The sequence below is a fragment of the Cydia fagiglandana genome, chromosome 17 (assembly GCF_963556715.1).
Source record: "Cydia fagiglandana chromosome 17, ilCydFagi1.1, whole genome shotgun sequence".
Lineage (NCBI taxonomy): Eukaryota > Metazoa > Arthropoda > Insecta > Lepidoptera > Tortricidae > Cydia > Cydia fagiglandana.
In genome coordinates this window covers 10501064-10645242 of record NC_085948.1, presented here as the reverse complement: position 1 = coordinate 10645242, position 144179 = coordinate 10501064, and the positions used below count along the sequence as shown (strand labels likewise).

Here is a 144179-nt window from a genome sequence, read left to right as displayed (position 1 = left end):
TTTATTACATACCTGCGCCACCGGATGTACACGGGTAGTTAACTTAGATAGAACTTGGCAAAGCAACAAATCTAGAATCATCAGCAACAAGTAAGTGCCTCCGACCTGTTTTTGCTTGTTTGTGTTTTAAGTTTGTATTTAATTATAACACTATAAAATCTCGCGTTTTGTACACATAATTAATGTCATTAGCGGGTCTAACGCGATTAAATTTCAATCAGTAGACCCGTTAATGCTATTAATTATTTTTATTTAATTAGTTTAAAATGTTGTTTTTATCATTCATTATCATTAAGTATATAATTGCCAATCCGTGGATAATTATACGTGTAGCAGACGGACAGACAGAAACGGAGAGCGGAGTCTTAGATTACGGGACCCTATTAAGGGTCCCGTTTTCACCCTTCGGGTACGCAACCCTAAAAAATTGCCCTTATCTCCTAATGTCACGACCTGTCATTGAAACAAGTCGAAATTGCCGTATCTATAATCACTCGACCACCATTATTATAAATTACAGAGGCATTAGGTATACTCGTATGCAGGCATATTGCATCACCGCAGTCGATTAATCGATTGGCCGCTAACGGCAAACAGCCCAGGTTTCCATCAATTAAAAGAAAACAAATTAGAAAACTGAACGCGTTTACACGTGTAACTTGTTTCCACAGTTATTAGACTACGTCGCAGGTAATTGTGGCGAAATAACAAAAAAACGCGCACACTTCTATCCGCATAGCAATCGACTATTTTATATCGGCAGATTATGAACAGCGCCGAATGAATGTGCGATTATACATTCCCCTTTTTCATTCTTTCCGTAAACATCCAAAGCATTACAAGCGTAAGAAAAGTACTGAGAAAAATTAAGTGAAGTCAGCATACAATATTGAAGCGTAGATATATTAGCTACTAATCTAGCCTTTACCAAAACCTCAGCAATTCATACCACTATTTTTATATAAAGACAATGAGTCGGCTTCCAAATTCGGTTTATTACATAAAGACTGTGCGACATCTACAGGAAAAATGCACCAGATGGCGCGGCTCTACAAGGCTCTACCTAAAACGCAATGCAGTCATTTTAGCCCGGACACTGCAATCCATATAACGAATTTAACGCGTTTACCATTATACAATCTCGCAAACTTCCCGATTTAAAAGTGCAGTTAGCTGTATCAAAGTTGTGAACAATGGAGGTACAGTTTCCTCGGAATTGGTTGCGCGACGCGGCCGCGGGGGGCGCTGCAGCGGCGGCGGCGGCGGCGGCAAGCACCGTGAACAAACATTGACCAAGCACGACTACTTGCCGCAACATTCTTAGTGTAAAAGTTAACGTGGATGGTTTACTCTATGCAATTTGCGATGTTTAAGTTGATACCAAAGTTTACAAACGAAAAGTGTGCGAACGAAAACGATTTTACTTTTTTTACCGAACTACGACTGGAACCGTCAAGCAAAATGTGTTAGTGATTATTAATGTTTCTAACACAGCGATGGATGGAAATTTCGTGGAATATAGTATTAGTAAGTATTTTTCATTATTTGACTTTCGATATTATGCACTAGAGGCCCGTTTTCATTTCAGTTTAGGTACGCACCACTGAAGCATTCTTATGTAACGATACAAGATAGGTATCTTTTCCAGACACTCTTAATATACAATAACGACTTCACAAACAATTTCCTTTAAAACTACCTGCAGAAAACAGTTATAGGTGTTCTTCAAAAACTAGATTTAGTCCAGAGTTCCAATACTAAGCTATTTCTATCAGAAATTCATCGTGCAACTACTTTACTAGCCGCCATAAATAAGTGGTATACCTATACCATACTCAGATAAAATGCCTAAATACAAAAGAACATTTTGTTAGCAATCATTTTTTGTGCTGTTTTGATTTGGCCTTCATCGGCCACGTCGAACAACGGGTAGGTACGTTTTTAGTCAGAATAAATTGCTTAGAGCTTGCTACTTAGTCGGACTCGCACGCTGAAGGTTCCATGCCATAATTTTATTTGATGTAGAGATTTGAGTTGTTTCTTCACTTCAGATGGATCAGATGGATGGATTTTTAAACAATGATTTTGTATAAGTATAACATTCGGATTAGATTATAATAATGTGGTGAAATTTGCATTTTTCACTCGTCTGCAAAGTTTAGATTTAGATTCCACTATTTGAATCTTTAGGTAGATTTCATCTAACAGACAGACGAACGTGCAGTGTAATGTAGGACTAATACCTAAGTAGCTTTGTTCTTTGAATTTGAAATCCTTGATAGTTACCTAATCTACTGTATAGATTGTGATTCTTCAGAATAGATTGTGGAATATAAGTATATGTATACAATTCGTACACGGGGTCTCTTCAAGAGGATAGTTTCCTGTTGGCACCATACCGGTACGAAATCCTACAAAATGTCATGTCAGTTGAATAGCCCAGTCATAAGTACGAGTATGTAATTATCTGTATGTAGGTACCTATAGATGCGCAAACTCTATTAACTACAGGACGTAGGTAATTCGCTCTGATTACAGAGGACATTGTTACGAGAGCTTAAAGCGATCATTACATTATATTAAGATCATTAACTTGGCATGGTTAAAGTAACTACCTAATTACCTAAGCATTTATTTTAAGAGGGGCGTAAATCCAGATAGTCAGAGGAAAACAAACCGCGTCGGATGATATAAACACCTCCTTATGGTTTCGTCAATTCGCGCTTAACCCTATTGAAATCATCGGATCACATGATATTACCACTGTATATATGTATCTTGTTTGTAAATAAATTATTTTTTAATCAATCATAATTATATATTGTAGATCACTAAAAATATACTGAAAAATCTGAAAATTAATCGCTAAATAATGCTGTTGAAATTTACGATTTCAAATTGTAGGATTTGTAGGTAGGTACTTAATTAAACTTTGCGAAATAGTTATAAAAGAAAAACGAAATATAAGTAGGTCCATTCAAGGTAATTGCAGAGAGCCCAAATGATTTCATGTAATAAAACCGTCAAGGCTATAGCCAACGGAAGTAGCACGCGCAGCTAACGTAATATTTTTTATTATTCATTTAATCTTTGTTTTAAACATGTTGCACATTTATTTAGGATTTTTTTTTTTACTTATTATTTACAGATGAAATAAAAAATGTATAGGTATACATATGGACATAATTACAACAGTTTCCCATTAAATAATTAATTACTAATTTAGAGTTAACAACATCGTTATTCAGAGTTGTCACCATGGTCCATTAACTTGCTTGATTATAAGTTTCTAGCTGAAATGGTTCAATAATTACAGTGCGAAACGCGTAACAAATGACTTAAATAGGATGTCACGCGAGCTATGCTTTATGATTTTTATCAATCTGCATGCACTAAGTTTTCATCGGTTTTTTTGTCTTTTCGTTAGAAACTGACCAGCGGGCGCAGCACGGTTCCATTTTTCTCGCATCACAATGCGCGTCCCTTTCGCATTTACATACTTGTTAGAATGTGACAGGCATGGTGATAAGCGATAAAAACGCGACCGTGCTACGCCGCCAGGGAAGAGTAGGTATTTATTAAATAAACAAAGGTTTCGATATTTACTGGGTATCCAGTTATTAAGGCTAATAACCTTAGGCTGGTAAAGAAACGGTTTACGGTTTTCGATATAAGTAATCGGACCTTTCTTTCTTTTTTAATAGTTTTAATCGCACCATAGGTACTTCGCTTTAAGCGCCATCATAACAATATCTTTATTTGTAAAGATGTAGTTGTTACATCACGCGCTATACCATTTTAGAATCAGTTACCTACCTACTAGCTAAATTATTTTTCTTAAAGTGGCCACACGGTCTCTATCTATTCAACTATGCTATTTTTTGCATAACAGACCAATGATTTCAAATGTAACAAACATTGTCACAATGGAATTGTTCGCTTAACCCGGTAATTATAAAAACTCGGGCCTAAAGTGGGTTCTGCAATATTCCGCAAGCGGCCATTTCTTGCAGGGTTGCGTAACGCGCGGCAATAAATCTAGCCGGGTGTTCAGTCGCTTCAGTCGGCTGCGTGAGCGCAAGTGATTTAGTTCTCGGGAAAACCAGTATAAGTTTACCCTGGAATCCCTAGGATATAACCACCAGAATATAGCCCTAGCCCTAACCGGTCATGCCGACACCTGACTAAATTTCTCTACTATACCTAATCTAGAAAGGACAGGCGGTTTTAGCCATACTCCGAGCTCATATTACTAGCAGTGCATGTCTTTCTTACTTTATTGGTTTAAACGAGAAGCACGGCGACATCATTCATCATTCGTCATCGTCCCAGCTTTTTGCCTTGAATCACTTTATAGGGGGGTTCGCTATGCAACCTTTGTGCCAGGAATTGGCGCAACCACTATAATTTATTTATATTTTTACAATACTTAGTCCTTTTAACGGGGTCCTCCGATCGCCTGCGCTTTGAAGCAGTTGGAATAACGCCACTGCATGATGCAGTTGCCGGCGTTGCCGCTCAAATAGCACCAAATGCGGACATTGTTCTCCTTTTTAATTTACCTCATTTACCTGCTTACTGCACTCGACTTACTCGAAACAATTGTTGTTGTGCTTTTAGTGTGGGATATCGCCTTTTACTTTGCACGTTGAGAGCGTTGGTGCCATACGTTTCGTAAAATCGCACGGTCTGTATGACTTTTTTGTTTTATTGTGTTAATGTGTACACTTCGTGTGTGTCATATCGGTAGGGTAAGTAGGGCATGCCTAGGCACCAATAGAATATCCGTAGTAAACATCCGTATACACGGTCTCTACCCTCCGCACATCGGATGAGAACAGTGGCCCGGGCGGGTACAGTGGATCATAGAACCGTGTCCTACTGGAAATATTGCGGCAACTTTGATTATTCAGATTCTGATATATATAACATCCATGAGCTGTCTTTTTTAAAAGCAATGACCTTAGTCATCAATAGTGATAATTTACCAATAAAAAAAATGCTCAATATAGGTACCTATACCTTTTTTTTACGTTGGGGAAATGCGTTTACGCATGCCACCTGAACCAGGGGGGATGACGGACTAACCAGTGCAGGACTACCGTCTAAAACCACCAACGAGTGCCAACTCCACTTTAGGTGGGGTGCCGCAGAGTCGCTATCAGCAATCGACCACGTGCCCATAATAGGTACCTATACCTAATAAAAATATCTACCTATTGTAAAAGTCAACGCAATATAAAAATTACTTGTATTAGATCATATTTTGAACACGAAACCGTTACATAAACTTAGACTTCGCTATACCTCTAATTTCAGAACAATTTTGTTTATTGTGTTCGTGATTCAACCTAAATATAATCAAATTAGGCACGACAGTACAATACAAGTAATGCCTCATCTTGTATTACGTAAGTAGAGTACCTCAGACAAATATTACGGCTTAGCGGTTTCGCAACAGCTGACGAAGCCAATCAAAATTGCTAACTCAATTAGTAGGTATGTTTAGTTACTTAATATTATCGAAACCGTTTTTTTACATTACGAATTAGTTAGAAGCCGAAGTTGAGATGAGGAAACTTAGTGGTACAGTCACCTGCAATAATATGTTACTCTTCGAAGGTCGCAAAAATATGTGACACGCTCCTATGGCTCTAGAAATAAGATCAAGTCAGATATTTTTGCGGCCTTCGTTGTGTTACATTTTATTGCAGGCGACTGTACTGGTACAGTGATTGTCAAAGAACTAAAATCACAACGCAAAATAAAAATTGATAGTTAATTGGAGTCCGTCTAAACTAACTCTGCGCGGACTTGCCTCGCAACAGTGTGGTTTAGAGTTCAACGCTATGAAAATTATGATTTCTCAATAAAGTGGCTAAATCATGAAAAAGCTCTTCAAGTTCCAGTAGGTACCTACCTAACAATAGCGTATAAAGTATTTAAGGCACGAAATGACGTCACTGCCCAATATTTTTCAACAAGTTAACCGAAATAATTAAGCAAAGTTATCTACTTAATTGTAATAAAAATATAAGTTCCGTAGAACTGAAGTTAAGAGCCCTTCAACGTGCGCACTGGCGCCACAGCTAAATAAATTATTTAAATTTAACGAAATATATTGAAAAAAGGGGGCCGCTACGTACTCTATTGTGTATTTAAGTACCTTTTTGAATACATCAAACTAGTTTTTATGATGCCGGTTTCGTCGATCTAGGAACTCAAAACAAAAACGGCCGTTTTAACTTTGGACGCATAGATTGACGAATCCAGCAACATAAAAACTAGTCTGATGTATTCAAAAGGTACTTAAATACACAAAACAGTACGTAGTGGCCCCCTTTTTTCAATATCTTTGGTCAAATTTAAATAATCACGATTATTTAGCTGTGGCGCTAGTGTGCACATTGAAGGGCTCTTAAGACCTTTTTTTGACCATGCACCCCTATACTTCAATCGTTGACGAGCTCATTAGCCCCGAGAAGTGAAGGCCTATGTATAAGGCCAAAGGCCTGTTGATATCTTTTGTTCTATTGTTTTGTCGTAAGACAATAAGGGACATTTGATTGGTCAAATTCATTAGTTCACTAAAGAGTTGTATGCGCGTAACAGATTAAGTAAAATTTGAATCTACGATGTCTTAATTTAGTATTAGTATTAGGTAGTTTATATGTAACTTAAACTTATCTACTTAACCCTTTACCATGCATGTGAAAAGTAAGAAATTCGCAACGAGTGAGTAGCGACTCGCACGGGTATCGTACAACGTTTTACAGTACATCTGTGCTGTAAGACACCCTGTGCTGTAATAAGCACATTACGCAACTACGTCGAAAATTTAAAGGGCAAGGTATATACGAGTATGCACTGTAATAGTACATTTTGATACAAGTGCGAATTCACACATTTGAATTTCTAGCAACTGTCACTCTAAATTAATCTAATTACCTATGCCTTAATTAGAGTAAAAGAGCCCTGCGTTTTGCTTTTCCGCATTATTTATTTATTTTAAATCCAGTTTGCATTTTGTAAGTTGCAAACTTGCTTTGATGCAATAATGCAATTTGCATTTGCAGCGCTCAAGAGCATTATTTTGCAGCGCGTTGCCATCTTCCTAAACTGAGATTTAATATTAATAATTTAGGCAACGCATCTCACTAAACCCGCTGCCAAATTTTTATGTATTGTACAGCGCCAAATTTGAATCTCTTTCTTATATTAATAAGAAACAAAAGAAGGCTTAACTTGCTTTTTGTTTTGTATTTGCGTTGCGCCCATCTGCAAAATTTTCAGCGGATAATCTCTTCGTTCCTAATCTGTGGTCGTGCCGATTTGTCAAATTTTTGACACGTGAACTATTTATTTTTCAGCACATCCCATATGTAAATAATTGGAGAAAATGAGCAGAAATTTCAGTAGAAGAATACCAGAATTTCACGATGAGCATTGCTGCGCGGGAAATGTCTCAGGCAATTTCCGCCGCACCTCGTCACTGCGCGTGCGCGGTGAAAAAATGGTGCAACGCTCGCCTCTTTCTACCAGGAAATTAATTTCAATTCCTATAATCACGGAACACCAGAAAAATCGCAGCGATGGGGCCCGAATTGTTGAGCCCAATCATCGCCCTCGGAGCCAAGTAAGTAGATAAAACACAGAGCATATGTTAGTATGCACGGCGCTAACATATTGCCATGGCTACTCGGGCCAAACCAAACTTGGCTTACGTCACGATATTAAGGGTTGCGTGTTATGAATATGATATAAACAAGCCCAACATAAGTGTAATTTTACCCAAAAAGTCCTGCTACCGAGTGTAATCTTTGAACATGTAAAGTTAGGTTAAACCTAAAACTGGGACACAATAACCCACTAAAATCTAAATTAGGTCATCTTGTGTACGTGTCTATATTAAATTTATGTTTTGTTTATTGAGAAGGTTTTCAAATTTTCATATTAATATGAAGTAAGATGCATTTGTTTATGTTAGTAGGTAACTAGATAATACTTTTTTGTTAGAAAGTGTTAGTGTGTATAGTTGTAATTGTACTCATAATAGTTACATTTATTTTACAGTCATTCAGCTCTAATGTTCAAAAGCCAGCGAAATCCTGCCTGAAGATACAAGAGCACTGCATGGACAACGGGAAACTGAGCATCTCGGACTCTGCCCACACCCCCCCAGGGTCCCCTGAAGAGCTGCCTGACGATGAGTCTCTCCACAGCTATGGCAGTGCTGCCACAGCTGCCTCCATGGATGCCGGGTATGCCCCGTTCAATGGCACTACATTCAGTGGGCGCTCCATGCGATATGTCCTCCACTGCTCATCACATGCAGGCCTTGCAGGAGAGGAGTACCTCACTCCCACTCAACGTGCCCAAAAACAAATCCGTAGACTGAAAAACCTCCTCAGCCAAGCCAAAAAAGATTTAGACAAGAAAGATAGTGAAATTTTCCATCTCACCAAAGAGGTTGTGGAGTTACGCCTCTACAAAGCATCAGTCTGTTCTCCGGATGAAAAGTCTAATTCCAGTGAGATTGTAACAATAAGAGAGAATGATGAAGCTTCAATTGAACAGGAAAGCCCAAAGACTGAAGATGCAGCAAGGTCCTTTGATGTTACCGACAGCCCACTCTTTAAGGTTCAGACTCCAACCAGGGGCCGTAATAGTGACATGCAAGGCTCCTTCACTGACTCTGGACATTTTGATGATCTCACGAACTCCTCACTACATTCCAAAGAATCTGTTCACATGTTGACTCATGATGCCTCATGCATGGTAGAACTAGATGGTGATGAAGATCGCCGAAGTCTGATTTCATATTATGAGAAGAAAGTAGAAGATGTTATGAGAGCACATGTAGGCGAAACGCAGGAGTTGAAAAAAGCTCATAATGACAAAGTAGAGGCTTTGCTTCAGAAGCTGGCAGATGTGAATACACGGTATTGTGAATTGCTGCCAAACTATGAACAGGCAAAAGAAAGGATTCACGTTTTAGAAAAGCAGTTAGAGGAAGCGAGCAAGCAGCTACAAGAAGAGGACAGCAGGCACCGGGCCGTGTATCTGCAAATGTACAACAAGGGAGTTGAGGCTGCCAAATTTGATTTAGACAAAGTAAGAGACATTATATTGATCTTGATTTAACACCAGGTGTATTTTTTTCTGATTTTGCAGACATAGGTAATGTTGACATTTTTGCCTGATAATTACTGTTTCTTGCGAAACAACTATCATGGTGTGACAATAATGTTGCATCTTTATCCAAACTACAATTCTTTTTTAGGATGGTGATGCTGGTGGGTCTCAGAGTCCAATGAGCCGTGTGTCGGTGGAGGAGTTGCTGGAACAGCTGCAGATCACGCAGACCGAGCTTGAAAACGTCCGAGTAAGTACAGTGTTGAACACCCTGTTTGACTGCAATAACACTCCCATGATGAACTATCTTTGGTTACTTCAGTTCTGAAACCTCACTTTTTGTTATTTTCCCTTGTGATTTATAGTGGGATTTTATAGGTTTTTCTTAATATGCAGTCCATGTGATGACACATATTTTACATTCTCAGTCGCAAGAACGAAAGAAACAATATTGATAACAATATGAATGAAATATGTAATATATTATAAGTTCTCACACTACAAGAAACAATGATCAATAAATCATTTTGTTATTATACTGCACCGTTCAAAATGTGTGTTAATTTAGTCACTGTTGCAGGCAATTTTCAGCTGCTTTTCCTCAATCTCACATCCAATATATCCTATCACAGCGTCTGCAACTGTTCTTTTTTTTTCAATCTTGTTGATCACAGATAATCATTCCTCTCATATTCTCATAATAAAATTGTAATGCTGTAACCAAAGATGTTTGTCAGAAATTTACATAATCATCACTAAAGGTCCTTATTTCTAAAACCTAATAGGTACTGAATGCTAACATAACTCGAATTTAAGCTGTTGTGAGACATACTAACATTGAATAAGTTTACGGTTTAGACTCGCTTGTTCTTAGTCACTCGCGCGACATGTTTCGGAGAGCCTAGGTCTCCTTTCTCAAGCACTAAGCGAGCAGCGTTCTCGACGACCGTGTATCGCGTACTGCGGCTCGCCGCGTCACACACTGCATAGTGGTGTGTTTGGGCTTAGGTCACCTAACACTTGTATGCCCGCCTACAATAACAGCGGAAGACCTCCCCCAACCTATTTTCTCGGCGCGCGCGCAGCGTGCGACGCGGCGAGCCGCAGTACGCGATACACGGTCGTCGTGAACGCTGCTCGCACTGTTGCTTGAGAAAGGAGACCTAGGCTCTCCGAAACATGTCGCGCGAGTGACTAAAAACAAGTGAGCCTAAACCGTAAAATTATTCAATGCTAACATAACTCTTTATTTATTTTGGTCTGAAACCAGTATAGTTAGAATTAATGAAATGAGTCATTGTTTGAAGAATTAAATAATGTTTAGTTCCTTCCCTTTGCAACTAAAAACTATCATTTAGTAAACCAGAATACTGTTTCTTCATAATAGTAAAATTACTGTTTTTAGATGTTGCATAATTGTTACTCACAAAATAATTTAAAGAATTTGTTCGACTAATAATCATAGTTTTAAATTTAGTAGAGGTTCCAGACTTTGCTGAAATGTTCTATTAACCACAGTAATGTACCAGTCTTCACTAGAATATGCATGTAGTGCCGATTAACAGATCCCGCTTTAACGAGTAGTGCATTCCAGGACACGGCATTCACTGAAGACAGAACGGCCAAATCCCAAGTACTGCTAAGTGCAAAGGAGGCTGTTTCTTTATGGGTCCTAGGAGCTCGAAAGGTTGGATTTTCAATATTGGATAGAGCAGCATTCACCATTCAACACAATGTTTTTTTTATATAATGTTTCTTTGTAATTTACACTGCTTGACCGCGCACATACAAAAAATTGTTATAAATTAACTTCAAATCGTGATGGTTACAAGATATGTACATAATTTTAGTAAATTTGTATAGTACCCCCAGAAACAGAAATAGAAGATATCTCCCAGAAATCTGTAATAGCTGGACCAACTTAATATTCAATGAAAAATATAAAAAAGAATTGGTCCTTTTAGGGACCTCTAAATTAATGCTGCTTAAAAATGTATGTTGGGATGAAGGAGGTTTAGATTTGATTTCGGGATTATACTTTGTTCAAATATTACTCTTCTATACTAACTGGTTCAATAACAGCGCTTTAGCAATTAACAGCTGCATTTACTAACTTCAAACAATGTCAAAGATCATTTACATGTCCATTGTTTTCTATTAGATATTACTCGTATTATTAAAGATTATGTTTTTCAACAAAAATATACAAATAGACTATATCAGAATTTCGCACAGTCATTATGTTTTTTTAATATTTTAACTACATAGGTATTATATCTTCAAATGTTATCTCTAAAATGAATGTATTCTGAAATGTCTGTAGTTAGTAAATCAGCCTATAACTCGCATCCTTAGTTGACTTAATTTCTCGCCTGATTTAGCTTTGCATGAAATAATTTATTTGAAACAGCCTCTTTTGGTTTCGGGAGTATAATATGGTACTTGGTAAACGGTTAAACCTTAACTTCGGTTTTATATTTTACGGTTTCAATTAATAAGGTAGAAGTACTAGTGCTCGACGCTGCACTAGTATTCGTCATGGGCACTTTGTCAAAGTAATATAGGTTAAATTTGAACGGCGCAGATTTTTCTGTATTCAAATTTAATCCATGTCACTGACATAAAGTGCCCATGTCGAATACTAGTGCAGCGTCGAGCACTAGTACTTCTACCTTATTAGTTTTAATTTGTGAGGTAAGATTATTAATTATTAGTGTAACATTTTACAATGTTTATGCTGCTGGTAGTTTTTATAATGTATTTAATCCAATCCACTATATGTGTTGTATCACTGTTTTGAATTATGGAACCGTTATGAATGTAATTTTTATTTGTTATTTAAGTACATACAAGTAAATTAAGTTCAGATTTATCAATAGCATGTCAGTAGATCGAATTGTAAGATAAAACAAAAATATACCTAAATGGAGTTGTTTGTATACTTAGGTAGTAGCAATTATTCATTGTTTGTATTAGATGTGTAAAGTATATGACAAATCCGTGCTTTGAATTTAACAGCTAGGTAATGTAAATGGCTCTGTACATTATGCGGTAACTTTGGTTGTCAAAACTTTACGTTTGATAATCAGTTACCACTTACCATATAACATGTTAAGCGCCATCTTTTTCAGCTGTCAAAGTCTGGGGTACGATTTTTGTTACACTTTACACATTCATTACAATCAATGATAGTAGTGTTTAATAAATGCATGCATGTTGTAATTCAAGTGTTTCTAAAACAGGTTTAAACTTATATTAAATCTGTTCCAGGCCATGTATCGTCGCATCGTTGGGTCGCAGAAAGGCAACAAGACCAATGTAGACCCTGAAGTGACTTTGCAGTTCCTTAAGTCAGCGATCTACTACTTTCTCACTGACCCCGAGAACCACCAGGGTCACCTCAACGCGATAGAGAATATTCTCGGCTTCACCGAGGCTGAGAAGAAGAACATTCGCAAGGCTAGAGCTACTTAAAGACTGCTGTGAACGTGTGATACGCCCTTACTGTAGATTAGGGGTTATTACTAATAGTTACACCTCCAGCCGGTAGTGAACCGTATGTCAATGCCATAGAGTTCACTGGAGGTCACAATATGGGTAGTAATTGTTGGGACTAACCCAGACTAGCTGTGTTGCTACACATACATAGATAGGTTTTAAATGTTGCATGTCGTCTGAGACGATACAGATTATTTTAAGCATATTTTAGATTGTGTGCACTTGCAATTATAATTGTCTTTACGAAGCATAATAGTTAAAAGCACATAATTATTTACTTTTGGTGATTGTTTTACTCTCAGCTCATTTATAATAAGTTTTTAAATCGAATTTATTTTAGATACTGAATTTGTGATTTCCTTTTAGTTTTTAAGGCCAAAGATTTGAGTTTGTGCTCTCATAAAAATAGTGCAATTTGACTTTTAAGTTAAGAGTACAGTGATTTAAACTCCTTCGTTCCTAATAAGTTCTTAAAAATAGGCTATGTTGTTAAGTTTTTTATAGTTTTGCTCCCTTTTTGGTGTTGTTTTCCTATTTTTATGTGATCTTTTTCTTTTGTATGTACTATTTTGCATGCTGGACAGCATTTTATTATTTTATTTTAATCAGGGAAATTATTGTATTGTATTTTTTGGTTGTTTTCACTAAAATGGATGACCAATCATGTGTTTGACCGTTGTAACTAACAAATTAAAGTTTGTTGAATAACTTTAAAGATAAATTTTATGAATGGACTTAGAATGACATTATAATTTAACTGGCCACGTGGCATGTTATACGCGTAATATTTGTCTTTACATGTTATTCCAGCAAGTAAATAAAGACTTACTTCACTAATTCCGTCAAATTCTTGCTACCGCAATGTTGCATCTGTGATTAAAGTACCTTTGTTAGTATTGCATAATAATGATTTATGTATACATATGTAGTCGATATCTCAGCACTTCTCAATTTGGAATGTGCGGAAGTGACCTCGGTTCTGTTTTTACCTACTTCTGCACTTGGCAAATTGAATAAGTGTTCGATTATTAAAGTATTAAGTTATTAGTTAAATTATGCATAGGTAAAACACAGTAGGTATGGGGAGATTTTAGATATCAAGTGATTTTGCATCCATTCCATAATAAATAATGATGAAGCAGCTATTATAACGTCCAGTAGAGGTAAAATCGGGTACCTAAACTGCAATACCTAGGTATTATAGATTTTAATAATTTATTTACTGTATTTCATGACATTGATCGTATTTTCCTGTGACATAATTTGCTTGCTTTCGTTATTATTAAACTGAAAATTAAGTATCCTGTGGTTTTATTTCTAGTTAAGGTCATTTCTAGGACGGCTTGTAAGTAAAAGGAATAATTATTTCAAATGCAACATTTATTGCCAATACAAAAAATATTGTTAAATGTATGAAATAAATGTAAACTGGTAATACACGGTGTAACATGAGTAAACCGAATAATTTTAACAGCGTATTCCTGATCATATTTAGAGACAAAAATGTCCTATAAACTTTTTTGATATTCGCCTAGTTTCAGAGATATTATTAATTTAAAAAAAAAAGTATTTATTGTTACATAGTGTAAAAGGCCTTTTTGATGGTGATGTTGCTGGTATGGGACGTAGTCTAAATATCCTTATTGATAGATGTCAAAAAGTGACAAGTAACACTTAGCCAAAAGTAGGTTCTACGAAAAACATGTAAAAACCAATTTTAAGTGACAAGTTTACCAATAACATTTATTTTTTATGTACAAATACATTCAAAAAATTGAAAAATACAAAACAAAAAAAAATTTTTTTGGCGAAATTGACCTAAAGTCATATTATATTTTTTACTTCTTTTGACCTCAGAAATGCGTGGTTAAAATTATTCGGTTTCCTCATGTTACACCGTGTATATTATGAGTCGTAAAACATTAAAGCTGTAGTAGCGATTACGCTCAGCTCATTCAAGCTTCTAACATTGGGATATAAGGTTAAAAACATTCAAGTGCAGGCTTTTGTAATTCAAAATACATTATTAAAAGTTTACACTGACAGCATAATAAGAAACACCAACAACGATAAAAACCATTTCTTTAACTCTTCTGTGTCCTCTTGCAATATGCTATCGTAGATGACATCAATACAAAGACAATGAGATAAACGCAGATGCCGCTAAAAAAACATGTTTTTATTTTTCCAAATCCAAAGAAACAAAATACTGGGTTCCTGATTATGGGTTGACTTACATTCTGTAATACAAAATTAATTCTAGCGTAACGTTTACTGTGCTGAAGAATTCTTCGTAGGTCTGACGTGGAGTCTTATTATTAAAGCCTCGTAAAACACTGTCTCACAACCGCTCGTGTGCGTTTAAAATCAGTTTGATAGTTCAATCAATTTCTCATAAAAAAGCTTAACTTATCCTCTAATTACGTTGAAAAGTTTTATCTAAAATTATCACTTATTTAAACTAATAATAGAAAATAATCAGTCGATCTCTATCTGACCAAAATTACACACACACATAAAATATTTATGGCACATACTTGCATGCCTGTCTTGTCTGGTTCATATAATAAATAGGTATGCTTGCTATTAAAATGAACTTCAAAATATAAAAATATAATGTCATGGTTTTGTCAGTTCAGAATTAATATTAGTAGAGATTCTGATCAGTCTTTAGATTTTTATAAAAATATATCAACCATAATGAAATATGAAAAGCTGCCTCTGTCAGGAATCCAAAATGTATAATGCATACGACAGTGAATATAACAATGATATTCAGTTCATTTAGCATAATAACAAAGTTTGCACTTAAAACTATTTGCAGACGTATGATTTTAAGTATTTTACAAATAACTTGCAAAATATTCTATTTCTAACACTGGTTATTGAACCATTCGTATTTAATTTGTATATCACGATATGGTAGGATCACAGAGCATTAAGCATATTCAAAGTATTCGATTAAAAACTGCTTATATCTAGTTAACTTACAAAAATACTGCACCAATTAATGATGCTTCTCCACTAGCGAAGCAATATGTCTGAATAGATTTCCTATATTGTCAACAAATAGATCGTCATTTGTCTTATTACTAATCATACAAATTCAAGCAGCCCCAGTGGAAAAGCATTTTAACATCATTAGTCAGGACGTAACATTACTCTTAAACTAGGCGGGCTGAAAACAAACCCATTTATAAGCCTTAAAATCGTAACTATATCACTGATCTCATGTAAATACACTAATATTGACTACAGCGAAATCTGATTGGACGCAACTGTCAGATTAACATCATATAGCTGCAGTCGAATGAGTGCTAGAGAAAATGTTTATGGAACAACAGATCTTTGAAGGCAGGTACTTAATTTTTTTCTATGTGACACCTTTTCAAATAGAGATCAGTGGTTTGTATCAAAAGGTGCCTTATAATAATGGACGCACTAATAAAATCATCGCTTTGGTATGTCGGGTCAATCGAAGCTAAACTTGACCTCTTCGCGGGCCGGGTCGTTGTTGGCCGCCACCGCCTGCAGCCAGTAGCGGCTGATCTGGCTCTCTATGGATGGCGTGCTTTCTTTCCTCACAGATCGCGCCTGGAACAAAAACAAAAATGTTTCGACTTCAGCAAGTTAGACGAGCATACTTTAAGGAAAACCTCATTTGCTTTCTACGTAAGTCTACTTCCTTCTCTCGTTGTCCAAATAACTGTGGTAAACAACAACGGAAAAACACTAATTAAAAATAAATAAATAAATAAATATCAGGGAACATCTTATAGGGTGTTTCATTTTTCCGAATTTTCGATTTTCATCTGACTTTGCTCGAATTCTTGTTCTAACTGATAAAAAAATATTATACGTTAAAAAAAAAAAGAAAATCAGTCAACATTTAGAGGTTGCACATCATTAACAAAGATTTTTCAAATAACCAACGATTCTACATCGGAGGGTAGAAAATGGTTTAAGCGGCTATCATCAAAGCGGAGAGTAGTGTGATACTGAACCTTCTACATATAAATAAATTTTAAAATGAGTAGTAAACTACGATTTTTGTTACTCGATAAATGTTCGAATTAAGATTTTTCAGTTTTTCCACCTTTTTCCAAACGAAAAGTGCTTTTATCGTGTTTTAGACGCAAAATTCAGTTTTCTCATTCGATTTCAGTATCAGTTCATCATATTTTGTCATTTTAGAACATAGTTCATTTTCACGCAATGTATTGTAACAACAAAATTTTAATTCTTCATTTTTCAATACTGTTTTGTATGTGACCCATATTCGTTTGATACCCTTAACGCCATCTAGCGAGCTCAGTCGATAACAACATGGTCCGGGTTGCTAGATTAAAAATAATTTCGGTGCCTTCCTACATTTTTGGTTTTCTTTTAATCGAAAGGGGTTTGTAAATTAAAATTGTCTTCAAATATTGTTTTTTTCTTTCTATTTAATATTAGTCCAAGTAAATTAAAAAAGAAAGGTAATGTTTTTTTTTCCAAAGTCACCTCGAACTCATAGGATCGCACGAATCCAGTTCGGGCTGTGGCAACTCTGCCATTTGACTTGTCATTATTCTTCCTGTCAAAATGAAGATCGTGGACCGTTTTCTTTTGCGGTGTTTCGCCGTATGAAAGCCGTTTAATGGCTATAATACATCCCATCGGGAGACATCTCCTTTTTAAGTGAGTATTTTGGTGATTTTTGCGACGGGTTTTGTGCATAAGATTCCATTTAATAGCGTGGTGAATTTTATTTCACAGTCCCGGATTTTTATCCTATATGGAAGTCGTGTGAGACGATGGTGTGTTGGTGGAGGCCTCATCGAGTCGACATGCTGGTCAATCCCGGCCACGTATGCCGCTTCTCCTCGATGGGTAAGTTAATTAGTTGTTTTTGAATTCGTAATCCTTACGCCCATGCGGGGGTCCGCTCTTTAAATCATGAACCGATTTTTCTCCTTTGTTTAGGTTCCAGCTTGTCTAAAGTCTGTGAACCCTGTCTTACTACCTGTAACTCGTTACAGGGCCTACCACTTAGTCTACAGTTTGGCTGTAAGGCAGCCCCCAGCCAGCTTGGTGTACCGGCGGTCGGGGCCTGTTCGCTATTACTACAACTACCATGGATGCAGAGGCACTGCGACATGAGTCTCCATTAGTGTGTCGGCAGTGGTACCTTCCTTCTAATGTCACTACTTAAAAGGTCAGAGACAACCAATTTATTATATTCTCCAAGGCGCCCAACTTACTTTAAATACTTTTCCTTAATTTTTATATCACCTACCCAGAGTGCCCAACCATAAGAAATGTAGCCGCCAAACCCACATTTGCTCTCATATTTTTAGTTAAGTCTGTAGTAAGCTAGCCGAGGCTATTTAATATATTATAATGTCATAAGTTAACATTTGACACTTCTAAACTTAGATATTTGTCGTTTAGTCAAATAAATGTATTATAAGTAATGTACTAGTTTCCTTTATTCCATTTTAATTAGCCCCCTGAAATAATAATGGTAACAGTATGGGGTTCTCACTCTACATTTTCAACTTGTGCAACCTCTAAACGTTATTCGATTCTTTTGAAAATTGAAATAGATAGTTTTTAGTGTGGGGAGACTCCATTGGTGAGCAAAGTCAGGAAAAATATTACAACTTTTTTTTCTCCATACAAAAGTGAATCACCCTAACATCTTACACAGATCAAACTGAGCAAATCTTGTAATATGGGTGCTAGGCGACGAATTGTAATTGGAGAAAGTACGGCGATGTCCTCGAAATATTTAACCATATCGGTGTTTCGACCCGAGCGCAGCCCACCAGCTTCGTCGGCGATGCCACCCCAGCAACAGCTAAACGGCAACCGGGAATAATTCGATGTTTGAAAAAAAAAAGTAAATGGGAAAAGACGACACTTTACCTTTTGACAGCCACGATCGGCTGTGGCCGTCATCGGGAAGTCTTGTCAAGGACGCCAACGACGGCTACAGCCGACAGCTTCGCCAAAGCAATAGGGACTTACGCGGGACTACGTAAAGTTCCATTTCGCTTAAATAATCGCGATCGACCCGGAGACACCGGCCCCCGTTCTATCAAATGAGGTACCGATAGCCTTAGATAGATAGCCTTCCGATAGTAACTCAGTAACATAAGGGAAAATAAAAACTACCTTGCGTTTTGTCTTGCCATGCTTGGTGCGGCGGCGGCCGACCTTGGTCTTCATCTCTGCTATCTTGACGGAGAGCTGGCTGTCGAGCGAGTTGCGGCGCGACTCCACGGACACGTGGCGCAGGCTGATGCTGATCTGAGAGTCCTGCGAGTGGCGCCGGTCCGGCGTCGAGCTGAGGGATGCGTGCGCCGGCGGCAGCACCAGCGCGTCGCGCCGGCGGACGAAGCGCGGCAGGTTCGCCGCCCAAGATGAAGACAACTCGCAACTATAAACAAAAGTAGAAATTGCACGTCCAAACTGCTGCTAATTTTATATTAACTGTTAACTCATTTAATACCAAGCGCTCCATTTCCAATACAAAATGAACTCACTTAGCGGCAGTGCAATGTGTTAAGCCAGCCATTCTCAAAGTGTGTTCCGCGGAACCCTAGGGTTCCGCAAAGCCTCTGTTGGGGCTCCGCGAAAATACTTGTAATAATAAGAAAAAAACCAGCACAGTGACGAACGAAAATTTTAAATTTGGGGTTCCGTCAAATGTTTCGCTTTCCAAAAGGGTTCCGTCACCAAAAAAGTTTGAGAACCGCTGTGTTAAGCGAACAAAAACTGGTTGTCGAGTGAGACAGTCTTTAGTCAGATTATAAGTATTATAACAGTCCAAGCGAATAAAAACTGGTTGTCGAATGAGATACTCTTTAGTAAGATTATAACTTAACTTCAAATAGTCTATAGAGATCATATTACTCTGTAATGTGTACTATAGATATGTGATCATTGTAACAGTCATCGAAAAAAAAAGTAAACCCAAAATTCTCTTATTAGCTTAAATCACCAATAAATAGATTTCAGTTGCATCTAATGAATTATGATCGAGCTCAATCACATTACAAGGTCATTTTCCACCAAAACAAGTTTATGAATGAGTAACCTCTCGTGTTTATTGTCGGGGTAGTCGATGGGCTCGGTGTGGTCGAGACACAGCCCCACGGGGTCCTGCCGCGAGCCGCCGAGGCTGATGGACAGCCTGCCTCGCGCCGCGAACTCCCCGCGGCGGCGGTAGGCGCGCGCGATCAGCTCGTGCTTGCGCGCGCGCCGCGTCGTCTCCGCTTCCACTGAGCACCCGCACTTTCTGTAAAGATAACATAGTAAAACATCTATCGGTCACCCTTCATTGAATACGGTCCGCTCCAGGCACGAGGCGTCCGAAGCCGAGCTGACGACCGAAAAACGACAGGTAAAAATGTATAGGGAGATTTTAGTTTCGCTAGCCGCTTCGCTCTATAAACGATCGTCACTTTCCTAGGCTCCACCTGTCCAATTCCTTTGTCCCTGGGTGGATCCCTTAGACAGACTGAGCATTCATTATGATAGTTTGCGCCGCACTCGGCATATATGGGTATAGTCCGTAGATTCGTAACAGACCCCGAATTGCTTATCCTTTGTCTATTGTTAAGTAAAATCACACTTGCTACTTACCTGCAAATAAGGGTCTTATTTATTCTAATTGGCACCTGAGCGCGGGCTAGTCCAACGCTCAAAAAATCAGTGTAGGTGCGCTCTCCGATAACGCGCCTTTGTTACGCATCTCGGTGACACATTTTAGACTGGTTCGACTCGCCAGCACTCAGTAACCGTAGAGCCTCCTACACGATCCTTTTTTTACAGGTTTTACTTAACAATAGATAAGGGATTAGCGGCTCGGGTCCACTTATAAATCTACAGACTATAGAGACGGTGAGTCGAAAGTGTCGGCTCGTTCCTAGTGCGTACCTGGCGAGGTAGCGGCGCCAGGCGGCGGCGGCGGCGGGCGTCCAGGTCCAGGAGGCCATGAGCGCGCCGGCCGCGAAGCAGCACAGCAGCCGCAGCTGCAGCACCGACAGCGACGGCCGCGCGCCCGCCGAGCACAGCCGGGCGAAGCTCAGCGCCTCCAAGCGGCAGCTGCAACAGATCTCTTCAGTTATACGGACAAAATTACAATACATAGCTTATAGTCTATCCAAGATCTAATGTGATACGACCGCAGCGATCGACTTCAAATAAGAGTGACCAATCTTAGCTAGTACACGTAATTTAGATTCTGATTTTCTTTTTTATCTAAGCCATCCATTCGTCAAATGTAACCGGTGCGACTAGCACAAATTCCAATAAATCTTAAGGTCCCCTTCGAATTCTGATCTGCATCCTAATCACGTTTTAAAAAATACCTTCAACGATTAAGTAGGTAATTACCTAACGCTAATTTAACATGTGTCAGTTATAAAATACCAATAAATAGTAGACATGCGCGAAACAGTGCTTCGAAAAGTGATGCTATATCACATCACTTTTCCGAACACGTAATGGTACACTGAGATATCACATCACTCATCACTCGAAACATGACCCGAACGTGAAACAGCGCGCGGGCGCGCGCGAGATGGCCACATTACAGCTATCTCCTCAATTACGCAGCGCATCCACGGCACTCTAGTGATTCTATGGCGTCTCGGATCCGTATCGGCGATCGATCTATTTATTACGCGTTGCGTTTTGTCACCGCTATGTGTAAGATTTTTTGTTAATTCTTAAAAATTATAAATAATGTAATTAATTACTAATTATGTATGTAAGATTCGGAGGTAGATATTCAAATTGATTTCCCTTCATACTTTACCTAAACAAAATGGAATTCCAGGCTTAGGACTGGCAAACTTCGATGATTATTTAATTATTTTAGAATTATGAATTTAAAGTAGAATATACGTATATTATATACGTAAACTAAATGTGAAGTTTGGCGTATTTAGAAATCAACTTGATTTATATAATACATTATTTACAATATTTACATTTTTTTTTCTACAATTTACATTATATGTACAGTGATCTTTTTGTACATCAGTGTTATATACATTTTTTTATTTCTTATATTGTTTGTTGTTTTTTTTCTTCTACCTTATCATTTTTTTGTATTTTTTTATATTTTTATGTATGTACAACTGACACGATGCTTAATTGGAGCTTATAAATACAAGTTGAGACAATTTTTTTGTTGTTAATCGGGTCCTCCTCTGGTTTAGCGTCAAACCAGCTTTTGAAAACACTCGTTCACAAGGAACGGAAGTGGCAGTGATGTTAAGCCTCTTTACCATGAACGTATATAAATGGGGATATACGTTTCGGCGCTCTTTCCACCATTTTAATGGATTTTCGTGTCTTCTCACAATTGGCTCTTGGATATATTTATCAAACTCTACAATTCCCGCCGCAACCGGGTTTTGCGGAGTTAGCGACATATCTGTGTCCCATGTATCCCACAGAGTTGAACCCATACGACGGCCGATGTTTTGGTCACTTGTTTGAGGTGCCGCATTAATAGGCGCAGATGTTCCAGCTCCTTCCGTGGGAAAAGTCACTGCGCCAATCTTTAATCTGAGGGCACTTGCAGCCCTATCATATTGTAGAATATCGATGAAGCCGAATTTTTTGAACCTTGGGTCCATAATGGTTGCTTCACAGAGCAATGTATTTGATTCCACGTCCATGAATCGTTGACGCATTTGGGATCTTAACTTATCCAATAAATTGGTAATTGGTGGCAAAAATGGTGCGTCGTTTTGGTATGCTTCCAGTTTTTGTTGGATAAGTTTGTTGTAAACAATATACAATGAAGCCGAAACATAGTTCTCCCCACAGACTTCCATGGTAACTTCATAAAAAATATGAAGTATGGGCAGAGCTTTTGTTATGACATCCCAGTCTGTATTATCCAGAGATAAATCCGGTCGCATTAAAGCCAGTGCGACAGTGACAGCTTCTCTCATTCGTGACATTCTGTGTAACATGTCGTAGGTGGAATTCCACCTTGTCGCTACGTCTTGTTTAAGCTTAAGGGATTCCATACCCATCATGGTTTCTTGAAGCTCTTTCAATTTTTTCGCTCCAGGACCACTGCGGTTGAAATATTGAACTACAGCTTTTACTCTTGTCACGGTGTCATTTATCGATCCGAGGCTTGCTTGCATCACCAAATTTAAAGTATGGGCAAAACACGGAATACTTGACCAGTTTCCAAGACGAACCGCAGCAAGCATGTTAGCGGCATTGTCACTGACTATGACGCCGACGTAGCCGTCAATATCCCATTCTCTAAATTTTTCAGTAAAAAATTCCTTTAGATTGGCTGCAGTGTGACGCTCCTGGTATTCAATACAGCCTATCATTACAGTGCATATTTGGTCTGTCTCTTCATTTATAAAATGTGCGGTGATAGCAATATAACCATCAGCATTCGTTGATGTCCAAGCGTCGGTGGTAACGCATATCGCCTTCGCCTTCGACAGTTGTTCTCTAGCGGCTTCCACCATTTTGCCGTACACTCTAGGCAGCAGGCTTTCAGATAAAGTTTTCCTAGTGGGTAGTGTGTAGCCCGGATTTAGCATTTCGACGAATTTGCGGAACTCCACCTCGTCAACCATACGTAATGCATGATATCCTTTAGCTATCATTTTCACAAGCTCCTGCATTTTTTTCAAGGGCAATGGTTTTCGTACATAGTCAGCCATTGTATGCGGTCTATTCCTATTATTATTTCTCGCCGACACTGGGACTGTTATAAGGTTGCGAGACGAAGCTACAGGCTGGGTGATTTGATGCTGGTCTTGCTGGTGCTGGCTGCCCTGGTGGTTGGCTGAAATAGCAGCAGAAGCTGTGCTTTCATCAACGTCGGCAACCTGGCCATCTGTATCCTGTATCATAGGTTCTTGTCTAGGAGCTATTATATTAATTGTCGGGTGAATGCTACGCATATGGCGACTTAAGCTGCCTATGGAGCTTCCTGATACGGCGAGTACTCTGTAACAATGAGTACATTTTGCCCTCTTTGGTTCCGGTTCCGTAAAATGGTTCCAAAGAGGACTATACTTTCGTTTTGAAGCCATTTGTTAAATCGGAGGTAAGTCAAAGCCAATAATGTCACCAATAGTCAGTAAAAAGTGATTAATCACCGGCACTAACAGTCTAACACACTAACAGTATCTTGCCTAAACTTTTATTTACATTTTTTACAATTAAATTAACTATATTCACAATTTAGTCCAAACAGCCTATATACAGTATATACACAAATCAAATTTCTACACTCATATGCACTAATCCACAATTAAATTACGGGATAAACAAGTAATAAGTCGTACTTAGCGCCGCGAACCGCGAAAGTCAACCAAACATTTCACAACAATAATAAAAAACGGTTTTGTTTTCGTCAACTTCAAAATCTCAAACAAATTACTCGATTTAGCCACGTCCTTCTCTTCTTATAAGAAAACATTTTAAACTCTACGCGGACGCATTAGAGTTTTAAATCTATTGCAGATGCAGAAAATCTTATTCGTAAGAATATTAGTGAAATTTGCGACTACTTAAACGCACAGCGGCGATCGGCCGAGCGGACCGATCCGAATTATTCCGAAGATAGCCGAAAGCATCGCAGAGCGAGAGCGACCGAGCGCTGAGAGCGAGTGCGAGTGAGATAACAAAGCAATCATGGCATGGCGAACAAACATGACACTATCACAAGTGGCATTACACATTACGCGCTCTGTGAGTAGACTTTAACTGACCATTCATATCGGCGCGTCAACCTAAGTGGAATTGAATCCATTTCGCGCGCTTCGGCCGGTCGTTGGCGCTCGCGTGGTCGCACGTTTGGCGCTCGGCTCGCGTGATGCGTAATGTTTGAAGTAATGGTTGATTTCTCGGAGTGACGAGTAATGGCATATTACGTGTTCGAGAGATATCTCATTTGTGATATTACGAGCATTTACTTACACATGTCTAATAAATAGACCATCCTCCCTAAACTTATTAAAAAGAATTGGACAAGAGTCTTCAATATCATGTGACGGCCTGCCGGATCTTGTTGCTACCATCTTTGCTTAACAAGCCGGGTTTCGTTGAAGGAAAACATCATGAGAAAGTCGGAATAATCCCAATAAAGCCTAAGGTTGGGAGATCACTGGCACTCAAACCAACTGAAAACATGATTACTGAAGCCTTTGTCAGGTGTAACTTCAATTGCTTGCTAGTAAGAGAATAATATGTGCTCACATGATGTTGTTCTTAAAGGAGTCCTTCCACAGCTCCGCGTTCCGGAACTCGTAGAGATGGCAGGCGAAGGTGACGCAGATGAAGACGGCGACGAGAGCGGCCGTGAGCGAGCAGCGGGTGATGGTCTGCCGAATCTTGTTGGCCGCCCGGGCGGAGATCACGTCTCTGCTCGACACGCGCACCGCTATAAGGGAGAATACACCTGCAAAAAGAAACCGGTTAACTAATGGAGCGTTAACACTTTACCAGGCTGAGGGAGATATATTTCCCACATACGGCACTTCAAACTTGTGTTCTATATTCAATGAGTAAGACTGACATCCGATCGTCATTTATGAACAGTCAGCCTGGTGAACGGTTAACCCTTAAGGGTGATATTTAGCAGTAAGCCAGCCCGCATGGGGTGGTTCACGTAGCCCACGAAGCAGATGGTACCTACAACGAGTCAGCTAGCCCCCGCACTGACCTCTCAGCAGGAAGTACCCGCCCAGCAGTAGCACCAGCAGTAGCGGCGCCAGCAGTAAGCCAGCCCGCATCGGGTGGTTCACGTAGCCCACGAAGCAGATGCCCGTGACGCTGCTGCCGTCCACCTCGCCGAAGGCCATGGTAGTGATGGTCAGTACGAGTGGTAGAGACCATGCTACTAGGTGGAAGTATGCCGCCTTCTTGTCTATTCGGTCTTGGATTTTACCTGGAAAACGAAGAAAATAATGATGCAAAATTAGTTACATAGAATAAGGTTTATTCCACAACTCAATAAAAATACAAGTTACAAAAACGCAATAGATTAGAGATAGAGACAGGAGACACACAACAGGCGCGCGGTCTTACGGCTAAAGAGCAAACTCTTTGGGACAACCATCGTCCCACTCACTTTTTAATTTCCGTTTAAACTCAATGAAAGAATAAATTAACATCTGTTTACTTATAAAGTTGTTTATAATAATTACCTAAAGCTCGAAAACTCATGTGCCACGCATACGTGAATATCACGAACCAAACGCAAGCCGCCATCATGAAGTAATACACCTGTAATATAAATAAAAAATAAATAATATTGATGATTGAGTATGCATTCTCAGTAAAATTAGCACTCGCACTTTCATAATATCGCACTGTTAAAGTTAAGAATTTTCGTATTCTCATATCAATAAACTGTTTATTTGCGGGACTTAACATTAAATCAAGAAAAGACATTTTATAATTGGTGTTTGTGGTACTAGCAGCCCATACAATTACATTTGGCCGAAGCTATTATAAGGAGGTTCACGGTATTACATCGTAAAGATTATATTGCCCGTTTAGAAATACAAATACAACTGGGACTTACAAGAACGAAGACAACAACGCACGAGAGATTCTCCTCCGCGGACGGTTCTCCCTGCCGCCTGGTGCCGTCTTTAGAACACACTATATCGTCTCTGGACCCGATGCCGAACTGCACTAGCCATCTATTCAATAAGAAAACTATAATGAATCAGAATGTAATAGTAATAACCATGTCCAATGTATATTGCGTCTCACATTTTGCTTTAATGAGAGTGAGACGCACTGACATCGGACAAAGAAATTGTACAGGTGGAATACCACCCTTAGGCAAACATTTATCTTGTTTGGTAAATACGTTTTAGGGTATAATCCAAGTAGGAACAAAAACATATCAGTGACATCACATCACTATGGTGTCTATAGGTAGAGGATGTTAATAAATTAAAGGTCACGGGATATGCGTCAAAAAACAAAATTATGTCCTCATATTAGTGCCCTATTGTAAACCAAAATATCACAGTAGCAGTTGGGCAAGTTAGCGTGACGGTTTTGGCAAGGTCACGTATTGTGGTTCCAACCTGATAATAAGATCATAATAAGTCAGATATAAAATATGACCCATATAGTCCGCGCGCTAGCTCGGACGCTTTGTGCGCTGAATGTTTACCCGAACATTTGATTAGAATTTAGATCCAACATTCATATACATTTTTTCGACCCACGTATTCACGAAATGAATCTCCATAAAACTGTGACCCAAACAACAGCAAAGCACACGTCGTAGAACATCATCGTCGACGTCGTCGTAGGTAGGGTTGCGTATGGCAACCGTCAGGATTTGTCCGGACATGTCAGGATTTTTGACCCTTTGTCCGGATTGCGGCCGGACTTGGCAAGTGTCAGGATTTTTAGGAATGACCTCATGAAAGAAGTGCGGGGAGGGGGCTGCGGGGTCGGACGGAGGGAAAGGAAGATACGGGTGTACTGTATGGCGTCGTTCAAGCTACGCCAAATCTCTGTTACAAGAAATGTCAGGATTTTAGGGTGATGTCAAGATTTTTATCAGGACATTTAATTCTTCCATCTTCCTAGGCGTAGGGCACTTGGTCGCATTGCACGAGTCAATTAGTAATGCGGTATTTTCTTACGTATTCCATACAGATTAGTTATAGACTCACCCCATGTTAGCTACAGCGAAGCACACATTGATGTAGAAGATAACCAGCGCAGGATATTTGTTCGCGCTGCGCCAGTCGATGAGAAAGGTGGCGACGGTGAGTAGGTTGAGCGCGAGACAGCCGCCGGCGCCCCACGCTATCAGCCGCCGGATCTGCTGGTGCTCGTCTTCAGTGTACAGGGGATCCTGGCACGGCAGCCCGCAGTTTGGTATACCTGCACAAATAGTAATCATTATCAGTTGTTATCTGTTACAGTAGCTATCGACCAAATTACATACTGCTCCAAAATTTAAGTACCTTAAGGGAGTGAAGGGCCTTGAATTAGGAAACCAGGAATGTCGTTAGATGTGGGGCAAAATATTAAAATTACAAAAGATACTTTTAAAGCTAATATATAAGCTATACAGCTTGTATACACCAAGGATCGGAACCGGTTTTTTTTCATACAAAAAATACCGGTATTATTACGTTATTTGGTTTATTATTTCATTTTTAATGGAACAATCTAATAATAAGAAGTTGTTACCTAAACACATGATCCAGTCCTACGTAAAGATCATAAAATAATTAAAAATATTGGGCTATTTCGGGTTTAAAAAACCGGTTCCGAGCCCAGGTATACACAAAGTGTAACATAAAGTGTGGATCTATTTAAGGGCATATCAGTATCGTGTTCTAACTTGTTGACGCGAAAAAAAAAAATTTCGATGGGGCAGGTCGTCTAAGTTGATCACTGATCACAGACCAATCCTTCATACAAAGGCGAACAAAATTTTGCGTCAAAAAAATTTTTTCTTCTATTCTTCCTAATCGGAACACGATACCGAATATGCCCTTAAATGGATCCCCTCATTTTTGTTATACGTTGTATAATGTATATTTTACTGGAGTGTGCCAATAAAGGGTATTCTATCTACATTTGTTAGTTTCTAACATAGCCCTTTTGGGCGTATCTGTTGTACCTATCATGAGCATACATCGTTATCGCGGGAGCAAATATAAATTTATTAAAGAAGTGGTAAAACAGACTGCCCGTTTAGTAAAAACAGACCTTTCTGCCTACACATTATAAGCCTCCAAGAAGTTCATCATACATAGCACGAAGTTTTTGTTGCATAATGTTCATAAATCTTGCTTTACACTCTGTTAGTAAATAATGACCCGGAATCGACATATCAAATAAATATTCATGATTTATTTTGTACAACATTATTTAATTTTTGTTGATCTTAAGTGATTTTCGTAATATACGACATAAATTTTCTCTATGTTTTCTACTCTTAATCTGCGGCGTCGTGCAGTAAATATCCATTTTAATTGGCTAAATGATCTTTCGACTGCTACTGTTGTAATGGGTGCGTTTTTAAAACGACGGAAGTAATCAAATGTAGAACGATATATCGTTGAATCTAGTACTATCTCCTTCTCCGATATCAGTTCACACATTTTTTTCATAACTTCATATCCGGCATTTTTCTGCAAAACCACTTTGAACTTTTTTAAAATCTGTTTTCCATCTTTATTCAAAATTAATTTGGATATATGTTTGTATGTATTTTGTACTATGGTCAAACTTTCACTAAGAGATAGATTTTGGCACTGCAGTTTATTTATAGCATCTGGTATTACTTGCAGATACTTTGCTATGAAATTTACATCTTTTCGAACTTTTGCACTGAGTAAAGATTTTTTTGCTTTGACGATGCACTGTGCGTCTGAATTACGAAATGTGTCTATAACGCTTTTTATTTCATCAAAATACTTGTTGTAGTAAGTGGTAGCCTCGATCCATGTTCCCCAGCGAATAATTGTTGGGTTTGGAGGCAAAGGAATTCCATTAAACATTTCTCTTAATGCTTTTACTCTTTTCGGAGATTTGCGAAATACTTTCTTTACATTTGAAATTAATAGGTTAACTTCTGGAAAAAGAACACGAACTTGATCGGCAACTCTGTTAAGAGCATGGGCTAAACATGTAACATGGACAATGTTCGGAAAAAGTGTTTTCAAATTTCTGCCAGCTTTCAACATATACCCCACACCATCAGTCAATAACAACAACACCTTGTCATGCTTATTGTGACCAGGGCCCCACAAATCATCCAGGGCATTTTTTACAGTATTAGTTATACTGATATTGTTCGTTTCATTTAAACATTTGCTTGACAGCACGTGTGGAGTTCCAACATCATCTTCAAGCATAGCACCTACTATAACGTTAGCGATTTGACGACCTATAGCATCTGTGGTTTCATCAACACTTACATATATATACGCGTCTTTTAATTCGTCTCTAATTATATCCATCTCTTTGTCGTATAATTCATTCACGCAAGTCTGCCTCAGCAAACATTCTGAAGGGACCTGAACAGTTTTTTCAAATTTTCCAGATACACAATCTTCAATGAAATTTTTAAATACAGGGTTCTCTATTTGAGACCACGGTATGTTACAGCTTACTAGAAATTTTGTCAGTTCCAACCTAAAATCTTTTTTGAGAGAAGTGTGTCTTTCAGAGTTAAAATGACGGTTCACGGAAGATTTAGTTTTACAAAAACTAATATTGCACTTCGAGCAAAATAGATTTGTATCGCGAGCCTCTAGCTCAGGATAATCCTGTATAAACAACCCCACAAATTCATCACATGTTATTTTCCTTCGAGGCATTTTAAAGGCAACTTCTATTTGATTATGTTGTTACAAATAAAGATCAGTCAAGATTGACAAATGTCTAAATTGACTGATAAGGTTGCGTACCTAATAGGTAATCTTTTTAAGTACCAATCAAGTCAAGTATGGAGGTAAGATAGCATTGATATTCAATAAAATAATTATACATTTTAAGGTCGTAGGTATAAACGTTTCTCTATACGAATGTCATTTCTGTTTTTGACTGTTTTTTATAATCTTTCAGTATTGTCAAATCGTATTTGCTCCCGCGATAACGATGTATGATCATGAGACCCGCGAAATAGGTCAACTGTCAACAAATAAGCCCTCAAACAAATTACAAATAAAAACATATTATTTACATATAAACATTATTCTCATCTGGTTTAGTTGCCGAAACATATAGTTCGTTTTTTTTAGCATTAGAAAGAACTTGGAAGAAGGTAAGCGATTTTGGCATGTCTTTTAATTGAAAAACGCTTATTAAAAATCAGTAACTATCATTTATGAAAGCAGAAGAATATAAATGATTGTATTACATTCATAATTGTTACACATTTGCCGTAACTTATTTTTAAAATGAGTTTTTCAATTAAAAGACACATCAAGATTGTTTACCTAATTTCTAATGCTAAAAAAAACGAGGTATAAACAAGCTCGTAATTTCATACAGATAACTTTTTCAATGAAAAACAAAAATAATATATAAGTATAATTGTGTAAAAAATAACAAAAAAATATCGACGAGGATGGGATTCGAACCCACGCGTGCAGAGCACATTGGATTAGCAGTCCAACGCCTTAACCACTCGGCCACCTCGTCATATGACGATGTGGTGAAATTAAAGGCTGCTAGAGATATGAACGTGACTTAGAACGCGAAAGGTATTATACTCGTATCAATGCGCGATAGTGACGTATTTTTGATTAGTCACGTATTTTTGCAACGAACAGATTATCGCAGCAAAAAAGTAGTTTTAGACATTAATTGGCAGATTTTAACTGGGCTTATTAATTTAGCAAAAAAAAGTTAAATAGATTGAGGCGGTAATAGATCTATACCGTAATGATCACTTGCTCGGACGTCCGACTTAGCGCCACATGCACCATCCCACTAACCCAGCGTTAAGTGGTTAAACCTAATTCTACTGGTGGTAACCATGGTAACTCCAGATTTAACCGGTTGACCCCGGGTTAGTGAATAGTGCAGGTGGCCCTTAGTCGCGTATATCGATGCGAACGCACGTTTGTATCGCGACAAACGCAAGCAAACTGCTTCGTGAAAAGAAAAACGTCACAAAAACGCCGTCGACGCGCGTTCCTAAAACGCGCTCATAAGCGCTAATATAATGTAGGTGTGCAAAGGTCTACAAGCTGCGTCTGATTCGCGTGCCTATCGCGTGTGTATCTATACAGGCGCGCGTCGACGATGCGTTAATAAAACGCGGTGTGCATAGGCACATAATTACTAAGAATGATGATTTCTACGCCAACCCTTCTGTAAATTCAACTGACCTTTATAAAAGTGTAACGGTTTCTCCGTGTGTATGAGCGGCGGCAAGCACTTGCCGGTCGTGTTGAACTTCATCTTCTCCTTCGCCGGATTCTCGCACTTCGCCGGGAACAGCGTCTCGTTGCACTTCAAATAGGACGGAAAGTATGAGGTATTGTAGAGGATGGCGCAATGCTCCAGCGTCACGTTGCACATCTCGAACGAAGGTAAATACACCATGTCTTTGCCTAATACATTCTCGCATTTTGGCATGAAAGTAGAACACAGGAAGGGCTGTATAACGGCCCAGCATTTTGGCACATTTATCAAATGTGTATATAGTTGCAATTGATTTTGGATCTCTTGCTGCGTGTGGAAGAACGTTAGATGGACGCTAGTTTGGTCATAGGGCAGTTCGACGCCTAGACAAGTTCTGTTGATGAGCTGCTCGCATTTGGCTTGTCTCACGCAGTAGTCGATCTTGATTTCCCCCGTAGAAGGGTACCACTGCGTGTTTCGGTCTGGCTTTATCAGTCTGTAGTTTGGGGTGCCGTTGATTGCCTCGAGGTGGTCAGTGAGGTTGGCGTCGAACTCTCTTCCTATGGAGTTGCGGTCGCCGCCGCCGCTATGCATGGCCGCGCACACCGACACGGCTATGACCCAGCACAGGCTCCCCGCGACGCTCATCTGTAACAACGGAAACATCCTTTATTCTCACCCGTCACACCCTCCCAGAGATACATTACTCTAAAAAAATTAAACTGCATTTCAATTTCTCAAGTATTCTTTATTTATGTAGGTGCAGGGCGATGTCAAATAAAACCCTTTAAAATTTCAGATATTTATTGTTTTCTACAGTCTTGTCGAAAATTAATGCTCTTAGTAGTAAAACTTTATTTAAATGATACGTGTATTCGTCCAAGGAGCGAGGATATCCGATGGGTATAGGGTGCCTAATACGCTTAGCCAACACATTTGACATACTTATATCGGAAAAGAGTTCAGAAACCTGCAGTGTAAACACCTAAACATTGCTCAACCTAGATTTGAAGAGTAGGTTCTGAATGTATTTCTAAATATTTTTATAAAAAATATGTCTGGATAACGTAAGTGCTAATTTTGTAAATAAATCAAATAATCTAGTAAATAGGTAAGTAAATTATAGACTATTAAATACATTAAGTTAAGTATCTGTAACATGATTAAATTATTTGTATGTGCTACACCCTATTCAGGGTCCATGTGATACCTACCATAAGAAATATGTAAAACCTAAAAATGTACCATGGAAGCAAAAATATATGAATACTGAAATAAATCAAATAAATAGGTATTTAAAATTAAGCTGCTAGGTAAATGTGATAGATTAGAAAATAATGTACCAATAGCAAAAGTGTTTTTATAATTTCACAAAAATTTTAAAATTGATAGTATAATATAAAATATATCTTTCTTCTATAAAATAAATATTTCCATCCATACTATACGAGTCTCTACAACGGCAACAAAATGAATAAGAACGTGCTTTTTAACTGTAGGTTACCTTGTGAAAGAAGTATAAAACATGTTTATTACACAAGAAAATACTTATTAGGTACCTAGGTAAGCTGGTAGATCATGCACAAAAAATTATGTCAACTTCAATGTGTTGGCTGCGCTTCAGTCGAGGACGGGGTACGCCTTGGACACGGTGTTATCTTTATTGTCTTTCAAATATATATTTCTTTTTATTTATTAAATCAACAATCAGTCCTACATAAACAAATATTTACATAAGAAGGAATGGGTGTATCTTTATTATTTTTTATTAACAAAACAAATCAAAAAATACCGGGATCTTACTATAAGATGTTGCGATTTGATGACGCCTGGAGGGATTGCCGTGGCATCGCCTTGTCCCGAGACTTGTGGGGTCCAGCGCCGCGGCCGACTAAGTGGGCTGACTCATCCTCGGATAAATTACCTGGGAGCATACAAACACGTTATGTGCAAGAGTTCACAGTTCGAATTAATTAACAAATAGGACAGTTCAACTCACCTAGATCCGGCCCATGAAATAGAACACCTGTATAAAACATTGAATTTTTTTTTTTCAATATAAATTTTATTATTTTCAGAACTTTCAGCTTAGAAAATAAAATACAAGCTGGAAACAAACTTATATACAACCATTCGCAACTTCATCACTTAATAATCGTCTTTACACTTACACTCAATGTCTCAACTTAAAAGTTATTGCTTAGTCAGGGCGCGACCAATGGTAGAGGTCGGAATACTAGTTGGGCACAGACTTGCCGCCGCGTCGGAAAGCGCGGTTGGGGCCGCCGCCGCGGCCGCGCCACGGTGACCCGCGCTGGCCACGCCTGTTGCCGCGCCCGCCGTGTCCGTTCATGCCGCGACCTCTGCCTCTATCCTGCCCTCTCCCTCTATCCTGGTTCCTACCTCTATACCCTCCGCTGCCCCATCTCTGATTTCGCGAATAGTCGTCGCCGTCATCATTATACGATTCGTCCTCATAATTATTTTGATCTTGGTATGACTGATCTTCGTCGTTATTATACTCTTCATTATCTTGTTGGTACTGGTTATCGAAACCGGGCTCAAAATGACCTTTATTGTTAAATCCGTTGTCGGTGAAAGGTGGTCTAGGAGGAGGCATATTCATATTGCCCATAGACGGCGGCCCCATCGGTGGCATGTTGCCCATTGGCGGCATGTTGCCCATGGGAGGCATGTTACCCATTGGTGGCATATTTCCCATTGGTGGCATATTACCCATAGGTGGCATATTGCCCATGGGTGGTGGCATTCCTGCCATGTGAGGTGGCATATTATTCATAGGTGGACCACCCATTGGGCCCATATTACCCATTGGCATTGGTGGTCCCATCATATTACCCATCGGAGGCATATTACCCATTGGTCTCATATTATTCATGTTAGGCTGGTTGAAGTCTTGATCTGGTTGCTCCCCCATATCATCCATGTTGCTATCATCATAATGCTCATGTGCAAATGGATCTTCCATTTCCTCATCATCGTTCTCAGGGCCGTCATGGTTGCGATCAGCAGCAGGATATTCGAAGGGTTGATTATAGGTATCTTCATCTACATCTTCTTCTAGATGTGGCATGACATCATGCAGTTCTTCTATTTCTCCTGTGGCTATATACTTTTTAAGAGCTACAGGGCCTTCTGAAATGGCTTTTTCTAGTTTTGAGCCAGGATCTACAGTAATAAGTTTTCCATAAATGAATATTGCTGTTGGAGTAATTTGGGTCAGCGGTACTGCCCCAGGAACTGATTCCACTAATGCTTGTGTCAAGGCTTCTGTTGTTGCATCATCAGCAGTAGGACCATGATTCCACTGGGCTTGGAAGTTTCTGGGAATGGGTTTACTGTAAGGAACTTTCTTTACTTTCTTCTCAAAGTCCATTGGTATCAATGTTGTATCTAAATCAAGACCAGGTATAACTTTGTCTGCATCTTTATCAGTAGAAAATATTTCTACTTTATCTTCTGGACCCATCCCAGGGATGATAGCTGGCTCTTCTAAGTCATGGTCATCTTGGACACCAGGCGGCAAAGTGTTGAGGTTGTACTTGTCTCTCATTAGATCTCCTGGCCGGTTTCTTGTCCAAAATTTACATGTGTGATCATTAGACCCTGAACATAGAATATGACCTAACGGATGCCATGCCATTGTCCATACTATAGATTCATGAGCACCTTCAATGCATCCAACTTCCTTATCAGTTCCAACATTCCAGAATAGGATAGCACCATCAGAGCCGCCAGAGCAAAATAAGCCCTCATGAGTCGGGTGCCACGCTACACTTGAGGCTTCTTTCTTGTGGCCCCTAAATATTTGTAATTCAGTTCCTAGTTTACGAATGTCAAATAATTTGAGCAAATGGTCTCTAGATGCTGTTATTAACCAATTTCCATTGTCATTCCATTTGAGATCCATGACAGTTGACTTATGAGCATGCAGTGTTGAGAGAGCAGTCCCCGATTTAGGATCCCATAACTTTATTGGTTGCTGGTTATCTTTGCTGCCTGACACAATAAGTGCCTTAGTAGGATGCCACTGTACACACTTGACATCTGCACCATGTCCTCTCAATATTCTTTCTTCTTGACATCTATAGAAGTCGAATATACGCAAAGTTCCATCATCGGAACATGTAACAATTTTAGAGTCACTGGGACTAAAGCTAATACCCCTAACAGCTTCTTTGTGGGCTTGGTACATTTTTACGTTGTTCATGTTACTCTGCCAGTATTTTATAAACCCAGAATGGTCACCAGTCACCATCCAGCCCTCCCCATGTGACCACACCATTGACCGGACTGGTGAATCATGTGCCTGTAAAATGGTTTCAAAGTTAAATGTTAAACCGTTCCACAACGTAAATTCTCCAGACGACGCCCCTGTTATTAACCTTCGACCTTCCGGTGTCCAAGCAACGGCGAAAATGGGACATCTCATTTTATTAGTGGCAGTTTTGACGAAACGTGTGGTGACCGCGTTAATAGGGTTATCAGGGTATGAGGGAGGCGGCAACAGATCGGGAGTGTACATAGCGTCGGGCTGGAGAGCGTGCCTGTCCCGCCAATCCCTCTGCCAAACGCGACACTCTAAAGCTTTAATAATGGCAGCGTTATAGTCTACGGTTTTTCGCATAACAGATTTACGCAAACGTTTACCATCGAAATCATCTTGAGTCATGTTCAGGGGACCTTGAGGCGGGAAGCGCATCTGGTAGTTGAAAGGTCTAAAGTTATGGCGCATGTTGTTCCGCCCAGGTGGACCCATTGGCGGACCCATTGGAGGACCCATTGGAGGACCCATTGGAGGACCCATTGGGCCACCCATGCCGGGTGGTGGCATCCCCATATTCGGCGGCGGGTGTCCGAATTCCATAGCTAGTGACTTCGATACCTAGTTGGAGAAACATTTCGTTATAGTTACAACTATATCAATCTTGATTTGACCGAAGCCAACACAATTTGTGGCCATTTATTTTACACTCGTTAATCCTTACCTTGTCAACGTGAGTCGCTATAACATTCTACGCGGCTTTAATCACAACAACACAGCACACATTTTAGCACAAAATATTTACATTTAAGTGAAAAAAAGAATATGCAGTAAAATAACACGAATGTTAACCTATTTCCTATTATATAGAGAAAAAGATACGCTACGCTACGCTATAAGCGTAACCATAGACAAAATATTTTGCATCTTGTTTTGTTGTACTTTATCCATAGACAAGAAATGAAAAGCACACAGGCTATTCACTATCAAGCTTTCCAGTGACTTACGATTGCCAAGTGCCAAGTTGTTACAACGTGTATCAAAAATTGTATGCGATTTGTAAAATGGACAAAACATACGCAAAGCGACAATATTAAAAACACGTTTTAACATTCCTGACAACATACCAAAAACAATCTACGTAATGCCGGCTATACACGTAACTATAAATCGTAGCGATTAAACTGTGCAGTCCAATTTGCGCAGTTTTATCCACCGTGTGTATGACAAATCGTTGTCGATCATCGTAAGGACAAGCAATAATACCACTTTCTCTGCTACTCCTACTGAAATTTACATAAGTGCATCTCGTTCGGTCGTTTGGACATGATCGCAGGTTTGGACCCTCCCCCGTGTCATCTCTATGTTATTGTACCTCTATGCCCACACTATGACGATATCCCTTCGCGCTTACATTTTCCAAAGCCGCCTTTTTCTACTATACTTACTGACAAGATATGCTTGACCATTTATATTTTATTGCTCACCATAATCCATACTAAATTTACGGTGGGGAGCAAATAAAATGTGAGACTGTGACAAAGAAAAACAATAATAGCTCTTTCGCTGCTACTCCTACTGAAAGACACATAAGACTATTCTGTTCGGTCACTTCCCCCCACCTTTCAGAGATTTATCGGTTATAAAGGCGGCTAAATAGTAAAATATATATATTTTTTTAATTCTTTATTTTTATAGAGGGTTTTCACAAATGCCACCCTCATAGTGGCTCTATAATTTTATTAATCTATAACATTCTAACTTTCACAACTTCTAATTTGTATGATATCCTTAACCATATTATAAAGAAGCCCAGCCTCTTCAGAGGCTGGACATGCCAGTAATAGTTATTTGTTTTACAAGGGGGCAAAGTTGTTGTTTAACCGCTCGTGCTAATATTGATACCCGAGCAAGCGAAAGATTACAAAATTGAACCACGAGCGTAGCGAGTGGTTCGAAAAATGGAATCTTGAGCGTTGCGAGGGTTTCAAAGCACGAGGGTTAAACAAAATTTGCCCCCGAGTGAAACACAAAATTTTTCACCACACCAACCCGAAGCAAATATTAAATGTAAAATATCAAACAAAATCAAACCAAATCAAATCCAAATGAATGTTATTAAATATTTATCATCCAAAATCATCATTTAAAAGTCAATTCTACCAGCAAACATAAGAAAACAACTCAAACTTTGCATTTGATTACTTTGCCTCACATGTGGATAAAATGCAACTTTGCTATTCGTTTTTGAAGTGCAAAGTAATTCTTTCCGAGCTGGTGTGGTGAAAAATATATTAGACGCGAATGATTAATCAAAGATAGATAATAACCAGTAATCACTCATGGAATTTTTGAATTTCGCCCTTTCGCACCTTTTTCACTAATTGATGGAAGAGGTTCCAATCATTAGGTATGACAATATGGCAGTATTGACAACAGTTGACAACATAATATTATTGACAATTATTATTTCAACTAAGTAGTAAGTACCATAACAATATTTTAAAATATTATGCCTTAATGAAGTTTATAAATGCTACATTGAAATGGCGTTAAAAATAGGTAGGTAAATTATTGAAACTCTGAGTAGGTATTCTCGTAATATTTTATTCGTTATCACATTTATCACCGCTTCCTTAAAGTTATCATGTGCCCCGATACTGGAATGAGCAAGATCTCTATTTTCAAAGTACCGCATGGTTTAGCTGAAACTTCATACGTTCGAAGGATGCTTGCAAGCAGACACTTTATGGCAAGCATTCCGAAGTAGCGGCCTGAAAGTAAAGTGAAATAATTAATAGTTATTTGTTTTACAAGGGGGCAAAGTTGTTGTTTAACCGCTCGTGCTAATATTGATACCCGAGCAAGCGAAAGATTCCAAAATTGAACCACTAGCGTAGCAAAGAAAATATTAACTGTATGATATTAAACAAAATCAAACCAAATCGAATCCAAATGAATGTAATTAAATATTTATCATTAAAAATCATCATTTAAAAGTCAATTCCACCAGCAAACTTAAGGAAACAACTCAAAATTTGCATTTGATTACTTTGCCTCACATGTGAATAAAATGTAACTTTTGCTACCTATCGGTTTTTGAACAATCAAGAGAACCAGTTGGCGTGGTAAAAATAATTTTAATGTATATTTGCATTCTTACCAATGCAATTTCTGCCTCCATAGCTGAAAGGTATGAAGGCGCAGGGATGGCGGTCGACGGAGTTCTCCGGCAAGAAACGATCCGGGCGGAAGTCATCGGCGTCGGACCCCCACAGCCTCTTGGAGCGGTGCAGCACGAACGGCACTATGGCGCAGCCCACGCCGGCGGGCAGTGTGCAAGTAGCTGAAAATGTAAGTTATAGCTGGTCAAACCGTAAATAAGAACAAACAAAACTATACTCATCTTTTTCTTTTGGGTGCTAGTACTAGTGTAAGACAATGAAAGTACGATTCTCTCTGTGTATGTTTGAAATGAGACAGTCCTTTGACAAACATTAATTTTAAAATATTTAGGTACCTACCCCCTTATTCATAAATCTTTACGGGCGTGATTATTTAAATTTTAACTTACAAATACATAAGTCAAAATGACAGATAAAGACAAACGATTAGTAGCTAATTGAGGTTTCTAGCGCGTTTATGAATAAGGGGGTTAAACTGTAGTTAAAGGGGTTAAACTGTGCTCCCATTACTAGAAGCCCTGTAGTTACCCTAAATTTGCCAATTTAGGGTAACTACGGGGATTCTAGTAATGGGAGCGCTGAAAGTGATATTAGAGAATCATTTAGTATGCCAATATCTACAGTTAGCTGCCGAAAAATTTTCGCTGCTAATTTTAACAGAGTAAATTTCAAAACAATTTTTCAGCTGATCATTTATAATAGTCGTAGATACGTACACAATTTTAATTCAACCTGTGTTTCTCTCGCGATTACCGGAACCACTGTATACAGCCGCATTGTCTCTTTTATGACCCGTTCCAAGTATTCCATTTTGTTTAAATCTTCCTTAGTAGGGATCCTTCTAGATTCACCGAATATTTGTTTTAGCCTGAAATAAAAACAATGATGCCATATTATAGACACATATTTAATGTTTAATAAAATAATACATTATCTAACCATTCTAACCTACTAAACACCTATTTACTGAACATAACCTACATAAATATACGAGTACCTAGGTACCTAGGTACCTAACGTTTTGTTCTAACTAAAGGCCTCCTTCGACTACTTGCTAAGTACCTACAGGTCAAATTGTTAGCCTAAAACACAATATTAATTAGCTTAAACTACCTACCTAATTTGAATAAGCATATCGAAATTTAAGTAAGTACCTAGATTTTTGCAGGTTATACTTTATCAATTAGTAATATGTATATGCATATTTTTACACAAACATAAAGAAATACAGAGGCAAAAGACGATCGTTTCCTGCGTGAAAAAATATCTAGTCGATAGCCTGGGCTATAACCGCGAAAATCGAAGTTCGCAAATTGCGGGCATTTTTCTCTGTCACTCTAATTACGCCTTCATTGGAGTAAAAGAGAAAGATCCCCGCAATTTGCGAATTTCGGTTTTCGCGGTAGCCCCTCTGTACTTAGTTTGTCGTTTTCCTGTCGCCAGTGGACAGTAGAACATTCATATTACATTTGTTGTTACCTATCATATCCTTTAATTAGATAATTAAGTAATTTACTCACTCTCTATACACTTTATCCTGCTCTCCCGTATGGCTGCCAAGCAGGACGAGCGCGTAGGCCACTACCAGCGAAGTGGTGTCATTTCCAGCTATAGTTATGGAGTCGATGTGCTCTCGTAGCTGTTCGTCGCTGAATGGATAGTCTCGGCTCAGCAGCATGTCTAATATGTCGCGTCTGCCGTCTGCAAATTAAGAAAACAATTATTATACTGTCAGCAAGAAAATAATCTTAGGGGGTGTGATATACAAAATGATCTACTAAATCTACTTAGTACTTGCTCCTTTTACAAATTAAGTGGTGTTCAGAACTTATGACACCACGCCTGCATAGCTATTTATGTAATTACACTCTACATCTTACAATAGTTACTTAGAATCTTAGGTGAGAAGCCTTCTCTATAAGAATATGGATACTGTGGTGAGCGCTCTTGACGAGTATTTCATTCAACGGTAGTTGTATTTTGGCATAACTTTTTTAACAGTTAGCTTAGCTTTTTAAAATTAAGTAATAGATTAGAAACAAATGAGGCACAAACATAATTCCATGGATCTCGCCTGCAGTGAGCCATAAGTACCTATACCTACCTACTTACCACGCATACCTACCTTACTTAAATCCACCTACAATAATAACATCCAAATCTCACCTTCATGTTCTGTGGGACTGGCACTAAAATTTTCCTTCAAAAGCTTTTTCTTTCTAATTACCTGAAACAATCATGGAATTCAGACTAGAAAACCCTATCTTTTATATTATATTTATTCGAAAGTCTATGAGTGCTATCAAAAGTTTATTGTGGTTTTATTTATTAAAGGATCTATAGCAATGGGGCTGTCCATAAATTAGCATCGATTTTTGACGATTTTTGACCCCCCCCTCCCTATAATCATCCAAAAATCATGCTTCAAATGGCCCCATTTCCTCCTACTTCATGCTACCGTCATCCGATGCCCAAACCCCCCCCCCCTAAATTGAAATGACGTAATTTATGAATAGCCCCAATGCTCGTTGTCTCCCCATATATGCCCTACATAATTATTGTGTGTGACATGGCATTAGCTTGGAGTTTAAGAGAGCTTATATTGCAGCTAGCTTTTTAACAGGCGTATGCTGATGTACAATGAACTGCAATAAATCAATTAAGAGTCCTTAGAGTCACGAAGGAAGTGCCTTAGAATGTACGAGTACTATAAAAGGGGAGTTACTTTATTCGTAAGATAATGTATCATTGTTCACATTGTTGCGCGATAATATTCGTATCTATAGTTCGTTTTTTTTAGCATTAGAAAGAACTTGCAAGAAGGTAAGCGATTTTGACATGTCTTTTAATTGAAAAACGCTTTTTAAAAATCAAAAACTATTACTTATGAAAGCAGAAGAATATAAATGATCGTACTAGATTCATAATTGTTACATATTTACCGTAACTTATTTTAAAATGTGTTTTTCAATTAAAAGACACATCAAGATTGTTAACCTTATTTCTAATGCTAAAAAAACGAACTATAAGACAGTGAGCAGGGATTGCAGTAGCGCGCCAAGGACTATTGGACACCGGCTGATAAAGTGACAAGCAAGACTCTAACATTTTAAAATGTGGAAGTATATAATAAATTACTTCATCAGTAAACTGGTGGGTCAGCTGGATGTTTTCCTTCTGCACGCTGGCGTACGGCGTCAGGTTGAAGACGGCGTCAAGTTGCAGCCACGCCTTGAACAGGCGCATGTTGATAATGGACATGACCGCGTTGCGCGCGCTCACGTAGCCGTTCTCTGGTTTAAGTTGGAGATCCATTCGCTCCCCCATTGCGGTTTCTGAATAAAGGTAGTTGGCATTTTTTTAAATCACAATCCAAATCATAATCATTTAGACTTATAAGGAGGATAGGGCCCTAAATACCTAGAGTTGCCTTAAGAGGTAACCGACGTGTATTCCATTTTACAGTCAGTTAAATAAAACTATGTAGGGAGGTTTAATGTGGGGTTAACCAGTAGGTATAGCCGGGTTAAATAAAAATATAGTAAAATAACCGACTTCAAACAGGACAAAATAAAATATTATCACGTTTTATATGCGCTAGCAACTGAAACATTTAAACTTTCAAGTCGGTGCCGTGGTTTTTTGTGTGTTGTGTGTTTGTGTGCTGTGTCAACGATACACAGCACACAAACACACAACACACAAAAAAAAGGGAAAAGAAAGTCATAGAAAGAATGAAGTAAAGAACGGAGTGGTTTATAGACCCATAGTTAAAGGCGTATCCAGATTAGTAAATTTTTCGCCAATCTGATACAATTGCCCGATCGAATCAAGAGGTGTGGACGCAAATACCAATTTGGCTCACCGAATTGAACCGCCGATAATGACCGGTATTACCGATAAAATGAGGTGCGGACGCAAGAATATCAATTTGTGAGGCCAGTATTTTCATTCTGGGGCATTTTTTCAATTTAGAGGGCTCTAATATCACCATAAATCTAAAATTGGAGATTGACACCAATTTAATTTCTGATCCTATCTATTTCTGATATTTGCTCAGTCCCGTCTGGATACTACTTAAGAGATAGGGTACTAACCGAACACAATGTCCAACGAGCAGCGAGTGACGTACTTGAACACATCGAACTCGGGCCCGCCCACGGTCTCCTGCAGCCTCTGGACCAGCACCTCGCTGTGCTTCCCAAACACCTCCGTATAGCTCTCCACCACTCGGTTGTGGAACAGGGGCAGGAGGAGACGTCTGTGAACTTTCCAGAGGTCCACTAAAATTTAAATTTGTCTGTTGAGTCACACGGAATTTTTAACGAATTTCTAATCCTTGTTATTGCACAACCCCAATGCGCTCCAGGAATGTATAAAGCTGTGTTGAAAAAAAAAAATCTAGGGTCAAAAACCAAAGAGGAAAGAATTGAGTATCTCTGTTTGGAGAAAATTGCTACTCCACTTGCCCCTTAAGGGTTCCCCCACATATTTCGTTGGACGCGGAATCGGCAAAACCCGAACTTTATGTCTGCGCAATAAGAGCGAAAAAGTCGTCGTTCGGTTCGACTCGCATCGGCCAGCGCCTGCCGCCGCCTCGACAGCTTTTTTTTTTTTAATAATAGTGTTAATATGTTCCGGAAACGCGGCGCTATCGGTATACACATTGTTTCCGGGTGTGTTATTCGCTCTTATTACGCGGACATAAAGCTTTTTCCTATCGCATTTTGCCGAATGCGCGTCGATATATCTGAGTGATCTGGGAAGACCCTAAGGCATCAGGGTCTCATTTGATACGTACCCGGAGCCACAAAAAGTCCGTTTCCTAACCAAGTTCGAAGGAACTTGTATGATGCATCCTTTTGTAAACACTTCTCTAGCACTGTTTGTATATCCGCCGGATTCATGATGACTGAAAATACAAAATATTAGTATAGTAGTGTTTGTCAACTACACTCAGCACTGTCATAAACTTTGAATATTATGAAAAATAACTAAAGGATATTTGAGGTGGGCTGGAGGGCTGAGGATTTAATGATTCTACCATGACAACCGCCGCAATATTTTTTTTCTAATTGTCTGCGACTATTCTGAATCCGCTCCTTTTCAGAGTTACAGTAGAAAATCGAATTAGAGTCAGACCGAGAAAAGTCAGCAGCGATTTTGATATCCCACGCAGTGTAAGCGTCATTTTAAACGTCAAACTTCTATGAAATTATGACGTGTAAATAACACTTGCACTGCGTGGGCTACCAAAATCGCTGCAGACTTTTCTTGGTCTAACTCTAAACGCCGTAAGTCGTAACCCACGTATGAGTGGGTGCAAAAAATCCTCAAAAGTATTACCTAAAATAAACCAATTAAGTTCAATAATAGTAATTAATGTCTGTATAAAAATAGGGGTGAGTTTTTCTCAATACTTACCGGCGTAAATAGTAGGCCCAATCCATACTTGACCTAATCCTCCGGATGCTTCTATTTTATTAGCGAGTGTTTCTATATTATTTAATATTCCTGTAAATATTTTAAGACATTGAATATGAATAGTGGGTAATTGAAGACAAAAGAATGGCTTTGACTAAGGGGTCGTCCATTAATTACGTGTCACATTTAGGGGATGGGAGGGGGTCAAGAAAATGTAACATGTTGTGACATGGGGGAGTCACAAACATTGTGACGTCATTTTAACTTCATCACTATTCATCAGTACCCGAAAATTAATTTATATTTTTTTATTCGCTGTACATTTAAATATGTAATGAGGTTTTGGATGTAGGTAATTTTCGTTCCTAATTGGTTTTGTGTTATAAAATTACTAATATTTCTTTTACCAAAAATATTGTATTAAAAAAATAATGCCGAGTTAGTATTGCCGATTTCGTGAAGGGGGGGTAAAAAAACCTAGAAATTCGTGTGACGTAATTAATGGATGATCCCTAAGTGTATGTCTCGTTATGTTATTTTATTAATAATATTAACACATTCATTGCCAGCGACTCCCTAGGGGAGTTCACTGTTCGTAGGCGCTTTTCGCTACATACGGTTTTTCCCGTGTTATCGGCTACGCTCGTAGCGCGTAGCTCGGGCTGGCACTGAGGGCTCGATTCAGGAAATGAATTAGAGACTCACTAGATATTATGAATTATGTAGTAAAGATATGTGACGTACCACTGCAAAAGGTACCTATTATGGCGGCTGGCACCGCGATTCGGAAAATGAATTAGAGGTTCACTAAATATGAAATAGTGAAGATATGTGACGTTCCACGGAAAAAGGTACCTCATAGCGGCCGGCGCTTACGTCGCATAGCGCCGCAATAATATTGGAGCGGCGTTTAATAGCGTAAACGCCAACCGCCATAAGGTACCTTTACCCGTGGGATGTCACATATCTTTACTATATCGTATCTAGTTAATCTCTAATTCATTTCCCGAATCGCGCCGTGAATGTGTTAATAATCAACCCCATATACTATCCAACTTCCACTACTGGGATCCACGAGAGATATTCAGTTCAGTTATATTCCACACGCTGACCCAAAGCAAGTTGGGGACTTCACATTCACATAAGTACACCAATTTCTTCACCGATTTACCTAACCAGGTTTCCTCAAGATGTTTTCCTTTACCGAAATGCTAGCGGTAAATATCAAATTTGACCTGTGTAATTGTGAATAAATTACAAATCATGATTCAAAAAAAAAAAATATTTCGCATATTTATTTAAGTTCTTGAAAACTCATTGGTTCTAATAATTTCGGCGAGATTGTTTTACATAGGTACATTTTGAAGTGAAAACTTCTTTAGGGGCGCTGAGCACTTTTTGAGGTGGGGAAAAAATCATAAACTCGATTCAGCGCAACGTGTATCGTAACGCTGACGTCATGTGTCACGGGCAATGTTATTCACCAAAGAACTTTAGTCATAATGTATCATAATCAGGTCAATTATTTAAAACTGAACTTTTATATTAAGCAATAAAGCTCAATGTTCTAATCTTGTACGGGCTGAAATACGAGGATCTGACAGTTACATTTTAACTTTATATCACTCAAATATAATTCAATAAAGCTACATCTTGATGAAATCGCTAATAAAAGTGAACTCTAGTATATACTGGTGAATAAAACTCAAAATATCATGACCAAATATATTTAGATGCGAGGTCTGCAAGGTAACTTTACTATTTGTATTCGAATTTTAAACAATTACCGCTACAAATTTAAGCTCACTGGCCAGCAATTTCGGATCTAAAGTTTTTCAATAGAAAGAAGGATGGGTCAATTATACATATAATAGTGCTGCAGACATTTTGGACCAGTCATTGAGTTTTCACTTCTGTCGGCACTCCCGGAGTGCAACCCATTGTTTTTTTTATCGTTATATCCCAAGTAGGTACTATACCCTCACCCTATGGCGAATTGTATATATATAATATTGTACAATCGCGTGTATTATTATTATGATACAACTATGTAAGTACGTTCCATAATAATGGTGTACTTACTTTCCGGGCCACCAATAAACCAGTGCATGTGACCCAGCACCGGGAGCTGACCCACTGAAGCCAGTCTCCGGGACAACTCGTACAAATGCCCCCGGGTGCTTCTGAAATACGCATAATAACTAACACTTAACACAAACACTATTAACAATATCAACATTGTCCCGAACGTAAGTGGAAAACTAAACAACGACTTTCACGAGCTTCCCTGAACAGAGATTCCTTGTACTGACAAGTGATGCGAGGTGGCAGTGAGTTTTATGTTTTTCATAGTTTATTATGTAATTTACCATAAATATTCCAAATGACCGGCCCACGACAAGAGACAAGTAAATAAGAAAAACAGTTTACTTTATATTTACGTAGTTGAGAACGCAAATAAGTACATAAGCAGTAGGTATTATTGTGTAGAGATGAGCAGATGGCGTTACAGTTTATCATATCATTCTAAGGCCCAATACCTATAGTATTTATTCAGTTAGATGAAATTTAAATCATATTCAATGAACAGAGGCGCATTTGTTTTGTTTCATTCAGTTTTGAAACACCTAAATTACCTACATTCCCTGCACTAAAGGTCCAAATTTCAGTGGCAAATTCTGCATTTTTCATTTGTATGTCTGTCTGTTACCGATTTACGATTAAACCGCTTAATTGATTAAGATGAAATTTGGTATTAAGATAGTTTGAGGCCCGGGGATAAATAAGCACATAGTGTAAACTCTGCTTGTCTCTCTGTTACCTTTTCAGGCTTACACCGCTAAACTCATGTAGATGAATTTTGTTTTGGCGATAGTTTGAGGCTCGGGCTCGGGGAAGGACATAGGATCAGGCAACCAATCCAAATGGACAAAATATATTGATCTGACTCTATCTACTAAAATAGTGAGGGATGCAATAAATAATCAATTGATAGTTATTATCATTTACTTGTCTTTGCTTCTTAATTCGAAAATTTTCGTTTTTGCTTGTATTCAAATTTTACCAAACGAGTTTGACTACAAAACTGATATTCCTTGTGGTTAAACGAGTAAAAAAGTACCCTTAATAATGTTATGCTAAATCAATCAATAAGTGCCTCACCTCGAGAATTGCCACGTGTACATGACGTCTAAAAATATCGATACGGACTAAGTGCCAAAAAATAGGTATACACTACCTTAATATATGGGCAATAAGGTCTAGTATACATATTTTTGTCACTCTGCCCGTATCTATATTTTTAGACGTGACTGTGCCGACAGCGACAAAGTGAGTAGCGACGGATTCCGACCCGGATGAATTTCGTAAACAAATTCGTGTGTTTCGTGACTCAACATATTTTTGGCGGGTTTTAATTGTAACTGTGAATCTTGTAAAATTAACTACATATTATATAATGGGCCCACTGATTAACAGTCCGCCGGACGGCATCGGCCTGTCAGTTAATACAAAATTTTGACAGTTCCTAACAAATGACAGGCCGATACCGTCCGGCGGACTGATAATCAGTGGGCCCCTTAAGTATTAGGTATATGTCCAAATATTGGACTTAGTGGAAAATCTGATAACATTTACATTTTTAAGGATTTTTTGTAAATATTCCAAACTTTTTTGTCCATGATTGATTTTCGGCCATCCTATAGGAACTCATTACAGATAAATAATAAATACAATGCGGTTGTATCTCATTTAATTTAAGATTTTACCTCATTATTCGATTTGAATTGTCTATCCAGTAAAGTACCTATTACCTAGGGGAGACCGAGTTGAGTTGTGACAGAGGAGAGTTGGAACATCGTCGAGTTTTTGGAATCTATTAACTAGAAACTAGGTAGCGCGCGTTTGTTAGTTCAAGTTACGAGCTAACAAACACACACTGTTGCGCGACCTAGTTTCTAGTTAATAGATTCCAAAAACTCGACGATGTTCCAACTCTCCTCTGTCACAACTCACCTCGGTCTCCCCTACTGTTGTACCTAGGTTTAAATACATCATAATTCATAACTAAGACGTTTAGCTGTTTGATTAACGCTGTTCTTATTTGTTTAACACTAAGCTGCCACTGGTGTCACTCTCCGTAATACGAGTACATGTGCATAATGCATATAACATGTAGGTACAGTAAGAAAAATCCACACAAAGATTTTTCTTACCTAATTTCATAGTCAGACTTGCTGTATTCTAAGCCAAATATTTCACAATCTGTAAGTGACATTGAAATCAATATTAGAGTATTTCAAAGAAAAACACTTTAAGATACATATAATCATTACAAACAATCATCATCTATGTAACTTCCAACGGGAACGTAGTTAAATGCGTTTCAAAACTCTCAAACTTCTTTTGACTTCTTCTCAAAAACGCGGTTTTAGGTGTTAGGATGATCTTTCTACATCTAAAAGAAAGTATGGAATTTTTTGTATTAGGTAGCCTAATATAACGTAGATTTAGGATACATTCTTAACTCCATAACGAGTATAAGGAACCTTTGGGCATAGCCTCGTAAGTACAAATGACTTAAATTCGAGTTATGAACTCTTATGGAAATAAAAGAATATTCCAAATTTAAAAGCGCAAAAATTGGCTTAGGTCTTACGGGGACAGAATGACTAAATTTGTGTTTACGTAAAAGTGACGCCATCATATTTCTGCGGACGCCATCAACAAGTTAATGTACGTATATCACTGATAAATAAAATAAACCGTGAGAGCTAAGCAACTTGTCGAAAAATAGTCAGCACTTGCCCCAAAATACCTTATGTACATAGAAAAACGTCCTAAGGGGTCATCCATTACACGTTTAGGGGGTGGGAGGGGGTCAAGAAAATGTGATATGGGGGAGGGGGGAGTCACAAAAATTGTGACGTCACTTTAATTTTTTAATTTATTTTTACTCAATAAAAAATACACAGTAATCCATTACACATATTTTTTCGCCAAACTGCATGACAGTTTGTTGGCGAACGGTAACACTCAACAATTTTCCTTAATCTACTGTGTAAGGTATAAATAGGTACTATCGGCAGTACACTTACCCGAGCAGTCGTTAGGCTTTATCTCATTGCAACAAAGTTCAAAACTGGTCAGATAACTGTGACGCCGATGGAATATTTGTTAACAGGTAACATACTTAAATACAATCTTATAATATCTAGTACTATGCTATATTATATAATAATATGTTTATTCTAAAGAAATTTAACCAATAGGAACTGGTATCAGGTACCTATGTTGCACTTTATAGCTGTTACTGATGAATAGTGCTTTAACTTCAGCACTATTCATCAGTAACCGAAAATTAATTTATATATTTTTATTCGCTGTACATTTAAATAAGGAGGTTTAGGAAGTAGGTAATTTTCGTTCCTAATTGGTTTTGTGTTATAAAATTACTAATATTTCTTGTACTATTTTTGGTAAAAGAAATATTAGCAATTTTATAAGGTTTGGTGATTTAATAAAAAAATAATGCCGAGTTAGTATTGCCGATTTCGTTGAAAACAAAATTGCCTAAAATGTGACGTCACACCAGGTGGGGAGGGATTTGTAAAATGTGACCAAGTGTGACAAGGAGGAGGGGAGGGGTAAAAAAACCCAGAAATTCGTATGACGTAATTAATGGATGATCCCTAAAATAATTAAAGTAGGTACATGTTAATCAATAGATTTATGATTTTTGTGCGCACTGTAGCATATTAGAAATACATAAGTACTTAACGTACCTATACGAGTAACACTAAACTAGAAAGACAGGCAGGACTACTATAGTCAGTATAGTAGGTATATCAATTCGGAGTCGGACTTAAACATATGATTATTAAAAAAATTATATAGATTACTAATCATACAATTCGTACATATAGAGTTCGTAAGCATAACTAAATACGTTTTTTTTGCGCAAAATGAATAATGTATATTTACTAAGTTACATAATTTCTCATTCAAATGTGCCAGCTTCATTTATTTCCATGAACAACTTTAATAAAGTTCATTAACATCCATTTTAGTGTTAACGTACGACCACCAATGTAATGGTGATGACTGATGAGTTGATGACTCGTCGGGCAAGGGCAGTCTCCGCAGGAAGACACCACAAAATATGGTGTAACTTAATTATAAACATGTCCGATGTTCTACTTATGCCCTATGGTATCTGTGCCTCATGATAGTCATAGTGAGATGAGATAATTTACGGAAACGAGTTTTTTCCCGGATGGAATACACGCGCAGAATAAATTAACACTAAACTAATTTATGACGTCCCATGGGTAAAGGTACCTTATAGCGGTTGGCGCTTATGCTATTGTTAACGCCGCGCAGCTCTAATATTATTGTGGCGCTATGTGACGTAAGCGCCAGCCGCCATAAGGTACCTTTTGCCGTGGAACGTTACACATTTTCAATAACTATAGCCAAGTGCGAGTTGGCTCGCGGAGTATAATTTCTATCGGATCCGCAAGTATCTAATTAGTTACTTTTTTTATTACACAAAAAATAAATATTTAAACATATTTCTTATATGCACAGCATATTTTAATTTTAAGTTTTAGTTAAAATAAAATGCCGCAAGAATTCTGTATAAATAACCCGAAAAATAGCCAGAAGTTATTCAAGGGCAAAGGTACCTACTTGTAAAAAAACGGTTAACGTGTAGTATATTTGCAGATAATTCATTGTAGAGCATAAAATTTGCGACAACTTATTTCCAGAACAGTTTTTCATGCGCTTGAGCTTGCGCTTGAAAAATATTTAAATGATCGAATAACTTTTAAGAAGGTACCTATATTATTTACCAAGATTCACGGTTCACCTTGCATTTCAGTAAGTATATATGTACATAGACAGTGTGTTTGACAAGAGCGTGACCAGTGTAAGTGTGTATTTTAAGAATGTGGCACAGAAAAAAAAGTACTGGCTGAATACAATGTTCTTTTGCCTACAATGCTTCGTAAAAAATAATAAAAAAACTTTTGACAGTTTCCCACCTAAAATTTTATAAAAAAAGAATGTCGCTAACGATTCACGTTATGAGGCAGTGTGCTTCTGTACGTACTTACGTAGGTACCCGAAAGGGCCCAAAATGTCACGAAACCAAGCTGATTGTATATAAATAAATCGAAGGCGTTTGTAATTAAGTGGTTGAAGCATTATATGGAGTATAAAAATGATTATGACTTACCAGAACGTGGGAAAAATAAAAAAGACCTCCTCCACATAGGATTTAAAATGGGTCTTGCAGACATTTTAAAAAAATCCACTACTATCATTGCGTTCTGGGCCTGCTGGGCAAGTAAAACTAAAAAAAAAAGGTTTTAAGATATCTCCGGATACAATCAGAAGGCGTTTGAATGGAAATGGTTTAAAATATCGCAATACAAGTTTTACCGGTTACGCTCTTATCGTACATAGTGTAGCTGACCGTTGCGGCCTACGCATTATTTGAACTCTACAGGGTGTGTCTGATCATGGGGCTTTAAATCCAGGATTCGATTCTACTCGCTAAACTGAGCTACTTTTATTATGGCACCAACCCCGAAATCCCGAAAAAAAAATTTTACTTTTTCATACATTTTGGCCGATCAGATGTCGACGTTTTCTATGGAAAAGCCAATAAAATTTCCCCGATTTTAGGGTTGATCCCATAGTAAAAGTAGCTCAGTTTAGCGAGTAAAATCAAGCCCTGGATTTAAAGCCCCATGGTCAGACACACCATGTATAATAAAAACGGTTATGCATCATCATCATCTTTCTCGCGTTGTCCCGGCATTTTGGCACGGGTCCGATTGGCAACTAATCCCTAGAATTGGCGGTTATGCATATGAAAAAAAATCCTGAAAAATAAATTTTCTTAAATATCATGCTCTACAATTTTTATTCTAACATAATAAAAAAAATATCATCTAGATGTAAAAATGATTGGAGTCAAAGAAACTTGGATATATGCGAACCGTTTTTTGTGACCGTTAATAATCCGGTCCAAAGCTAAGATTTTCTATGAATTTTGATATAATGCCATAATGAAGACCTACTTAGATCTAAAATCACTTACAATTACTGTAAAGTACTAGAAAAATAAAACAGACAGGCACGATCAAGTAACTTCGCGGGGTGAATATACAATATTTGCTGAGGTCATGTATTTTCTTCATACAAAAAATACCGGTATTATTTGGTTCTTTTTCGTTCTTTGGTTTATTATTTAATTTTTATTGGGACAATCTAATAATACCAAATTGTTACCTAAATACATGATTCAGTCCTACGTAAAAAGCATAAAATAATTAAAAATATTAGCCTATTTCGGGTTTTTCTAAAAAACCGGTTCTGAGCCTTGGTCATGTCTAATAAATAAATTGTATGAGCGTTCCTTAATTTTTTTAAGGTTGAATTTAAATTATTCAATAAACGAACTTTCTGACCTTTGCAGAGTCATGGTGAATCGACATACCTAAGACATATTTAACCCACATTCCGGTTTCGGCTATAGCACTCACGTTTTTGAGATCCTCGTCATGCTTGAAAAACTCATGTGCTTATAATATAAGTGCTCAAAATGTATGACTATGTTTACTACCGCCACTGAATGTATCTGCCCACGCAGTAAAATAATTTTTCAGCTTTTGAAATAAACGAATCTTTGGTGGTGTAAACCCAATGCCATGAAATTACTTTAGATGTAGGCGGTGGTGCCATGGAAGGATGCGCAGTTTAAATGGATTTACATTTTGTTTTTCGGTAAAAAAAATTTAGGGCTTTTTTACTAATAAATAAGCTCTTTTCTCAATAATTATGTTCGCTGAAAAGGATCTAATTATAATTTTTTGGAAGGAAAAAATACGACGGCCAAATAACTCTCCAGAGCTATAACCGCGAAAATCGAAGTTCGCAAATTGCATTTTTCTCTGTCACTCTAATTAGGCCTTCATTGGAGTATAAGAGAAAGATCCCCGCAATTTGCGAATTTCGGTTTTCGCGGTAGCCCTTCAGTACGGATATGATACGGTCGTTCTTGTCTAGGTACGTGACAGCGTGATAAAACGGTGTCGGTCACTTTGTTACGGCCACGGTGTTAAAAAGTGACAGTTATTTTATCACATGGATAAAGATGGATAAAGCAATCGATCATACGCCGCTGGGGAAAACAATATTTTGAAACTTGAGACCTACCTATTTACATCGATGAGATTTTGAAATTATCTACGGAACTCGCCGCACCAACTAAAAGCGGCCTTGACTGGTCAGAATTGCGATGTTTCGCCAGTGTTATCTGGATAATATATCATTTTCTATAATAGTTCTTGAGAAGACGCTTCTATATTGACTCTTGAATAGATTTAACGTAGATCGTTATATAAAGGTCTCGGTTAAGCAAATTTCGTGTTTAGTGGAAGGCTTTGTGTTTATGCAAATATTTATTTAATAAAGTCAATAGAGCATTAACCGATCTTGATGTTGAAGCGTATCGCGGGCTAATACCGAACTGAGTCGGATTCTGCCCGCCCGAGCTGTAGCCCGTTTTTAGCATTCAGTGTTATAGTGTTTTTCTTGGATTTTTAATTAAATAAATTTTAGTAAGTATGCGTGATTTTTTTAATATATAATTATTAAAATTAATTACCTATTAAAAATAGAATAATACTTACTTCATAAATCCAAATTTATTAAACAATGATAACTGTACCTATACCCCGTTTTTTTAGATTTGATTTTTTCTAACCTCAAAAGTACCTTTATTGGTAAGTAACATTTTCTTCCGAAAAATAGAATAATGCTAGGGTAACCATGATATCTAATATTGCGGTGCATTATTTATTAGTTTTAGCACTCATGCATAAAACATATAAATTAAAATGAAATGGGACTAAATGCGAAACACCATGCCAACACCAGTTGCATTGTCATAATAATCAAATCAAATTAAAACGGTTCTTTTTAAAACAGCCAAGGCGGCAGCAATGAGGCCCGGACTATGCTCAAATAGTGTTCCAGAAAGATTTAATTTTTGTATAATATAATTCCACAATAAACAATCAAGCATTACTTTATTTTCAAGAAACATAAGTTACTGTGCTAAGTCGCTAACAACCAGATATTTTTATGGCGTAGCTATAAAAATAGTTACCTACGAAATTTATAAAAAGGTTCTCAGACGCTAATAAATAATTCACGATTAAATATGTAAATAATTTAAACAGTAAAATCAAGGGGCTAGCGTATTTTCCAAATATCTCTTGTTGCGTCGCAAAAAAAATCATTAGATGGATGGATGCAAATTATTTATTCTGTGATTAGGGTAAATACGGAATTATCAAAATTTAGGTTACATTTTCAGTTTCAGGCTGAAAAATGAGGTATAGATATTCATATTCAGTTTCAGAAAAAAAACCCAGTCTCGAGTTCTTAGAATCTCAGTGTTCACGTTTACTATCTCTATCTGCACGTGCAGTAATCAGTCAACCCATAATTTATTTAATTTCATAGCCACAATAAAAAAAAAACGCTATATTTTAATTGTCAATTGACTTTTAAGGGTCTCTTAGAACAGAGTCGTTTGCAATTTTTTTAAATTATGATTGGGCTTACTCATGGCCACAGACTAGCCGAGGCGTAGGCGTGGCCTACGATGGAGCGAGCTCGCCCAGAAGGTGCCTGTTCACTGTTGATTATTGTGTTGCAAAATTTATAACTATTAATAGACCGCAATTTAACTTCTGATCCTTATAGTAAGGCTCCCAGTCTTTAAGAAACCTGGTGTTGCCGGTCTGATGGCTCCTCTACACGATAGGCCAACGCCGGCCACTCCAAGGGACGCATTTATGCGTTAGATGGAGCAAGTGATTCTTCCGCATGGCTGCGTCCCTTGGAGCGGCTGGCGTTGGCCCATCGTGTAGAGGAGCCATAATAAGTTGTGTTCTCTTACGAGCTCCTTGAATTTCTCCCTTGCAATTCTCATACAAAAAAATAACACTTTTTTCCTAGCTTATTTCGTATTTATTTGCACTATCTAATTGATACTGGTATCAATTTATGGTAAGGTTCCTGTACCAAAGAAGGTCTATCGCAGTCTAGTACAATCGACGTCAAAAATATGTTCACACTTTTGCACCTTACTCCTTTGTCGACTGTACCAAAGAAGGTCTATCGTAATCGTACTCTATCGCTTTGACAAAAGAGGCGTGCTCAGATATTTGTCGATCGAAGCGGCCAAGGAGTTCGGCCGGCCGCTTTGATCAAGCTTTGATATACCATGGGTCGGTTGCACCAAACTGTTCGTATCGTTAAAGAGTTCGAAAAATTTTTATGTATGGGAATGGGAAGTTTCATAGTAAAGCGCCGGGGCGCGCCGGCTGACGTTGATCAACGTCAAATGTGGTTGGTGCAACTGGCCCTATGTGATGGCGAGTGTACTTTTCGTTTAATTACCTTTTAAAAATAGCGAGTAGCGAGCTTTTATGCTTATAGCCATATCAAGCTATTATAACAACTATTAATAATAAAGTAATGTTTGCTTAGGTACGTGGATAATTTTGTGTAACAGATCTACCTAATAAAATATAATGTCATGATTATACAAACAAATATAATTTGATGGCCCATATCCTCATAGGGAAAACCTATTCTGTTGCCTTTTCCGCCTTACTTGGTTCACTATGCAAATCACCATTAGGTATATAGACCAGCGGTGGAACAAAAATGGGTTTTGATAACATTAAAGTTTTTTCTTTTTTGATATGTTATTGTAAGCATGTTAAATAACATTCATGTAAAAAGTTAGAAAATTTTAGGTGGAGCGTTCGGCCATATTTAAATTTTTAATTTTTGCTAAATAACTATGTAAATATAAAATTAAAGTTACAAAAAACTTTAACATATTCAATAACACTTTAATTTATTCACACTATTCGGTTTTTAGAAATCTGGAACAGCTGCTTTCTGGTGAACGTAAAAACAGGAATTATTATGAAAATACAGAATTAGAGTAGCTGATATTGCAAAATTACGATATTATCTATCAACTTAGTATACATGTAAAAAGTTAGAAATGTAGACAATGTGCTTGTCTAGATATTGATTTCTCGTTAAGCAGTATAGCCAATATTGAATTAAAGTTTGTAGAGTTAATATTACACGGTCATAATAAAGATCTTACTTCTCACACAAAAGATTAGAAATATAAAATCACGGCGACACTAAATACTGATACGTAAGTATGCATTCCGAGCTTATATTAAGTTACATTTCAAACGCGCGGCGTTTGCGCGCGCCGCGCTGTGCGCCGTGGCAGGAGGCAGCGATCGACGGTCGCGGGCTAGCGGTTAGCGCGGTGCCCTTAAAAATACGCAAAGCGTTTATAAAATTATTATCAATGGTAAATAGTTATTTTACACAGTACACTAATGGAAACTTACCTTCCCTTATTTATTTCTATATGTACTAGGGATTGCCCGCGGTTTCGTTTACGTAGAATTCGTTATCGTGTTAAGTACAGAAATAATAGATACATTTGAAAATTATTTTAGGTGCATTGTCATACAGATAACTACCCTTGTTAAAGTATTCTTCAAATTCAATACACAGGTGTCATTTCAATATAATTTTGCGTAATTTGGCGCTTTTAGGTTATAAATGACTAGCGACATATATTTTTTAAGAGCGATCATCTCCGATAATATTTACTTTATCATAAAATCAATTTCAAACTGACGTTATTCAATATTTATCATTTTAAAGTCAATATTACCAACCAACTGATCCAATTTACCTACGGTAACAACTCAAAATTTGCATCAAATTAAATGCCACTTTTCTTATCCGTTACGAACAATCAAGAGGGCCTTTACGAGCTGATGTGGTGAAAATTTTATTTAACCTTCGTCCCTTGAAACCTTCACTACGCTCAAGGTTCAACTTTACGAACCACTAACTACGCTCGTGGTTCAATTTTAGAATGTTTGAATTTGTGAATGCCTCGAACAGCCAAACTGTGGAATGAACTGTCCGATACGACCTTCAAACCTTCAAAGACCCCCATCTTAAAGGTCGGCAACGCGCTTGCAACCTTTCTGGTGTTGCGGGTGTCCATGGGCGGCGGTAATCGCTAACCACCAGATGATCCGTCTGCTCGTTTGCCTCCTATTTAATAAAAAAAAATGTTTCGCTTGTTTGGGTATCAATATTAGCACGAGCGGTTAATCAACAACTTTTCCCCTTGTAAAACAAATAAATAAGGTAGATGAGGTGCAGGCATATGAGGCCCGGCGGGTAACAAGGCCCAGCATTCAAAAATAGCAGTTGCTCCCTATTATTCCCAATTATTCTGAATTTGTACTTGTTGCTAAGAAGGCCCACTGTCAGTGCAGGTAAAAAGGTCTAGTCCCGGGCCTTATTGAACGTATGAGATGAAATATTAGATTAAAATATTTTAAGATAATTTTCAATATTTTTAATCTCTTATTAATAAGGTCGATTTGAAGAAACTTCTATGAAATTATGACTTATAAATAACACTTGCACTGCGTGGGCTGTCAAAATTGCTGCAGACTTATCTTGGTCTAACTCTAATAATTTTTCACTTGCTTTATTGACCTAAAGACGTTTTAAAGAATCAAAAAGTCTAATAACATTGAGGCACTTATACTTTTTAAAGGCAGTAACTAATTACAAGTGACTTTTTTTTGTTAATACATAGGTAGGTATTTACGATCATCATCATATATTTAAGAGTATGACTCTTGTCGGTGGAGCAAATTCCATGTTTGGCGGTCCTCCGCCTTCTCTTTGACAGCCCGATACGACACGACTTTGATCTTTTCCTTTATTTGATCCATGTACGCTCTCCTTGGTCTTCCCCTCTTCCTGTTTGCTTCAACTTTCCCTTCTATGATATTTTTGATAAATTCGTCGTGTCGTATCAGGTGCCCAAGCATCCTTCCTCTTCTATTGTCTATAGTTCTTAACAAACTCCTCCTCTCTCCTACTACATAGGCCACACTGAATGTTTTGCACTACTGGCCACTGGTAAACATTTAAATTATGAATTGTATATTTAAAAAAAATACAGGCTTTTGATTATGGAATGTGACAAATGTTGGCGACAAATCGATCGTCTTTTGTTTTTAATGGCTTGTCAAAGTAAGTCAGTGCGTTGAACGTGGCTTTAACGCGAAAATATTTTTAGAGCTATGATTTTGTTATGATTTTAAAAGTTCGCTTACTCCGCAAGAGTGTAGTGCTTGCCTTCAAAATGCTTTTGGGATTGAAGCACCACATCTGAGCATCGTGAGGCGTTGGTATGGTGAATTTAGTAGAGACAGTATTATTCTAGATAATGATTTTCGTGAAGGTCGACCGTCCACGGCGATCATTCAAGGAAACGTGGCTACTGTGAGACGACTCATTGAAGAAAACCCACGGATCACCTATGACGAAATTTGAGGACAATTAGGGATAGGTATGAGACAAATACAAAAGATTTTACAAGAATATTTAAAAGTCGGGAAGCCTTGTTGTCTTTGGATTCCTCACGAATTAACTTCAGTCCAAAAACAGGTACTTTTTGACTGGTGCCGAGAAATGCTGCGTAAGTACAAGCAAGAAAGTTCAAATGTAGTATATAACATCGTTAGAGGAGATGAAATCTGGATTTACTGCTACGATCCGGAAAAGAGGCATTAGTCCAGTCAATGGGTCTTTCGAAGGTGACAGGAGGCCCATAGAAGTTCAACAAGCCAAAAGCGTTGCCAAACATTTTGATCGTCTGTTTTTTTTAAACGCGACTTTTTTGTACCGTACTTTTAAATTATAAAAGAACGTTAAATACTGAGTAGTACACTACCATTTGTGTGCCCGCAGTCATTGAAAAAGACCGCGAGAGACGACCGAGAAGCCGCATCCTCCTGCGTCATAATAATGCGTCCACCGATACCGCAATAAAGGCAAAAACATTTTTTAATTACGAAAACGTGGAAAATGTCTCTTATACGGATTATAATCCAGACATTGCACCCTGTGACTTCTATCTATTTCCCAAAATTAAGGATTTAATTTGGGGTTTGACATTTAAGACCCCGGATAAGGCAGTTACTACGTTTCATCACCACGTCGAAAACATGCAGTCAAGTGATTGGGCCTCATGCTTCCAAAAATGGTCTGAGCGAGTGAATATGTGCATAGAATGTAAAGGGAAACATTTTGAGAAGCAATAAATGTATTATTATGGTTATAAATGATTTTATTCAAAAGTTACGCAAAACTTTCAGTGCGGCCCTCGTATGCGTAAAACCTCTTCGTTAGTTTTCTTTTCTTTTACGATAGAATTGCGAAAAATAGATATTTTGCAACGAGTGACGAATTTTAAAACACGGTCAAAGGGAGTGTTTTAACGTGCTTATTATAGCACCGGTCGTAATGTAGCACCAGATGTACTGTAAAAATTATGTTAAAAGATAATACTTACTGTTACGAATAAATATTTTTACTGTAAAAAAATATCCCACCAAACACATTTTCATGTAAATTTTGTTGCTAAGACGAAACCATAAGACTCGCACTGTCAAAAAGTTGTCAGATCTCTTGTCGAGCCAAGCTTCAAACTCTACAAGCCCTAACTTCACTAACTCTACACCTTAGTCAAAATATGTGGCTTGGCTGTTTCGCTACCGCCACATGGGCATAAGGTGAAAAATTTATTAAATTCATTATTTTTAGGGTTCCGTACCTCAAAAGGAAAAATACTGAACCCTTATAGGATCACTCGTGTGTCTGGCTGTCCGTCTGTCACAGCCTATTTGCTCCGCAACTACTGCACCAATAAGTTGAAATTTGGTATACACATGTAAGTCTCTAGCCCAAGGACATACACGTAAAGTAAATAATAGAAATTCAAATAAAGGGGTCACTTTTGAGATGAATGATAAATAGAAGAAAAAAAAATATATCTTGTTATAATTAATATAAGAGAATTAGAATATGAATTAATATAAGAGAATTTTGTTAGAATTTTAATTAGTATAAGATAGATATGTATATTGTCATGTTATTTTCTCGAACTCCCCATCGGCATACAAACCTCCTCAAGGTTTTGCCCACGATGGGTCTTGTAATAATAATGTACTTTATTTAGCTTATTGTTCAATAAATTAAAATATATATATATATATATATATATATATCAAACGAAGGGGCTCATTGTAAGAATCTCAGATATATTTTTTCATAATTTTAAAATAAATAGTTTAGAAGTTATTTAAGAAAATACGCAAAAAATGACCATTCCCCCCTCCCCCCTTATCTACGAAACTACTGGGTCTAAAATTATGAAAAAAATACACATATTAGCTCTCTTCCTATAGATGACAGGAAAACCTATTAGAAATGTGCAGTCAAGCGTGAGTCGGACTTAAGTACCTAGTTTTCCGATACCTACGGGTTTTTTAAAGACTACTCACTTTTCTCTTAAAAAAATATATTGTTAAAAATTGTGTAATGTACAGAACCCTTGGAACGCGAGTGCGACTCGCATTTGGGCGGTTTTTGTATTATACTTACATACAATAGTTCTTGTAGAAACGAAACGGCCAAGCCACACACTTTTGGTGTAGAGCTAGTAAAGTTAGAGGGCTTGTAGAGTTAGAAGCTTGGCAAGAGATCTGATAACTTTTTGACAGTGCGAGCCTTATGGTTTCGTTTGGGCAACATTGTACATCAAAATGTTTTTGATGGGATTTCACTTCTTTTTGTAAGTTGTTTATGACAATCTTCCATCCCCTAATTTAAAGGGTTGGGGGTGATTTACTATTAAAAATCCTGAAATAAGTATCTGGGGGCATCTGTTACACAATGTACTTCTTACTGATTCCCCATATAACCCTTCACCCCGTAAGGGTAAACTTTGGGGTTGAAATCTGCCTTCACCCCGTAAGGGTAAACTTTGAGGTTGAAATCTATTCTATATCCTTCCCCATGACAATACCTATCTACATACCAAATTTCAACTAAATCGGTTCAGCGATTATTGATTTCCCATACAAAATTAAACCCCATCTTCATCCCCTTAGGGATAATTTTTTTTTGAATTTATTTGTTGTTTGTGTACTAAAACTATCTTACATACCAAATTTCAGCTTCTTAGAGGACTTCAGGAAGTACCCGGTATTGATGATCATCAAGTGAGTGAGTCAGTGACGAAATCGAAGTTTTTAGATATGAATAAAATCTAAAGTATAAGAGCTATGCAATTGATATGCTTAATAAGTCCGAGAACTTTGTTTATCTGGTATAATCCAACCCCAAGTTATGAGGGTTCCAAAAAACGACGAAGCGCTTCGAGAAAAGGTAGATAGTGCCCTTGCGCTTTTCTCGTCTTGGCGGGGGCACTGCCGTGCCCCCAGATGTTAAAAGATGAGACTACTGTAACTAATAAAGATTTATGTTTAGTTACCTACTATTTTCGCGTAAACTAGACAATTTTTATATCTTTAGTTATTAAGACCCAAAATAATTATTTTCACTTATTATAAATAAATCCTCCTGTTATGAAGTATCAAATATTGTTATTTGTATATGTATAAGTCTTAAGTTAAAAACAATAAAATCTGTTATTACCTACTGTCAAAATGATTATTTTTTGCGGGATTAAGTAATACACTGGTAGTGTTCAATAAGGCCCATAATAGGACTTTTATAAAAGGTATATTTTCCAAGAGTATCGTAATATTTTTATAACTATTTTGGTATAATGAAGAAACTTAAATAAATGAGAAACCTATTTGAGTGAGTTTTTCATACTTCATATCCTGTTTATTAAAAAAAAACCATTTTAATTTAAGGTGGGCTGTATATAGGCATATACGGCCCACACGGAATATACAATAAGGTAAGTGAGGCCACTTACCTTATTGTATATTCAGGATGTATACCGTGTAATATTGATCAGTTGGTTTATAATATACATATTATGATATTGACGTTGAATAGGACAGGACATGACAATAGGAACCAGAAATAGGTATAGTTGGTCAAACCAATTTGTCAGTAAATAAAAACAAAAAACTATATTCATCCTTTTCTTTTGGGTGCTAGTACTAGTGTAAGTCAAAGATAGTATGATGATTCTCCCTGTCTATGTTTGAAATGAGACAGTCCTTTGACAAACTATGTATAGTAAAAAATAGTTGTGAATATCTTGTACATTTTTATTACAATATTAGTCAAGATGATGAAATATAGCTGGTCAAGCAAATCTTGTCACTACAAAAAGGCGCGAAATTCAAATTTTCTATGGAACGATATCCCTTCGCGCCTACATTTTTCAAATTTGCCGCCTCTTTCTACTGACAAGATCTGATTGACCAGCTGTAGGTATTTTTACTTAATAAGATATTTTAATTTCACGTAATGTCCGCATCTAATTTATATATGTATGTGCACGGTAAACAAACAAATGAATGATAAGAAAAGACAGACAGTGTTACTGAGCGGGAGGTGGGGCGAGGGGCGAAGTATAGGTAGGCTATGATAGGCTCTCGAGCGCCGCGCCGGCGACTGACGGACCAGCGCGGCGTATGTATGAATTTCGCGCCTTTTTAACTAGATTTTACTATTACAATGCAAGCTACACACAGAAATTTCTTACTTTCCATAATATGGCTGCGTATATTATTTTATAGTAATAGACTTATTTTTACAGACTCTAATTCAATATTAGATCTTATAGGACAAAAAACGTATATTAATTCTAAAGCATATATCTTATTCTTCTAGCTTTTTAGCTTGCCTATTAACTTATAAATTTAGATATGTTGTTGTGGATTTATTAAACTTTAATTCAATATCGACAAAATAATAAGCTAATTGTAGTTTGACAAAGAAGCACGTTAAAAATATTTCTAATAATTTTACATTATAAAGCGTCATACATATTATAAACAATGGAACTTAAACATTGCACTTTAATTCAATATTAAAAAATCATTACTAAAAATATATAAATACCTAATTTATATCTAACGCTCGTTCTAACTTTTCATCATATATAGCATATATGCTTAAAAATATGTCCTATATCAGATAAGTATCACTTTTTCAACTTTAGAATTATCAAAACTTTTAGTGCAAAAATCCGGTCCCACTATTGAGCTAATAGTAATAGAGTGTTAGGTATTTAATAAACGACACCTAAGTAAATAATGATGTGCCCTTGAAGAGTCGAAGTCAAGTGTTTTCCTTAACATATGTAATATCTCTTCTCTTTTTTCGTTTTCTTATGATAGTTAAGATATATGACAGAATAAAAATTGTGATCATTGTATAATCGTAATAAATCTCCGACGGTCCATACTTTTTATTTTTACGACGGACTTTTCTGTCCATAGTCCTAACAACTTGGGAATTAATGACCAATAAACTTCACGATTTTTTTCTTGCAGGTTTAAATATGATTATTCTACTGCTGCTATTTCTATCGGCATGTGCCTCGTGGGTTTTATGGATTTTCCACACTCGACGATACGAGAAAGCAACAGCTTCGCTGCCCTCGCTGCCTGGCCTGCCGCTGCTGGGGAACGCGATGCTCTTCATTGGAGACACTGAAAGTAAGTTGTATTCAAATAATACTTTAGTACTTCCGTTATATACATGGTATAATAATATACTTCGCCTGGTACTCTCTTCCCGTCTTTTCGTGGTCACGTGACTGACACAAGTCTACGTCATCATGCGACAGCGCTATATATAGCGGCCATGTTATTGTGACGTAGGCTTGTGTCACTCTGGGAAGAGAAAACCATGTTTTATTAGACTATGGTTATATACTGTCAGGCTCTATACACTACTGGGAAAGAACACCACTCACAATGGCCAGCAGTGTTGAGCTGCGGACTTCTACACTGGCTGGAATCGCCTCTTTGCCTTGCAAAAGCTTGCCATCCACACCATGCCCATGGCTGGTATTAGTGGCACGCGCCGGCACGAAATCTATTGAAAAATTGAAATCTATTGCGGTATCTCGGATTCAGAATCAGGATTCTACCTGCGCCCGGTCTTGCTATATAGTATAGGATATTAGCTGCAGTTAATGAAGGGTAGGAAAACCTTGAGTTCGCCGCACATATGTTCGCTCTTTAAGTATAAATAATGACTACCAAGCTTAGCCAAATGTCACACTTAGTACATTAGTATAGAATCAGCATTTTAAAATAGATAATTATATCAAGGAAATTGTTTCTATCGTGTTTACATCTTAGAACAATAGGGAATATATTATTCACATTTAATATTCGTGAATATCAGGAAAATTGTAGATTATCATTAAATTCATTCATCAAAATTATCCTGGAACATATCAAACATAGGTTAGGTTATACCTTTTAAAATGTAAAATAAAGATATTAAAATACCTAATTAAAATCACTGATCACGAAAACACTTACATATTGCCTTAGGAACATTCTGGTAATTTATAATTCGAGTCTCAGAGGAAAATTACTTCTGCAAGAGGTTGTTTATGTTTTTTTTTTTTGTAAATCTGGAATTCGGAAACTGGTTAAGGGACGATGTGTGCTAATAAAAAAAAACAAATACAAAATAATGACTTTAAAAAAGGTCAAAACCTAATTTATGGCGCACGCTGGGGGCCGATTTTTGAATTTCGATCGTTCGATTTTGTCAGTCGAAAATCGGTGGAAAACGGCGAAAAGCTATTTTTGAAATTCGAGCGATAAAAATTGGGAATCTAGTGGTATTGACCACTCGTTTTCAATTTTATTAGTAGAATTTAAATGCCTAGTAGGTAGTGGAGATATTATTTAATGAAATACACGAAATCGAGCGGTCGAATTTCAAAAATCGACCACCTGATTTTTGGAAATACCAACCTAATAAGGTTTACTCGGGTAATTCCGAATGTCGAAAACTGTCGGATAATTCCGAAAACAGACTTTTATTATGATGGAATTAAGGGTGATTTTCATCTGAATTTCGGAATTATCCGACATTCGGTATTACCCGAATACACCTTACTTAAAATTTTTAGGTATATTTTTTCAAAATTCGAACTGTTATTCTTTAGTATATCAAATAATATAAAATACCATACATCTTTAAGGCAACTAAAGTAAATATATAAGTAATACTTGCATTACGGGCTGCTATACATTAGGTACATAGGTACTTGTAATCTATTTTTGGCTTTCCGGTTTTGGCTACCTTCGCACCGTTTTTGGCCAGTTAAAATTTGATTCAATATTTAGAAAATTATATCCTTAAGGCGGAGTAGGTAATCCTAGTTAACGTCGGACAGAACGGACCTTAAAAGTCTAGGCATAATATTTCCAGTCCAAATAGTTCTGTTAATCGAAGAATATGCGTCATTCTGGAAGTCGACAAAGGACCTAAAATATTGTACGTTAAAATATTCAAAAATCTTGAAATCTGTTATTATCTTGGTATTTATAGGCTAGACAAAAACAGTTCAGTTCGACTCAAGGATTTTTTTATTGCTAGGTATGTCTTAAATTTTAGATTAACATATTGCTGATCAACTTGCCTACTAGCAATAGTGTGGCGATGTGTGATGCACGTACGATGATTACCTACATACAAACACAACTATAAACTACCTACGTACTACTACACAACCAACAACACACATCATTCATACCAGTTCGATATTGTAAATTAACGCCGCCAAAAAGTGTACTAAAGGTATGTATGAGAATTCATTTAACACCTTTTTATTGAGAAACCATTTATACTTAGCTTAATCTCGAGATCACGTTACATTAGTTCGTACGAGAATTCAACTTCAGTTACAATATGTATACATACCTATACAGTTACACTCAGGATAGAGAATGCCCTTTCATCTACGAGCTAGATAAAACCTATATATACCTAGCTGTTAAAATATCGAACCTAAAGTGGTGTAGATAATTGCCTTAGTAAGTAGATATTTGGCCACCAAGAGATTGCACGGAGAATGCATTTCTCACTGACAAAATCCAATATGTAATGATGACACGAATATATATAAAAACTTTTTACAAAAAAAAAGAAAACCGACTTCAAAAAGGATGAAATAAAATATTATCCTTTTTAAGTCTATGCGTTACCAACTGATATGTTTGAAGTCGGTGCCAAGCCAACTTTTGAAGCATACCATGATTTTGGTGCGATTCGATAAGGATGTACGTTACACGACGTTGGATTGCCTTACACGACGACAATGAACGTACTTTCTGTAGGTACAGTCGACGTTAAAAATATGTTTAGGTACACTTTTCGTCTTATTACAAAGGAGTAAGGTGCAAAAGTGTAAACATATCTTTGACGTCGACTGTACTAAGAACACACCTCAGAACACACGATCAAACCTTCTTGGCACAGTCCGTACCATGTTTGTCGGCACGCAAGCGTGGGATTGGGACTGAGTTATTTCCCGTTCCTTATTCAGAGGACTACATTTCAAAATATAAAACAATTCAAGGAATTTACGTTCTTGCCAAATTTCACCTAAAGAGGTTCAGTTGTTTAGCCATGAAAAGGCGACAAAGAGGCAGACAGAATTACTTACACATTTACAATAGTTATTAGTACAGTTCTAATGGGATTTATAGTCATAAAGCTGATTATTTTTGACGGATATTGTTACTACTTGGCTTGGCACCGACTTCAAACATATCAGTTGGTAACGCATAGACTTAAAAAGGATAATATTTTATTTCATCCTTTTTGAAGTCGGTTTTCTTTTTTTTTGTAAAAAGTTTTTATTTTTCAATTTTTAGTTTTAATGCATTGTTAAGAGCAGGAAGCATGAATTAAAAACAACATCATGATTAAAATTAAATGCGGGTACCTACTTTAATAAATATGTAATCAGGAATTTTCTCGAGTCCGTCTGGGAAATTATAATTCCTGTCACTACACTAAATCCATCCTCCGCCCCGTCACTAACCCAATCCCTCAACCCCCCGATCACTCTACCTCACAGCGCATCAACCCCTGATCCATGAACCCCTCGACCCTGAACCAGCAGCCCTTCAACCGCCATTCCCCGACCCCTTAATCCCCGACCCCTTAACTCCTAACCCTAACCCCCGATCAGTAGCCTTACCAGCTTACCAAGAGTTTGACATTGATTTATTCGCTAGCGTGTGTGTAACTTACTTTCTTTGCATCTCGCTCGTACTGGCATATTAGTGCGAGCGAGATGCATAAAAAGTAAGTTACAAAGACGTTAGCGTCGCTAACTTAGCGAATATGTCAATGTCAAACTCGTGGTAGGGCTACACTTGTACTACATCAAATTGGCGGTTTTCGGCAGCAAATGCTCGAGTTACTTTAGAAAACACCGAAATCACTTTACACGTGCCTTTAAAAACTGAGGAGTTCCCTCAATTCCTCATGGATTCCATCATCAGACCAGAACCAAAAATAATACGGAGACACCTTGGAGGGAACTCCTTCCAAACAAAAAAAGAATTACTCAAATCGGATCACAGGTGCCGGAGTAATCGCTGAACATATTACATTTAAAAAATCATCATCATTATCATCAAAACAATCATCATCATCAGGTCTACTTCATCAAAGTGGTGGTTTTCGGGAGAAAATGCTCGAGTAGCTTAAGAAAACACCCAAATCACCATGCATGTGCCTTTAAAAACTGAGGAGTTCCCTCAATTCCTCATGGATTCCATCATCAGACCAGAACCAAAAATAATACGGAGACACCTTGGAGGGAACTCCTTCCAAACAAAAAAAGAATTACTCAAATCGGATCACAGGTGCCGGAGTAATCGCTGAACATATTACATTTAAAAAATCATCATCATTATCATCAAAACAATCATCATCATCAGGTCTACTTCATCAAAGTGGTGGTTTTCGGGAGAAAATGCTCGAGTAGCTTAAGAAAACACCCAAATCACCATGCATGTGCCTTTAAAAATTGAGGAGTTCCCTCAATTCCTCATGGATCCCATCATCAGAACAGAACCAAATTAAAATGGGACCAACTCGGAGGTAGCTCCTTTCAAACAAAAAAAGAATTACTCAAATCGGACTACGGATGTCGGAGTAATCGGTGAACGTACATAGAAAAAAAAATAAAATAAAAAAAATAGCCACAACCGAATACAGAACCTCCTCCTTCTATGAAATGGAAGTCGGTTAAAAAGATGACACACGTCAAAGACAAATCTTGTTAGGGTTCCGTACCCAAAGGGTAAAACGGGACCCATTACTAAGACTTCGCTGTCCGTCCGTCCGTCCGTCCGTCCGTCTGTCACCAGGCTGTATCTCACGAACCGTGATAGCTAGACAGTTGAAATTTTCACAGATGATGTATTTCTGTTGCCGCTATAACAACAAATACTAAAAACAGAATAAAATACAGATTTAAATGGGGCTCCCATACAACAAACGTGATTTTTGACCAAAGTTAAGCAACGTCGGGAGTGGTCAGTACTTGGATGGGTGACCGTTTTTTTTTTGCTTTTTTTTTGTTTTTTTTTGCATTATGGTACGGAACCCTTCGTGCGCGAGTGCGACTCGCACTTGCCCGGTTTTTTGTGTACGGATGACTCACAACACAACACGCACCGCGCTAGTTGTATGCATGCCCAGTTGGGCATGTCCTTCGGCAGATGGGAAATAGTGCAAATGCTGAGTCCCTTCCCGGTGTTGCTCGAAGACTTTGACGGCTAATGGTACAAAGAACGCGTTAATTGCGTGACAAAACACTATAAGCATTTGTGTACTTAAGTTTCGATACAGCATGATAGAAAAAGACGAATGCGTAACTAGTTATGTTATATCTACGAGTATATCTTTATCAGGCGATTCAAAACCATAAGACCGTATACGTTTTATATTATACTTACTTAATATTTATAATCGCCTCTTGGGAAGTCCCCAAAATAGATCATAAAATTCATAAATAAATAAATAGGTAGCGTAGACAGTTTTAGCGAAAATAACCGGTATTACGTAGGTAGGCACTAGAATTTGACTAAAATATTCGAGATAAGTAGGTATTTAGTATTTAGATTCTGATATTAATATAAATAATTAATTCTAACATGTCAATGCCTCCATTATTATTATTGCCTACAAAGGATGTTGAATTTTGCTTGGGTTGGGATGAATGACAGATTTCTACAATGAACAAAATAAGTATATAAAATTATTGTATAGGTCCTATACATGCGATAATCAGGAACTTTACATGATCTGTAATTACTTAGTGCCGTGTTAATTAAGGAGGTACAAAGTATTTTTGCCAAGATAATATAATAAATATTACGCCGCCACCAAATTGTGTACGAAAGTATTCAAAAGTTAAATTATTCATGAGTTTCATGACTCGGTTGCAACTTGGTCCAACCTATTGCTGAGCCCATTTGGAATCTAATCCATCCAGGAAACTGTGAATAAAGGTCCCTCATCCTCCCAAGGCTTAGGTACTGATTCAAGATGCCAGCAAAATTTCATATAAATTGCTTTCTTGGATTGCATGTCAAAAGCTATAAAGAGTTGTTTTAAAATTTATAATAATAGTAGGTAATGGTTAGGTACCTACTAGTAATACTATTTAGTAGGTATATAAATACTACTACAAACCTAAACTTTTATATAGACAGTGCGAGAAATCACTAAATATTTGGCGCCCTGCGCCTATTGATAAAACCCACGCCGCGCCATCGACATAGCCGCCCAAAACTAACTTCCAGGCCGCCTCTCCAGGCCATGGTATAAATATGACCCTGGTGGATAAAAGACATAAATTATCTATTGGCTGACAACTACTTACCTTATAAAATAAAATAACTAAAACTAAACCTAACAAAAAATAAAAATCCTTAAAACCTACCTCCTAAGCCTAGGCCCCTCGTTTATAGGTACTTAAGTATTAAGTTTATATTATAAAGCTGATGCTGATGATGATGATGATGATGATATAAATAAAAACTACTTACCTTAATCAAATTACTTATTCGTTTTTCGTCATTTGTTATTGTCTCGACCCCCGAACCAAAAAAACACAAAAATACTAGGTATTTCGAATTTGCATGTGTGTGTAACTACTTAATAAAATGTTGCATATATTTTTTGATTTGTTTAATATCCGGTCTTCGGTAAGGTTGTCGTAAGGTCATCAAACTTGACAAGATTTTTACGCACTAATAAAATTGGTATCCTTCAGGTATCTATTTACTGAGAGGTATCTTTAGATTTAAATAAACACTAGCTGTTGCCCGCGACTTCGTCCGCGTGGAATCTTATCTTCAACATTTTAAATCTTTAGTACCTATAATTTTCATATCCAAGCAATGTTAAGTCAAGTGGATTTTGATGTTGGTTGCTGAAATTACTTTTCTTGTATTCTCATAATAGGTACCTATGCCCTTATACAAAGATTCAAGTTCCGCATTCCGCACTCACAAAATATCTGATCTCCATACAAACTTTCAACCCCTTTCTCACCACCTTGGGGGATGATTTTCAAAAATGCTTGAATAAGTTTTCATGTTTTTTAATTTATTACCTTTTTTCCAAAAAGTTAAAGTTCCTAGCTTAAAATTAAATTTACACCCCAAGACGAATTTTCATCCCCTTTTTAGCCCCCTTAGGGATTGAATTTTCAAAAACGTTGCAATTACTTTTTTTTGTAATCGGCTATTATGTCTTTCTAAGAAGTTTCAAAGCATTTGTAATGGATTCAAACTTTGAACCCCATTTTAACCCTGTTAGAGGATGAATTTTACAAATCACTGAAATCACTTTTATTGTCTTCTAATAGTATCCCCAAATACAAAGATTCAAATCCCGCGCTCGAAAAAATGCATGATATCCATACAAACTTTCAATTCCGTTTTCACCACCATAGGGATGAATTTTCAAAAACGCTGAAATTAGTTTTCTTGAATTTTAATATAGTATCTTTTTACAAAGTTTCAAGTTCCTAGCTTCAAATAAAATTTGCACCTGAAGACGAACTTCCATCCCCTTATTAACCCCCTTAGGGGTTGAAATTCCAAAAACGTTGCAATCACTTTTTTTGTAATCGGCTATTATGCATTTCTAAAAAGTTTCAAAACCATTTGTAATGGATTCAAACTTTCAACCCCTTTTTAACCCTGTTAGGGGATGAATTTTACAAAACGCTGAAATTACTTTTCCTGTCTTCTAATAATATCCCTAAATACAAAGATTCAAGTCCACCACTCGAAAAAATGTTTGATATCCATACAAACTTTCAACCCCTTTTTCACCACCTTAGGGGTTGAATTTTCAAAAACGCTGAAATTAATTTTCTTGTATTTTAATAATATATCTTTTAACGAAGTTTTAAATTCGTAGTTCAAAAGAAAACTTAAACCCCATACAAACTTTCATCCCTTTTTAACCCTGTTAGGGGATGAATTTTACAAAACGCTGAAATTACTTTTATTGTCTTCTAATAATATCCCCAAATACAAAGATTCAAGTCCCGCGCTCGATAAATTTTTTGATATCCATACAAACTTTCAACCCCTTTTACACCACCATGGGGGATGAATTTTATAAAACGCTGAAACTAGTTTTCTTGTATTTGAATTTGATACTTTTTTACAAAGTTTCAAGTTCCTAGCTTAAAATAAAATTTGCAGCCGAAGACGAACTTTCATCCCCTTTTTAACCCCCTTAGGGGTTGAATTTCCAAAAACGTTGCAATCACTTTTTTTGTAATCGGCTATTATGCCTTTCTACGAAGTTTCAAAGCATTTGTAATGGATTTAAATTTTCAACCCCTTTTTAACCCTGTCAGGGGATGAATTTTACAAAACGCTGAAATTACTTTTCCTGTCTTCTAATAATATCCCTAAATACAATGATTCAAGTCCACCACTTAAAATTTTTTTTGATATCCATACAAACTTTCAACCCCTTTTTCACCACCTTAGGGGATGAATTTTCAAAAACACTGAAATTAATTTTCTTGTATTTTAATAATATATCTTTTTACGAAGTTTCAAATTCCTAGCTTAAAGGAAAACTTTAACCCCATACAAACTTTCATCCCCTTTTTAACCCCCTTAGGGGTTGAATTTCTCAAAATCACTTCTTATCTCTTGTACACTTTATAAATGCAATCTGGTGTGCAAATTTCAACTTTCTGGCTTTTGTAGTTTCGGCTCTGCGTTGATGAATCAGTCAGTCAGTCAGTCAGTCAGTCAGTCAGGACACTTGCATTTATATATATAGATAGATTAAGTCATAGCCGGTATACTTATATAACTTTTACTTGTAATATACATATAGGTACAGGCGGACGCGTTTAGTATGGATCAAACAAAGTCTGATAGATAAACTCAAGGCCTACAGCTTTGAGCCCATGTATGTTCAGCGAAAAAAAGTAAATTGTGTATCTCGGTTGAAATGGGTCACTTATATAACCCATGGTCAACAATCTACTATAACAATTAAGGAAATTTTCCATACTATAATCCAGATATTTCGGTAGACAGCAGCCACAACAATAAAATAAAATAAGTAAAAAATTAAGGAGGGATCGCTCTAATAAGGAAAAATATACAGCAAGACAACAAATAATAAAAATCAGCGGGCTTAGCGCAGAAGGCCAACTCGCATTTGGCCGGTTTATATTTAATTTGGCCCCTAATTACTTAAGTACATACCTAAAACCTAAAACAGATTAGTTTGACCTACTTGGAATATCATCATTATTCCTTATCAACCCGTATTGATTAAATAAATAATTACATTGTTCGTTCTATAATTACAAGGTACTTATGTAGCATGTACCTAAAGTGTAATTGTTTTGTATGAAAAATAAAATAAAATATATAAATATTACTCAACACAATATAAGCCTTATTGAGCTTGTTACAATGAATGAATGTGTGAAAATTGTTATTTTCAGGCAATTATTGGCCCCTAGATAAATACCTAAATACAATGGAACTCAAGGTCGATATTTTTAAGATTGTCCTGTATTTATTTATTTATGACGGTTTATTTCCTTGCGTTTGGTTTAATTATGTTAAGTACGTACTTATAACATGTACAAATTAATCATAACGACAAATTTAATGTATTGTAATGTTAGTATCTAATTTTAAATCATAAATTTATAATTATTAGTAATTCATTTCATTTGTTACAGAAATTTTACGAAACTTGCAAAACATCGCTGACTTGGCTTTCAAGCATAAGGGTACAGTAAAAATTTGGTTGGGACCCAAATTGTATGTAGGTAAGATTTTTTTTAAACTTAACTCTTGTGTTCTTGTTTAAAAATTCGTAATGTTATTTTTTTTTCTAGGAAATTAATTATATATTTGTCATTATTGGTAACTTATTTTTGTTCCAGCTCTTGCGAATCCCGAGGACGTCCAAGTAGTTTTGGACAACTGCTTAGACAAGGACGTAGTGTACCGCTTCCTAAGACCATGGCTGGGATATGGATTATTCGTTGCACCTTGTAAGTACTGCCATCACAGTAGTTATTTAGATAAATGCGGCGGTGCATCCTTTACGTTTTCTTTATTTTCTTATACTAATTGTAGGAAAAGTGGTCGCCGTAGTCGAAATCGGCTAGAATGATCATATCATATTTGATCATCATCCTGTAGGAAAAGAAATGGATCAACATATCTCCATGACGAAATACTTATCGGAAAGTCATAAAAAATTATTTACACGTGTATAGCGTAAATCTTTTAAACTGAGCTATAGTTCGTTTTTTAGCAATAGAAAGAACTTGAAAGAAGGTAAGCGACCTTGACATGTCTTTTAATTAAAAAACGCTTTTTAAAAATTAATAAATATTACTTATGAAAGCAGAAGATTATAAATGATCGTATTATATTCATAATTGTTACATATTTACCGTAACTTATTTTTAAAATGTGTATTTCAATTAAAAGACGAATCAAGATTGTTTACCTTATTTCTAATGCTATAAAAAACGAACTATAAGTAGTTTACTCATAGAGTCTCAAGAATACAATATCATTGAGTGGTAAACCACAAATTAGGATACGTCGTAGTAGAACCAGATTATAACCGCCGTGAAATGCTTTTATACGGTTGTTAATCGTAGTCAATGGCCATGTTAACATGATATCATCGTTATAAATAATTCTGAAAAATCCAGATATCAAAAATATACCTACTTCGCATTATATTGTCACACTATGTTAAATAGTACCATGACCATGTTAGCATGACATCATAATTATAAAGATTTCAGAAAAAATAGAAAAACCCCAGAAATGGAAAATATACTTACTTCGCATCATATGGTCATACCACGTTACTTAGTAAGTACCTATATAGTGTGCTAACGCTACGTCTTACGTAGGCGAACAACGCGCGAACGCGGCGCGGCGCGGCGCGGCGAAATCAATCCTTTGATGCCCATAGAAGTGTCCTACGTAAGCGATCTCGTTGCGAACGCGGTGCGGCGCGATTTGCACGCGAATGTCAGGCGGCGCGGCGCGGCGCGGCGCGGCGGCGGCCGCTTTCGCCGCGCCGCGTTCGCGCGTTGTTCCCCTACGTAAGACGTAGCGTAATTATAGCGCAGTATTGAAACATATAATGTAAAAAAACATTTTTGTAAAGTTACGTCTAACACAACGTCAAGTTCAACATCTAAGTGCGAAAATTAAGCAATTAATTTGCAATCACAAATATTATACTAGACTCACGTTTAGCACTTACGTCTCACGGATATAGGTAAATAGGCCTGTTGTTACCGTGTTCTATTGTTCCATTAAAATTTCTTTATAGTTTTACATGTATGTAAAATGTATAATTATTGGTGCAATAAAGAATATTTTTTGTGCCGTGTGGTGGCCGGCTTTAGAATAGCGCCAACCTTCACATAGGATAGGGTGTCGTACGAGGCGACTAAGTCCACAAACGAAGTAAGAAGCTATTTTGTCACAGGGGAGATGGTCCTCTTAGCATTGTTTTGCAATCCATCTAGGAGAAGGATACTCCAAAATAAAACCCGGAATGGAGTTTCCGTAAGGCGCGAGTAGGGTCCAACCTGAAATATGCGGCAGATTCCTGCAGCTGACCTGTCTCCACACGTATTGGCTCGCCTTTCCTGTGGCATAAGACAATGAAGCCGAGAGGGTAATGCAGGTGCTGGGCATCCCTGCGTTTCCTTAATTCCGTCCCAGGCGGTGTAATGTATGTTACACCATAAATCGCGCGTCTGCAATAGACGTAAAGGCCAATGAAAGAATATTTACTTACTTACTTAAATATATGACCTGTATTCCCAATCCGCAGTGGGCTAGCGAAGGGTCGGGGACTATAGCCCAAGCCCTCTAACGCATGAGAGGAGGCCTGTGCCCAGCAGTGGGACGTATATAGGCTGAAATTATTATTATAAACACGTACTACATACACATACATTCATAAGATAAGTAGGTAGTTTATTATATAACAATTTTACCACTGCACGGTCGCATGTCGAAAAGAGGCACTGTCCTCAAACTTGTTTTGAAGTCCTATATATTCTAGTACACTGGTAGGTATTCTTGTTGTATAATAGACCAGCGGTGGAACAAAAATGGGTTTTGATAACATTAAAGTTTTTTCTTTTTTGATATGTTATTGTAAGCATGTTAAATAACATTCATGTAAAAAGTTAGAAAATTTTAGGTGGAGCGTTCGGCCATATTTAAATTTTTAATTTTTGCTAAATAACTATGTAAATATAAAATTAAAGTTACAAAAAACTTTAACATATTCAATAACACTTTAATTTATTCACACTATTCGGTTTTTAGAAATCTGGAACAGCTGCTTTCTGGTGAACGTAAAAACAGGAATTATTATGAAAATACAGAATTAGAGTAGCTGATATTGCAAAATTACGATATTATCTATCAACTTAGTATACATGTAAAAAGTTAGAAATGTAGACAATGTGCTTGTCTAGATATTGATTTCTCGTTAAGCAGTATAGCCAATATTGAATTAAAGTTTGTAGAGTTAATATTACACGGTCATAATAAAGATCTTACTTCTCACACAAAAGATTAGAAATATAAAATCACGGCGACACTAAATACTGATACGTAAGTATGCATTCCGAGCTTATATTAAGTTACATTTCAAACGCGCGGCGTTTGCGCGCGCCGCGCTGTGCGCCGTGGCAGGAGGCAGCGATCGACGGTCGCGGGCTAGCGGTTAGCGCGGTGCCCTTAAAAATACGCAAAGCGTTTATAAAATTATTATCAATGGTAAATAGTTATTTTACACAGTACACTAATGGAAACTTACCTTCCCTTATTTATTTCTATATGTACTAGGGATTGCCCGCGGTTTCGTTTACGTAGAATTCGTTATCGTGTTAAGTACAGAAATAATAGATACATTTGAAAATTATTTTAGGTGCATTGTCATACAGATAACTACCCTTGTTAAAGTATTCTTCAAATTCAATACACAGGTGTCATTTCAATATAATTTTGCGTAATTTGGCGCTTTTAGGTTATAAATGACTAGCGACATATATTTTTTAAGAGCGATCATCTCCGATAATATTTACTTTATCATAAAATCAATTTCAAACTGACGTTATTCAATATTTATCATTTTAAAGTCAATATTACCAACCAACTGATCCAATTTACCTACGGTAACAACTCAAAATTTGCATCAAATTAAATGCCACTTTTCTTATCCGTTACGAACAATCAAGAGGGCCTTTACGAGCTGATGTGGTGAAAATTTTATTTAACCTTCGTCCCTTGAAACCTTCACTACGCTCAAGGTTCAACTTTACGAACCACTAACTACGCTCGTGGTTCAATTTTAGAATGTTTGAATTTGTGAATGCCTCGAACAGCCAAACTGTGGAATGAACTGTCCGATACGACCTTCAAACCTTCAAAGACCCCCATCTTAAAGGTCGGCAACGCGCTTGCAACCTTTCTGGTGTTGCGGGTGTCCATGGGCGGCGGTAATCGCTAACCACCAGATGATCCGTCTGCTCGTTTGCCTCCTATTTAATAAAAAAAAATGTTTCGCTTGTTTGGGTATCAATATTAGCACGAGCGGTTAATCAACAACTTTTCCCCTTGTAAAACAAATAAATAAGGTAGATGAGGTGCAGGCATATGAGGCCCGGCGGGTAACAAGGCCCAGCATTCAAAAATAGCAGTTGCTCCCTATTATTCCCAATTATTCTGAATTTGTACTTGTTGCTAAGAAGGCCCACTGTCAGTGCAGGTAAAAAGGTCTAGTCCCGGGCCTTATTGAACGTATGAGATGAAATATTAGATTAAAATATTTTAAGATAATTTTCAATATTTTTAATCTCTTATTAATAAGGTCGATTTGAAGAAACTTCTATGAAATTATGACTTATAAATAACACTTGCACTGCGTGGGCTGTCAAAATTGCTGCAGACTTATCTTGGTCTAACTCTAATAATTTTTCACTTGCTTTATTGACCTAAAGACGTTTTAAAGAATCAAAAAGTCTAATAACATTGAGGCACTTATACTTTTTAAAGGCAGTAACTAATTACAAGTGACTTTTTTTTGTTAATACATAGGTAGGTATTTACGATCATCATCATATATTTAAGAGTATGACTCTTGTCGGTGGAGCAAATTCCATGTTTGGCGGTCCTCCGCCTTCTCTTTGACAGCCCGATACGACACGACTTTGATCTTTTCCTTTATTTGATCCATGTACGCTCTCCTTGGTCTTCCCCTCTTCCTGTTTGCTTCAACTTTCCCTTCTATGATATTTTTGATAAATTCGTCGTGTCGTATCAGGTGCCCAAGCATCCTTCCTCTTCTATTGTCTATAGTTCTTAACAAACTCCTCCTCTCTCCTACTACATAGGCCACACTGAATGTTTTGCACTACTGGCCACTGGTAAACATTTAAATTATGAATTGTATATTTAAAAAAAATACAGGCTTTTGATTATGGAATGTGACAAATGTTGGCGACAAATCGATCGTCTTTTGTTTTTAATGGCTTGTCAAAGTAAGTCAGTGCGTTGAACGTGGCTTTAACGCGAAAATATTTTTAGAGCTATGATTTTGTTATGATTTTAAAAGTTCGCTTACTCCGCAAGAGTGTAGTGCTTGCCTTCAAAATGCTTTTGGGATTGAAGCACCACATCTGAGCATCGTGAGGCGTTGGTATGGTGAATTTAGTAGAGACAGTATTATTCTAGATAATGATTTTCGTGAAGGTCGACCGTCCACGGCGATCATTCAAGGAAACGTGGCTACTGTGAGACGACTCATTGAAGAAAACCCACGGATCACCTATGACGAAATTTGAGGACAATTAGGGATAGGTATGAGACAAATACAAAAGATTTTACAAGAATATTTAAAAGTCGGGAAGCCTTGTTGTCTTTGGATTCCTCACGAATTAACTTCAGTCCAAAAACAGGTACTTTTTGACTGGTGCCGAGAAATGCTGCGTAAGTACAAGCAAGAAAGTTCAAATGTAGTATATAACATCGTTAGAGGAGATGAAATCTGGATTTACTGCTACGATCCGGAAAAGAGGCATTAGTCCAGTCAATGGGTCTTTCGAAGGTGACAGGAGGCCCATAGAAGTTCAACAAGCCAAAAGCGTTGCCAAACATTTTGATCGTCTGTTTTTTTTAAACGCGACTTTTTTGTACCGTACTTTTAAATTATAAAAGAACGTTAAATACTGAGTAGTACACTACCATTTGTGTGCCCGCAGTCATTGAAAAAGACCGCGAGAGACGACCGAGAAGCCGCATCCTCCTGCGTCATAATAATGCGTCCACCGATACCGCAATAAAGGCAAAAACATTTTTTAATTACGAAAACGTGGAAAATGTCTCTTATACGGATTATAATCCAGACATTGCACCCTGTGACTTCTATCTATTTCCCAAAATTAAGGATTTAATTTGGGGTTTGACATTTAAGACCCCGGATAAGGCAGTTACTACGTTTCATCACCACGTCGAAAACATGCAGTCAAGTGATTGGGCCTCATGCTTCCAAAAATGGTCTGAGCGAGTGAATATGTGCATAGAATGTAAAGGGAAACATTTTGAGAAGCAATAAATGTATTATTATGGTTATAAATGATTTTATTCAAAAGTTACGCAAAACTTTCAGTGCGGCCCTCGTATGCGTAAAACCTCTTCGTTAGTTTTCTTTTCTTTTACGATAGAATTGCGAAAAATAGATATTTTGCAACGAGTGACGAATTTTAAAACACGGTCAAAGGGAGTGTTTTAACGTGCTTATTATAGCACCGGTCGTAATGTAGCACCAGATGTACTGTAAAAATTATGTTAAAAGATAATACTTACTGTTACGAATAAATATTTTTACTGTAAAAAAATATCCCACCAAACACATTTTCATGTAAATTTTGTTGCTAAGACGAAACCATAAGACTCGCACTGTCAAAAAGTTGTCAGATCTCTTGTCGAGCCAAGCTTCAAACTCTACAAGCCCTAACTTCACTAACTCTACACCTTAGTCAAAATATGTGGCTTGGCTGTTTCGCTACCGCCACATGGGCATAAGGTGAAAAATTTATTAAATTCATTATTTTTAGGGTTCCGTACCTCAAAAGGAAAAATACTGAACCCTTATAGGATCACTCGTGTGTCTGGCTGTCCGTCTGTCACAGCCTATTTGCTCCGCAACTACTGCACCAATAAGTTGAAATTTGGTATACACATGTAAGTCTCTAGCCCAAGGACATACACGTAAAGTAAATAATAGAAATTCAAATAAAGGGGTCACTTTTGAGATGAATGATAAATAGAAGAAAAAAAAATATATCTTGTTATAATTAATATAAGAGAATTAGAATATGAATTAATATAAGAGAATTTTGTTAGAATTTTAATTAGTATAAGATAGATATGTATATTGTCATGTTATTTTCTCGAACTCCCCATCGGCATACAAACCTCCTCAAGGTTTTGCCCACGATGGGTCTTGTAATAATAATGTACTTTATTTAGCTTATTGTTCAATAAATTAAAATATATATATATATATATATATATATATCAAACGAAGGGGCTCATTGTAAGAATCTCAGATATATTTTTTCATAATTTTAAAATAAATAGTTTAGAAGTTATTTAAGAAAATACGCAAAAAATGACCATTCCCCCCTCCCCCCTTATCTACGAAACTACTGGGTCTAAAATTATGAAAAAAATACACATATTAGCTCTCTTCCTATAGATGACAGGAAAACCTATTAGAAATGTGCAGTCAAGCGTGAGTCGGACTTAAGTACCTAGTTTTCCGATACCTACGGGTTTTTTAAAGACTACTCACTTTTCTCTTAAAAAAATATATTGTTAAAAATTGTGTAATGTACAGAACCCTTGGAACGCGAGTGCGACTCGCATTTGGGCGGTTTTTGTATTATACTTACATACAATAGTTCTTGTAGAAACGAAACGGCCAAGCCACACACTTTTGGTGTAGAGCTAGTAAAGTTAGAGGGCTTGTAGAGTTAGAAGCTTGGCAAGAGATCTGATAACTTTTTGACAGTGCGAGCCTTATGGTTTCGTTTGGGCAACATTGTACATCAAAATGTTTTTGATGGGATTTCACTTCTTTTTGTAAGTTGTTTATGACAATCTTCCATCCCCTAATTTAAAGGGTTGGGGGTGATTTACTATTAAAAATCCTGAAATAAGTATCTGGGGGCATCTGTTACACAATGTACTTCTTACTGATTCCCCATATAACCCTTCACCCCGTAAGGGTAAACTTTGGGGTTGAAATCTGCCTTCACCCCGTAAGGGTAAACTTTGAGGTTGAAATCTATTCTATATCCTTCCCCATGACAATACCTATCTACATACCAAATTTCAACTAAATCGGTTCAGCGATTATTGATTTCCCATACAAAATTAAACCCCATCTTCATCCCCTTAGGGATAATTTTTTTTTGAATTTATTTGTTGTTTGTGTACTAAAACTATCTTACATACCAAATTTCAGCTTCTTAGAGGACTTCAGGAAGTACCCGGTATTGATGATCATCAAGTGAGTGAGTCAGTGACGAAATCGAAGTTTTTAGATATGAATAAAATCTAAAGTATAAGAGCTATGCAATTGATATGCTTAATAAGTCCGAGAACTTTGTTTATCTGGTATAATCCAACCCCAAGTTATGAGGGTTCCAAAAAACGACGAAGCGCTTCGAGAAAAGGTAGATAGTGCCCTTGCGCTTTTCTCGTCTTGGCGGGGGCACTGCCGTGCCCCCAGATGTTAAAAGATGAGACTACTGTAACTAATAAAGATTTATGTTTAGTTACCTACTATTTTCGCGTAAACTAGACAATTTTTATATCTTTAGTTATTAAGACCCAAAATAATTATTTTCACTTATTATAAATAAATCCTCCTGTTATGAAGTATCAAATATTGTTATTTGTATATGTATAAGTCTTAAGTTAAAAACAATAAAATCTGTTATTACCTACTGTCAAAATGATTATTTTTTGCGGGATTAAGTAATACACTGGTAGTGTTCAATAAGGCCCATAATAGGACTTTTATAAAAGGTATATTTTCCAAGAGTATCGTAATATTTTTATAACTATTTTGGTATAATGAAGAAACTTAAATAAATGAGAAACCTATTTGAGTGAGTTTTTCATACTTCATATCCTGTTTATTAAAAAAAAACCATTTTAATTTAAGGTGGGCTGTATATAGGCATATACGGCCCACACGGAATATACAATAAGGTAAGTGAGGCCACTTACCTTATTGTATATTCAGGATGTATACCGTGTAATATTGATCAGTTGGTTTATAATATACATATTATGATATTGACGTTGAATAGGACAGGACATGACAATAGGAACCAGAAATAGGTATAGTTGGTCAAACCAATTTGTCAGTAAATAAAAACAAAAAACTATATTCATCCTTTTCTTTTGGGTGCTAGTACTAGTGTAAGTCAAAGATAGTATGATGATTCTCCCTGTCTATGTTTGAAATGAGACAGTCCTTTGACAAACTATGTATAGTAAAAAATAGTTGTGAATATCTTGTACATTTTTATTACAATATTAGTCAAGATGATGAAATATAGCTGGTCAAGCAAATCTTGTCACTACAAAAAGGCGCGAAATTCAAATTTTCTATGGAACGATATCCCTTCGCGCCTACATTTTTCAAATTTGCCGCCTCTTTCTACTGACAAGATCTGATTGACCAGCTGTAGGTATTTTTACTTAATAAGATATTTTAATTTCACGTAATGTCCGCATCTAATTTATATATGTATGTGCACGGTAAACAAACAAATGAATGATAAGAAAAGACAGACAGTGTTACTGAGCGGGAGGTGGGGCGAGGGGCGAAGTATAGGTAGGCTATGATAGGCTCTCGAGCGCCGCGCCGGCGACTGACGGACCAGCGCGGCGTATGTATGAATTTCGCGCCTTTTTAACTAGATTTTACTATTACAATGCAAGCTACACACAGAAATTTCTTACTTTCCATAATATGGCTGCGTATATTATTTTATAGTAATAGACTTATTTTTACAGACTCTAATTCAATATTAGATCTTATAGGACAAAAAACGTATATTAATTCTAAAGCATATATCTTATTCTTCTAGCTTTTTAGCTTGCCTATTAACTTATAAATTTAGATATGTTGTTGTGGATTTATTAAACTTTAATTCAATATCGACAAAATAATAAGCTAATTGTAGTTTGACAAAGAAGCACGTTAAAAATATTTCTAATAATTTTACATTATAAAGCGTCATACATATTATAAACAATGGAACTTAAACATTGCACTTTAATTCAATATTAAAAAATCATTACTAAAAATATATAAATACCTAATTTATATCTAACGCTCGTTCTAACTTTTCATCATATATAGCATATATGCTTAAAAATATGTCCTATATCAGATAAGTATCACTTTTTCAACTTTAGAATTATCAAAACTTTTAGTGCAAAAATCCGGTCCCACTATTGAGCTATAAGTACATAATTGCGTATTTTTATTGCACACCTCAATAAAGCTGCAATAAAGTGAATACAACTCAGAAGAGGTAAACAACAGGCGGTCTTGTTGCTAAAAAGCGATATCTTCCATACATATTAACAAATGTATGTATGTCATATATGTTAGTATCTAGTAAGATACACCTGTGCCAAAGAAGACCCGGTTCTTAAGCTTGCCCAATTTCAAAATTTCTTACTTTTATACGAGTATGTGTGAATGACAAAACTTCCGTGAGACACAGACATATTAAATATCTTAAGAACGGGTCACTCACGTATTTCGACGTTTTTCGACTTAAAATACGTGAGTGACCCGTTCTTAAGATATTTAATATGTATGTGTGAATGGGTTCAAATTTTGCGTCCATATTTGATAGTGTCTGACAAAACTGCAGTTTCATGTCAGAAAATAAAAATAACGATGGGCTTTCATTTGTGCAGGTACAGTCAGCCAAGAAAGTGGTTTACCAGTTTTCGACTCTATCATCTGATTGATAGAGTCGAAAAGTGGTAAACCACGTTCTTGGTTGACTGTACCTTATATCGCTGATATAGCAAAATGGATGTTATACTCGTACTTACATTTGGTATACATGCCATCATTGTCATAAATGACTGATTAGTGCGAGGACGCGTAGCATAGTTTCTTCTACGAGTATAAGTCTACGTCTACATTCGAGTTTGACTGGCTACGAGCTACGATTCGATGAAAGTAGTTCCGGCGCGTTTCGAGAAATCAATTAGAGATTCCCTAGATATGAAATAGTAAAGATATGTGACGTTTCACGCAAAAGGTACCTTATGGCCGCAATAATATTATGGCGTTAATAAAAGGTACTTACATTTTGCCGTAGAACGTCCCATATGTTTACTATTTCATATCTAGTGAATCTCTAATTCATTTCCCGAATCGCGCCGTTCGCCAACAAGATTGCAGTTTTAACATTACCGGTTAATAAATTATCTATTTATGGGTAAATGCTCGTACTAATACAGTTTGCCTCAGATTAAATAGTTCGTTTTAAATGGGTACACTTATAACAATGCAAGAAGAGTATTAAGTATTAACTTATTAAGTACCTTTGATGAATAGGTTCAGATGCATGAAAATAGCTAAAGTATTTCCTTTTTCAAAAGCAGATTTATTTCTTCTTGTAATATCGTGTTACAATTGTGAGATGCGCCGTTTGATTTGTATGTCTCGAAAAAGTTCTGATTCGTGACCTTATGAGTAATAAATAATGCAGTAGAATAAATAATAACCTAATAAAAACAACATTATTAATCCCAACCCCATTTTTCCAGTGGAACTATGGAAATCTCACAGGAAAGTGATGAGATCAGTGTTCAACAACAAAGTGGTGGAAGAGTACCTGGCAGTGATTGCGGCCCAGGCCGACGTTTTGGTCGAAAAACTGGACGCGATGGTCGGGAAGGGAGACTTTGATGTCTTGAAGTTTATTACCGCCTGCACACTGGACATCGTCTTTGGTAAGGAATAATAAAATACGTTTTGTTACGTAACAACGCTTGTAGAGCTAAAATCGTATCGAATTGTGTCAAAAAGTTAAAACCAAAACCAAAAACCCTTTTCACAAATCGGATTTTATAGGGCCCACTGATTAACAGTCCACCGGACGGTATCGGCCTGTCAGTTAGAACAAAATTTTGACAGTTCCGTACAACTGACAGGCCGATACCATCCGGCGGACTGTTAATCAGTGCCCCTTTATATAGGCCGTGTTTACCGGTTGACGCTATACCACAGAATAAATAATAGTACTAAGTGTACTTACTCTCTAACAAAACGCGTCTGTTACGATCGGACAGATATGGCCGCTAGGTGGCGACAGCGCCACGCGCTGCTTATGGCAAACCCCAAAATTGGGGCCGAACGGATGTACTTTTAGCTACCTGTAGCAAAGCGACAAAATCGCGGAGTGATACACGCCTGGCTATACTAAGTACATCACATTATGGGATAGAACCAATCCTCAATTCCTCAGAGACCAAAGCATAAGGGTTTTATTACAGAAACTGCAATGGGCGAGCGCATGGACGTGCAAGAGAAGCCCGACACCCCATACCTGCGCGCGCGCCAGACGGTCATGACGATACTCAACATGCGCTTCTTCAAGGTGTGGCTGCAGCCAGATTTCCTGTTCAACCTCACCTCCTACGCGAAGGAGCATGACGAAAGCATCAAGCTCACACATAAATTTACTGATGAGGTATGGCGATTCGTTCTCTACATCTACAATGTAATTTTCACACCACCTATTCGGAAATTAGCATTTTCTTCCCTGCCAGGAGGGATCGAAGTGGCATTTTTCCTCCCTGCTAGGAGGGATCAAAGTAACACTTTTCTGTTGAAGCACACTATTTTTACATTTTTTGTACATTATTTATTTAGCTTAAATAATCTGTTTAAGCATCAGATTGTGTCAACACTAAGATTTCTTTATTTTCCTCATAGTTGATGTGAAAAGCAGCAGCAGTATGTGTCACACGGTATCAAAAGTATTTCGTTTTGGGCGTTAACACTTGAATCCCTCATTACGCTCAAGATTCAATGCACGCCCTTGACGGAAAAATATCATTTTGATCCCTGGTAACACAAACTACTAAAGGGCCCTTTCTCTATCACACTAGAAATACTAAACAGTATTTCTCTGTCACGATACTGCACTCACCTTACGAATCTCAGCACACCATATTGCATCCCAGGTTCTAGTTCAACCTCCTAAGTCCTACAGGAGACGAAAGTCTTTAGGAAGCCTGTCAATAAGTATAATATATCGTTTTGTAAGTGTACAACTGTACATTAGGCTGTTTTTACGAATAACTATGTATGTTATTTGTTTTTTATTGGAACCGAGTATATATAGGTAATATTCTTTCAAGCCTGCACAAGCAAGCAAATATTGTCGCGACTCACAAGGCTTCTATAAAAAAAAAAAAATTGTGGGATGTGTAATATACCTATAATAGACGACGCCTAATGTAATACATAACATGTAAAATACGTACAATCACCTTCCTGAATTCCTAAATGAATGATGAAGAGACACAGTGGAGACACAATCCTGCCAAAATCGATAAATCCCAAACCATAATATATGTAGATTTGTGGGCCGCAGGTAAGTTAGTATTTAATAATGTCATTAGTCAGTCATGGATGCCTACTTTTACCTAATGGGTTCATTCATAGCCAACGTTTCGTCATTTAGGTAACCAGTTTAAAGATTGTCGAGTCATTATTTATGAACAAACCGGTTAAATTGAAATAAAATGGTTATATTCATTACTTATTTCATCTTATTATATGACTAACAGAACAGGTATGGGCGTTGTTCGCTGGCATATTATCAGCCACGAACTGCGACACACTCTAGCTGTGTTTCAAAAAACCGGATTTCAACAGTAAATCATCTTGTACTAACAGACCAATTCGAACGTGTAATGTCATCAAACTGATATTAGAATTACCTATATTGAAATCATCATTTACGTAATTACATACATATAAACATGTTACCACGCCATAGGGCTATACTTACCATACAACTATACCATACTATAGAGTATTAGGGTCCATGACTGTACTCATTTCATTATAAGAGCATCTGTAATACGAGTAAGTACCATGGTTTGCATAAATAAATGATTATGATTATGATCATCCGCGCGGGTCTCTCGCTCGCACTAACTGTCGGAATTTCATCTGATCTGATCCAGATCAGAGATCAGTCTCTGGTTATCAGTTTGGAACACCCAAACTCGAAATATTGTACTTTGAGTCCATTGGCATTAACAGACTCATAAAAACTACGTCACATTGAATCAAAATTTAAAAACAACCATTATTTACACAGGAATGTTGATGTCGGTCTCACCTTGCCACTTTTGTTTTTAATTTTCGGTTACATTGAGTAGTCACTATATGACATGACTGTCCATAATGGCAACCTGTTCCGGACTCTGATGATTATTGGTCACCAAATTTTTTTTGTCGTTACAGGTTGTTAAAAAGAAACGTATGGAGTACGAGAAGAACAAGCACAACAATAACACAGGTGTGTACTCAAACGATCAATGTCAAGCACCTACTCCTAGATTAGTTTAAGTATTTTACTTCCTGAAAATCTTAAAGTGTCACTTAGTATAAAATGCTCCTAAGATGTTTGCTCTCACGTTGTCTATTTGCTAGTAAATTATCCTCGACCCCGAAGCATGACCTGTATTATCAACGGTTTGCAAGTGCATCGCCTCGTAACCAACATAAATGTGACCCCGACATCCGTAAAAACAACACGACGTTATAAGAGCCTTGCACTTACATGGGCTGCCTTTGGCAATACACTCGGCAATCAATAAAATAATAGCCCTGTTAAACTGCTTCAACAAAGTCGAAGTGTTTGGTAAACAATGCACGATAACCATAACTTTATACGACAACATATTTATAGGAAAACGGAAAACGTAGTTGCCATAAGTGGCCATCTCCATGGTAATTGCCTCTCTGAGTGTTAAACTAAGTTACGTAAACTGCGGATCTCATAGTATGTACGAGCAGTACGAGTATTATGTATTGACAAATATCCAACAATATTTACAAGCCGTAGACGTCAATGATGAATAATTATTGATCCAACGCACCTAATATAAAATCGCGAGGACATATTTGTTTTGTTCCGCACGTTTTGAAAATTTTGTGTCCTTTACCGGTGTTATAAACTTGACATTTAATGCACGTCCGCTAAAACTTAACCTTACACTTTTAGAAGTTGTAGGTCACTAACATTGTGGCTGGAATGCACAAAAGGTAACTAATGTCACTAGGTATCCTTAGAGACCTTAATATATCACCTACTCATCCTGGGCAAGTGGGTAAAGGATTGTAAAATATGTAGTTCTTAGGTTAGGACCCAGGATCTGTTTCGTACGAGCTTGTAACTTGTAATCCTTAGTGTAGGTTAATTATTGCTTGTGTGAAGCCTCATTTTTCAAGTTTAGCAAAAAGTTTAGTTTTTGACGCTCAAAAAAAGTTATAGTCAGACCGTAAAAAGTCTGCAGCGATTTTGACAGCTCACGCAGTGCAAGTGTCATTTTAAACGTCAATCTTCTATGAAATTATAACGTATACATAACACTTACATTGCGTGGGCTATCAAATCCACTGCAGACTTTGTTTGGTGCGACTATATACAATTTACTCTTAACCGCTGAGTGACATAAGTAAACTGCAAACAAATACCTAGTTGCAGGTTTCAATTAAATAGTAGATAGGTATTACAAAATTTATTTTTTTATTTTAGTGATTGCCGCCTTAATATCGTATCTATAAGTATTAAGATGTGCAAACAGCATTATAATTATAATAAGTCAATAGTGTTAGTTGTGTTTGTGTTTTCGCGAAACGTGACCGGAACTATTTTACACGTGACATTATATATTACAGATGGTAAATTGAAAGCTGTGCTGGATCTCCTGTTTGGAAGAGAGATCGAGTTTACAGACGAGCAGCTTCGTGAACACATCGATTCGATTACGATCGCCGGCAACGACACCACTGCGCTGTCTATCGCCTACACGCTAATGCTGCTGGGAATTAATAAGGATGCGCAAGAAAAAGTGATTGAAGAGTAAGTATATACCGGGTGTGGCCTGTAATATGAGCAAAAAATTTAACTGTAGGCTGCACTCCTCATACTGACCAACATTAGTTCAGCAACTTTTAAAAATAACTTGTGGTTTGATTTTTAGTACACTTTAAAGTTTATTCTAAGACGCAATGTATTGCGAATTTTGTTATAACGCGTGACAAGCAACGTCAATCACAATGATATGGCGTGGCGATAGCGTCCATTGAAGATAATATTTATTTTGTATGAAAAATAGGGAGTCTAAAGACTACATATTTTTAAAAGTTGTTGAACAAAAGTGTCATCGTTTGAGGAGTACAATCTATGTTTTAATTATTTGCTCATGGTTCAGGCCACACCCGGTATGTATAGTTTAATGAGAGTCAACGAGCTCACGTAGATAGGAAACATCGTAGGCAAAAACATAAAGACACCGACACTATCATGATAATCATAGATTAACGTTGGCCACCGCTTGCTAACCATGAATGAGAATATTATAGCCTAAGACCCAGCTATTCAAATGAAAAATCCAAAAGGATCTAGCCGCAGTCCTATAGTGAAACTGCCCCTGGCTGAAATGTATACCTTTCTTAGGCGCGTTTATTTGTCTTATTATAAGATATGGTTTTACCAAATTTCTAGAAACCCCTTGGTTTGGCAAAAAAAAAATATTTAAATAATTTTTATTTTTTTTTAGCTAAACTAGTGGTTTTATTGTTTTGAAATTTGGATGTTACATGCACCTAATAGTAGTTCATTTTCAATAAAAAAATCAAGATTGTAACTTGTTTATAAAGGCTTAAAAATATATTTTTAATTTTTTAAACTTTTTTTTAATACTTGTGAGTTGTGAGATAGCGACAACCTCATTTTTTTGTTATTTAATGCAGAATATACAATTGCATAAAATATATTTTATGTAAAAAAAACATTTTTTAAGCCTTTATAAACAAGTTACAACCTTGATTTTTTTTTTTATTATGTACTATTAGGTGCATGTAACATCCAAATTTCAAAACAATAGAACCACTAGTTTAGCTACAAATAATAAAAACGATAAAAAAAATTTTTTTTTGCCAAACCAAGGGGATTCTAGTCTTGAAATTTGGTAAAACGATATCTTAAAATAAGACAAATAAACGCGCCTAAGAAAGGTATACATTTCAGCCAGGGGCAGTTTCACTATAGGATTGTGGCTAGACCCTTTGCCATAGAAATCTGAACCTATAGTGTAGGAACTAAAGTTGATTTTGCGTTGTTGGCAAATTTTACGAAACAAAGCAAAAGCGACTCTTACTAGAGTCAGTTACGGATCGCTGCCATATATGACCCAAAATTTTTTTATTAAGCTATGAGCTTCATCACATCGCCTCCGAGGTTAGAAATGCTTAGAATTACTCAGAGATCTTCGTTTTTCTTGTAAAATTACTATGAAGCTGAAAAAAACAAATATCAGCAATGAATTCTACGTCTCCGGTTTATACGAAAATGATACCAAACTTGCCCTAGTAGCCACCAGGACCAGAACAAATTTTTTTGAATGATGACGGGTGGCGGCCATCTTTGTACCCCCCGTCCCCTTATTGCTTCCCAGGCTTGAAATGCTTAGAATTACTCAAAGATCATATGTGATGAAGCTCATAGCTTAATAAAATTTTTTTGGGTCAACTTCATAACTGACTCCGCTATCTGTTCCAATTTAATAGGATTTAAATTTCATCGAACTGAAGAGGTACCATAGGTAGGATCTTGGGCCTTAGGCGGATAGAGGATGGAGTTATACAGGAGTCAGTTGCAGATAGGTACATTTCCTTTCTGTAAGATAAACATCGAGTTCATAAGATCTCATAGTCTACATCCGACAAGTAACTTCGTAAAGATACCAAGAAAAAACATTTTTTTAAACATAATTTTATTGATCGTGTGAAAAGCTTCGTGTACTTAAGTGTCTTACTTAAGTAGGCACTTAGTGCAGATACATCTGCGATGTACCCTGAGTCAGCGGAGTGAATAAAGCACATTCAGACAATTCTAAGGCAGAAAGCAGTAGGACAAATAAAGGATAATGATATGATAAATTATGAATTTATGATATTCCATTTTTGAATAAGTCATACTTTGGATGACGTATGATTTTTTTTCAGGCAAAGAGCAATTTTCGGTGATTCTAAACGCGGTGCTACCAAAGAAGACATTCCACAAATGATGTACCTAGAAAGAGTGATAAAAGAAAGCATGCGGCTGTACACTGTTGTGCCGATCATCGCCCGCAACGTCGACAAAGACGTTTATCTTCGTAAGTAAATATATGTACCTACATATATATGATAATAATTCATATATATGATTAATTATTAATGATTAGGCTAACAAAGAGAGTGTTTAAGGGAGAAGTGGAAGTTGGAATTGGAAGAGGTAGACCTCGGCGAACTTTCTTTGATTGGGGAAATCCTGAAGAAAGGCTAGGTTAAGAGCACCCTAAACCGGCGAGCGTGTATGAGGAATGTTATGAAAGTGAAGGAAGCGAAAGAGGTATGTCAGGATCGTAGCAAGTAGAAATCCGTGGTTTCTGCCTACCCCTCCGGGAAATAGCCGCGATTATATATTGTATGTATGCATATATGTTAATATGGTAATTTAAATATGTATAGCTCTCTCCAATATTCTAAGTCTGAATCAAGTCAGAAAGAGAATAGATTTATTTATTGTTCTAGCTGGGAGCGGCATCACACTGCTGGCAGGCACAGGAACGGTCGTTGGCTCATTCGCGATGCACCGGTCCCCGGCGGTGTGGGGCCCGGACGCGGACAAGTTCGACCCGGACCGGTTTCTGCCGGAGCGCTCTATTGACCGCCACCGAGCGGCCTTTGTGCCCTTCAGCTACGGGCCTAGAAATTGTATAGGTGAGTTTGACCAATCAGCCTTAGGGGTCATCTATTAATTACATCACACGTTTAGGGGGTGGGAGGGGGTCAAGAAAATGTGACATATTGTGACATGGGGAAGGGGGGAGACACAAACTTTGTGACGTCACTTTAACTTCATCAGTAACCGAAAATTTATTTAAATTATTTTATTCGCTGTACATTTAAATAACAAGTTTTTAAAACTATAATCGTTTTTATTCGTTTAATTTTCTTTCTTAAGCAGTTTTGGGTTATAAAATTACTAATATTTATATCGTCAAAAATATTTTGATAAAATATTAATAATACTTACTTAATTCGATTTGGTACTTACTTAATTCGATTTGGCGATTTCGTAGAAAAAATGTGACGTCATACACTAGGGGGGAGGGGTTTGCCAAATGTGACCAACTGTGACAAGGAGGGGGGGAGGGGTCAAAAAACCTAGAAATTCGTGTGACGTAATTAATGGATGACCCCTTAGCAACTAGCGGATTTACACGTCTCACCGGACCGGTTTATGCCTAATGGGCAACTGATTCAGAATTTGATTAGCATCCAAATTACTGCCTACGCTCTAAATTATACTTCGTTTTTTTAGCATTAGAAAGAAGGTAAGCGATCTTGACATGTCTTTTAATTGAAAAACGCTTTTTAAAAATCAGTGACTATTACTTAAGAAAGCAGAAGAATATAAATAATTATATTAGATTCATAATTGTTACATATTTGCCGTGACATATTTTTAAAACGTGTTTTTCAGTAAAATGACACATCAAGATTGTTTACCTTATTTCTAATGCTAAAAAAAAACTATAGCCACTATATCAGCATACTTTACTAAAATAGTTACTTTCCTCCCAGGACGCAATTACGGAATGTTAATACTCAAGAGCATCTTGTCGACGATCATCAGATCATACAAAATCGACGCGGACGAAGTTGGACCACTCAAGATGGAGCTGCTGCTGTTTCCCATACGAGGTCACCAAATAAGAATAACGAGGAGAGACGACTAACAATATCGTGTAGTCATATCAGTTGACAACCAAAACACTAAGAAACACATATCTTCTCATTAATATTTAAAAATTTCGCGCTTTGAAAGACGGGTCTGGGACAACAAACCTGTGTCGAAACGTCGGTCGGTTCTTTAATAACAAAGATTCTTGAGGGTTCGCGAGAGTACGATCTAATTCACAAACATGACAAAATTAACAAAACAACGTTTCAAAAATCATTTATTTAAACGACCTTAATGCCTTATTGTCAGTGCATGAGAGAAGTGTAAACAAATACATATATAATATTTTTCGAACGTTTGCTTGTAAAGATGTTTGAACACGACTGTACTTGTAACAAATTTGTTAGTTTGTTTTAGATGTCAACTAACGAACTAAATATATTATTGATTAGTATATTTAATTTAGGGTACTATGAGTTTTTAGCATGCCCTTCGGGCTGTGAAATGCTCCGGCTCTCAAAAGATATTTTGTCAAAGAAAGAACGACTTGCGAATTCTAACAACTCGTTATAGTTCTCGTCACGTCTACGTCATTAACGTCATTATTGAGCTATGATTAGGTATTATAAAATAATACTTACATGACGTAGCTATAGGCGATTACAGAAGTAGTTCATTAATTTTATTGTTTTCCTTCGTATTTTCACGGAAACACAAATGTGTCTTGCTATTTCAGTCTCGGTACAAAAAGTACTGACGTTGACTGAAGTAGCTGACAAATATGAAGGTTTCCGAGAAAATACGAAGGAAAACAATTACGCACTACATCTTTAGGTATGTGATCTGATTACGTATTAAATCCGTGCATTTGGAGTTAAAAAGTTTAACTCTTAAATGCCTAGAATTAGTTTTTTGTATTTAACTGGAGATCTTTCTCCTCCTACTTTTAATCCGAAGTAGTGAATGAGTGAGTTTTGGTGGAATGGGCATACAAGTATATGGGTTAGAATAACCATTTTCTATGCAATGTTAAAATAGATTTTACTAACATAGAAATATCAAAAAATTGGGTAGTATTAACTATGGGTTCGAACCGGTTGAGTAACCTACAAAATGGTAAAATAATTCCCAGTGCGTCATTCAATTTTGATACTGATATAATGATATCAGTATCAAAATATAATGATAACTCTCAAATCAAATCTTTAAATACATATAGGTACCTAATGTTAAATGGTATATTATGAAATAATTTTTTTTTTTGGGTATGGGACTAACTCCAGTTTTTTTTAATACCTAATACCTATTCTAATGTAATAGGTATGAATTCATATTAAAGAGCATGACCTGAAATTATTAGAAATTAAGCCCCGGAAATCTCTGATTGACACCATACAAAAACGTGACTATAGATATTCTTACGTACAGTAGAGTATAAATATTAATAGATACTTAATTTCTGATAATTTCAGCCCGTGTTGGGTGCGCCTAGCTTAGCCGGGGTTTGCCAGAAAAAAAATGGTTTTGTAATTAAATTAAGTATGTACTTGTGTTATGTGGACAAGTGAGAACGTTGAGTGTTATTTATAATTATGTAATATAAGTATATTACGTTTCCGATTGATTGTTTAACTTTTACCTCCTTATTTAGTACCATAATGAAAAAAAAAATTGTTGGTAGGTAGGGGAAACTGTTCTACCTCGGACAATTATTTCTTTTATGAATTTTAGAAAAAAAACTAAAGGCTGCAGAATTATTTTTTATCCGAATATTATAAGATACATTAATAAACTATCTAATACGATATACAATTTAAAGATTAGATTATTTATTTTGATGGGATACGTTGACGAAAAAAAAGGGAAAAGTGTCCAAGGAACAACACCCCTGATGTACCTTGGTCATTTCCCGTTGTACCTCGGACATGATAATTATAATTAGTAAATTTATAATATAATCATAAAAATAATATTTATATGTATATGAAATCACAGATATTTTTAGCATATTTACGCCATTGAATAGATTTTTCTAGAACAATTACCTTAGAAAAATATACTTAGCAATGGTCATTTTTTATTTTTGCCTAAAACATTTTAGGCATGTTTTCTAAGATCGATAACTGGGTAACTTATAACGCACATAACTAATAATTAGAAATACGGCAAATATGAAACCTTAAGTTTAAAACAAATATTTACAGTAGAAGCAAGTACGGGCCAAGGTACAACATATTTTCGGTGTCCGAGGTACAACAAAGCAACTTTTTGGACAAGTAAGCTTCGTAATAGCACTTCCAATTAAGATTAGGCTGAATTGATCCTACCATCGAGTAGCTAATTAACTTAACTTAAGCCTATTATATTAAGTTTTATTATCAATTAGTAACACATGAAATAATCATCCTTGATGTAAAGTTCGAAATAGTGACTTTTTATAACACAATTGATATTTTAATTTTTTTCTTGAGTTACCGGCCGCTCTCATGTTTCATTGATAGCTTGTTTTTTATACTTAATAATAACGTTTCAAATAATATAAATGAAATATGTCAATAACCGTGGCAATGTGGATATATTGCCATCGGACCGAGGTAAAACTATGTCCAAGGTACAACAGTTTCCCCCTACTTCATATTACCTCTCGCGTTGAATGATGGACTGATGGTTCCTATGACAGCTCCCTTCAAATCTTTTTTTGTTGGGCTTAATTTAATAAATAATTGAAGTAATATTTATTTGTCGTATTTTTTCAATTAAGTACTTCATGTTACAATTCTAAAAAAATAGGTAAAATAATGTGCTAAACTTCCTAAAAAAATATGTTTTACTTTTATTTTAGGTGATAGGTATTTTTGTATACTCGTGATGGTAAGGTGGGCAAGGTTAATCGACAGCTATGTTTAATTCATAATATGACACATGATTTAATATACCTAATATAAATAATAAAATAAAACTAATCTAAACTAAATCTAAAAAAGGCAAGGCAAGGTCCCCAAGATGCTGGCTGCGTTACCCCGCTGAACTGCCAGACTAAAGCGTTGAGCGAGGTAACTGCCAGCTCTCGGGTCCCCAGTTGCGTCCCTGAGTCTCTTTGAAAGGTTTCCAAAGAGACTCAGGGCGCCAGGACCCCACGGACCCAGGGTCTCGACGCCGAAAGGAACGAAAATGTATTCGGCGCCGAGACCGCGATACTTCCCAACCTTTGCGTTTTCGGCCGCCTCCGCAGCAGCTGCCGCCCTCGCAGAGGTTCCGTGGAGATGTGACGGGGCCAGCGTGTCTACGCAGGTTGCGTCCCACACTAGCACCCGCCCCATACTCCACGGAATCAAGGACAGTTTTATTTTATTTTAGAATAGTTTGTATTTAGTTTAATTTTAAGTTATTTTTATTTATTGTTTTTTGACTTGTTTTTGTACCATATATATGAATAAATTGAGTTGATATAAATAATTACCTGATATTATTTTTTATTGTTTCTTTCGTCGTTGCGGATGAAATCATTAAAAACATGGTAGAACAGAGTATTTTTTATTCGTGTTAAAAAATTGTACGATATTCTCCATAAAATACCTACAAAAGCACGCAGGTACCTCCGAATACCTATTAGGTACCTAGGTATAGTAACCTTAAGGTACGATCGTTAATAATCGTAGAAATTCCCCATTCTTGCATCACCCGGTTCTTGAGTTTTCTCTGGCACCAAGGTGGTCTCTATTTCACCTGTTGACGTACAACTTAGAATGAATGTCTTATAGCTTATAGTCATCATTAGATACTCCCCGATCGCTTCAAGTTGGCTGTCTATCAGCGACCGTTACATGTTTACGTCTATTAATCCAGAAGTACTTCCTACCTTGGCAAAATTAATTTTATGGCATTTTTCTTAATGTTTCTACAGTAGCGCTTTGTTTACGTGGTAGATATCTATTAGAAATTGGCACCGTTATCATGATAATCTGATGATGACATGAAACAATGCAACACTTTATTGAGTTTAGGCTACAGTAAGAGTCCGGTTATAACGACGCTCAAGGGACCGCTGATATTACGTCGTACTAGCCGAACGTCGTACAAAACGAACTGCCAATTTTAATATATTTTTTAATCAAAATAATTAAATCATATTGTATTTATTAAAACTTATGCGACAATCAAAGAAAAATAAAACATTTCATTTAAAATATTTATTTACGTTAGTATTACGACAGCTTGACTTAAATGGAGAGACTTGTGTTTAGAAGAAGCCACTTTTCAAGGTACGCGTACTCACTCGTCATCCGCAAATTACTCGAATCCCGTAAAATAAAAAGTCGTAATTCTTGGGGATCTAATCGGCAAGATGACTGATGATGATGATGTTGTTTTATCACATAGTTCCTATGGCCACCTCTGTCCATCAGCTCGAAGGTACCTACCAATATATTGCATTGTCACCCAACTTACATACCTAATTATGTAGAATAGAAAGAATATTCTTTATTTGCTTAAAATATGGTACAATGGATATGGTATGGTATGGTATGGTATGGTAATGTGAAGTTTTTTAAGCTGAACTGAATAATGGGATTTGTTTTATTTAGTTTGCAAGATTACGAAAAGTCACATGACTATTTCATGTTGCTCCGTATAGGCAAAAGGGGGAGGGGACTTGGGTGCGCGGGACGGAGTAAGCTTCTTGCCAACAATTTATTTGTAAAAACTACGTCGCTCGTCGTTGTAACCGGACTTGACGGACGGATTTTGAGTCAATTTCCGTCGTTAAAAGCGATCGGTCGTTATAAGCGGAGTCGTAATAAATGGTTGAGCTTTCATAGTAGCTTGTTCTAAAACCAAACAAGTGTCTATACTTACGTCGCTATAAGCGGTTGGTTGTTATATGCGAAGTCGTACTAACCGGACTCTACTGTAGTTCTAAGATAATTTTTTTTTACCAATATATGTATGTATATGCGTTTTTATGTTTGATTGAAAACTATATGCTAACCTGGGTTTTCTGAAGTTTCTCGCGCACTAAATGGCGTCGCGGGTGCCTTCAAAAGCGCACAGGAATTAAAGTTGGATTCACACTCCTATCCATCACAAGATCATAACAAAACTGTTGTGACCGTTATATAAAAAAAAATGAATAAAAAAAAAATAAAAAAATGTAATGTATGTAATATATGTAGACATGAGAACTCCTAACTACTGACCGTTGAAAACCAAGTGCTCATAGATTGAAAACCATGCTCACCCGATGTTTCAGGGTGTTCAGTGTTTAGCGCCACCACTGGCACCGACAATACCGGCGCCATTTGTTTAATGGCGTCACGTGAGTCGTCAACCGCGCATTCCAGGAATTTCATGTACTTCGAGATGTCCAGAAATCCCACGCCGCAGGGCCGGTCGATGAGTTCGGAGGTCATCATGCCCTGGATGTAACCGTCGCATTCGACCACTGAGCCTAAATCGTCCTGAAAATGGAAACGATGGCGATTTATAATTTTTTTTTTTCATTTGAGACAGGCAGCATTAGCTGCAAACACATTTTAGATAAAGGTTACTTCAGTGGACAATAATATATACAATTAAAGTTAACGACTCTGGTACAAAATAAGTAAATCTCGTATTTCTTATTTGAGTCTAAGTTTAGGGGTCAATTCGTAGGCGGCTGGGAGAAAAATCTCCAATACAGCCGAGTCGGGCATGCTGCCGGATACAGGGTCGGCAGTATCCAATGAGAATTACATCCACCTCAGACAAAAAAAAAACTACTTAATTGTCAAGTTTCGTCATGAAATCATCGCATATACATATACCGCTTATTGCTTTATCGCTTAATTCGGAGATAACTCTCGCGCGCTACAGGAGCATATTGTGTTTTAAACGTTTGAAAAATATGAGTCGCGTTCGGAGTTTCGGACTATGTTAGTCATTTAATCAAGTGGCGAGTATTTTATTTAGTTGCTAAAATCGATCAGCTGGTTTATGTACATTACGGTTTTCAATGATCTTAGTTAAACAATATGGTGTATGTATCTAATGACAACAGCAGACAAATCAAAAGAATCAAATACGAAAAAAAAAACAGCCAAGTGCGAGTCGGACTCGCGTTTCTAGGGTTCCGTACATAAGTCCGACTCACGCTTGACTGCACATTTCTAATAAGTTTTCCTATCATCTATAAATAAAGAACTATTTTGTGTTTTTTTTTTCAAAATTTTATACCCAGTAGTTTCGGAGATAAAGGAGGGGGGGGGGGGGGGAATGGTTTCAACTTAGGTAATTGGTCCAGTAGTTTCCGAGAAAATAGGCTGTGGCAGACGGACAGACAGACAGCCGCACGAGTGATCCTATGACAGCCGCACGAGTGATCCTATAACGTTTTGAGGTACGGAACCAATACGGAACCCTAAAAACTAACTACTTGTGACCACAAAAACCTGAACACGTACACGAGACTACTTATTTAGGATTACAAATGACTTGAATAAACATTTGACTACCATTCATCGCTAATCATGAATCACGACACGTTGTCGTTACACGTTAGCTTTGCCAAACATTTTCGCTCCATATCAGGAAAGCTATGTTACAGGGCGGTGAAAAAACCCGGAAAAATTACAAAACGGCTGGTTTTTCGAAAAAACCACAATACTTCCGAAAAAACAAATATAGCCGAAAAATAATTTTGTTTTACTCCTGTATTTTACAATAATTAGGAATTAGTTTTTCGAAACGTTAGTATAGTCATTAATACCTACCATTCATGTCCAGGTTCGACGTGTGCAATTTGGTTTACCATTGCAAAAAAGTGCAAGTACCAGTACATAACGGGTTGGCTTAAAGTAATGAGAATTTTCGTTTTCGGAAATATAAAAAAAAAGACAATAGCTGTGGGTTTTCGAAATTTTACAGTGACAAACAAGAGCATATTTTAAATAACAAGAAAACATTATATATACTATAACATCTCCCACATCCGATTTCTCATAACTGTGTTCAAACCCTCTGCGTCATGCTTTGGACAACGTTTTATTTACATTCCATAACTGTTTTATTGCCGTTAATTTTAATTATTTCGGCATATTAGCTTGTTATCTATATCATGCCATCATTCACAATTGCTAACTGATTAACATTTTCATGAAATCTGCAACTGATTGATATTTAGAGAAAATTGTTTATGTATCATATTTTGGTAAAATGTATGCAATGACGTTTTTAACTGGTTTTAGGCTCTCGCGGAAAAACGACTAAACGTTTCCAACCCTAGAATATCCCCAAGACTTAAATCAATCGAAGAATTTTGGCAAATATTATATACTCTGATATGTATATTGCGATAGTAGGCAAAAATATTATAGAATAAAATAAATTTTACCGTGTAATTACAAAACGATCAGTCAGAGAGTACTTGGTAGTTTGTCCAAAGTGAAAAGCAAACGGTCAGAAGCATGTTACGTAAACTAACACAAGGGAGGCCAATTACTTCATTCTTGAATTTGGTTCTAATGTTGGATATTGCATAGTTCTTCAATATAACATCCAGAAATCCATGGCCATTGTCTTTATGTCCGAAAACAAAAATTCTCATTACTTTAAGCCAACCCGTTATTAGGAATTTAGGAAGGCCGCGAAGAACAAGCGTGTTTTAATAAAGTACCTAATACCTACTTTAGGTACCTTTAAAGATTTGCAACCGTATTGTACAGTGTAAGTGTTATTTATACGTCATAGTTTCATAGAAGTTTGACGTTTAAAATAACACTTTCACTGCGTGGGCTATTAAATCCACTGCAGACTATTCTTGGTCTGACTCTACGGGCCCCCCCACATCTGGCGTCTTTCGAGCGTCGGCGTCTACAATTCTATGGCCGACGTCGACGCAACGTCGACGCAGCGTCGACGCAACTGCGCATCGACGTCATTTTCCATAGCGCTGGACCGACGCCGACAGACGCCGACGCTCGAAAGACGCCAGATGTGGGGGGGCCCTACCTACTTATACAAGATTGGGATAAAAGAACCGCACTTACCGGACACAATGCTCCATACTTCTCATTCTGTAAAAATGTTAACGTAACGTAAAAAAAGCAACCTGTCAATAGCAATAACATAATACTTATGCTTAGATTGCTTAGCTATTTTGGAAAGGATAAAATACTTAGGTAATGCGCGTAGACAACATCCTACTTAAAAAGTAAAATCACCTATATTACTAACTCTGATATCTTACTATGCAATTTGGTTGGCTCAAGCATAGAAATCTGCTGCCAGTATTCCACATTTCTTCACAGTTGTTCATAATTCTGACATCCACCATACGCATATGTGTTAACAAAGGTAGCAGAAAGCCCTGAAAATATGTAAATGTTAACTTGATTATTTTATATTTACGTAACAGTACATAAACCTATTTCCTACCCGCAGAGCTAATCCCTAAAAAGTTGATGATAATGATGATGATGATGAAATATGAGTGGCATAAACTGCCGGCCTAGCCAAGGTTACAATCGCTATCGCTTCGACAACGAAAAGCATTATGTCTCTCTATTACTCTTCCATATTAGCGCGACCGTGACAGTTGCGTTTCGATCGCTACGGAGCGTAAGCGATTGGCATTTTGGCTACGCGGCCAGGCAATCGAAAAAAGCTGCTGTTTGGCTATGAGCGTTCTATCTACAGAGTATTTACCTAGAGTAACATCTAATAAGAAAAGTCTATATTATGCGCGGTCCAAGTTAAATAAAAAACAAGTTATATTACACGCTACACTTATGCGCCGAAACAGTACACACACTCGTGCGAATAGACTACCCACCTTATTTTTTTAGAAAGACATTATTGCTCTATACCTACTCTATTCTATTATCATGCGAAAGATACTGTTGCGGCGCACTCGTGCTAATTCTTCTGGATCAGTAAGAACGATTCACCGTCTAAGACTTGAACATATCAATATTATCAATGTGAATTTCGAGTAGTCGAAGTCAGGTTAGGCTATAGGTTTTCGTCATTTTCTACCCACAAAATACGGTAGGGACTTACATTACTTACAAGGATCGCTTGAATTATTTTTTACCAACTTTATATTCCACATCACACTTGAACCCATTGAACCTACCACCGCCGCTGACGTATTCTATGCGTACCGAGATATTAGCCTAAGATAAATAGTTAGCTTTAATATACATAAGCCTGTGTTAGCATTCCGTTTTTTAACAATCAAATACCGAATTTAAACTGTTTTGACATGTTTTGGAGAGCCTAGGGCTCCGTAGCGTTTACAATAGTCGCACCCCAGGGGACCGAGTTTTAGAATTTCGACCACTCGATTTCGTGTATTTCGTTATCTCCAATACTAGACACTTAAATTCTACACTGACATTATCCTTTACAAAATGAATCGATATAATCGTAACTATCGTAAGTAGGTATAAACACTTACGTTCCTCCGACTACCCCACCCGTAGTATCGGCACTTGATATTCGCATTCTTCTCCACCAAAGTGTCCAAGCTGACACCATAGCGCAGCCTGTTCATGATGTACTCTGTGTTCGGCTCGTACTGCCGCATCGCGAACTGGCTATTCAGCACGAGCAGTGCTATGTTGTCGGTCACACAGTGTTCCCATCGCCCTGAGTGGTTGTAAGCTGAGTAAAAAGTATATGAAAAGTTAAAAAGTAAATTTAATGTTTTTTATTTATTTAATACTGTTGTAATAAATATTGATACATTTATTATTACCTATTAAAGATTAACCCCCTTATTCATAAACGTTTACTAAAGTCACAGAATAAATAATAGTACTAGGTGTACAGAAGGCTCACTCTCTAACAAAAGCGTCTGTTACGATCAGCTCAGATATGGCCGCTAGGTGGCGACAACGCCACGCGCGGCGTATGGCAAACCCCAAAATTGGGGCCGAACGGATGTACTTTTAGCTACCTGTAGCAAAGCGATGAAATCACGGAGTGAGCCACGCCTGCTAAAGTTGACAAGCCGATAATAATCGTTTGTCCCTTTCCGACGCATTGGTATGATGGAAAGGGACAAACGATTATTATCGGCTTGTCAACTTTAGTAAACGTTTATGAATAAGGGGGTATATCTACATATTTAGTCGCAAATAAATAGTTTGAAATACAATAGTAAAGATTTTGGGTGATTTACCACCTACATAGTTGGTCAAACCGATAAGAACAAAAAAAGTATACTCATCCTTTTCTTTTGGGTGCTAGTACTATTGTAAGACAAAGATAGTATGATTCTCTCTCTATGTTTGAAATGAGACAGTCCTTTGATAAACTATATATCGTTTACCATAGTCAGGTTTTAGCTCCCAATCTCCTACAAAACATCAATCGATCCCTGGAAATATTATTTTATGATCTACATTCACACTTCTAGATAAATCCAATAATGTTTCTTCGGCAGCCGTTTGAATTCACTTGACCAGTCATTTCGGTTGTTTATGAGTTTTATGAAGAATACGGAAGACTTTACTCATAACTACTAGTCTTAAAAATTCCCTTTAAAGACTTATCCTCTTAGGCCCACTTGCACCATTCCACTAACCCGGGGTTAACCGGTTAAACCTGGAGTTACCATGGTTACCAGTACAATTTGACACTGGGTTGACGGTTAAACCGGTTAACCCCGGGTTAGTGGGATGGTGCAAGTGGGCCTTAGGGGATTTAGAGTTAAAAACTGACTGATGGTAAACGAACACGTGGATGGTATCAGTGTTGGCCGAACGTTAATGCAATTGACCATTAAAAATTAACCATTGAAAAGGTTAATTGCCATTAGCCATTAACCATTGAAGGAAAATTAATTATCAATTGCATTGAACATCAATTTGCATTAATGTTAGTTTATTACGAACCACTAACAATTAAAAAGAATTAATGGTTATTGCTTTACAAACCATTAAAAACTAAAACAATTTTTAATGAAAATTAAACATGTGATTGATAATTAACAATTAACAAGAATAAATATCGTAAATTTATAAAGACGTCCAAGGGATCAAAGGTCTAGTGCAGCGGTCGGCAACCTGCGGCCCGCGGGCCGCATGCGGCTCGTGAACCTATCACTTGCGGCCCCAGTGCCGCCTTGGCTATTTTGTATGTAATAGTGACAAACGACAATGTCTCATAAAGTCATAAATATTAACAAAGTACGGCCCGCGTCACCATTTATTTTATTAATTTTATTTATTTTATTTATTTTATTTATTTTATTTATTTTATTTATTTTATTTATTTTATTTATTTTATTTATTTTATTTATTTTATTTATTTTATTTATTTTATTTATTTTATTTATTTTATTTATTTTATTTATTTTATTTATTTTATTTATTTTATTTATTTTATTTATTTTATTTATTTTATTTATTTTATTTATTTTATTTATTTTATTTATTTTATTTATTTTATTTATTGTATTTATTTTATTTATTTTATTTATTTTATTTATTGTATTTATTGTATTTATTGTATTTATTGTATTTATTGTATTTATTGTATTTATTTTATTTATTTTATTTATTTTATTTATTTTATTTATTTTATTTATTTTATTTATTTTATTTATTTTATTTATTTTATTTATTTTATTTATTTTATTTATTTTATTTATTTTATTTATTTTATTTATTTTATTTATTTTATTTATTTTATTTATTTTATTTATTTTATTTATTTTATTTATTTTATTTATTTTATTTATTGTATTTATTGTATTTATTGTATTTATTTTATTTATTGTATTTATTTTATTTATTTTATTTATTTTATTTATTTTATTTATTTTATTTATTTTATTTATTGTATTTATTTTATTTATTTTATTTATTTTATTTATTTTATTTATTTTATTTATTTTATTTATTTTATTTATTTTATTTATTTTATTTATTTTATTTATTTTATTTATTTTATTTATTTTATTTATTTTATTTATTTTATTTATTTTATTTATTTTATTTATTTTATTTATTTTATTTATTTTATTTATTTTATTTATTTTATTTATTTTATTTATTTTATTTATTTTATTTATTTTATTTATTTTATTTATTTTATTTATTTTATTTATTTTATTTATTTTATTTATTTTATTTATTTTATTTATTTTATTTATTTTATTTATTTTATTTATTTTATTTATTTTATTTATTTTATTTATTTTATTTATTTTATTTATTTTATTTATTTTATTTATTTTATTTATTTTATTTATTTTATTTATTTTATTTATTTTATTTATTTTATTTATTTTATTTATTTTATTTATTTTATTTATTTTATTTATTTTATTTATTTTATTTATTTTATTTATTTTATTTATTTTATTTATTTTATTTATTTTATTTATTTTATTTATTTTATTTATTTTATTTATTTTATTTATTTTATTTATTTTATTTATTTTATTTATTTTATTTATTTTATTTATTTTATTTATTTTATTTATTTTATTTATTTTATTTATTTTATTTATTTTATTTATTTTATTTATTTTATTTATTTTATTTATTTTATTTATTTTATTTATTTTATTTATTTTATTTATTTTATTTATTTTATTTATTTTATTTATTTTATTTATTTTATTTATTTTATTTATTTTATTTTATGAGCACCCATTATAACTAACAATAATGGGTGTATTCCCATTTGTCCCCACGGGGAACATATAGGAAATATATGTGCAGTTTGCATATAAATTATACCCATTTTTCCCCACTTTATTGGTGTGGGGACAAATGGGAACACATCATTATCCGATATTTTCCCATTTGTTCCCGCCTGGAGCAGATGGAATAAGCGCTTCATATAAATGAATAAATTCCATTTGTCCCCGTTTCCCATTTGTCTCCAACTCACATATGACAGGGACAAATAAAAATACACCAATAATGAGTGTATTCCCATTTAATAGTTTCAAGCAAAATTAACATTAATTATTAGTTTATGAAAAAAATATTTAATTCCATTAAACGTTAATGCAATTGAGAGTAATTCTAATTATTTTTTTGAAACTTTAATGCCATTAAATAGGCAATTAGATTGACAATCAATGTAATTAAACGTCTCAAGATTCAATTCTAACTAACTTTAATTAAATTGATGCGTAATGCAATTGATTAATTGCGGAATTAATGGTTAATGCAATTGATTAATTGTTAATTAGAATTAACCATTACGGCCAACACTGGATGGTATTCACCCTTTGCCTGGTAAAGAATACAATTACACTAAATCGAATAAAACTGATATGACAAGAACTGGTGGGACACAGACAGGTCAGACAGGTCAAGACCGGGATACGTGGAAAGAGAGGAGGGAGACCTTAGCCCAGCAGTGGGACACTCTAGGCTAGGGTTGCCATACGTCCCGGTACGCCGGGACATGTCCTGGTTTGAAGCATGATGTCCCGGTGTCCCGGCCCATAAGCAAATTGTCCCGGTTTATAAATCATAGTTATTTATTAGGGGGCATTGAGACAGACAGACGGCCGGACGGTCAACAAAGTGATCCTATTTGGGCTCCGTTTTTTTCCTTTTGAAGTACGAAATCCTAAAAACCTACCTACTATTGTCTCGAAAAAATTTCGCGCTCGCTTCGCTCGCGTTTTCATTTAGGTACCTACATTATTAGTGACAGTCAAGTTGAAATTTTGTACACATATATTATGTAAATCTATAACCCGAAGACGGACATGTAACGTAAATAAAATGAATTTTAATCATAGGGGGCACTTATTGGGGGGTAAATGAGACACTTAATAAACAAAGTTTTGCAAACTATATGGTGTTATATATCAAGTGATAGAGCTGTGGGAATCTCAAATATATTTTATTAATAATTTTAAGATTAATAGTTTAGAAGTAATTTAAGTAAATAGACAAAAAATTACCACTTCCCCTCTTTATCTCCGAAACTACTAAAATTAAAAAAAAAACTAAATAGTTCCTTACCTACAGATGACAGAAAAACCTATTAGAAATATGCAGTCAAGCGTGCGTCGGACTTATTACTTAGTTTTTGATCGTCCCTTACGGGTCTTTTTTAAACATTTCACTCACGTTTCACATCAAAATATACATTGTTGAAAATTGTGTAATGTACGGAACCCTTGGAAGGCGAGTCCGACTCGCACTTGGCCGGTTTTCGTTAAATGTCCCGGTCTGAGCCCCCACACTTATGGCAACCCTACTCTAGGCTCATATAAATATAAATAAATAAATAGTATTTATTGCATCACAGACAGAACAATCTTTTGTAAAATTAAAAACTAAAATTAAATCTAAAATGAAAAACTAAACTAATCCAAATTCAAATAAATCTAAAAAAGGCCCCCTTGGTATTGTGCCAAAGATGCTGGCAGCATTCCCTCGCTGAATCGCAATACTGATGCGCTGCGAGAGAAAGCTGCCAGTTCTCTGGTCACCGGTGGTATCGACCAGCTTTTTGGATAGTTCTTTAAAAAGAATATGTGCGCTTGGACCTCCCGGCCCCAGTGTCTCGACACCGAATGCCACAAAATGGTATAATTAAATCGAATAAAACTATTTTTTTCAAGATACTTACATCTATGTAAACAAATGTTTTCAACTTCTCTTTTCGTGCCAATGCCTATTTGAAATCTGTGCGAGCCACCGTAGACATTGAACATGTAGTCCTCTCCATAGACGCACACGGCGGGCGTCAGCACCATATGCGGCTCCAGGAGCGCCCCCGCGCAGAACAGCAGGGATTGGGAAAAGTAATAGACCTGGCGGGCAACACTTGGCTTCAGTGGTATACAACGTGTCCCAAAATTCAACGATAAGCTGGCACCAGAAGATGGACCTGCACATGACTACTCAAGGAAAAATAATTTAAAAAAATGCAAAACCTGCCAAGTGCGAGTCGGACTCGCGTTCCAAGGGTTCCGTACATTAATTAATTTTTTACAATATATTTTTTATACCTACATATATATTATGTGAAACGCGAGTGAATTGCCTTTAAAAAACCCGTAGGGGTCGGATGAAAAACTAAGTAATTGGTCCGACTCACGCTTGACTACATATTTCTAATAGGTTTTCCTGTCATCTATAGGTAAAGACCTCTTTTATGTATTTTTTTCAAAATTTTAGACCCAGTAGTTTCGGAGATAAAGGGGGGGGAACGGTAATTTTTTAACTATTTTCTTGAATTACTTCTAAACTGTTTATTCTAAAATTATAAAAAAATAATTGTTTGAGATTCTCACATTGAGCTCTCTCATTTAATATGTAAAACGATATAGTCTCATAAAACTTTATTTTTTGATTTTCTCATTTACCCCCAAAAGTGGCCCCCATGTTTAATACCAAATTTCAACTTAATTGGTCCAGTAGTTTCGGAGCAAATAGGCTGTGACAGACGGACAGACCGACGCACGAGTGATCCTATAAGGGTTCCGTTTTTTTCCTTTTAAGGTACGGAACCCTAAAAATTGAAAAATTTTAGGTCGTTAAAAATAGTAGGAGGGGTGTCGATTTTCATTTTTTTTTGTAATTCCATAATAAATTGAGATATATTGTGTTCTTTTTTTTTTCCTGGAGTAGTCATGAACAGGTCCATCTTCTGGTGCCAGCTTAGGTATCGTTGAATTTTGGGACACGACACGCGGTATATCTTCGGCGAAAAAAATCGAGAATTGACGGCATGATATGAATTCATTTGACTTTACGAAAGAACGAACAAACTTTAATGTGTTCAACACTCCAATAGGGTCACAGAGGTTTTTAAACACAAATTGAAGAAAAGTTAATAGCTAGTAGAGGAGTTCAATCACAAAACTTTGAGTAAATCTACAGCAGAGATCCACCAAATACCAATATACAATAAATACCAAATCCATACTAATATTATAAATGTGAAAGTGTGTCTGTCTGTCTGTCGTCTGTCTGTTACAACCTTTTCATGATTAAACCGCTGAACCGATTTAGATGAAATTTGGCATGGAGATATTTTGAGTCACGGGGAAGAACAGAATAGTTTTTATGTCGGAAATTATCCATAAAGAGAGTGAAAAGGGGGAGTGGAATTAAGAGTTAATGAATTGCCTGATCACTGATTCAAACGTATGCTCAAATTGAATGATTGACACTTTATTCAGGCGCTAGACTTACACTAGCTGCTGTTACTGACACCACCAGACGAAGACGAAGTCGCGGGCAAAAGCTAGTATACTATAAATATATTTTTTTATGGTCCTCTAAGCCTTCTAAACTTCGGTTTGGAAGAAAACCAACCAACCACCAACTTACAACAAATTGTCCATCAAGAGTTGTGGCAGGCTTGCCAACGAAACCAGCGGCATTATTAAAATCGTAATCCACTGCAAAAAACGAAACAGTAGGTATGGAGAATTCGTAATTAAAACCTTTACTTAACACTTAAATAGGCAATCAAAAAGTTCAAAGTCGTAGCAGAGGACCTATTATTTGAACTATAGTTGAACTATACTGAAAATACCGTGACTACAAACTTTTCTCATTCTGTAATTTTATTATTTAACCCTTACCAGACTAAAGGATAGGCATATATTTCCCACATACGGTACTTCAAAATGTGTTCTATTCTCAATGAGTAAGATTGACATTTGATTGTCATTTTTGAACTGTTAGTCTGGTTAAGGTTTAACAGGTATTTAAAACAGGAAAATTTACGCAATGTAGCAATTCCTCCAATTTGTCCTGCACCCATCTTAACTAACAATAGGGACGTAAAGGGACGATAATTCAGCTACGTCTACTGTGGAACTATGAAACTTTTAATTAAAATTGGTAAGGAATTTAATTTAACGGTACGCTTGAAAACTTTGTAAACATTCGTCGAAATTAATTCTTAAAAAAAAATAAGCAGATATTTTGAAACAGCGTGACTTTTGTAGCCCCGACCCGTACTGCTACCTATACAGAATACCTACTTAGTTAATTATAGTAGGTATTATATAATCTGTACAATCAACTGTAAGTATATTTATTAATAGAGTTAGCTTGACTTGCTATTTGATAACAAATTAACGTCAATCGTTAGTTTAGTATCCCGTTTTTCAGATCTGCTGATTTTTTAACCTAGGCTAGGTGAAGATACTCTCTTTTAACAGTTTTAACCGAAAGCGTAAAATACAATTTTTTGGTTTAGAAGGATTAAGTATTAAGATGATAATTTTTAAATGGTAAGTGAGAAACTCAAATAAATAGAAGATCCGGATCCCACTATATGGTGTTTTTTTTTACTGTCAATTTAGTTTTAAAACTCTGTTCCCGCGGTTTTTTTTACATTTATTTATTTACTAATATTGGCAGCATTGGGATATAATGACGTGCTGGACAGTGAATGGATTGTGTAATAAATGCCAAGCTTATGCCAAGTTAAATAAGAAAATACATCTCGTTGCTGTCACACACATCTTGTCAAGTCAATCTGTCAGTCGCGTCCGCAAAATTAAAATCCATAGTGATAATGAAGCAAAATAAAGATAAAACCTAATGTATTTAATATCATTGAATTTTATCTTCACACCCACGTGAATATTACAAACCTAAACTGTTATTGTTACTCCAATTCCAATCCAGATAAGCATTGGCCAAACCATAGTGGTACTTCTAAAAGGCACAAGTTTTTACAATATTGACTATTTTATTTGAAACGTCTCACCTACATAATGATCAGTATTTCGAACGCTTGCATTAGTTTGTGTATTCTTGTAGTTTTCGTCAACATACGTGCTTCTTTGTCTCAATACAGCAAGCCTTGGAGTGACAAATATGAGAGCAATAAGTGTCCAAAACTATACCCAAAGAATTTTATCAATTATGCCCCAGTAGGTAAGTAACATAATATGTTATTCCTAATCAATTACCATAATATCATTATAAACTTTTATGTATCTGGAAGAAATACTTTTATCTTGGTAAAGAATTAGTAATTTTTCAATAGACATACAATACAACAATACATAAAAACGCATTCAAAAATGTACAGCATTTGACGTAAATTATTGAAATAATAAATCGATTTTACTAGTTATTAAATTATAATAAATAAAAAATTACTAGGGTTTTCTAAGATACATGCCAAAGGGTCACAATTCTTTCCACTAACTAATTTTATTACATTTATTTTTACTGTTCAGCATTCTACAATGACATTGTTAAAAATGTTGCAGGTCTTAACATTTTAATAAAACCTTAATGTATTACTTTGAATTTGTCTTCTTCAAGGTAACCTGACTGCGGGAAATTACTCAGAAAAAACAGGTCTGAAGGGTCTCCGGCAATGTGTGATGGCATGCTGCCTAGAGGAGACCTGCAACATTGTGTTTATCTTTGATTCCCGCTGCTTCCATGTGGAGTGTGTGAGTGATGAGCTGTGCTTGCCGCTGCTGCGGGTTGGGAGCCCCAAGTGGGAGTCCCATGTCTCCATGATACTGGTCAAGCCTGTGCTGCCCAGTGGTATGTATAGAAGGCAAAACTTTAGGAATAATTTTAATTTGATTCTAGTTTCTTAAGGTCTTTTGTGTAACAGTATATGAGTGAATTGCAAAAAAATTGTACATAATTAAGCATAGATAAGAAGCAGACTACTAAGTTTTAATTAACCATTTAAATTGACTCCTCCTGCCTCATACTCTACTCAACACTGAAAACTCGGTTGATGGCTCTAGATACAGGCATTATCAGTTATTTCAACTGCCTGCCTGCTTCACAAATAATAAATTGTAAAGTATTTAGTATTTACTCGTATTGTACTTAATTCATACACACATAAGTCTATAGCATACACTAACACTTAATTGGCTTATTGGAAATGGCTTGGTTGTCATAACACAATGGAATCAATAAACTTTTAACTAATTACAGGTCCTTAACTATGTCAGAATTTTTTTGCAATTCACTCATAGATATACATTTAATTTAGACAGAACCTTAAGACTGTTAGATTGAGATTTATTCACTAAGATTATTGAATTGTGGATCCTCAACTACACTGTACAGAAAAGCCCTCTCCTCTCTGCATTTTCGAACTGAGTTAATGGGAGAGTAAGCATGAATATGTGGGTAATGAGGAGGTCTCTTCTAAAAGTTGTTTGAGCATAATAATCATAAAATTATGCTACAAAATTCAAATGATCATAACCTTTAGAGATTTTTCAGAAAACTGGTCTGACATCCTGGATCAGTCCAGCTACAGAGAAGCAGGCAACAATTATTCCCCCGAGGAAGAGGTGTACTCCCCATACACCAGGAACCAAAACCTCCTCACCGACGATGAGGAATCAAACTTCCTGTCGCATTTCCTTAATAATCTACCAATGGAGGATGATGATAATAGGCCGTATGATAAATACAGGGATAGTACTGACAACGAATTGTTGGTGGATGCAACTAGGTATTGTATTATCTTTTTTATGGCTTACAGTTTGTGTAACATTATATTACTAGAGTTGTCTGGAGGAAATTGCTCCCTAGCGATAAGTTACTACATTGTTTAATTTATATTTGTAAGATTTCTCACTTGTTGACCACATGTTAGTGAAAGAGTCCATGTCAGCTTGGGCAAAAACGTTTTTGTATGTGATTCTCTGCAGGTCGCATATCTCAACCGATTCTCGTAAAATTTTGTGATCAGGCTCGGTAGTTAGAAAGACTATGTAGTTTTTTTTTTTTGGAAAATGTTTAAATGGTGGAAGTTGGCATATGTGATAAAGGACTTAAGTGCCAGTAGGATCTTTGGCACTTAAGACCTTTGTGAGTTCTCTGTGATAATGACTCAACAAAGTATTATTTTTACTTTTAAATCGCGAGCTCTACTGCTAGCAGAGCCACTAGTAGTACTACCTATTCCTTATTTTTGACATATGCAATAAAGATTTGTATTACACTAGTAAACCTACATAAACATAAGATAAAAATAATATAGTTTATTTTTCAAGTAGAGTTAGACCGTAAAAAGTCTGCAGCGATTTTGATAGCCCACGCAGTGCAAGTGTCATTTTAAACGTCAAACTTCTATGAAATTATGACGTATAAATAACTCTTACACTGCGTGGGCTATCAAATCCGCTGCAGACTTTTATTGGTACGACCATAAGCATGTTACAATGCGCCTTTGAACGTCGAATAAAGCTAAGTACATGTATGATTTAAAAGTAAAAATATCCATAGTGATGAAAGTGTAAGTGATCAGTAGGTAGTTATTTAGGTGCTGAGGCTACATTGTAAAAGGGCCTACTCACTTCACCTTTGAGCAATTATGGCTCTAACCTTTTTTTTTTACCTTAAAAGTACACAGTATCAGTTTTATTTAAAATGGTTTTTGAAGGTTCCTGGAAAAAGTACCTTGTGAGGTCGGAGTATCAGACTGCCCTTTCAACTCTGAATGCATTCCGCTCGGACTGAAAACACGCAACGGCATCTGCAAATGCGTGCCCGGCACAGAAGAGAACGCACAAGGTGTGTGCGTACAGATGTTGAGGCCTTACTCTAAGGGGCCTACCATTCCTATGGATAGCAAGAAGAGTGGGGAGGTGTCGGAGAAAACAGACATTAAATCTGAAGCGCCTAAGACTGTTCAGAATTTGACCGTCTCCATCGTTTCTAAAACGGTAAGTTAAGTTTATTATTCCATATATAAATATGTACTAGGCGGCGGTCTAGCATAAGTTGCGTTATCGCGCGCGAGTCCTAACCCTAACTTTCAAGAGGCAAGGCTTTCCGAGGCCAAGTCGCGCGTATTTCTATTCTATTCTAATTATATGCCATATTTCACCGTGCTGCGCGCCTGCGACTTTGTGACAATTGGCACTACACTACTATTTAAATATGTACTCTACTTACTGTGCACAAGTCTCCATTGGATCAAATAAGATGTGACTCAACTCCTGATTAGGTAATACCTATTTAAGTGAATATTTTGCAGGTCCAACTTCCAGACAATGAAGTAACTTTAGCAGCGTATACAATTCCCGATGAGAAGGCAACAATGAGCCACTATAACTATGCGTGGACGCTAGTTGACCAGCCTAATGGTGGATTTACAGGTTTGATTCATTCCTTTCATTAAGAGCCCATCAATGTGCACACTAGCGCCACTGCTAAACTCGAACAAGTTTTTAATGTTGCTGGATTCATCGATCTATGAACTCAAAACAAAAACGGCCGTTTTTACTTTGGAAGCATAGATTGACGTATCCAGCAACGTAAAAACTAGTTTAATGTATTCAAAAGGTACTTAAATAGAAAATACAGTACGTAGCGGCCCCTTTTTTTAAATAGATTTCGTTAAATTTGAATAATCACGATTATTTGGCAGTGGCGCTAGTGTGCAGGTTGATGGGCTCTTAAACAAACTAAAATAAAACAGAGAAAGATTAGACGGTCTCTAATAAAACATGTATATACATGTATTACAAGAACATAGAAACGCCAGTAAATAAATAGGTACTGCATTTAAAGCGTGTGATAAATGATGCACATTTTTGTCTGAAACAATCTTCATTTAGAAACAGTTAAAAAAACAAAATCGTTTCTCAATGAACACCTACATTTTTCGATTATAGTGTTTTATTTAACATAATAGTAAGATGAAAAGGATGATAAAAGAGGTCAAATTTAGCAAAACTTCATTACATTTCCATCCCTATTCCTCAGGCAACATGAATCAAAACGGCGCAACAGTAACTCTAACCGAGCTGACCGAGGGCCAGTACCGCTTCAAGCTGACGGTGAACGGCACGAACGCGTACGGCGAAGGCTTCGCCAACGTGACAGTGTTGCCGCCACTGAGAGTCAACACACCGCCGCAGGCGATAGTGACGCCGCAGACACAGACGGTTAAGTTGCCGAATTCGGTGGCGGTGCTCGATGGCAGCGCCAGCAAGGTACGAATACATTATCTACAGTATACAGTCCATCACTTACCACTTTATACCTCTTATACAGCTTCAGTCTTCTCCCTGACCTCCCTAGGTTTAGCTAGTGCCTTGGCGATAGGTTCCCGACTGTCCCTTGGCTATTTAATATCGGTAGCAGGCGTGCTCAACCTTGCCGTATGTTATACGAAAGGTAACTAGTTTTGTATGAACCTATAAATGTATGCACCTATACTTATGTATAAGCTTCTAAGTAAATAAAAGTATCCTTGACATTGGCGTTTGAGTGAAACTCCCACTAACCCTACAGTATTTTTTAACCCGTTGGCGTCAACTACTCGCGCAGCTACAGCCTAATATCAACCTTAGTACATACCGATAAGGATCACGATGACGCGCCGCATACGATAAAGGTTCGTTCGATAAGCGTTCAAAGGATTAAAGTTTTTCTTGCGATAATAATTGCCAAAAAAATATAACTTTACAGTAAAATGTTAAACGTTACGCATATATTTTACTGCAATTTTAGATTAACCTCTCCCTTATTCTCTATTATTAATTCTTAGGACGACGACGCAATAATATCATGGCACTGGGAGCTGACATCCGGCCCTATCGGCTACCAGCCGCCCTTGGAAGACAAGCCCACGCTCGTACTGAAGGACCTCAAGCAGCCGGGGAACTATACGTTCAAGCTGACGGTGGAAGACTCAGACCATGTCAAGAACTCCACCACGGCCAACATTACAGTGTTGAACCATACCGACTACCCGCCGGAAGCTAATGCAGGTAAGAACACATGAATAAATTGCCGGAAAAAATAGTAATTCTTTAGGGTTATCTCTAAAGCTGCATTTCTTGTACAAGTTTTTTATAGGCACTGTCTTTATTTTTGAAAATTGTGTTTATTTTGTAACTGATGTGATGTGACTAATAAGAAACTAGTAGAGTAAGTTGCAGGGATAACTGCCCTTTTCATCCTTATAGAACAAAAAAATTGTCCTAACATTTCCATAAATTTTTCAAACTTATCTTTTTGTTACCGCCATACAAAGTATATGGGGAAATGGTAACAAAATAGGATAAAAAACTCTGACACATTTTTTTATCCCATTAGAATCGAAAGAGCTCATGATTCTCAGTAGAAATAACTCAAAAGTGGCAAAAAAGGTCACAATATATAAAAATGGCAAAAAATAAAAGAAAAGGCCATTACGTCCGTTACCGGACAGTATAAAATTGTGGGCGTACAATTTTTCAATCGTTGTTGTTTGTCAGGTCAAGACGTAATAATCTACCTCCCGAACAACAACCTGACCTTGAACGGGAGCCTGTCCACGGACGACCACGAGATCACCTCGTGGGAGTGGACGAAGGCCGCCGAGGACGAAAACAAGGCGGTCGACATGCAGAATACTCACTCGCCTTACTTGCAGGTAGGCTATATATTAACCCTATACTCTGTATCTTTAGGTACCTATTTAAAAAGTAAACAAAATCTACCCTCAAATGGCTCCTTAAGCCAGTTAAGGGTAGATGAAAACATTACATGATCAAATCACATGATCAAATAAAGGTTAAAGTCAGGTCGTTCAGTGACTGATCCAAGCGGTTTTGTATTTGGTTGGTTAACCATAACCAATAAATGTTATAACTAAAAAATGTAGTGCTTCTGCTTCGTTGTTCTGTTTGTCCATTAGTAATGTATTGATTGTGCTCTAAGATTAGCGGCGTTCGCAATAGTGCTACAATTATAGCAATAATGCGAACGAAGCAACTTTACTTGTAAATAAGTTATCAGAGTTTTCAATGGTTACTAACTGAATACACAGGTAGGCAAGACATGTTTCGACAATTGGAGGCTTGTTTGGGAACTTAATTTGATGGCACTAAGTTGGTGGATAGCTCCAAGAATTTCCCTATAGGTTGAGTAATTTAAGGGCAGTGGCTTCCCCAAAACCTAGTACCATAACTTAAGATTAGTTATCCCAGAGCAAAGTAACTTGCTTTAAAATTCTTTTTTGGTTCCTTTTATTAACATTACTGTCTGTTTACCAGCTATCAAACTTATCGGAAGGCATGTACACCTTCGTGCTTAAGGTGACAGACTCTTCGGGTCAGACGTCAGCCGCCGAAGTGCATGTGTTCGTCAAGCCGCCGACCAACACTCCGCCAGAGGCCCGCGCCGGCCCCGACCAGGTAGGGACTGCATGCAAGTTTTGGTAGTACCCAGACTTGTTAATAACAGCATGGGAGTGTAATAAAATAAACATGTGTCTGTCTTCTACTCACTTATGGATACGGAATTATGGGTTTAGGTACCTACTTAAATTTAAAGGGATACAATGTTTGTCATAAAAGCATGTAAAGAGACTCGAAACGTTTTTCTTGACAATGCTAAAAAAATATCTTGTTACAGTTTTACACGAACACAACAAATTAAATAACTATACCATATTATTCCAGTTCATATCCCTCCCCAAAACGTGGGTAACCCTCAACGGCTCGGCCTCGCACGACAATCACTGTACAGTCACATACATATAGCTGCCTCGTCGGCCCGGCCCCACTAACATACAACTCTCATTCTAGTTTATATCCTGCCCCCAAACGGGGGTAACCCTCAACAGCTCACCCTCTCACAAGACCCTCTGTAAAGACATAACTCTCCCCCAGTTCCAGTTCCAGTTCATATCTCTCCCCAAAACATGGGTAACCCTCAACGGCTAGGCCTCGCAAGACGGCCACCTCATAGTCCCTTACCTCATGCTGGCTGCCTCGCCGGTCCAACTAACTATCAAACAACTCTCATTCCAGTTCATATCCCTCCCCCAAACGTGGGTAACCCTCAACGGTTCGGCCTCGCACGACGATCACCGTATAGTCGCGTACACATGGCGCTGCCTCGTCGGCCCCACTAACAGTACCATCCTCAACTTCAATGAGTCCATCGCCAACGCGACCGGCCTCACGAAGGGCCAGTACGTTTTCTCGCTGACTGTACTAGACGATAACGGGAATTCCGCCTCGGATAATGTGACTGTCAATGTGGCTCAGAGTAAGTTTATAGAATACTAATATTGATTGGGAATATCTGAAATCGGAGTAAAAATATATTTCCATTTGACGACCGATATGATTAAACACTTTAGATTATGATATCGGAAGTTATGTTTCATTACTGTAGGTTTTATTGCATAATATGACTGACGGCCTCTTTAGGTTGGCTGCATGGACTTTAAATGTGAACGATAGATTTTAATTTATACAATCATCATTTACATTCTGTTATCGGTTCGGCGTCATATTTAGCATCTATTTCTAACTATACCTCGTCCGTATCCGTATTGAAGTAGGTTTTTCGCGCTGATTTTATTGCCCAGTAAACTGCAATCGCTATGTTTTTTCTTCAATGACTATTAAAACAAGGCAAACAATGGAAATAAACTATCCTATTCTAGATATTCCTAATTGCTTGAATAACTGCAATATAAATTTAACAATAAGCATGCTGCGTTTATTTGCATGATATTTATTATAGTGTGGTGTTGGCAAAATCTTGTATTGAATATGATGTACCCTGTAACTATTTTCGAAGAGATTACCTATACTAATCGCGCAACGTATGCACTTAACATACGCAATATTCTTACATACTATGATCAGTCCGAGCTCCCCAGGTAAAATAACTGTATTTTAATGCAAATAATCCTCTCTTGGGTAATTTAAGCTACTGCAAAAACTTTAATGTTCTTTTTTTGTACTCAAACATTATTAATATCACTTGAAAATAAATAAAACCCTTAATACTGTGATTTTTTTCCATTATTTTTAAAAACATTGTGGTATCGTTAGCAGCGGTAATTAATACAAAATAAAACCTAATAACCCCATTCGATCTGTAGACCAGAATAGTCCTCCGAAAGCGAACGCGGGCGGCAACCAAGTACTGTACCTGCCTCTGCCGGTGCTTATTCTGAACGGGTCGAAATCATCGGACGACTTTCGCATCGTGTCGTGGAAGTGGACGCGCTCGGGCTCGGGCCTGGCCGCCGGCACCGTCATACTAGACTCCGACAAGGAGCCTGTGCTTATGGTGAGTCACTTGAAACTTTAAAACTTGGTCTGGTTCACGCCGGTAATTGAACGAGCGAAGCGATGTGTTCGTCCACGCCTCGAGACTTTGGGAATATCCATTGTATACGAATTTCTACCCTCACCTATTATTTAAATTTGGCAACATTTGTATAGTAACAGCACCAGTCATGGGACATTTAAGAGGGAATTTGGAGTATTTGTGATATTTCCCTAATACATGTGAATGGTCTACCGCTTAGCGTATTGAAAGATGAAAGTCCTACCCGTCTTTCATGTTTCAGGCGTGTTGTATCAAAGATACTGCAATGAGTTTCCACATACTTAACAAATTAAAACTATGCTATTTTTCTCCAGTCATGAACACCAAAGCTCCAGTAATGGGCCCCCCAGTAATGGACACTGCTCTATCAGTATAAAATATTGAAATAGGTCATCAGATCTGGTCCATGTTATCATAATATTGCATTATCATCCGATTTGCATATTTAATTACGAATACAAAATTTCAACTCAATCGGAAAACGGGAAAGTGGCTCAAACTCGGCTACCAAGATTTGACCCACACTAAAAAACGATATTAATTTATCCGAAGTCGGAGCATACCTCCTGGTTGACATATTTCGTAACTACATTTTACTTCTGTATTGTTTAAACATGAAATGATGGCATGGCAAGCATCATTATGTAAATTTCCCATTATAGGAGGTATGCAGTTTTACAGCTCCTATAATGGGATTGGGCCAAATACCACTATTTTTTTACATCTGTGGACTCACAACATAGTATGTTGTATACCTTATCTCATGGTAAATGCAATTAACAAAACACATTTTAGTTTTCATCAAGTATTAATTAATTAAAATTTAATAAATTAACTCACCTCTCTTAGCGAAGTTGTTAAGAATTCGTAGTGGTATTTTTTTTCAGTGACACGACAACTTTTGGGTTGACGCCAATTTCTTAAAAAACAACCAAATTTAATAAAAATTCAAACTGAAACAGCTCTAGGACTCTTATTTATGATAATATACAGGCAGTGTTTATAAACTACTTTTAGACACTTATTTTACAGGATTTGTGGTTTTTTGTCCCATTACTGGTTCCACGCCCATCATAGGGTACACTACTATATGCAACTAAAACAATTTTCCTGGTGCTAACAAGCCTATTTTTTTTTATAATGTATTATCATTTTATTTTAGTTTTATGCCTGTGCCGGCTGCGAGTCCTGCAAATTTCGTGTTCCAAATTGATAGATTTAATATTCAGACGAAACTAAGTTGTCAGCGATTTTATTAGCCCAGACTGTGCAAGTGTTAAGTAAACGTCATCATTTCATAGAAGTTTGACGTTAATAACACTTTTACCGTACAATGTGATATCCAAATCGATTCGCTGCCATTTGCTGGCTAACTGAGCAAACATAAATACGCCGGGATATTAAGGTTCGAATGCTCACTAACGTCTCCCTGCTTCTAGTTAACGAACATAGAGCCGGGCCGCTACGTGTTCGAGTTGACGGTGACTGACGACCAGGGCGACTCCGACAGAGACACCGTCAGCGTACAGGTAACTATAGTTCGTGGCTTTGTAACAGGGACCGTATAACCGGTTTTATTAAATACCTGTATATAAACTGTCAAACGAATACCGGTTAAAATGTTATACCTATATTCGAATTAGAGGTATTGCTGTCATTCCGTTTTTGTCTTTATCGCTAAACTACACTAATTGACATAATGAAATACTGGTATTCATTAATACCTCAATAATAACAGGTATTCAGTATACCGGTAATGGTTATCGTATTTAATACCGGTATTCATTGCACTTGATCAAAGAGTAACCAAAAACTTTGCGACAAGAGGTTAAAGTTTTTGTTAAGTCCTCATGCTAATATTGATCGCTGTACAAGCGAAATATTTCATATGTAATTTAACCATGAGCGTAGCAAGTGGTTCGAAATTGCGACCGTTTCAAAGCACGAGGTTAATGAATGAATTAATGAAAAGAATTAACCCCAGAAAACATTTCCATATGAAATATGAGCGCCGCGCCGGCGCGCCGCCGCCGCCATCAAAATTTTCGCGCCGCCGCCGCCGCCAAAAATTTCGCGTCGCCGCTGCCGACACTGCGCTATCGCCGTGGCATCGGCGTGACCTTGTTAGATACTAGAGTCTGTCTAAGCTAACTTTGCACCGATTTGAACAGAACAAAGTGAGGGAGTGTTATTGTAATATAAACGTCATATTTTCATAGAAATTTGACATTAACGATGATATTTACACACGTTGTCGTTGCAAATGCTATGCAGATTAGTTTGATCGGGAATTTATTGCTTTTATATAAGGTGCTAACAAATTAGGTACCGATATTTTAAGAGATGGTACTTTATTATATAAAAACAATTAACTTTAAATAGAAATCAAGAAAACTTTTCATATCATATTTTTGTTTTATTTACCGAACAAAAAAATAAATTAAAATTATATTAAAAAAATAATTAAAAATAATCATTACGTGCATTTAACCACATAAAGAAAAAATACATAGAGTGCTCATGCTCACTCCATACATCAGTTTTGGTACCAAAAATACTATTCTTTTCGTAGTCAACATCTAGTATCGAGTAACGGAATTATCAGTACTGCTATTTGACAATAGATGTTGCACCGACCGAAATGTCTAATGCTCAACAACTTTCAGCGAATATTAAACAAGGATTAACTGGAACTTATTTTCAACTCCTTCTGCTTTAATATTAGTTGTAAATAGTTGTTCAATACAATTTTCGTGAGTCGCGAGATTTGAGACATCTAGTATCAAGTAGCGGCAGATAATTCCGCTACTCGATGCTAAATGTCAACTACGAAAATAATAGTCTTTTTGCTCCAAAACTGATGTACGGAGTGAGCACTCTATGCTTACTATATTTGTCTATGATTTAACTGACAAGATGTTTAACACTTTCTGTTTTGTCAACAATTGTTTGTGTTAAATGTCATTATAATCAACGTGTCATTTCATTTATCAACGTGAAGTGGCCAGTTAAAAAGAGGTCTCATTTAATTATCTCATTAACAGGGTGTTTTTACATAGCAAATTTGTTTTCCAATTTTCTCAAAAAAACATAAAACCTAAATGTTTCATACTTTAATATATTCCAGGAGTCGAGTATTATCAGCTGTAAAAATATTGGTAGCTAATTTGTTAGCACCTTATATTAAGTTCGGATATATAAATTTTTTGGCTAATATATATTAGACTGCATGCTTTCTCTTGTCTATGCTTAAGCTAAACATGTGGCAGTAGTTAGCGATTCGGTGGCCAGGCAATGTCAATGAATAAGAAATAGGTGATATGGAGTCTAACCTAATACGTCTATTCCAGAATATATCCTCAACAATTGTATGTAAAGGTATGAGCACGATAGTTGAAGTCACGCACACAACAACAAAATAATGTAATGACAGTGAGATTTTGAAATTAATATTCTTTTTAGGGTTCCGTATTTCGTACCAATATCAAGTTGATATCAACTGTAAAAAAGTTTCTTGAAGGTTTTTTTTATAGGCTTTTAATATCGTACGTTTAAGTCGCATTCACTCATTGATTCATTCATACTATTTTTGCGATTAGTAGGTACTCTGTGCGAGCAGTGTGTGTAATCATTCACCTCTCCTGGCGATACGTACATAACCCTAAATAACTATTATATTTGACTATAGCTACCCGCACTGACTTCGCACGGATAACACAAAACCTTAACAAATTGTACACCTAAACTAAAGCTGCCTCAAAAATCTTTCTATTGATAGCTGAAATCCGCATGAAAATCAGTTGAGTAGGTTTTGAGTTCATCGTGAACATACATTCATATAGTTACAGACAGACGCGGCGGGGGACTTTGTTTTATAAGGTGTAGTGAATTAGTGATAGATTCAATTAACAGTAACCTCACAATATAAAGATATTCATTGTGCTGCTTATCTACAGTTCATGGCATGAAAAACTTTTTTCCTACCATAATTCAATAAATAATCCTTGAAATTAAAAGGTTTGAATTCTCTTCGCATAAACCAAGTTTTCAAGGCTACGCCGCCGATTCGCCGCCACCGCCAACCAATTTTGACCGGCGAACCGTCGCCGGCTAAATGCCTATAGGGCGGCGCTAGACGTGCGCGCCGGTCGAAAATAATTGGGCAACGGCGCGCCACCAAAAAATCCACGGCGGCGGCGTGGAATTTTTCAACTTTTCAATATTAAGACGTATAATGAAAAGTCATGCTTAACCCTTAAATCGACAAGGGAAAAAAATATCTTAAAAACTGTGTTAGTATATTTTTGGTGTTATTATCTTATTAGGTATGTGGTTGTTTATTGTAGAAAAATGAAAAAAATCTATTTATAATAGTTTCGAAAAAAACATAGGTATGACAAATATGTTGGATGTTGCCAGGTTCGGTGTAAATAAAAAGATACGCCGCATAATGAAAAGACGTCTAGTATTTTGGACGTTGCCGAATATACAGTACTTTATATGCATAAGGTTTTTTTTTGTCAATATCATGTTTTTTTTAAATTAATATAGAATAATTGCATTTTAATTATAAATACACTTACTGATAATGTCAACGTATGAACTAAAGTAAAACCTATTATTTTTATATTTTTCCAAAAAGTTTATAGCTCGTAGGTGGTAAAATTTTGCCAGTCATTGGCGTCATTTTATTAACATTAAATCAAACTTAGCGGGGTATCGTAGGATGCAGCAACATCTGAACAATGGTATACAATAATGCATGTAATTTTATCAATATTTTCGTAAGAAATTTCTTAAATGAAATCGGGTCTGTCTCTTGATGTCTTGATGAACGCACAGGAAAAGAAATCCGTAATAATATTTTTATCTATTTGGTTCATTACGTTGTAATACTACAAATAATGACTTAGTATGGTGTTGGTGCGACATAAAATAGTAGAAATTCAATTATATAACCAGAAAAATTCCGTAAGTACTTAATTATTGCCATTTTAAGTAAGTATTTTACGTCAAAAATGTGAGATTTACGTAGGAAGTGGCGCCCGCAATAATTTTAACTATTTCTTATCGGACTATAACCTATTACATATTTTAACGCTGCATAATACTGTCTTATAAAAAAATATTCGGCGCGAATTTTAAACTACCGGCGGCGGCGGCGGCGCGCGGACTCCTTATGGCGGCGGCGCGCACGTCTAATCGGCGCTCATATGTTTGAGATTATAAACTACATACATAGTAAAATACAATTAAATCAACAATAAAAAAACAATTAAAAGAATCAAATGAACGCTATTATATATCCATCAAAATCATCACCTAACAGCTAATTTCATCAGCAACATGAAAACGGGCATTCTAAGATCCGAATCTTAAGTATTTACAACTTTACAAGCGGGCCGGACAACGGCCTTGACGAGTAGCGAAGGAACGAATCGTGGTACTACTACAACCGGTATTGGGACTTACTTATTACCGGTAATAGCTTTAGGAGTAAACTATCAAATAGTGGTATTTGTTGTCAATTGGCTAAACCGACAACACTATTGAATACCGGTATTCGAATACCTCTATTCGGAGCTTAAGTGATACAAATACCCAAATTCAAATTACACCGGTTATACCTCAATAATAACCTGTAGTCAGAATACCGGTAACGGTCCCTGCTTTGTAACAGAGCCCGGCGGCTAATCCTATTGTCTATTGTTAAGTAAAACCGCACGTGCTACTTACCTGAAAAAAAGGGTCTTCATTATTCTATTTGGCACCTGAGCGCGGGCTAGTCCGACGCTCAAAAAACCAGTGTAGGTGCGCTCTCCGATAACGCGCCTTTGTTACGCATCTCGATGACACATTTTAGACTGGTTCTGTAGCGTTCGACTCGCCGGCACTCAATAACCGATGCGATGTACTGTATTTTTTATGCAGGTGGTTAATTGAGGCACGTGGCACGAGCGGTTTTACTTAACAATAGACAATAGGATTAGCTCGGGCTCTATTAGAAACCTACGCACTATACTAGCTACGAGTATAATGTCAATCAGTGGAAAACCAACATGGGTCTTTATTACTACAGATGCAAAGAAAATATTTGCTCAGACTTGCCCAGTGGGAATCTATGATTGACGTCCTGGCTGATGTTTATGGTATTCTACGAAAATGTTGCTTACGAAATGCCATTCTTCTATAATTTTCATCTTCTTCTTTCAATTTAAGAGCTGGGCTCTTGTCGGTGCAGCGTGATGAAGATGTCTCCACCTTGGTCGGTCCAAAGCCAGCCCCTTTGTGTCCTGGTACGACACGGCCCCTACATGCTCCTTTACTTGGCTCATATAGCTCTTCCTTGGTCTTCCCCTCCCTCTCTTTCCATTTATTTTCCCTTCTATAATGTTTCCGATGAAGTGGTCGTGTCGTAGCAGGTGTCCTATCATTCTTCCTCTTCTATTTTTAATAACACTCATTAGACTTCTCTTTTCTTTCACTCGCTTTCGTAACTCTTCATTCGTAACTCTTATAATTTTCATATACTTCTGAAAATGCTGAGAAAGTGATATTTGGTTTGTTATTTCATGACTTGGCTAACAAATTGGCAGTATATTCTCGATCTTTATACAGTATATAAATATATGTATAATGTTATGATTAGTTATGCGTGTTTTTATCTCATGTCGAGAGTTACAGGTTAAACACCACTAGCACCTTTGTATATACAAACTTATTGTTTAGAGTTTTCTTTTTAATCTCAGCCGGGCTAGCACCTGAGTGTCTCGCTGGCGAGATAGACTATTCGTCCCTCTTTAGTTAACATAGTTAGAATAAGACGGGTAGACTATCTCGCCGCGAGATACTGTCACGCCAATCATGTGCTAGGCCTACAGAACAATCATTATTAGATTAATTTTCAATGACGAGTACAATTTGGTCCCACCACTTTATTTAAATACATGTAGATGTAGATGTAGTGTAGGGACGCCCGGCCGGAAGCAGGCGGGCTGTCGATCGCTTGTCGCGTTCATTCAGCCCGGTTCCCTGGAGTTGGAGCTGCAGGTTACTGTCCCGGCGGCATTCCCACACTATTCTCCTCAAATCTTCTTGTTTTCCTGCAGAACAGAAGGACATCTTTGAGTTCGACGTCCTTTAGTTCGTTTTCTTCTAGTGTGTCTCTACCGAATGTATTATATCGCGGTGCCGCGTACATAGTACATTCTGCTAGTAAGTGTGAGCTGGTCTCCTCCTTACCACAATGTGGACAGGAGGCATTTAAATCCATATATTAATGTCAATTTTATTTGCAGGTGAAGCCAGATCGTCTAGAACGCAACCTGCTAGAGATGACCCTCAACATTCCCATATCATCCTTCACGCAAACACAGCTCGAGTCGCTCATACAGAAAATGACGCTGCTGCTGAAGGATGACGTCAAGATCAATGTCACGGAGGTGCGCGGGGAAATTGATTCGGGGAACACACAGCTTATATTCTTCTTGTGGGAAAATGTAAGTATCTATAACGCTCGATAAGTTGTAGGTCTTCTTCAGATACTTGTTGAATACGATTGTACATTTTGGGGGAAAAAATGTGGAAGATTGAGTTATACGATTTTGATACCCTTGTTTCATTCATTTGGATTCAGAGATAAAAGTAGCTTATTCTTTTTAGGGTTCCGTACCCAAAGGGTAAAAACGGGACTCTATTACGAAGACTTCACTGTTCGTCTGTCTGTCACCAGGCTGTATCTCATAAACCGTGATACCTTAGAAAGTTGAAATTCTGTCTTTCTGCCTATGTCTTTCTGTTGCTGCTATAAACAATAAATACTAAAAAGTACGGAACCCTCGGTGGGCGAATCCGACTCTCACTTGTCCGGTTTTTATTCCTGGTATGTGTCTGTCTCAAATTGGATCTACATGCGTTTAGCTATTTTTGCTTATAAGTAATAAACATACCTATATCCGTCCTCACGCCAGGAACATTACTGCGACTTGACTATGCTAAGGTTCCGGCCATTCAGTTATCAGATTAGAATCCATACGTCATATGTCTATCGTTCGTTTTTTTAGCATTTAAAACGCATTTTTCAATTGAAAGACACATCAAGATTGTTTACCTTTTTTCTAATGCTAAAAAAATCGAACTATAGTTAATCGAGCGTTTTATCCCAGGGTCAAGCGATGGAAGGCATCCGCGCGCTGTCGCTGTCGCTCGCGGCGGCGGCGGCGGCGGGGCCCGAGGCGGCGGCGCGCGTGCGCACCACGCGCTGCCTCAGCACGTGCTCGGGCCGCGGCGTGTGCGACGACGCCTCGCGCACGTGCCGCTGCGACGCCTTCTGGATGCAGAGCCTGCTCGCGCAGCTGCGGCCGCACCACGTGCCCGACTGCGGTCAGTATATTTTCATCATCTCAGCTATAAGACGTCCACTGCTCGACATAGGCCTCCCCCTTATGGGGGGTGAATGCCATAATCGCCACGCTTGGCAGGCGGGTTGGCGATCGCAGTCGAGTACACCGAATTTGAGGGACGCTGCTGCCCGTCCACCGGTGGTCTTGGACGTAGTTTAAGGACATACCCGGGTCCCTATACTTCACTACTTCAGTATTATTCACTTATATAAATATAAAATTTTGTTTTAAGAAATCAAAGAAGCTAACTTCTTGTTAAAGAAGAATAACGATATAAAATGAGTAAGCTGTCATATCAAAGAAAGCACTTATACGGGGTCATTTTTGGACAATTAGCCATATTGTGCGAGGTGATTAGATAGGTCATACTGAACAACTTTATCTATGGGACCAACCCCGAAATCCCAAAAAAAAATTGGGCCTTCCCATAGAAAACGTCGACATCAACTCAACCAAAATTTTTGTGAGTTCGAAGTTGACCCCTAGAAAAAGTTGTTCAGCATGGCCTAATCACCTCGCACAATACGGCTAACGGTCCAAAAATGACCCCGTATTACACGCAAAAACTACGATTGTTTAGCAGTAAATAAAAGTTTCCGGTCGAATAAACAATGTTCCGCACCGGTAGTCTAGGAAATTGATCAAGACGTGCGGGATAAAAATTTTAAAAACCCGGAGACTATGAATTGACCAGTGTTGCCAACTTGGCATAAATGATACCAGATCTGGCATATTTTCACTCGCTTTGGCACCAAATTATTCCATTTAGCATCTGGCATATTTTCTAGCATAATTTAGTCTAAGCCAAGTTTGCATCAACTTGGCAGCAACAATATGCACCATCGCCTTATGTGGTTCATATTTTCATATGAATTATGACTTTTGTGGACGGATGGACGTCGACGGACTATATAAAGTTGTTCAAGCAATCTTGTCAGTAGAAAAAGGTGGCCAAAAGCGGTTTTAAGTGTCTAATTTCAAGTGGCATTTTAGCATTTTTTTAGCATGTTTCAAAAAAAAATTGGTATAATTTTGGCATAATCTAAGCATTAGTCTAGCATTTTTTCAACATCCGAGTTGGCAACACTGGAATCGACATGCATTACAGATTGGTCGGTGGTGTACGCGAGCCTGGGCGGCGTGGCGCTGCTGTGCGCGCTGGGCGGCGCCGGCTGGGCCGCGGCGCGCGCGCTGCGCCGCCTGTGCGCGCCGCGCCGCCCGCCCCGGAGACCCAAGTACCGGCTGCTGCCCCGAGCCGACCACGAGGACAAGCCGTGTCAGTACTCTATACTATTGTAGACGCCAAAGGATCGTTCCGATGAGGCCATAAATCATTAGGCCGGCCCCGCCCCTTTTACTACCCGCTTGTAGGGATGCGTGTCGCAACCTTCGAAGATTATCGATGGTGGTATTTATAATAATAATTGGTTATGTTAGTTTTGAAATCATTGTACTAAAAAAATATGCTAATAATTTATAACTTTGTAATAAATACCATAAAAAGAAATATGTAACATAATCTTCTTCTTCCTCGCGTTATCCCGGCATTTTGCCACGGCTCACATAGGAGCCTGGGGTCCGCTTAGCAACTAATCCCATGATTTGACGTAGGCACTAGTTTTTACGAAAGCGACTGCCATCTGACCTTCCAACCCAGAGGGGAAACTAGGCCTTATTGGGATTAGTCCGGTTTCCTCACGATGTTTTCCTACACCGAAAAGCGACTAGTAAATATCAAATGATATTTCGTACATAAGTTCCGAAAAACTCATTGGTACGAGCCAGGGTTTGAACCCGCGACCTCCGGATTGCAAGTCGCACGCTCTTACCGCCAGGCCACCAGCGCTTCTGAAATATGTAACATAATAAATATCAATAAATAAAAACTTAAACAATAAACTTAATTTACATAGTTTTCGTCGTCGGAACAACTGTCGGTATCACTGTCATCCTGTAAATTTATTACCAGATGGTTCTAAAATATTAATGAAGTACTATAATAAATGCAGATGTATAATACTGTTTCATCGAGCAAGCGTAATTCATCGATAATCAATGTCGACTTTAGCCGCATCCTTGTTGACAGCTCGGTTTATTACCCTATCGGAACGATCGTTTGGCGTCTAGCCGTCTATTATAACAGAAGGTTATGGCGCCATCGCTCGAAGAGATTGCACCATACCTTTGGCCTACTGTCGAGTAGATGGCGTTAATTTCAATATTTAACAAATTAACACATATGAGTGAAAGAATAAGGATCAAAGTCAAATGGCGTTCTAATCTAATCTTTCCAACAGTTTTAATCTTCTATCGAAATATGGCAGTAAATTTACTATGGCTACATTTACCATGACGGTAACTCTCTATACTTTATTCTCTTTGTCATGACTGACTTGCGCGACTCCGTTCTCAAAGTTAAAGTAAAGTCACGCTTGACATACGGAGCCGCGCGCGATATCACAAGTCAACTAAGCGGTCTGGTGTAATTATTGTCTAAACCATTCTATTTAAAAGTGTAATTACACTACACTTTTTTTCGGATTTGGGAATTTTATGTTTTTTCTACTCAGAATAACGAGCTCATTCGACACTAATAAGAGAAAAAAAGTGTCCCAAAATGTCCATACATTTTTCGTTCATTCCATTCCGTTACCGCCATATAAAGATTATGAAAAGCGGTAACGGAATGGAAAACAATTGAAAATTTAGTCCAACCTTAAATTTAGCATCCATTTTTTATTTGTAAATATGTGTACATTGTTTACTTTTAGTTTTAATTTTAATGCTTAGTTTATTTATTATATTAATACTGTTTTGCTTTAATAAATATTTATTCCTTTATCAGTCACTGCCAAAGACCTGTCCGAGTCGGAGACTGAATCGGACGTGTTGTTCGAGAGCAAGAGTAAAACCACATCTTTCGCGACGCGACTCATGAACGGCGAGGCGCCGCACACTTACAAGAAGAACGGGCATTACAAGGGCACCAGGTGACTAATATTTCCTATGTACAGTTAAATTCAATAGTAATATGTATAAGTATTTAAAATAAATTATTTTAGACCATGCATGAAATAAAGCACCAGATAATTAATAGAAAAACACAGATAGGAGTTATTTTTAAACACAAATTCTATTTAATAAATCGGATAGAAATATAAAATGTACGTGAGTTGACCGTGACGTCATGATGTAATGATTCATACAAATTCCATATTAGCAAATCGTTTTGACAGTTCTAAAAAGTAACTGATTTGACTAGTAGGAAAATGCCCTATTGTCTCGGAGTAATTAACAATGGAGCCGCCATTAACAGGCGTTCCCCTCTGTCGAAAATAGGCGGCCAATGGTCAACCACATGTCAACCATATGTATGGACTGACGTTTATCTGACATGACGTACCTATACATTTGTTGTGCCCCTCCCCCGCAAAAAACGGCAGAATATTTTGTACCGAAAATTTTAGACATGGCGTCTCCATTGGTTATATCCTCTAAGCCTATTGTTATGAGTTATTAGGTCTACGGACGTACGCAAAAAAAAGATCAAACATTTTTTTGCGCTTTCGATAATTTAACCTACTATAACTCACAAATAGAAGGTGTAAAGGTACATTGTGACGTTTCGTAATATATATTATTATATAATATCGTCAGGTGACATGCAAAAGTCACTAATTATTTAAAAAAATAAAAAATAAATCGACCTTCTTTTAGCACTAATATGGTTCACTATGGCTATGAACTTGTGGTGGTACTTAGTGACTTTTGCTTGTCACCCGACGATATTTCTTCTCTCCCGTTAAATTACTATCATACAATGTACCTGTACGAAAAATGGTACCTAACCAAATAGGAAAAGACTGGAATAGTTTTTTGTTCATGTAGAATTAACATTATAATATTTTATCTTGAAAAAATATTATTTACAGGAAAGTGAAGACGTAGCTCAGAAGTTACGTGGTGGCGCGGGCGCGAGCACAGCTGTGTTGGATACTTTGATACTTACGCGACTACGGACGACAGGACGGGTAACGTCTAGCTGCCTAATAGGACCTTTACATCAGTGGCAGTCTGTATAGTGCGATTGAAATGTATGTATCTGAAGGCCTCAGAAAACATTCGACAATTTCTAGAAAAATGTGTTTGTAATCGAACCTCAATTTGTCATTAGCGCGAGATAAACACGACCTTATTAAACCTGGTTGAATGACTACTATAAAAATAGTATATATGATCAGTGAAAGCGCTGTTTTGCCTTCATGTCAAAGGCTAATTTAGAAAAAATGCGTGTTTTCGTATTAACAAAAACTATACATCGCTAGGTTTAATAGACAGAAAATGAAAAGAAAAGCGTTAAACGTTGTGAAAACAATGAAATAAAATAACACAGCACCCACGTGAGTCGTTATTGAAAAATATATGAGAATATTTAGCTAGAATTAGGTATCACATAGATAATTTTGTTAAATAATTATCAAGCCATAGACAAGTGAGGTAATATGTAAAAATGATGATCTATGTCATTGTATATTTTGGTGTGATTATGTATTTATCTCATATGTAGGCTTCTCAGTTATTACCACTGGTAATACTTGGTGGTAACTAGTGGGAATAACGTAAAATATCTCACTAGTCGTCAGTTTTGTGTTTGGTGCATTAAAATGTAATAAACACATAAACTTACATAAATCAAATGTATTTAGAAAAATTATGTGCAACAAAATAAAATGTGCTGTATGTAAGATTCAGTATGATTAAATTTAATATTGTTTTACGTGCGATTCTCTTGCTAATAATTTATATATTTTACAAAATGAGTATATTTACATTCCAGTACTTAATACATAATTTATTTTTTTATTTTACTAGTATTTAAAGCCTTTTTTACTCGGCTACCGCATGTTTTTGTCACTGTGACTTTTTAAATATAAATAAGTGAATCAATGTACTTAGGACATACATACATTAGATTAAGAATATTTATCATTTAATTTTAATTATACACATTGAAGTATCGAAGTTGCCGTGACTAAAATATTGACTATGTATTATGTATCTACTTTAAACATACTTTAGATATTGTTTTAAAATCCCAAACATAATTATGTGATGTTATGATGTAACAACTAATGATAGACTAAATTTAAGGCATATTCTCTTTTACCAACAATACATATTTTAGTAATTACTTGCATTGCATATACTCGCAACCTACATAATGATATGCCGTAAAGCTATCTTAGATAATGACAGAAGGAAAACAGTATATAAATTAACCCTTCGTATGTCTAAGCACTGACCAGTGCGAACGAATTTAAACCTATTGTATTATACAAAGTTCGTTTTAATTCGTACGCACTGATCAGTGCTTAGATAGATGAAAGGTTAAACGCAGTATAATTAACAATAAAAAACAGTATTGCTTTAAAATAATAAAATTAATAAATGTTACAAGACTATTTTACACAGACGGAACTAGAAAAACAAACTTTCAAAAGCTATTTACGCCATCTACCGTACGCCTCTCTCAGGAAACTACTGCTGTATTTACAATGTTTATGTTTTTTTAGGTCACATTCCAGTACATATTACTAAAATCCATTTTGTATGAAATAGGTATAAAGGTGCCACGTATTACGCACTCAACTACTTGTTTTGTGTAAGTATAAGACTAAGAGTAAAGGTTTTTTTTAAGGGTTGCACTGATAACAAAAACACTGTATATTCATAAACATACGTCGGACTCCAGCGGGCATTTTCGTGGCATGTCAGAATGATAGGTAAGGTTCGCAAATCAATCAATTCACTTTCGAGTATTTGTACCTAGTATTTGGTACCTAGTACATAGATATGCAAATTAACAAATAAAGCAAATCTTTCTATTGATTAGGCGGCACTCTACCAACAAATATAAGTATGAACAACAGTCATAATGACGCATGTCAGCTATTTATTTGTTTTTTAAGTGGCCACTTCAGTGGGCTATCAGTCATCACTTCAAAGAGTATTTACACATTAAAGATGAATAAATGATAACGGGTAACTAATTTAATTAACTATGTTACAAATAGATTTTTTTGTAAACCTTACTTTGCCCTCAAACTGCCCCCTATAGTCCGACGTTTGTTCATAAATATCGGTGTCCAGTGGCCCGGTACATTGACACCGAGAGGTAATATATGTATAAGTATTTTATTTGTAATATACCGGCTAAATACCTATCCATAATATCATAAGAATAGATGTAGATTTGAATTTCTAGTACAGTCGACCTTAAAAGTCGTGGAATGTTTTAGCACTTTGTCATTTGTGCGTTACTGCGATAAAGGGCTGAAGCACTGTACCTAGGGGCATTTGCACAAATATGAATCTAGACTATAATACCAATATATATATATTAACCAGTCGACCGTCGACGTTAACAGAATAACAGATGTATCAAAGTACTCGTAAACGCCTAATTATTAAGTAACTATAAGATTACTTATAAAATTCCGTTAGTAAAAAATACAGTTGTAAGATTAAGATATTTAGTGATCTGTATTTTTACTAAAGGGGCTGTACAAAATGTTGGCTATGATGATGCTATGGAGTCTATGGATAATGCTATGAAGCACATATAAAAAGAACATGAAACAGCTGTTTAAATTGTGTTGTATTAAAATGATAGTTTTTTTTTATATCCCTAAATTTCTGAGAAATTGACATAATTTATTGCAAGCAAAATCAATTTAATTTCGAAATTCAGTTCTAGTCCTATTAATAGTGATAATATTTTATCATTATGCGTTACTATTTTTCTACAGTGCAATATTTGTTAAAAGTAATTTTTATTTTTTATTTATCGAAGACTATGTGAATGATTTTTTTTTTGTTTACGTCGATGTCATATGAATAGATAGTATTTTTTATTGAAGTAGCTTTAAAGTGCAATGTATTTTATAACGGGCCATTTTATTTATTTGTACTGTACACTACACTTTTTTCTTTCTGGATATTTTTACGTTATTTCGTTTGAGAATCACGAGCTATTTCTATCGTAGGAGGGAATAAAAATCCATTCCGTTGTCATGTTTCATAGAGTTTGTGTTAGTTTCTATTGTGGTAACGGAATGGAAGGGTCGAAAAAAGTATAGAAATTTTATTTAAAAAAACTGTAATTAACCTTTTGGCCGCCGGACCTAGTCCGCAAAGACGCTCACTCACACGCCAGAGTAAATTTTAAGTAAACAACTAATAAAAAGTTTAGGGATTGCAAATTGTGATATCGATATTTACAATTTATGGTAAAAATCTTCTCAATTTGGCTTTGTTCTTAACCAACTTTAATTTATTTCGAGAATGCCAAAAATTAACATATTTTTTACACACGACAATGTTAAAAATAAAGGTCTTTATCATTAAAAACAACCACTAAACAATATCGATTCATGACGTAATATCACCGCACTAAGCTCTACGAGAAGTCTTGTATACATGACAACGGCGCGTATGGACTGCCCGCAGTGCAGACCGACAAGGACCGTTTCCGCGCGGATTAAGTAATAATAGTCTCTAGGTCAACGGCGTAAGCGCTTGTCGGTACGTAAACTTTATAAGCGTTAGGTTAGAGCCGCGCATGGTGTGTCGATAATATAAATGTACCGGAACTGCATTGGGGAAAATGACACGTGGGTTGAATTGTCAATGAGTGAAGAACAATAATATTGGAAAAGGGTGGGGATCAGAAATGTTCGGGAATGCATGTTTCACATTCGACATGTTCCTTAGAAGAGCTTGTCAGTTCCCGTATTACACCCTCCCTACCATAATATTTTTTCGTCAATTTCAAATACATAGGTAACATTCTCATGGTTAGGCGACACTGACTAGTCCGGGCGTCCGCCTGTAGGTACCATTCTTGTGCGAAGCGGTCACTGCAGGGTATCACTCCCCACTATACTGCAAAACGTAATTCAAGACCAAAAAAAGTACCATTGCAATAATTTGTTTGTAAAATAGTAAATTCCTTTTGATAAATAATCACGCTCAGATAATTTATTCCTTAGTAATTTTACTCCTACTATTTAATAAAGTACTTTTATTTATTTATTTGTACATAAATACAAGACGCGCTAGTAAAAAGTGGCAACATTTCTTACTTTTTTTGGTCTTGAGTTACGTTTTGCAGTATACACTATCATCTCAAAATGAATCATTTGTTCTGCAAATAGACCACAAGGACAGATTTACTTGTCTGACTCTACTATGGACAGCTGAACAAGTTCCCTGAACTCCGGAGTTATGCCTGTCTCTCTCTCGTTTAACGTATTCTAGTTACTAGTTATCACCAATTGGCATTTAACAGATGTTCAAATGCTTAAATAAAACCAGATTGGCCACTTGATATTTAATTTGAATATTCTCTAGAGATGCACCGGATATTCGGTTACTATCCGGTATCCGGCCTATCCAGCCAGTATTTTAATATCCGGCCGGATACCGGATAGTACCATTGCTTGATTTTGGAGTAAACAAATTGGATTTAAGAAACAGTCACGGTCATAATCGTACTTGATTATTATTTTAAAACAATTTAGAGATTCCACTGACTTCGAACTCATTTCGAACCTAGAAATGTGTCCGCGCGAACGTTCACTTAGAAACAGGTCAAAACTGCAGAATGCGCACCTGAAAAACCGAAATGTAGGTGCAGCTCCGCTGGCCGAATATTCGGCGGCCGGATACCAGATATTCGGCCGATGGTCAGGCCGAATATCCGGTATCCGGCCAAACAACAAATCCGTTGCACCTCTAATATTCTCATATCGAGTTAACATTCCCATCCCTAGCTGTCTTGTACAGTCAGCATCAGATATACCTGAGCGGGTAAGGTGTCCAAGAAAACATATACACTTCAATCGTCACAAAAATAAGGACATCTAAGTTGTCATTTTAGCATAGGCTTTCAGTTCGTCACATATATCTTAACTTCTGAGTTTTTCTTTAACACATACACCCTTATTTAATCACAATGACAATAACGGTTAGAAACTCAGTGGTAACTAAGCACTCAAATTCAAGCTGCTGTCATTAATACCTACACGCACTGCCAATCACGTACGTCAGCAGCCAGGGTGCCACCAGTTGCTAAGCAGTTGTTATTTCAATGGTAACTAAGCATCAACATTTTATCTGTTTAACTTTTTAAAAAATACTGTAGCAGCTACGAATTGACACCTCCTTTCTTAAAGAAGTATTTTATCGTCAAGTGTCAAACTTAGACAATAAATAAGTAGGTTTTACGAGAATCATAGGTTTTTTTTATTTTACCTGTCATAGGCGGCCGTTCTTCCAAATCGTAGAGCATATTATATGTTAATATATTCATTTAGCCCGCTTATTGTACTAAAATATACTATATAGTACTAAAATACGATGCTCCGAATCGATCAAAGAACGAAGGAGAAAATAATAGAATTGAAACTTAACACGTTCTCTGTCCCAATCTGACATGTAAACCTTATGGCTTTGTAATAGAGGCTAGCCGTTAAAACCATCACTGCCATGCATATACACCTACGTAATATGCTAACTGTTGACCATAGGAATGACGAATTTTGTTTTTACAACTTAGCAGAGAGGATAGAGTATACGGAGTTATATACAGTATGTATAAGAACGAAAGGCCAAGAAAGAGACCCATTAATATTTAGGTCATACTGAGCAACTTTTACTATGGGAGCAACCCCGAAACCCCGGAAAAAAATTACTCTCCCATAGAAAATTTCAACATCAGACCAGCAAAATGTATGAAACTTCCAAGTATTTTTCCGCGTTTTCGGGGTTGATCCCATAGTAAAAGTTGTTCAGTATGACCTAAACATTAATGGGTCTCTTTCTTGGCCTTTCGTTCAAACTAACGTTGATACATACTGTATATCTTTGAACTTATTGTTAGTATAACCAGTATAACGTAGCAGTAAACATCAAATGGCATTCCGCACAGGAGTAATCTAAGGAACGCTTACTGCGGGTTCAAACCTACAACGTCCTGTTAGAAAGTCGTACATACTCTACATGTGACATATCTCCAAAAAACATATAAACTTATGCGAAATTAATATAAAACTACAAATTAATAATAGAAATGAAACCAAAAAAAAAAGCTGTAATCTCTAGGTGCGTCCGACTCAGATTTGAACCCGCGGTCTCTGCTTTGAAAAGCAAACGCCTTAGTCACAAGACCACAACGTGCCTTGACAATTGGCTCTAAATTCGGCTTCAGTTAGCTTTCGCTATGTGTCACTCATTCGTTTTGATGATTCTATTCAATAAAAGAAATAGTTTTCAGTAAGCTGACTGACAGGCCTCTGTCAATGGTTGAAGGGCAAAACGTGAGATAGATGTATGTGATGACAAGACTGTACTGCTTTCGATGATTGTCAAAACGCTTTACCTGAAATTAGCATTAGCTACTATTCATTCAATATACGACCATACATGTATGCTTTAAACGTCTATTTTTCCATATTGTTCATATATATTTGACACGTTGACCGCTTAGATACCAATGGTTTTTTGACAGTTAAGGTATCAATGATTTGTTGTAAGTGTAGAAATTAATGAATAGCGACTGTTAAGATATTTGTGACATGTTGAGCGCTCACAAGTAAATGCTACCATGACAGTCAACAACTTTTTGACAGTTTAAACGTTTACCTCTCTTTGAGCACCTGGAGTGTATAGCGACTTCTGCTGCTGACTGTATACAAGACAACGGCGACGAGGAACATGAAAAACGTTGAAAACTGGAGCAATTTTTTTGATTGCCTTATTATAAAAGAATGGATTTATTTATCTGCTTTGAATGCAATTATTTTAAAAATCAAAGACCTAAAACATTAACACGAGTGTAAAAAATACTACAATTGATGTTTTTTCACATTTACCGAGCGGTTGAATTTGTGTCTTGTATACAAGACAGCGGCGCCAATGTATCGTTCTATCGTTGTCTTGTATACATGCCAACGGCGGTCAAAGGGTTAAAGTGTAGTGTTGTAGGTAGATAAATATTTAAATAAAATGTCCCACTTAAGGTTCGGTTCACAGATTTTACTAAGTATTTTTCTTTATTAAATGAGGCTTTTCAAAATGCGCTTGATGTTTTTTTTCTTTGTAAGTCAACTCTGACACTGAGATTACACTGTTATCACACTAATGCGTTCAGCGCCATCTATCTATTCAACGGAAGTAGAGTTGTTTTAAAACAGGGGATCTACCACGAAAACCGAAATTCACAAATTGCGAGGATCTTTCTCTTTTACTCTCATTAAGACGTAATTAGAGTGACGGAGACAAATGCCCGCAATTGACGAACTTTGATTTTGGCGGTTACATCCCAGGTCTCAGCTCCATCAAGTTTGTTTGGCGCTACCTCTGGTCAATAACTCGCGTTCAAAATATGGCACTGAACATTGAAGGAACGCGACTTTGTGATGAATGATCATGAGTTCATGAGATGAAAAATGAAGGATGATCAGCAAAGAGAAATATAATTCATAGGACAATGAATAGACGAAAGGTATTCAAAGGTACATAATAAACGTAAACGGACTTGAACGACAACAGACTAAGATCTCTCAGATCTCTACATGGGCAGGGGCACGTAGGTAGGTATGACACATTTTAAATGAAAACACATAATAAAAACCGTATTGCTTTATTTAACAAAACTTAGCAAGTGATGGACTTATTCTATCGCCGCCGATAAGCAATATGAACACTTCATTACAAGGTACCATTACAAACTAAGTACGAATGATACAAGTACCGGTGGGCAGAAGTTTGCCTCTATAAACGCATTACCAAAGATTATTAAACCTTTGAACGCCACGCCTATCTAGACACGCGGCAGCGTGTCAAGCCAAGTTCAAGCAAAGGAACTGGCTAGCCAGCGCCAAGTGTAATATTACACGAACCACTTGGTGCCACTTTTGACCCTTCTATAACTCAAAACATCTTTAACGTAAACACATAAAACTACGTGTGTTTAATTATATCCATAAGGACATCTAGAAGCCCAAATTTCATGAAGCTAGCTCAAACGGTTATAAAGATATGAAGGTCAAAAAGTCGTAAATTTTAAGACTGACTGACATACCTATAGTACCTAAACCTAACCTACTTCCAGATGACCTAGAAGGATGAAATTTGGAATCCAGCTCAGTTATTGTGTGAAAGCGTAGGAAAAAATCTAAAAATTAAAAAAAGTTATAAAATAGGGGGGGTCGCCATACAAAAAAACCATTTTTTATTGTGACTGACATATAAGTACCTAAACCTAACCTACTTCCAGATGACCTAGAAGGATGAAATTTGGAATCCAGCTCGGTTATTGTGTGTAAGCGTAGGAAAAAATCTAAAAACAAAAAAAAGTTAATAAATAGGGGGGGTCCCCATACAAATTTCTTTTTTATTGTGACTGACATATAGTACCTAAACCTAACCTACTTCCAGATGACCTAGAAGGATGAAATTTGGAATCCAGCTCGGTAATTGTGTGTAAGCGTAGGAAAAAATCTAAAAATAAAAAAAGTTAAAAAATAGGAGGGGTCCCCATACAAAAAACCTGTAATACGCGCTAAACAACCGGCCAACGGTGTGTCGTTGGCGGCGCGCGGCACCACATAATTAATACAAAGAACAGAAGTAAAAAACATGCAGCGGAAACACAAGAAAAAACATTAAATCTCAATACCTGCCTAGTTTTCTTTACAAAAAGTATTGATATCCCATCAAAAACATAAATGTAAAAAAGGAGAGCCAAGTTCAATACCTACAAAAATTATGCTTGGCTGTGGGGTTCGCCGCAAAAAGAATGGAGATTTAAATGAGTGCCAAGTTCTATGCAAAATCCAAATATGTATTTATAGGAACAAAATAACATTATAAACAAGTATTAAACTCTATTTCTTTGCTTTATTGGATACCTATAACAATTGCTGTTATTTAAAAAAAAAATTGAGATCTTAAAGTAGGTTAGATTTGGCTTGGCCAGTTTTTATCAGAATTACAAAATATATATGTTGAATAACTTTATAAAATGACTGATGTAATGAAAACTGGCCAAGTCAAATCTAACCTGCTTTAAGATCTCGCATTTTTTTTAAATAACAGCAATTGTTATAGGTATCCAATAAAGCAAAGAAATAGAGTTTAATACTTGTTTATAATGTTATTTTGTTCCTATAAATACATATTTGGATTTTGCATAGAACTTGGCACTCATTTAAATCTCCATTCTTTTTGCGGCGAACCCCACAGCCAAGCATAATTTTTGTAGGTATTGAACTTGGCTCTCCTTTTTTACATTTATGTTTTTGATGGGATTAAATATAACGCGCCATCGCAAACCTTTTAATGGAATGTGTGAGTTTATATAACACTGTCCAACTGTGTGTCTGTCACTGTGCCCAATCCGCATTGGGCTAGCGTGGGGACTATAGCCCAAACCCTCTCGCGCATGAGAGGAGGCCTGTGCTCAGCAGTGGGACGTATATAGGCTGAAATGATGATGATGAATGATATAACACTGTAAGTATTCGTACGCGTCAGTAGACTTCTTTGGCGGTCAAAACGTTAAATCATTATTATACAAAGTTGCTGGAAAAAAACAACAAACTAAATTTTCAAGATGTGCAATATTTGAGCTAGAGCACCCATTGACATTGTACACTTACATGTTTGTCATGCAATCAAGAGTTACGTATTAGTATTTAGCTACACACCTTAGGATAAGGAATTGCCTTGCCGGGCGGACTGCGCGATAAATTGGCGAGCGAAAGCTAGGCCGTTTAGAAATAAAGAGTGGCAATCCCTGTAGCTTAGGTTTGTAAAGATTGCTATTCTCGATAAAATGAATTATAAAAACAATCATTGATACGAGGCCTTTATTTAACTTTTAAAAAATCTTAGGTCTTCTCTTTTACATTTTCGGATTCATGTTTGTGACCAAAATTTACATAATCAAAATAATAATTAATAAAATATACTCCCTGGTTTCACTGGTATTACACCTACAGTTCATTAACGAAACATGAATTGTTGTCGCGGTCACGCCATTAAGTAGGTAATTTATAACGTAAGTACCTATTGGATTTGTGATCAGTCGCCATCAAAAATATAGGGTACATACAGGTTGCTCAAAAATATTTGAACCCTTTCACTTTGAGCCATGTTCAAATATTTGTGAGAGCTTTGTACGTACCAACGTTTCCAAAGACTAAGTAGGTTTACATGTTTTGTTTGAAATGCTTTTAAATCGTATTTGAAATTGGAATGTCAGAATCAAACGGAAATAATTTAGGCAGTATATAAAAACCCATATTGCATTATACTTAACTAAATAATTAAATGTTATTTGGTTTCATCAGACTTGTTTCTAAATAATTTTAAATAAACACATTTCATTCTTACTTACAGGAAGGAAGGAAATGTTTTCCCTTTATTATTGTAATTGGCTCAAACTTGTATTTATTTTCCAAGTATAAATAAAAATACTGAGTGTAACACAGGCAAAATTAAAATTGAAACCTAATCATAAAACCATCCAACTTTACAATGTTGGGTTTCTATTTATCTATTGATAAAAATTTTGACTTAATATATTGGACCATGTACTTCCTACATGGTACTTATATAACTGTTAAAATACCCATAATAATATTTCTTGTATATTCAACATATTACAAGCTTAAATTTTCCTAGGAGCCTATATTTAGTAATTTTTATAGCTTAAATATTTAGCATAGCATATCACAGCTACACTTGGAAATTAAGTCACTTTAAAATATGTTAAATTTATCTAGGCTTTCTGAATAGTTGTACAATTGTTGTTTTGCTTAGTTGTTGAGTCTGATAATGAAGGTTCTGATGCAGAAGTTTCCACCAACAGTTTTGATTAACAAAATCTATACATTTTCTTGTATTTATACGATCATATCATAAAATGTTAAAGGGCCACATAATAAAATATTAGAGGGGCCGAAAAAAAGATACTAAACCCCTGTATAAGTAAAGTATTCTGTAAAGACACAAATGAGTATTAGGATTGAGATTTTTTGAAGAATGCCCACAGCAATGCTAGGTATGGGTTGCGACATTTAATAGACTAGACTAGTCTAGTTACATCTAGAGCTAGACCTATTCCTGAAGTAAGAACAGAATTCATAGTATAGAATTTAGTAGTACACTTTATATTGCTATTATGTCACTGATCACAACCAGTTTATTATAATATTGAGACTTACTGCATAAAGAAACAGAGCTATAGCAAGAATAAGCTGTACAACATTATCAATCAACCACACCTTAATACCATCCCACTTAAAATAAACATATTACCATCCCAACTAAGAATAAATAAGTTACAAGTACTCTCCTAAACCCTATTTTGTACTAAATGTTACATAATTACTTAGCTTTTTTCTTTCCTGACTTAACTGTCTTCTCTATTTCTTTGGACCACACAGCTTTGTTCATTCTCTCTCCAACAACATACAGTGATAATACAAAACCAAGACTGAACAAATAAAATACAATTCTCAGCGGCCAGTTAAGAACTTCCAACACTGGATAAACCCAAGCTCCAGTATGGACATATATGACATGTATCCAGACCATATAGCATAACATGAAAGTGGTCAAAAGGGAAATACCATGTTTTCTTGACGGATACATTCTGAATGATGTTAGAAGTTCAATTAAAGTAAAAGCTACAATATTGGTATGCATGACATGGTTCAACCATGATGGGAAAATCGCATCCAATCTCTGTGGTAGGATCAACTCCCTGTCAATGGAGTAAATGCCCCAGAAAGTGATGCCAACAAACATTGCCACTGGGAATGCTAAAGTACTAAACAAGGTGTCCTTTATGCGTCGAATCAGTGGCTTCGCTGACGGCGTCGGCTCGTTGGAGCCCCAAACATCGTTTATTAGCGCCACAGTGAAGTACACAGTTTGAATTATCTGAAAGAACAGACAATCGTAAGTATACTTTAAAATGATCTGACGGATGTATTTCAGAAGGTCGTTTTTCTATCTAAAAGTACTTACGGCATCAATGAAAGTTAAAAACTTTAACTTTCCTCCAAAGGATCCTGCACCAGTCGTGCCCGGGAGTCTTACATACGTGTGATCGTAATAACACCCATAGGCGAACTGTAAAGCCCCAAGCAAATGGAACAAAATTTGACCCGCCATCTTAATTATTTACTACCTAAGAGTAACGGATATTTAATAGTCAAATTGCTATTAATATTAAGCTTTTAATCATAAATTTCTGAAGATATCGAACCAACTTCTTCCAAATCCAAAAGCAAAGCACAAATTTTGACTTGGTCTTGACTTGACAATACAATGACAGAAGACAAACCGGACGGCGTTCCGAAATTATTAGTTACGACTTGGCCTGGAAGTTTAGTCTGTGCCAGGCTTAAACTGACTGCGGCTCGTCGTTTGCTATCTCACTTTAACAGGAAAGAACTAAATCAACTGATTTTATTTTCTTTCTTTATTTTTAGAGATCAACTGAATTATCGAATAGCAAAATATATAGTTGGTTGATAGTTGGTCAAACAAATTGTCTGATTCTAGATTGTAACACAAATCGGAACAAGCCCTCAA

The 144179-nt window shown here is 36.7% G+C and overlaps 8 protein-coding genes, 1 long non-coding RNA gene and 1 other non-coding gene across 13 annotated transcripts in view; 3 read left to right on the top strand and 7 right to left on the bottom strand.

The window, feature by feature from the left end:
• The window catches only part of LOC134672488 (uncharacterized), a 44016-nt gene extending 5977 nt beyond the window's left edge, over positions 1 to 38039 (bottom strand). The window contains exon 1 of the long non-coding RNA XR_010099344.1: positions 37694 to 38039. This is a non-coding gene — a long non-coding RNA (uncharacterized LOC134672488). The remainder of the gene's footprint in view (positions 1 to 37693) is intronic.
• LOC134672458 (protein quick-to-court) lies at positions 1294 to 13934 on the top strand. Of its 3 annotated transcripts, XM_063530378.1 has the most exons (6): positions 1294 to 1527; positions 7371 to 7636; positions 8074 to 9114; positions 9284 to 9385; positions 10730 to 10822; positions 12406 to 13934. In XM_063530378.1, the coding sequence occupies exons 2-6, from the start codon at positions 7400 to 7402 to the stop codon at positions 12607 to 12609; spliced, it is 1677 nt and encodes a 558-aa protein (XP_063386448.1). In that variant the 5' UTR covers positions 1294 to 1527; positions 7371 to 7399; the 3' UTR covers positions 12610 to 13934. The 3 variants fall into 3 exon arrangements, with proteins under 3 accessions (XP_063386448.1, XP_063386450.1, XP_063386449.1); XM_063530380.1 differs by lacking the exon at positions 10730 to 10822 and having other exon boundaries at positions 1295 to 1527; XM_063530379.1 differs by lacking the exon at positions 1294 to 1527 and having other exon boundaries at positions 7275 to 7636.
• LOC134672471 (protein smoothened) lies at positions 14519 to 36320 on the bottom strand. 2 transcript variants are annotated; one of them, XM_063530407.1, is made up of 11 exons: positions 36196 to 36320; positions 31509 to 32172; positions 27324 to 27537; positions 26207 to 26327; positions 25827 to 25905; positions 25343 to 25567; positions 24877 to 25078; positions 20560 to 20727; positions 19718 to 19918; positions 18793 to 19057; positions 14519 to 16227 (listed from the first exon to the last, which is right to left on the bottom strand). In XM_063530407.1, exons 1-11 carry the CDS (start codon positions 36205 to 36207, stop codon positions 16105 to 16107), a joined length of 2274 nt encoding a protein of 757 aa, XP_063386477.1. In that variant the 5' UTR covers positions 36208 to 36320; the 3' UTR covers positions 14519 to 16104. The 2 variants fall into 2 exon arrangements, with proteins under 2 accessions (XP_063386477.1, XP_063386478.1); XM_063530408.1 differs by lacking the exon at positions 36196 to 36320 and adding an exon at positions 33328 to 33491.
• On the bottom strand, positions 30735 to 30816 carry Trnas-gcu (transfer RNA serine (anticodon GCU)). The gene has a single exon. It is a non-coding gene; the product is annotated as a tRNA-Ser (tRNA).
• LOC134672470 (pre-mRNA 3' end processing protein WDR33) lies at positions 33633 to 36700 on the bottom strand. Its single transcript, XM_063530406.1, has 2 exons — positions 36534 to 36700; positions 33633 to 36430 (listed from the first exon to the last, which is right to left on the bottom strand). The coding sequence occupies exon 2, from the start codon at positions 36410 to 36412 to the stop codon at positions 33761 to 33763; it is 2652 nt and encodes an 883-aa protein (XP_063386476.1). The 5' UTR covers positions 36413 to 36430; positions 36534 to 36700; the 3' UTR covers positions 33633 to 33760.
• A 391-nt stretch (positions 38040 to 38430) lies between the features above and the next one.
• LOC134672474 (cytochrome P450 4g15-like) lies at positions 38431 to 46746 on the bottom strand. Its single transcript, XM_063530410.1, has 10 exons — positions 46501 to 46746; positions 44419 to 44508; positions 43796 to 43906; positions 43092 to 43277; positions 42133 to 42329; positions 41161 to 41221; positions 40515 to 40695; positions 39711 to 39862; positions 38973 to 39155; positions 38431 to 38583 (listed from the first exon to the last, which is right to left on the bottom strand). The coding sequence occupies exons 1-10, from the start codon at positions 46655 to 46657 to the stop codon at positions 38435 to 38437; spliced, it is 1467 nt and encodes a 488-aa protein (XP_063386480.1). The 5' UTR covers positions 46658 to 46746; the 3' UTR covers positions 38431 to 38434.
• Positions 46747 to 63905: 17159 nt separating this feature from the next.
• On the top strand, positions 63906 to 96325 carry LOC134672473 (cytochrome P450 4c3-like). The gene is made up of 10 exons (XM_063530409.1): positions 63906 to 64070; positions 73646 to 73735; positions 73853 to 73963; positions 84843 to 85028; positions 85572 to 85768; positions 87559 to 87613; positions 88999 to 89182; positions 91330 to 91481; positions 91900 to 92088; positions 92956 to 96325. The coding sequence occupies exons 1-10, from the start codon at positions 63914 to 63916 to the stop codon at positions 93108 to 93110; spliced, it is 1476 nt and encodes a 491-aa protein (XP_063386479.1). The 5' UTR covers positions 63906 to 63913; the 3' UTR covers positions 93111 to 96325.
• A 376-nt stretch (positions 96326 to 96701) lies between these two features.
• On the bottom strand, positions 96702 to 109899 carry LOC134672886 (uncharacterized). Its single transcript, XM_063530835.1, has 8 exons — positions 109759 to 109899; positions 109357 to 109427; positions 107648 to 107831; positions 102492 to 102697; positions 101280 to 101399; positions 101080 to 101106; positions 98295 to 98514; positions 96702 to 96781 (listed from the first exon to the last, which is right to left on the bottom strand). The coding sequence occupies exons 1-8, from the start codon at positions 109793 to 109795 to the stop codon at positions 96702 to 96704; spliced, it is 945 nt and encodes a 314-aa protein (XP_063386905.1). The 5' UTR covers positions 109796 to 109899.
• A 597-nt stretch (positions 109900 to 110496) lies between these two features.
• On the top strand, positions 110497 to 138649 carry LOC134672468 (dyslexia-associated protein KIAA0319). The gene is made up of 17 exons (XM_063530399.1): positions 110497 to 110922; positions 111319 to 111549; positions 112252 to 112486; positions 113420 to 113702; positions 114017 to 114137; positions 114748 to 114977; positions 115535 to 115757; positions 116247 to 116404; positions 117027 to 117167; positions 117786 to 118026; positions 118874 to 119064; positions 120546 to 120635; positions 126405 to 126605; positions 127272 to 127488; positions 128617 to 128784; positions 130354 to 130498; positions 131441 to 138649. Exons 1-17 carry the CDS (start codon positions 110760 to 110762, stop codon positions 131454 to 131456), a joined length of 3054 nt encoding a protein of 1017 aa, XP_063386469.1. The 5' UTR covers positions 110497 to 110759; the 3' UTR covers positions 131457 to 138649.
• Positions 138650 to 141428: 2779 nt separating this feature from the next.
• On the bottom strand, positions 141429 to 143912 carry LOC134672457 (androgen-induced gene 1 protein-like). The gene is made up of 2 exons (XM_063530377.1): positions 143610 to 143912; positions 141429 to 143522 (listed from the first exon to the last, which is right to left on the bottom strand). Exons 1-2 carry the CDS (start codon positions 143754 to 143756, stop codon positions 142965 to 142967), a joined length of 705 nt encoding a protein of 234 aa, XP_063386447.1. The 5' UTR covers positions 143757 to 143912; the 3' UTR covers positions 141429 to 142964.
• Positions 143913 to 144179: the final 267 nt, after the last annotated feature.

Bases quoted from the DNA above. Each gene is read 5' to 3' on its own strand.
- LOC134672458 (XM_063530378.1), top strand. From the start codon at position 7,400: ATGAGCAGAAATTTCAGTAGAAGAATACCAGAATTTCACGATGAGCAT. The intron at 7,637-8,073 runs GTAAGTAGATAA...TTTATTTTACAG, and splicing joins ATCATCGCCCTCGGAGCCAA to TCATTCAGCTCTAATGTTCA. The intron at 9,386-10,729 runs GTAAGTACAGTG...AGTGCATTCCAG, and splicing joins CCGAGCTTGAAAACGTCCGA to GACACGGCATTCACTGAAGA.
- LOC134672474 (XM_063530410.1), bottom strand. From the start codon at position 46,657: ATGTTGATATTGTTAATAGTGTTTGTGTTAAGTGTTAGTTATTATGCG. The intron at 39,156-39,710 runs GTACGTATCTAC...TTACATTTTCAG, and splicing joins ACAGGTTGAATTAAAATTGT to CTACTTGCACACTGCCCGCC. The intron at 38,584-38,972 runs GTAAGAATGCAA...CTTTACTTTCAG, and splicing joins TGGAGGCAGAAATTGCATTG to GCCGCTACTTCGGAATGCTT.
- LOC134672468 (XM_063530399.1), top strand. From the start codon at position 110,760: ATGATCAGTATTTCGAACGCTTGCATTAGTTTGTGTATTCTTGTAGTT. The intron at 113,703-114,016 runs GTAAGTTAAGTT...AATATTTTGCAG, and splicing joins TCTCCATCGTTTCTAAAACG to GTCCAACTTCCAGACAATGA. The intron at 115,758-116,246 runs GTAAGAACACAT...GTTGTTTGTCAG, and splicing joins CCCGCCGGAAGCTAATGCAG to GTCAAGACGTAATAATCTAC.
- LOC134672457 (XM_063530377.1), bottom strand. From the start codon at position 143,756: ATGGCGGGTCAAATTTTGTTCCATTTGCTTGGGGCTTTACAGTTCGCC. The intron at 143,523-143,609 runs GTAAGTACTTTT...CTGTTCTTTCAG, and splicing joins TTTTAACTTTCATTGATGCC to ATAATTCAAACTGTGTACTT.
- LOC134672473 (XM_063530409.1), top strand. From the start codon at position 63,914: ATGATTATTCTACTGCTGCTATTTCTATCGGCATGTGCCTCGTGGGTT. The intron at 64,071-73,645 runs GTAAGTTGTATT...CATTTGTTACAG, and splicing joins CTTCATTGGAGACACTGAAA to AAATTTTACGAAACTTGCAA. The intron at 87,614-88,998 runs GTGTGTACTCAA...TATATATTACAG, and splicing joins CAAGCACAACAATAACACAG to ATGGTAAATTGAAAGCTGTG.
- LOC134672470 (XM_063530406.1), bottom strand. From the start codon at position 36,412: ATGGAATTCGGACACCCGCCGCCGAATATGGGGATGCCACCACCCGGC.
- LOC134672471 (XM_063530407.1), bottom strand. The intron at 26,328-27,323 runs GTGAGTCTATAA...CTTATTGAATAG, and splicing joins TTCGCTGTAGCTAACATGGG to ATGGCTAGTGCAGTTCGGCA. The intron at 16,228-18,792 runs GTAGTTTTTATT...TTTTTGTTCCAG, and splicing joins ATGGCAAGACAAAACGCAAG to GCGCGATCTGTGAGGAAAGA.
- LOC134672886 (XM_063530835.1), bottom strand. From the start codon at position 109,795: ATGGGTGCAGGACAAATTGGAGGAATTGCTACATTGC. The intron at 101,400-102,491 runs GTAAGTGTTTAT...ACATATTTTCAG, and splicing joins GGTGGGGTAGTCGGAGGAAC to GGCTTTCTGCTACCTTTGTT. The intron at 98,515-101,079 runs GTAAGTGCGGTT...TTCCATTTTCAG, and splicing joins AGTATGGAGCATTGTGTCCG to GACGATTTAGGCTCAGTGGT.